This window comes from Haematobia irritans, chromosome 1 (genome assembly GCF_050003625.1).
Source record: "Haematobia irritans isolate KBUSLIRL chromosome 1, ASM5000362v1, whole genome shotgun sequence".
Taxonomy (NCBI): domain Eukaryota; kingdom Metazoa; phylum Arthropoda; class Insecta; order Diptera; family Muscidae; genus Haematobia; species Haematobia irritans.
In genome coordinates, this window is record NC_134397.1 from 123,570,508 (window position 1) to 123,696,588 (window position 126,081).

At 32.8% G+C, this 126,081-nt stretch overlaps 3 protein-coding genes across 4 annotated transcripts in view; all 3 read right to left on the bottom strand.

Moving 5' to 3' along the window:
* Nucleotides 1–5,179, bottom strand: part of LOC142241797 (serine/threonine-protein kinase 32A) — a 227,198-nt gene extending 222,019 nt beyond the window's left edge. Inside the window, exon 1 of the mRNA XM_075313626.1 lies at nucleotides 3,991–5,179. The gene's annotated coding sequence lies outside the window, so the exon portion shown is untranslated. The remainder of the gene's footprint in view (nucleotides 1–3,990) is intronic.
* The window catches only part of LOC142231422 (uncharacterized), a 32,785-nt gene extending 14,871 nt beyond the window's left edge, over nucleotides 1–17,914 (bottom strand). The window contains exons 1-2 of the mRNA XM_075302032.1: nucleotides 17,814–17,914; nucleotides 16,838–17,710 (exon numbers count right to left, since the gene is read on the bottom strand). Coding sequence (XP_075158147.1) covers nucleotides 16,838–17,710; nucleotides 17,814–17,914 — 974 coding nt within the window. The remainder of the gene's footprint in view (nucleotides 1–16,837; nucleotides 17,711–17,813) is intronic.
* A 27,034-nt stretch (nucleotides 17,915–44,948) lies between these two features.
* On the bottom strand, nucleotides 44,949–120,467 carry LOC142221781 (progestin and adipoQ receptor family member 3). 2 transcript variants are annotated; one of them, XM_075291589.1, is made up of 7 exons: nucleotides 120,086–120,467; nucleotides 108,036–108,191; nucleotides 64,076–64,297; nucleotides 53,386–53,490; nucleotides 49,248–49,532; nucleotides 48,997–49,185; nucleotides 44,949–46,088 (listed from the first exon to the last, which is right to left on the bottom strand). In XM_075291589.1, exons 2-7 carry the CDS (start codon nucleotides 108,126–108,128, stop codon nucleotides 45,858–45,860), a joined length of 1,125 nt encoding a protein of 374 aa, XP_075147704.1. In that variant the 5' UTR covers nucleotides 108,129–108,191; nucleotides 120,086–120,467; the 3' UTR covers nucleotides 44,949–45,857. The 2 variants fall into 2 exon arrangements, with proteins under 2 accessions (XP_075147704.1, XP_075147705.1); XM_075291590.1 differs by lacking the exons at nucleotides 108,036–108,191; nucleotides 120,086–120,467 and adding an exon at nucleotides 77,226–77,737.
* Nucleotides 120,468–126,081: the final 5,614 nt, after the last annotated feature.

Sequence of the window (126,081 nt, forward strand, 5' to 3'; positions counted from 1 at the left end):
GTGGAGCAAAATTTCTACGACTCCGACTCCAGCAAAATCTTCAGACTCCGACTCCAAGACTCCGACTCCACAACCCTGCTACCGTCAAATTCGAGTCGATTGGACTAAACTTGCGACCAAGACTTTGATCACAAAAATGTGTTCACAGACAGACGGACGGATGGACAGACGGACATTTGCTAGACCGACTAAGTGCCGGCCCTGAGCAATATAGCCAAAGACACCATATGTCTATCTCGTCTCCTTCTGGGTGTTGCAAAAATATGCACTAATTTATAATACCATGTTCCACAGTGTGGGGCAGGGTATAATAAGCCTGCATCCAGTTTTGCACTTTATCCATAATACATTTAAAAGAAATGTTTTAGTATTTAGCCCACTGTCTTTTGTTTCTAATTACAGTTTAAATCGTCTTAACATAATTTCACAAAGTTTTCTATTTTTTTTTTTTTTGAACATCCGATTAATTATGCTGAACTTGGCTCTAGATCTCATCGCTATTTTTTGTGCTCTTTGGTGTAATCTCAAGCGCCTTTTATCCATAGACCATACATTTTCAATATGATTGAGATCGTGGCTTTGCTCCGAAAACTATTTCTTTACTATCTTGTAAATATGCTTGGGGTTTCCGTCTTGTTGAAAAACAACTTTCTCAAGGAAGGCGCAAACCTCCACAAAGGTAGAAAATTTTGATTGCATAATGGCGAGGTACTCCCCTTTTTGGATGATTCCATATTATTAACCAGCGGCCAAGTGTGTCACCATCCCCATACCGCGAGTCTTCACACTCCATGTTTAACGGTTTGCTTAACGTGTTATTTTTGGAGACTTTCTCGTTACCAGGTCATTACCAGTAATATACTGAGGTCGTTACCAGTAACGTTTTTTTGCATAGGACGGAAAACGGTTTATTTTCGTTGCACGTAACTTATTTCCAGTCATCAACGGTCCTAAGCCAAATTTGGAGATCGGTTTATGGACCGATATGGACCAATTTTTGCATGGTTATTAGTGGCCATATACTTACACTACATACCAAATTTCAACCGGATCGGATGAAATTTGCTCATCCAAATGGGAGTCATATTTAAACATCACGTAGCAAATTTCAACCGAATCGGATTCAATATGCTTCTCTAAGAGGCCAGCAAGCCAAATAAGGGGGTCGGTTTATATGGGGTCAATACGTAAAAGTGGTCCGATATAGCCCATTTGCACTTATGCCAAATTTCAAGTCGCTAGCTTGTTTCGTTCGGAAGTTAGCTTGATGTCAACAGACGGACGGACATGAGTAGGTCGACTCAGAATTTCACCACGACCCAGAATATATATACTTTATAGGGTCTTAGACCAATATTTCGATGTGTTACATCCCGTTTGTATTGACAGAATTAATATACCCCCATCCTATGGTGGAGGATATAAAAAACGTGCACAAATTAGGAGATTTACTTCAATACTTTATTTTAAAGATGTTTTTTACATGAAACATAGAATAAGTTTTACTTGTAGTCGAGTCTGAATTTGGATATCTAAGTTGTCGTTAAAACGTTTTTAACTTTGAGAGCTCATGAAGAAAAAAGTGATAAAACGATTTGATTAAATTTTGTTTCCTAGAATCAAGTACCAAATTAACAAGAAAATATATCCTTACTTCAATTCTCTGGCTCGGAATCAACACCAAAATCGTTAGTGTAAAGACAAAATCTTTGGAATCGGACATGGTTTTTTTAGTGTAGACATTTACTTTAGATAAACTAATAACATAGACATCACATTGACTTACAATTTATAAGACAATGCTAAGTAGTTTTAAGATACCCCGCCATCGGTTACTGTTCCCACAACCAGTATTGCTATTGCGCGACTTTAGTGACACATTTGCCACTTTTTCACTACTTTTGTTCCACCTTTTTTTAAGTACCACTAAATGGTATACTTTTTAAATTTTTGTGCTACCTTTTTTAAAGTTGTGCCATTTTTTAAATTAATAATTAATTAATGGTGTTTTCGTAAACATGCGCACTTTTTTGCAAAAAAGGCAGCAATTGAAAATGTTTCGAATTCTGTTGTGAAAATTATGCGACGTATAGTGGCATATTAGAGGCATTTTCAGCACTGCCTACACAGAAAAATTTCACGAAATTTTTTCCAATTAAAATCTTAATTAAGTTTTAAAAATTATTCAATTAAAAATTTTATTATACAATTTTTTAATTGAAACAAAATTTAATCATAACAATTAATAGTATCAATTAATTTTTTAATTGGACCAATTATTTTTTTAATTGACATTCCATTTATTTTTTAATTGATAATATAATTTCTGTGTTTGAAGACATGTCAATTAAAAATTAATTGGATCAATTAAATTCGTGATTGAAGACAAAAACTAAATTTTATTGCGTGTACCAACGAGAGTGCCGCGATTGCCCTTAGTTGCATATGCTGTTGATGGTGACTTGAATAAATGAATAATGTTGGCTTGAATTAATAAAATTTTAAAAATTTCAGTTTTTTATCCCAATTTATTCCATTGAAGTAAATTGCATAGGAATAAGGAACACACGGAAATGTTGTTCATATTTTATTATATTTTTTGTGTGTTAATTTACGTTCACCCTGTTTGATCCTTTGAATTCTTTTCAGCTCATGATGACATTTTTTAGGTTACTGGCGGCATTTTAAAAATGTATACTCTGTAAAGACAAAATGAAGGCATATCAATTTTTCCATGAACTCTTAGAAATGAACCTGAAGCTGGGTGCCACACATATCAGCCACACTGCTAACCCAAAAATGTTCATTACGATAACAACACGCTGTGGTATCGACCACTGATATAAAACATTACTCCAATAATATCCCTTCAGTTCGTAGGACTGGTCCCAAACCGGTCGTTTCACTTGTCCTTTATATCCGGTACAGGTTCTTTAATCGGTTAGGTGACCGGTGAAATTAACATAGAGTTGTCATAGGAACACATCGATACCTACAAACCAATCCAATAACCGGTTGCTTTCAACTCATCAATTAACCAGTTCAGATCTGCTATAGAGACAGTTTTACCCATCTAGCCAATAGTCTAGTTGCATTGCTTTTGATTTTTTGCCTTGGGACTTTGAACCAAGAAATAAAAAAAAACTATTATTTTTTTTACTTTTATTACTATCCAATTTTTACAATTTGAAAAACTTTTTCGCTCCGACCAGGGATTGAAATTGGATTTGAACTCTTTAGCACACTCAGGCACAAACGCCATTGAATATGTAGAGTCGAAACTTCAATTCAAATGTTTATGATATTGTTACAAAATGAACAATATAATATGAACTGTCCCTGTTACAGATGCCTAAAGACCAGAAAAGTGTAATTTAGTCCTATGATAGAGACAATTAAAGTTAGAGGATATGTTCATTGTGTTTTGAAGACAAATGCATGAAGTGGCTACCAACCGGCTAAATACAACTAATCGCTTACCAGTGTAAAATTCCAACTGGCAATTGACATCCAAAAAACTTAAGTGTTCTCTTTAAATGACACGATCACTCTAAATCATCACGCAGAAAAGAAATATAATCACCTTAAGCAGATTTCACGAGAAAAAATTAATTTTTGGATGGTGAACATGGCACACTTTTGCCGCAAAAATGTTGTTTTCTCGCCAAATATAAAATGTTCCCCATACAAAAATAATATTTTACTCTTGAAGTGATCGTATTCTTTCTCTGGGTAATTAAATGATTTTGCAAATCTTCTGGCACCTAAATACGTTCAAATAAATAAAACAAAGGCAAGTTCATATAAAGTAAACTCACTCGTAAAATGTCATGCATTCAATTTTATTATTATTTAAGTTCATTCCATTATTCAAATATGATACCATGATGGCAAGTGTTATTTTAATATAAATTATTTTGGTATATGTATGGTATTAAAGTTTTATTGATATTCTTATTCTCTTTTTTTGTTAGACCAGCAACTACTAACCTTTATTGTAATCCAATAATGAATATCTTTATGGATTGATATTACAATGATGATGCACAAAGCTCGTTAAATGCTTAAGGGATTCCTTTGGTCCTTTGTTATGACCCACTTGTCTTTTTGATTGATTCTTAAGCAATACTCCTTGGGCGGTTTTTTCGTATTCAATCATACACACATATATGCAAATCGTACCAGATACTCATATCATGGAAATTGTTTGAAACATGTCGATTCGTATGAGCCAATACAAACGAAGATGATGGTAATCACGTTATGAGAGCATCTAAACCAAACCAAAGGTATGTGTGTGGACAAACGTTTGTACTACGTACGTTTCAATGGCAAACTCAAACACTCACACCAGCATTCATTTGCAATTTCTCAATTCACAATAGAAGAGAATTCCCTCTCACTCACAATATGTGTGTACGAAGGGGGAGCAACACTCACTCACTAGCAGACACACAATTCGCGTATCCGGACTTAGACAGGAAATGAAATTTTCTCTCATTTTCTCACTTTGTTGGGGCTTCACTGCGTATTCATTGTTCTAACGACGACGATGATAACAAACAATAATAACAGCAACAGCAAATACTTGGAAATTATCGGCACGATATGACGAATGTAGGGAACATAGGAGAAATACAAACAAAAATATTTGGCGTCATATATCCTGCGACCTGTCGGTTTATTTGTCGGGCACGTTATTAACCGGCGTCAGATGATAATGATGATGATAACGATGATATATACAGACAGAGGTCTATCACACTAATACATAGAGGTAAACAAAGCTTTATATTTGTGTATATATTTGAATGTTTATATATTTATTTATTTTTCGATGCCGTCGGATGATGTTTACTCAAAGTGTCGAGTGTCATAGTACACAACAACTCACTCAATACATAACAAAACGTATGAATTGCCTTTGTTAGCTTATGTTACAATTAAATTTTCTTAAATTTCTTTTAATGCTATAGGATAAGATTGCAAAACAAACACTTCTTTTATGGGGCCGAGACTTGAATGACTCTTACACACACATATAGCTATAGCCAGTTATACACACACCCACACACATACACATTCACTACAATGACTAGTGATCTAAACTAAATTTAGCGCCACTTATATATATACCGCGGGTTTTTTTATTCAATGGAAGCGCACAAAATAAATTCGAACGTTTTGAATCTAACGACAGCTACCCGATAACTAACCGGCACTAGGATATTGATGCTTTGAGGAAAAATTAAATTCCATCCACTGAAATTGTGGATTTCATTAGGTTAGGCGCAGGTCCATTACTATCTGCCGCTTGTTGTCATAAATTAAAATCATCTAAAACGATGTCAACAAGTTGCTCCTTTGTTTAAAAAAGCCCCAAAACATATTTGATAATAATGGGTCTTTTTTGTGCAGGAGCGCATGTCCAAAGAATGATTTCAGATTCTCTTGGAATCCACACACGCAGAGACGGGATATAGAATTGACAAAGTACACCAAAAACAAAAAAGGAAAGTCTAAAGTCGGGCGAGTCCGACTATATTATACCCTGCACCACTTTGTAGATCTAAATTTTCGATACCATCTCAAATCTTTCATATAAAAAGGGTTATGTTTTAATATACTATATGTATTTAAATTTGAAAAAATATTGTCGTGAGGCCAAAGATTTTATGTCCTTAAAATACGAATGCGAATTTTGCTTAGCATAGAAAACGCATTTTTCTAATATAAAGTTATTTTTCCTTATATAAAAGTCAATAAACTTTTCATTGTCGTTTGTCATTCGATTTGAAAATGGATATCTTAACATAAAAGAAAATTCCGTTTGACAAAGGTCAACTTGACTTTAATAACCCAGCAACAAAATTTGGAAGTTGTTCCAAAGGCACAATTTTAAAAACACTTCCACAAATGTCCTCCCAAAAATGTTTTTCATAACTTTTTTTTTTATATTTTAACGGGTAATTGTAATAACATAATAAAAAAGTTTTATTTCAAATAGGTTAAAAACAGAGTAAGAAATAATAAAATGGAACAAATTATTTAAATTTTGTTAAAAAAATGCTAAATCCATTCCAGAAGAATAGCAAATTTCTGTGGTCAAATGTTTCAGATAAGCGTTAGAATGTATAAAAAATCATACAAAATTATAAAAATTATTTATTTGGCAAAATATCACAAAATTTTTTAATTCACATCCAAAACACAGAATTTGGATTACACCTTAAGGAGTGACGCAAATTCAGTGCAACGGCTGTTGAAATGGTGGACATCCATCCTATGATAAGCGCATGTTAAATTCAACTTTACACAACTTCATTTTTGTAAAAACATAATCTTTGGAACCGGACATGCCGTTTTTCTAGTGAATTACTTCATGCTTTTGTTTTGTCGCGACCAAACAATTACTCTGTTAAGTAACCCATATTTCTTCCCTGAATACGTCTTTCTTTTAATTTATATCTGACTATATTTTTAGAATATGTTATATTTTGAGAATAGAAAATGCAACATCTGCATATGTTTTGTCGCACTTTGTTGACTTTGTCTAAATCTGAGCCTATTTTGTGCAATTTTGGTACAAAATGGACACACATTGCTAAAATGTACTCTCTGTGCAAAATTTCAAATTAATCGGAATTAAATGCTGACCTACGGAGGTCATAAAGGGTGATACGGTCAAAATTTGGTCAATATAAACTTGACGTATTTCTTTCAATTTTGCATTTAAAAAACCTGAACACCCATTATTTTGAAGGTGTGTGTGTGTAGAATGTTGCTCCTATTTTGATTTTGGAATTCACTCTTCAGTTGTCAAAATGCTGTCCAAGCAAGAAGAGCAGTGTATCAAAATTTTGCTCGCGCATCGCGAAAATCCGAGCTACTCTCACGCAAAGCTGGCTAAAAGTTGCCAAATCAACCGTTACAAATGTAATTAAAGTGTTTGGGGAACGTTTGTCGACAGCCAGGAAGTCTGGATCGGGGGAAATCGAAAACCGGAAGCCGCTGAGACGACAAAGAGAGTTGCCGGTAGTTTCAAGCGAAACCCTAACCTCTCTCTCCGAGATGCCGCAAATAAGCTGGATGTATCGTCTACAACCGTGCATCGAGCCAAAAAACGAGCCGGACTATCGACTTACAAGAACGTAGTGACTCCAAATCGCGATGATAAACAAAATACGACGGCCAAAGCGCGATCCCAGAGGCTGTACACGACGATGCTGACGAAGTTTGACTGCGTGGTAATGGACGACGAAACCTACGTCAAAGCCGACTACAAGCAGCTTCCGGGACATGAGTTTTATACGGCAAAAGGAAGGGGAAAGGTAGCAGATATTTTCAAGCACATAAAACTGTCAAAGTTCGCAAAGAAATATCTGGTTTGGCAAGCCATCTGTACCTGTGGCTTGAAAAGCAGCATTTTCATAGCTTCCGGGACTGTCAACCAAGAAATTTACGTGAAACAGTGTTTGAATAAACGTCTGCTGCCTTTCCTAAAGAAACACGGTTATTCCGTACTGTTTTGGACGGATTTGGCATATTGCCATTACGGTAAAAAGGCCATGGAGTGGTTCGCCGCCAACAACGTGCAGGTGGTTCCCAAGGACAAGAACCCTCCCAACACGTCAGAGCTCCGCCCAATTGAGAAATACTGGGCTATTGTCAAGCGGAACCTAAAGAAGACCAAAAAACTGCTAAGGACGAGCCCTTGACCAAAATTTTGACCGTATCACCCTTTATGAGTCTAAATCGGGATACATATGGGAGTTATACCTAAATCTGAACCGATTGGCATGCATAGTAAGAATGTTAATTCCCCTGTACAAAATATTACCTAAATCATTTCGTCCAATAAAATGGAATTAAATCGTGAACATTTTCTTGCGATTATTTTTTACGACGTTCGACGTGGATTAACACACAACCATTTGTTTGCCAGTTGTCTTCCAAGAAATCAGAAAGCCGCCGAAGACATATCACTATTCCCCACGATAATACGAGCTCTCACACATCAAATAACTGCCTTTTTGGAGCACTGGAAACATCAATTTGATGGGTTATATAGCCGTGTAGTCCTCTGCACCGATTTCCCGTACGTCGCAATTAAAATGAGAGGTCAACGTTTTTCGATACCTGAGGAACAGGTTGATGCGTTCAGTATGCATATTTTGGAGATATCTCAATCAGAGTGGCAAAAGTGATTCGACATTTGATTCAAACACATGCAAATGTGCATAGATCTTAACTAGGAATATTTTGAAAAGCAATATTTAAAGCGATATTTCGACAATTAATATTTGTTTTTCTTCCCTAATCCCAAAATATAAAAGGCAACCCTCGTAAGTTGTAGCATAGCTCTTTACAAGTCTATAATTGATTAAGATTGAAATCGAGATGATTACAATCTTAAGAAAAATCTGATCAACTTTACGGCTTCTATGCCCAAAAGAAGTCAAATCGGGAGTTTGGTTATTTGGGGGCTATATCACAGTAAGGATATGCCGATACAAATAAGTCCAGCCTGCAAAGGACATTTGTTCATGGATAATCTAATGTAAATCTATTTTGAGGACAAATTGTACAATTAATAGTATAATCCGATTTGTTCTGTTCCCCTTAATATAAGGGTGGATTAGGTTATTGGTGGAACCTCTAGGAGATTAATGGCACAATCAACTTGACAAGCAAATTTTAATTTTATTTATCTCTGCAGTGCATAATATTTGTTAAACTGGTTTAGATAGGTTTTAATATTGATTAAATAGAGTTTTGTGACAGAAAATATAATAAATTAGAGAAAAATGTCCTATTTTAATAACCACTTTTCATTATTTCGCGGCTATATTGCAATCGATATGAGCCGACTTAATCAGTGGCGGCGTAGACAGCAGAGAATGAAGCCGACCCTTTTTAGTCGGCCGCGACTAACGCGACTTAGTCGGCCAATTATCCATTATAAAATCAATTTTAAGTTATTTGAACTAGCGTAACCTGGCCCGCTTCGCTGCGCCTTCCGAAGCATATTTGGAGGAATATTTTGCGTTAACTTAGTGAACTATATCCTTCGTGCTGAAAACAAATTCGAAAAGATTTGAATTCTTTTAAACAAATCGGACTACTTGATTTTTCGTTTATAGGTACAAATACGGCGGGAGAGGGTGTAACTTCTTCTATATTTCTTGTGAATTTTAAGTGTGGTTTGTCAAGGAAAGGTATCCTTCTCCTTAACATATCTGAAAATTAAGCACTATATTATAATAACATACAAAGAATTACTGTTTCCCATCCAATCAATCGGAAAAAGCAAAAATAGTAAAAAATTTTACCACATTAACATTTGCTAAAATGTTGGAAAATGATGCACCCTCTACGTTGGCTGCCAATTTCATGTAAATTTAAGTTCTTTACTAAAAAGAAGTCTGGCAGAAGCCTATGCAAAAATCATAAAATTATGTACCGAGTTCCCATTTACGGACAACCCTCTACTTTCAATTTAAGAAAAAAAAACGGACAAAAGGGAACCCTCCCCGCACCTTCGCTCCACTCCGACCTGATATCGGACTATCACGTACCCTATATTAATTTCGCAACTACTCAATGGTCCCTATAAATTCTATCGAAGTAAATCGAAAAAGTTTATTTCAATTTTCCCCTTCCCCAACCAGATATCGAAAAATCATATACTAATTTAAAAATCATGTATAAATCACCTCCTCCCACGTTCCCTGCAAATTTCAAGTAGATCGGCGATGTTTAAATTTTGCTCAATTGTTTTAAAGGGACGTCACTTTCCCCGATACAATATCGACAAACACCTTAGTGAATAGCACCCCTAAATATCGAAGTGAATAGCACCCCTAAATATCGAAAAGTGATGTAGCGTATTTTTTGTAAACGTCCCAGAAAATGTCAAGCAAATTATAAGCCTAAAAGGGCGGCCTCTCTTCCGTCCAAATATCACAAAATCAGGTATCAACTATTAATATCGTAACCTCTCCCCAGTCCTCTGTAAATTTCAAGTAACTCGGTAAAAGTTTAATTGTTTCTCTGTATGTACTTGAGAGAAGCGGATGCCCTTTTATTTTTATTAAAAAATCAAGAACCTGATATAAATTTCATAACCCATTTTTTCCGTAAAATTTCAGTCGGGGGAGTTTAGTTTTGTTTGCACTTTCAAACAAAAAAATTCGGGCAAAGGGGTGGTTCCCCTTCCCGACCAAATATCGAAAAATAATGTAGCGGATGTTTGTCTAGATGCCAACCCCAACATTCAATGAAAATTTCAAGCAAATCGCAAAATTTTGTTCCAAGTTTCAAAAAGTAGGGCAAGGGGGAGGTCCCCCTCCCCATCCACATATGAAATCATCGGGTACCCCATATTAATTCCATAACCTCACCACATGTTCTCTGTAAATCTCAGATAATTTAGAGAATTTTAGTGTTTTCACTGTACTTAAAAAAAGTCGAACAAAGGGGAGGCCCCCCTCCGCCACCAAATATCGAAATAAAAAGTAGCGGATCTTTGTCTAGATGCCAACCCCAATCTTCAATGAAAATTTCAAGCAAATCGGTCAACTTTGGTCCAATTCTCAAAAAGTCCGACGAAGGGGAGGTCCCCCTCCGCGACCAGGTGTCAAAAAATGAGGTACCCTATTTTCACCACATGAACGCCCCCCTACGATCTCTGAAAGTTTCAAGTAAATCGGTTCAGCCGTTTCGGAGCCAACTCGGAACATACAAACAAACAAATAAACAAACATAGATTGAATTTTATATATATAGATGGTAATTAGATTAGTTGTACAACCAATCGTAAAATCAACCAAATTTTCTGAGCTAATTTTGTGCACAATTATTAAAGCAACTTGATACTGATTGAGTGTGGGTGGAAGGTTCAAGGTTTTTGCAAAAATACAGCAATTATTTATACATTTTTCTGATATAAAGCAATATTTTGGCGGCTAAATTTGAGTCGAGATGAGTCGATATATTCAGCGGCGGCGTCGACTGGCAAAATATGGTCTGCGGCGGCTAAAATCAATGGCGTCGTTCTCTGGTCGACAGTCGAAAGGTAATCTGTGGCAGCTAAAATCTAGGCAGCTACATTCTCTGATTACTTGTTAACCTCTATGACAAGGACGTCCTTTTTGTAGCCGAGTCCACATTACATGTGAACCCCCCTAGAGAAACTTTGAAAAACCTAAAAAATTGTTTTGTTTTCTTTTTGTAAAAAATCGCTTGCATTTTTAAATTTTTATTAACATAATATAATTCATTAAATAAATAGAAAACATCTTTTTTATTGAATTTGCAATTCATACATCGACGAAGACCTCCACCATAGGATAAATGAAGTGAATCTAAAATTGATTAAATTAAATTGGTTACTATCTACTTATTTTACCAAGGAACTTGGAAGACATGCATATTTAATTGAATTCCGAACACTTCAAAGGAGCGTTTACCTATAATTAAATTGTTAAAAATAGATTTCTCCAAGTAAATTAGTGAAGACGCTTTTACTTTGGTATGTGGGTGCTCCAACAAAACGATATTCAAATTTCTAACGAGGAGGAAAACTGTTACGAATATTAATAGACTCTATCATCTCTCCATTAAATTAATGACAATTAAGTATCACACCATAGTTGAATCATTGCCCCATTTGGATAGCAAACCAATAAGGTTACGTAATGAGGAGTAGAGGATGACTTTGCCCTATATTTTATGAATTGTTGAAAATTTTTATGACGAGGCTAGTTTAAACGATATAATTTCAACCACCGACATTCATGCTACTTTTAAAAAATTCACTACTCAGAAAATAGAACAACACTGAAAGAAGAGTTTTTTTTTTTGAGGAACGAAAGTTTAGACAAGAAATTTTTGTTTTGACTCTATGTTAAAACAATAAAAAGAGGAAAGACATTGTGACAACGATAAAATAACACCAATAACCGGTCATAATCTGAAAACGAATTTACAATCAGGTCTGTATTATTTAACTATGCATTCGAGCGAAAAAATGTTAGGACTCAGGTTCGACTACTGCCTCGTAAACCTATTTTATTATTATTATTATACCCTAAACCACATAGTGGTCGGCCAAAAATTGTGCCTACCAGAAATATTCATTTTAGACCCCATAAAACATATACCGATCGACTCAGAATCACCTCCTGAGTCGATCTAGCGCTTGGTGTCCGTCCTTCCGTCCATGTATTTGTTATTCGCAGGATTCCGGTTGCAATTATTAACCGATTTTGATGAAATTTGGTATATGGCATTTTTTGGCACAGGGACGAACGCTATTGAATTTGGAAAAAATCGGATTAAATTTAGAAAAAGCTCCCATATATATGTATCGCCCGATTTCGACAAATGGCTTGCGTTGCGCTTTATTACTCACCGATCGTCTGGCACAAAGTAATATTTTCATCACTCTTCAAGTCTGCAAAATTTCATCGAAATCGGTTCAGATTTAGATATAGCTCTCATATATATGTATCGCCCGATTTTGCCAAATTTGGCCAAAAAAACACTTATTTATCAACCGATCTTCTTCTGTGGTATCATCCAAACCGGCAAAATATCATCGAAATCGGTTCAGATTTAGATATAGCTCCCATGTATATGTAGCGCCCGATTTTCAAAAATGTATCCCTAATAACCTTATTTTTTACCATAGTGGCCTCATCCATTAACCGACTTACTCCAATTGAACAAATGATATTCTATTGCAATATTAGCCAAACATGCAAAATATCATCCAAATCGCTTCAGATTTAGATATAGCTCCCATATATATGTATCGCCCGTTTTTCAAAAATTTACCCTTTATAACTTTATTTCTGACCATAATAGCCTTATTTTTGGACAGATTTTACTCAAATTTAACACAAGGTAACCTTCAGTGATATCAACTAAACCTGCAAAATATCATCGAAATCGGTTAAGTTTTAGATACAGCTCCCATATATATGTATCGCCAAAATTTCAAAAATTTTCCCCTAATAACCTTAGTTTTGACCATAGTGGCCTTATTTATCAATCGATCTTACTCAAACTTACCACAAGGTAACCTTCTCTGGTATCAATCAAACCTGCAAAATATAATTCAAATCGATCCACATTTAGATATAGCTCCTATAAATATGCACAGCTCGATTTCCCAAATTTGTCCATAATTCTCTTATTTATTGACAAATGTTATTCAAATGTCAAATTTAGATGTATTAGCCGATCGAACTTAGACTTACATATAGCTCTTACATAAATATATTGCCAAATTTTCACAAATTTGGCTACATTATCCACACTAATTGAGCGATTTCCTATTTTTTAATAATGAACTCAATATTAGTGTTCAGATTGTGATAAAATTGCAATAAACATGTGCTCCTTAATTTTCATAAATAAGGAAATGGGGTTCATCTCCCAAACCTATACCAATGATACCCCCAAATGCTTATGAGGGGTGGGGGGGTATGGTTTAGGTTATGATAATCGGCCCGCCCGTCTTTCTACTTTACTCACTTGTTTTTTTTTTATTTAATACCAAATTTAAAAAATCCCAAATAAAAATCCCCCAAATTGGTTAAGCTACTCTTGTCGTTTAGTCAATGCATGGTTTTAAGGTTAAATCAAAACAACAATAAACATTTTATTTCTATAGAAAATTTTGTCAAAATTGTATTTCTAGGAAATTTTGTCAAAATTTTTTTCTACGGAAAATTTGTTCAAATCTTTATTTCTAAAGAAAAATTTCAAAACTTTATTTCTATGGAAAACTTTGTCAAAATATTATTTCTGTAGAAATTTTGTCAAAATTTTATTGATTGTTATTTATTGATTTTAGCTTAAAACCATGCATTGACTAAACCACAAGTGTAGCTCAACCAACAGAGGAAAAGAATGTTTGTCAAATTTATTTGGGTAAAGTCCTATAGACTGCAAGATGGTTGGATGGACGCACGTTTCGGGATTACCACATTCCTCATCAGCATCCTCTACTTGCAGCAAACCTATCAACCAATTATATTAACACCACGTACCAAATTTCTTCCAAGTGGCTCCGGAGGTCAAATCTGGTGATCGGTTTATATGGGGGCTATATATAATTATGGACCGATGTGGACGATGTGGACAATGGTCATTAGAGACCATATATTAACACCATATACCAAATTGCAGCCGGATCGGATGAAATTTGCTTCTCTTAGAGGCTCCGCAAGCCAAACCGGGGGATCGGTTTATATGGGGGCTATATATAATTATGGACCGATATGGACCATTTTTTGCATGGTTGTTAGAGATCACCATATACCAAATTTCAGCTGGATCGGATGAAATTTGCTTCTCTTAGAGGATTCGCAAGCAAAATTTGAGGGTCCGTTTATATGGGGGCTATACGTAAAAGTGGACCGATGTGGGCCAATTTTTGCATGGTTGTTAGAGACCATATACTAACACCATGTACCAAATTTCAGCCGGATCGGATGAAATTGGCTTCTCTTAGAGGATTCGCAAGCCAAATTTGGGGGGTCCGTTTATATGGGGGCTATACGTAAAAGTGGACCGATATGGCCCATTTGCAATACCATCCGACCTACGTCAATAACAACTACTTGTGCAAAGTTTCAAGTCGATAGCTTGTTTCGTTCGGAAGTTAGCGTGATTTCAACAGACGGACGGACATGCTCAGATCGACTCAGAATTTCACCACGAACCAGAATATATATACTTTATGGGGTCTAGAGCAATATTTCGATGTGTTCCAAACGGAATGACAAAGTTAATATACCCCCATCCTATGGTGGAGGGTATAATAACAACAATGCTTAAAGAACAAAACCAACAATAACAAAACAAAACGAATGAAAAAAAGAGGAAGCACGCTCAAAATAAACCCAGCCAACTGCACTCAAATCGATGATTTGACAGTGGCATAGGAAAAGAGATATGTTTGTACGAATTTATTTCGGCATAAGCCGGCTGTCATGCAGAACATTTTTTCGGAAGGTTCATGTGTGGTTCATTGTTGGGATTGATGAACTGTCTGAATTTATTCTGATAATTGGTTGATAGTTTTGCTGCAAGTAGAGGATGCTGATGATGAATGTGGTAATTCCGAAACGTGCGTCCATCCAACCATCTTGCAGTCTATAGAGCTTTGCCCAAATAAATTTGACAAACATTCTTTCCTCTGTTGGTTAAGCTACACTTGTGGTTTAGTCAATGCATGGTTTTAAGCTGAAATCAAAAAATAACAACAATGCTTAATGCTTAGAACAAAACCAACAATAACAAAACAAAACGAACATTTTATTCCTATAGAAAATTTTGTCAAAATTTTATTCCTATAGAAAATGTTGTCAAAATTTTTTTTCTACAGAAAATTTTTTCAAAACTTTATTTCTAAATAAAATTTTCAAAATGTTATTCCTATAGAAAATTTTATCAAAATTTTATTTCTATAGAAAATCTTCAAAATTTGATTCCTATAGAAAATTTTGTCAAAACTTTATTTCTATAGAAAATTGTGTCAAAACTTTATTTCTATGGAAAACTTTGTCAAAATTTTATTCCTAGAGAAAATTTTATGTCTGTAGAACATTTTGTCAACATTTAATCCCTAGACAAAATTTTAATTCTATAGAAATTTCTTTACAAACTGCATTTCTATAGGAAATGTTTTAAAAAAAAAAAATTTAATGAGCATTTTTTAAAAAATTTTTTTCTATGGAAAAATTTGTCAAAATTTAATTTCTATATCAAATTTTTTCAAATTTTTATTTCGATAGAAAAGTATGTCAAAATTTTATTTATATAGAATATTATATCAACATTTTATTTCTATAGATAATTTTGTCGTACACACCTCTAATTGATATAATAATTTTTATATCCTGCGCCACGCTTTGTAACAGGGTATTATAAGTTACTGGATATGTTTGCAACACGCAGAAGGAGACGATTAGACACATGGTGTGTTTGCCAATAATACTCAGGGCCGGCCCCTGAGTCGATCTAGCCATGTCCGTCCGTAAGTCTGTCTGCACACACATTTTTGTGATCAAAGCCTAGGTCGCAGTTTTATCAAAATCGACTTAAAAATTTGGTACAAGTACCAATTTTGGTCAGAATAGAATCCTTTTTTGAAAGAAATTGGTTCAGATTTAACTACAACTCCCATATCTATTGCGCAAGGAGTGCAATTGATAGTGTTGTAAAATGTACCAAATCTGGTTGAAATCGATTCAGATTTAAATATAGCTCCCATATATATCGTTCACCCGATTTACACTCATATGACTACAGAGAGAAAAGATTTATTCCGATTTACGTGAAAGTTTGCTCAGGGAGATCTACAAAGTGTTGCCGAGTATAATATAGTCGGACCCCCAGACTTTAAACTTTCCTTACTTATTTTATTTGATGAAGTTTTCAATTCCAATCAACTTTTTAATTGGGAATATTTTAATTATAGTATTTTTCTATAAACTATTACCTCGAAATTTGTTACAGACGAAGGATGTTAAGTTTTCAAGGGTGAGCACTCTTGGAAACTTGGATCCTCCTTTTAACAATAATGTATTCACTTCTTTTAGAGTTCTACTGGAAAGTACATTTCAAAAATAATTGGTTAAAAATAATACAATTTATTTAAAAAAGAAGTAACGCTTTCATTAGAAAACAATTACATAAAATAATGTATAATAGTATAAAAAATTTCACTAATTTCTTAAAATTAAAATAACGGAAAAACAATAACAATTGATCGAATTGAACTACACCACAATAGAATGCATGATCTGCAAATCAAACTCACTTTCTTCTCTTAATGAAAAAACGGCTGGGTGGACCATAAGAAGCAGCTGGAGCACGAGGTTGTTCTTCGGATACTACAATGGGTGTGGCTTGACTTTCAGGAGTCAAATATTGGTTTTCGGGTACAGCAACGTTTGACTGACCTTCATCTCCACTGAAAGCACTCATTGTAGGTGTAGCATAGGTTTCTGGAGCCATGGGAATTTGATATTGAGATTGATTGTCGGCAGGAGCTCCTTCCATATTGGGAGCATTATATTCCTCCGAAGGTTCTGATGATTGACGTGGTTCTCCATTATAAGTACCAGGTGGTGGACCATAGACGGGAGCTTCATCTTTCTTGGTCTTATATTTGATGAAGAAAACTTCAGGTTTCGATGGTTTGGTTGGTGCCGGGGTGGGTATGACAATATCAGCTTGAGCTTCAGGTTTCTTGTGCAACACGTAGATGAGGGTCTTCTCTTCATTTTGTGGAGCCGGTGGAACAATTGGAGCACGCATGGCAGGAGCTGATGGAGCTTTTATGAATACGATTTTATAGTGCTTTTGTTTTGGACCCATTTGATGTGTGACACGGGGTTGAACGGCATCTTCTTCTTCGAAATCTTTGGGAGGAACATGAACATAGACATGTTTATGGACATGGGTTTCATCGGCTCTATTTGGATAACCAGTTTGATGTTGAGCAGAATTCGAGTGACGATATGCAGCATTATATGAATCTTCTGGAACCATCATTGAAGGGGCATTGTTTTGCACTACTTCTTGGACTACTGTGGTCATGGGACTGGTAGATGAAGCTGGTGTACCATAGGTAGGTGCAGGAGCACCAAAACTTGTATATGTCATATCCGTGGGTAATTGTTGATAGACATGAGGCATAGCCGGGTGACCTAAATAGAAGAATAAGGAATTATTTTTAGCTTTGCAAAAATTTTGGATAATTTTTTTAAGACATACTATTAGGAGGCAAAGCTCTTTGCATTTGTGGCTGCATAACCATATATGGAACTGGTGGCTCGGGACGAGCTTTTACTCCAATCACCAACAGACAAGATAGTAAAATAAATGCCCGCATTATTTAAAATTATATCCGTTATTGTTTTTGAAGCGTAATTCAATTCAATTCAATTCAATTGCAATTGTAGTAAACCAAGGAAAGTCAATTTCAATACTGATATCATTCAAAACTACGCTCAACAAATTTATACAAAACAATTTTGAAACATTTTTACCATTGAGACTCTTTGAACCGGAATTCCCACTAAAATCTCTTTTAACTTAAACAACAAAAAACAAAATTATTTAATTAAAGTCTAATATAACCAATAGCCATCACTGAAGAGGAGCAGTGACAGTGTTTAGTAAAAAACAATTATCGGCGGCCACGAATTTTTGTATTTGGCCTATTTTAATATAGACCATCTTGAGAGACAATAACAACTGCATCGATAGCGCTCCAAAAAAAACACTTGACGGGCAATTTGTAAAACATTTTAAGCTATGAAGTGATTTGACATAAAAGCAACAATTTCAGAGCATTAATGATGGGTTAGGAGCACAGTGGGTAAACTTTTTTGAGATGCTGGGTTTAAATCATACAACAAAGAATTAGGAACCGTTGCAACGAAGATCAACAGGTATAGCCTTTGAGTCCAAGTAAAAGTTTATTTGAAATTTGAAGACAATAGAATTTAAATTGCGAGCTAAATATACTTTGAACACAAAAATACATGGGCAGATGGGCGTAGCTAAATCAAAATTTAGTTCTGGAACTTTTGATATACTATACCATGGGTCTCAGAAGTGTCCTTTTGGGTGTTACAAACAAATGCAAAGTTTTCACATAAAAAAAATTCGTTTTTACAAAAAATTGGTAAAAAAGAAGTAAGGAAAGTATAAAGACAGGCTGGGCCATCTCAACCCTTCAAATTTGTTGAGAGCTATATAAAGGTTTATATTCCCATATACGTATATTTCAACTGATTCGATTTGGACAACATTTATTACACTTCTACAAAATTTCGAGACTAAAGTTTAAATCGGCTAACGCCCTGGGACGAAACAAAATGTTCGTGAAAAAATATTTGAAATATTTAAAGCTAAAACCATTTTTATGTAATTTCGCAAATGTACATTTATGATTCATTGGGTGATTAGAGGTATATGTATATTTGTGGCAATAGTTGTGGGTTTTAAGATAATATATGGCCAAATCGGTTGACAATTACACAAGTGGGAGATTTATCTAAATCGTCACCGATTCTGTGGAAATAAAATACAATATGGGGAAATAACCTTGACATTTTGTATAAAATGTGGGTATTCTGAAAGTATCCACTCTAAAATAAAATCGCTTCTTTAATATATACTCCCAAACACATTCTGCTTCAAGCATATATATTTTCAGAATATTGTTTGTATTGCTCAAGCATATTTCGCCTTAGGCATACACTATTAGAAAAAACTTTCAATGAAATTTTCTTTGTGTTTATATATTATTAAGGCGCCAATTGGTTACTTCCATTTTTGTACTTGCAACATACTCTCTTGGTCTATCTTTCTAAACACATATATGTTTATAGGCAATTTCTAAATTAATATATGTTTGCATCCATGTAACCAAATGTTATGTCCCAAACATAATATGTTCCAACATATTAACATGTATGCCGCAAACATATTGTGCTAGTTTATGAATATTATACGCTTGCACTTAATGTAATGTGCTAAAAATTTGAGTTCCAAACATATAATTTTTACACCCAAACATATGAAAAACGTCTGTGTAAAAGGTATATCTACACTGAAAGAACAGTTTTCTTTTCTGAGGAACGAAATTTTAGACAAGCAAAGTTTTCTTTTGACGCTAAAAAAAATTTCTTTGACAGTAAACAAAAAAGATTAAAGGAAATCGTTAAATCGCTTATTATAAATTCGGTTTTATTTGCTCTTAAAGAAAATCCTTTATAAGAAAGGAGAATTTCCTTTGACTAAAATTTCGTTCGGGAAGAAAGTATTTTTTCTTTGGGTGTAACATTGCACACAAAAAATACACCGTACAAAACTAACATTTTGGGGTGATCATATTCCTTCTCTGCGTGTTCCATGAAAAACTTTTTCGTCCACTGTGTGCCACATCGTAGAATGTATAGCGGCTGCATATCAAGTGATCATGATTTTTACTTGGACGGTGATGGTGTTGATGGTAATGATAGTGATCATGATCATGATGTTGTTTAGTTATAGCCCAGAAAAGAAATATTTGGAGGTGGTGGCCACTGATGGGTAAATATACCTCAAGTACTATGATCATCCATGTATTTATTGTTCGCATTGTGTTCACATGCTAAACAGACAGATACAATACCTTGAGAAGACTTACTTAAACAAATACTTTGAAAACATTTTTTTGCATTACACGAAGACATTGAATTTGCTTCTGATGCCATTATACATTTTGAGCATATGTATATGGATAGATCGACACTGGTGGCGATTCTGAGTGAATCGGTTTCTACAGAATATTTTCGGTTAGTATTCAGGATTTTTCCCAAAATTTCTATAATGGGATGGGGACGCAATTTTAGAGTTGGGGTCTTGGGAATTTCGTGGGAAATTTCAATAAATTTGAGGATATTTTCGGTTCATTATCATAAATCTTTTTACTTCTTTATTCTTTTATTTTCCTACATTAATAAAATCGAATAGTCAAAATTAAAAAAAGAAAAAGTTCTACCTCTTTTTATTAAGGCATAAAATAGGTTTAAATGGAGCATTTCGAATGGAAACAGACACAAGATTTAATTTTGGAGCCCAAACTCCAATTTATAATTTTACTCAGCTTTGGCATTTTTCTACAATTGTGAAATTATTTCGCGACGTCTCGCATCTAAATCACATAAATATTGAAACGGTAGTTCATCTTCATATTGATCGATCAACTAATTTTATTACTTGAATATTTAGAAGTAGGTTTTCGATCATAAATATCAGATGACCGAACTCCCATTTCCATTTCTCGAGCATTTGGAAAACGATTACCGATCACCTAGTTTTGGGTTTCAAAATCTTGATGTTATTGCAGCTTGCAGTATTATTATAATGTTATATTCTCTTCAATTTTTAAATTCTTGCTGATTTTTTTACAGAAGAAATTGTTTCTTAATTTGGTTTTCATAAAATCTGTTTATTATTAAATACATTTTATGAATTTTTGTGTGAAAAAAATATAACGCTAATTTAAAACTTATTTTCATTGCACAAACATTATTTGTTTGTAGTTAAATTTTATTATTTTTTTCGAAATTTTCAACAGCCCAATGCCATTTTCCTATTGCTAAGTATGTCTCAAACATTTTATCAACTAAACGTGAGTATAAAGTTCAATGGCCGTACACATAAGTTCAATATGAACTAAAGCAAAAGAAGATTTTCGTAAAAAGTACAACTGGGCATTAAGTTCAATATGAACTAAAGCTTAAAAAAGATTTGATATGATTTTCAAAAATAGTAAGAATGAACTACTGTTTGGTTAAAATGATCATGATTTGGCACCAATGATTTTGTTCTTTAGTTAATTTGTTCTTCTGAGAGAGGGTGTAATTTCGTGAATTGCATTTAAAAAGTATACCAGAACATTAAATTTTCCTGGTTTTAACAACGCTTTGTGGAAATCTCAAATTGTGGTACAATTTAGTTCATTTTTTGCACGAGATAGTTCATTCTTCCTATAAAACAATTTCCTTTATTTTCTGTGGAGTAAACTAAATTTCAATTCACTTTTGTTCGAAGTACACGCAAAGAAAAAACGTTTGGAAAACGTGTACCGAAAACGTTTTTCTTTTGTTAGAGTTTTTTGTATTTCTTAAAAAAATTTAAACTTTTATCACAAAAAACAAATACAAAATTTTTATTTTTGCAGTATTGGAAAAAATTTTGCTATGAAAGTTTCATAGTAAAAATAATATAGCAGTATGTAATGTCGAACATCTGTTCGGAATCTTCCGAGCATTTTTGGAATATATGTAAAAAATGGTGTTCGGATGGTTTGTATGCAAAGTGATCCACGGTGGCCAACTAAATGAATGTTTCTGTCAAATAAAGTTTTTATACTTCGGCTCGTGGGCGCTGAAAACTATGCTTTATAAATATAACTGCTTGACTGTTTGTGTTGCTTGTGCGTTGATGGCTATAATGATAATTGTTTGCTGATGACAATAACAGCTACATGGCCCAGTGGTTAGTGTGTTAGCTTACAACCTGTATCGTCCGCGGTTCGATCCTCCGTCCAGTCGAAATGTAAAATTTAAAAAATTATAATATTTAATAAGAATTAAAAAAACTCGTTGAAGTGAGAAAGATGTGAAGGAAGATGCAATTATCCAGAAAACGATTTTTTTGAGTTAGTCTTTATGATACTGTTTTTATATCCTTAAAAGAATCAACGGTTATCACCAAAAGTATACACTTTTCTCCCAAAAAACTTCCTTATAGCGAAAAGCAAATGGAAGCGATATTTGTTTATCTAAAATTTCGTTTGGGAGGAAAGAATTATTTCTTGGCGTGTAAACAGAATTATTTTAGGAGCTTACTTTGAGATGTTTGTGCTCACAAACAATAGTTGGGTGACTAACACATATGGGAACACTGAAAACACAGTGAACCCACCAGGAAGAAATGTTTTGGTTAATATTAGAAAAATTAGATTATTTTTAGAAAATTTTATCTACACAATATTACAAACGCCGACGTCACGCTGCTATCACAAAAATAAGTAAATATTTTTCGACAAATTCAAGAAAAGAAAATTTTATAGTTTGAAGGAAACAATTGGACTTCAAAATTACAAGAATGTCTTTAGTGCCATACGAAGTTCAAGATGGGCGCTTTATTGGTAAAATTTACAAATTTTAAGAAATTCTGAACTATTTTGTTGGAGACACGAATTTACTTACTCTTTATGCTTCATTTGTGTATAAAAAAAATATAGTCATGGAAACTTTCTTAAAACGTAATAATTCCATGAACTAAAAGAGAAATAAAATGGCTTTAGTGAAATATACACGCAGAGAAGAAACATGATTGTCACAATCATATTCGAAGAGCAAAATAATATGATAGGAACAACTTTTACGGCGACCATTTAACATTTTCAACTGCAACCATGTTGGCTCAGTGAACATGGTTCTAAGAAAAATAAAATTGCCCTCATCTGAAATGTTATTATATTGATAAAAAGAATTTTGTTTGAATCAAAATACAATGCTCACGATCTAAAATGTTATGGTATTCGTCAAAAATGTTTTTCTTCCAATTAAAAGAACATGGTCACAACCTAAAATGTTTTGATCTTTATGAAAAAACTTTTTTAGTCGTCGAAAAAAGGACGCCACTTGAAAAAAGAAAACACAATTTTACAATTTTACTTTATTTATTTGTTTTTATTTATTTATAAACTAATTCATTGTTTATTGGTATTTATAATGTCGTACAAGCAAACATCACATATTTTTAAACACTCTGTTTTGGTTCAATTTCAACAATAAGTAATCATTCCATATTTACTTCGTGGCCATCAAATGTACCAACGCAGACATCATGTAACAGCAAATAAAAATAAATTATACCGTATATCAAAATGCAGAACAAAAAACAGGTAATTTTTTTCAATTACACTTCCCTTTTTTGTGTTCACATAAAACCAAGTGCCACTTCTGAATAAATAAATTAACACAAAACACAGTAATTCTGTACACGCAAAAAAATAATTCTTTCCTCCCAAACGAAATTTTAGACAAACCAATTTCGTTTCTCATTTGCTTTTCGCTGTAAGGAAGTATATTTGGAAGAAAAGTATATACTTTTTGTGATAAACGTTTATTCTTTTCCAGGATGTAAAAACAATTTCATAAAGACTAACTCAAAAAAAAAAACACATTGTTGATTGCATTTTCCCTCACATCTTTCTCTCATCCACGAGGTTTTTTGGTTCATAACACCTTTTCCTGTAATACCAACAATGTAGAAGAAATTATACGATTTTATAAATTTTTAAAATTTTTTTTTACCTTTCGCCTGGACGGAGAATCGAACCGCGGACCATACACTTTGTAAGCCAACACACTAACCACTGAGCTATGTACATGTTATGGTCATCAATAGATAATTACCCTACGGGAAATGGATCAACCACAGGACCGGTACAGGACTAGTCCCTGGTGTGCATGGACCAGTCCTACTTCTGGTCAAGACGTATGGAAGGGACCGGTCACTTTAACATGGGTTTGTCATTGACGGGGTAAATTTACACTTTAGGACATGCCTTGGACTCGTTCCTAAGGACACGTCCTGGGGCATTTTAGTAGTAGCACTCCATAGGCAGTTCCTCATAAACCAATCTCGGACAAACTCTTAGAAATCTGTTTCAGTTCGGTTATCCGAATCGCGCCAAAAAATGTTGAATAGATTATTCCGGTAATTCTTCTTCAATAAATGTGTAGATCCAATAAGATTTTTATATCAAGCGAGTATGGAAATCATTAAATTATCACTATTTAAAAACTGCGACAAACTGGATCGTCGGTACCAGACCTGTGATAGATCCGTCAGTGGCAATTTGCACCAATTTCCCGTAGGGTATCCATATAAGTTATATTTATATAGCATAGCTTGCGGCGCCCACGAACCGAATAAACAAAGTTTATTTAACAGAAACAAACATTTTGTTTGGCACCGTGGAGCAGTGGTTGCTACGTCCGACTTGCATGCCAAGGGTCGTGGGTTCGATCCCTGCTTCGACCAAAGTTTTTTTTTGTTTTTTTTTTTTTTACATATATTCCAGATATGTTCGGAAGATTCCGAAAAACTGTTCAACATTACATTGTACTACATTAAATTTTGAACTGTAAAATGTGTCTTATTAAAGACCTAAAGTCAGAAAAGAACAGTGTTTGATATAAACGAAATGGACTGTGTTGTTGTTTCAAAAATAACCTTTTTTATTGAAAAAAATAAAAATTTTGTAACAAACGATTTTTTTGGCGGTAAAAGTTTAAAATTTTCGAAGCAATTCAAAAAACTATAACAAAAGAAAAACGTTTTCGGTACACGTTTTCCAAACGTTTTGTTTTCTTTGCGTGTATTCTCCGTCCATTCCAAGAAACAATTAACACACGACTGACGCGCAAAATGAAAATCGTGTGGACCTGCTCAATGTTTTTACAAAATTCTTTTCGCTGCAAAAAAAATTAAAAAAAAAAACAATGTACGTAGGTTAGGTTAGGACATGTCTATATGTAACCTATAAAAATACTTTTTTCCCTGCAAAAAAAGTTAAAAAATTGAATGGTAAGTTACAAGATTTTCCCGACCATGTATTGGTCTCAAATTCTATCAATTAAATAATATAACATGTTTGCGGCATTTGGGAACCATTTTCGCGACAATTACATACTCCAGATAAGCATTAAATGGATGCGGCAACCATGTCCAAACACGTTTTTTCTGTGCGTGTAGGGTTCACTTTTGTTTTTGAGTGAACTAAGTATACATTTGATCCGATTCTTTTCTTATTGGATTTTCTCATAGGGACAAAAAATTAACCTGTTTCAAATTTTATAAATACCCGACCAAGATTTAAAGACGCATTAGGTGAACAAAAAATGAATGGACAGACGAATCGAGGAGCAACACGAGCTAGATTGGCTGCTGATTTAAAATCAATAGGTATATAACACAGCCCTTCAAAACAAATTAACCATTTTTTTGCGTGTAATACTTCAGTACACCTACTTCAGTATACCAATATAACTTAATTACCAGCGACAAAAAGATTAATGAATTATACCGACTGCAGCAAAGGCTAAACTAAAATGAAAATTTACACATCCACATTATTCTCACTACACTGAAGAATACTTTTATGTTTTTAAAATATTACAAATATTGTTGGACAAATTTTACCTTCACCCAATAATAATGAACAAATAAATATGTACTTGTTACACCTCGCAATACTCGTAATGTGAATCACTCCCCATTCACTTGAAATATTAAAGCCAGTACTAGAACCGTCATACATATGACAACCAACATCTTCATTTTTATGGATTTTAACCTTCATTCCAAGTGCTTGATGTGAACCAAACTAGATCAAGCAGAAAACTTAAAAAACATTAATAAATTATTCAGTCATCACTGAACACTTGTTCCTTACATTCAATGTGGAAAAAACGAACACTTGTTTTGGTGGTTATTTGAGAAGTAGACTTAGTTAAAATTAAGTTGGAGATCTTTGAATATTACATTCGGCATTTTTCGCATGTGGATTAATTTTGTAACACAAACAATTCAAGAATCAATCAAAGGGAGATCTTGTTCTTTGCTGCTTTAATCCTCCATTGTAGGGATCTAACAGGTTGGCTGATAAGTCCCCGGTCTAACAAAGAAAAACACATTTTTTTGTCAAAATTGGTTTTTATTATTCAACATAGTTCCCTTCAAGAGCGATACAACGATTATAACGACCTTCCAATTTTTTTGGTACCATTTTGGTAATACCCCTTCGGTTTTGCCTCAAAATAGGCCTCAGTTTCGGCGATCACCTCTTCATTGCGGCCAAATTTTTTCCCTGCGAGCATCCTTTTGAGGTCTGAGAACAAGAAAAAGTCGCTGGGGGCCAGATCTGGAGAATACGGTGGGTGGGGAAGCAATTCGAAGCCCAATTCATGAATTTTTGCCATCGTTCTCAATGACTTGTGGCACGGTGCGTTGTCTTGGTGGAACAACACTTTTTTCTTCTTCATATGGGGCCGTTTTACCGCGATTTCGACCTTCAAACGCTCCAATAACGCCATATAATAGTCACTGTTGATGGTCTATTCCTTCTCAAGATAATCGATATAAATTATTCCATGCGCATCCCAAAAAACAGAGGCCATTACTTTGCCAGCGGACTTTTGAGTCTTCCACGCTTCGGAGACGGTTCACCGGTCGCTGTCCACTCAGCCGACTGTCGATTGGACTCAGGAGTGTAGTGATGTAGCCATGTTTCATTGTCACATATCGACGGAAAACCTCGTGTGTATTACGAGTTAACAGCTACAAACACCGCTCAGAATCATCAACACGTTGTTGTTTTTGGTCAAATGTGAGCTCGCGCGGCACCCATTTTGGACAGGGCTTCCGCATATCCAAATATTGATGAATGATATGACCAACACATTTCTTTGATATCATTAAGGCCTCTGCTATCTCGATCAACTTCATTTTACTGTCATTCAAAATCATTTTGTGGATTTTTTTGATGTTTTCGTCGGTAACCACCACTTTCGGGCGTCCACTGCGTTCACTGTCCTCCGTGCTCATTTCACCACGCTTGAATTTTGCATACCAATCAATTATTGTTGATTTCCCTGGGGCAGATTCCGGAAACTCATTATCAAGCCAAGATTTTGATAAAATACAGAAAACAGTATTTTATCAAAACCCGAAATTCCTTTTTTCCATTTTTTTCACAATAACAAAAGTTGTTTCACAAAAGACGCTCTATCTCACAAACTAATTGACTTACAGACGTCAAATTTTGACACGAATCATTTGAAGGTTGGTACTATATAAAAATAATATGCATTTAATACTAGCGACGCCATATATGTGTCAGACTGGGGACTCATCAGCCAACCTGTTATATGGCAAACCAACAATCGATTTTTTGTCTTTTTGATTATTGACTTTTAATCAAAAATCGATTTTCGGCTATTTTTATACCCTGCGCCACATTGTGGAACACCCAGAAGGAGACGAGATAGACACATGGTGTCTTTGGAAAAAATGCTCAGGGTGGGCTCCTGAGTCGATGTAGCCATGTCCGTCTGTCCGTCAACACATTTTTGTAATCAAAGTCTAGGCCGCAGTTTTAGTCCAATCGACTTCAAATTTGGCAAAAGTATGTGTTTTCGCTAAGAATAGAACCCTATTGATTTTGGAAGAAAACGGTTCAGATTTAGATATAGCTCCCATATCCGATATGGACTTATATGGCCCCAGAAGCCAGAGTTTTACCCTAATTTGCTTAAAATTTTGCACAAGAAGAACAATTAGTACTATAGTCAAGTGTGTCAAATTTTATTGAAATCGGTTCAGATTTAGATATAGATCCCATATATATCTTTCGCCCGATATGGACTAATACGGTTCCAGAAGCCAGAGTATTACCCCAATTTGGTTGAACTTTTGCACTAGGAGTACAATTAATAGTGTAGTCAAGTGTGGCAAATTTTATTGAAATCGGTTTATATTTAGATAAAGCTCCCATATATATAGTTCGACCGATTTACACTCATATGACCACAGTGGTCAATCTTTTACTCCGATTTAATTGAAATTTTGCACAGGGAGTAGAATTAGCATTGTAGCTATTCGTGACAAATTTGATTGAAATCGGTTCAGATTTAGATATAGCTCCCATATATATGTTTTTCTGATTGCGACAAAAATGGTCAAAATACCAACATTTTCCTTGTTAAATCGTCACTGCTTAGTCGAAAAGTAGTAAAAATGACTCTAATATCCCTTAACTTCTAATACATATATACATCGAGCGATAAATCATAAATAAACTTTTGCGAAGTTTCCTTAAAATTGCTTCAGATTTAAATGTTTCCCATATTTTATTTACTAACATTGTGTTCCACCCTAGTGCATTAGCCGACTTAAATTTTGAATCTATAGATTTTGTAGAAGTCTATCAAATTCTGTCCAGATCGAGTGATATTTATATGTATGTATTTGGGACAAACCTTTATATATAGCCCCAAACACATTTGACAGATGTGATATGGTATCGAAAATTTAAATCTACAAAGTGGTGCAGGGTATAATATAGTCGGCCCCGCCCGATTTTAGACTTTCCTTACTTGTTATACCATGCGCCACACTGAGGAATAGGGTATTATATGTTAGTGCATATGTTTGCAACACCCGGAAGGAGACGAGATAGACACATGATGTCTTTGGCAAAAATGCTCAGGGTGGGCTCCTGAGTCGATATAGCCATGTCCGTCTGTCAGTGAACACATTTTTGTAATCAAAGTCTAGGTCGCAGTTTTAGTCCAATTGACTTCAAATTTGGCACAAGTATGTGTTTTGGCTCAGAATAGAACCCTATTGATTTTGGAAGAAATCGGTTCAGATTTAGGTATAGCTCACATATATATCTTTCGCCCGATATGGACTAATACGGTCCCAGAAACCAGAGTTTTACCCCAATTTGGTTGAAATTTTGCGCTAGGAGTACAATTAGTGTCAAATTTTATTGAAATCGGCTCAGATTTAGATATAGCTCCCATATATATCGTTCGCCCGATTTACACTCATATGACCACAGTGGCCAATCTTTTACTCCGATTTAATTGAAATTTTGCACAGAGAATAGAATTAGCATTGTCACTATACGTGCCAAATTTGTTTGAAATCGGTTCAGATTTAGATATAGCTCCCATATATAGCTTTCGCCCGATTTACACTCATATGACCACAGAGGCCAATTTTTTGTTCCGATTTAGTTGAAATTTTGCACAGGGAGTAGAATTAGCATTGTAGCTATGCGTGCCAAATTTGGTTGAAATCGGTTCAGATTTAGATATAGCTCCCATATATATGTTTTTCTGATTTCGACAAAAATGGTCAGAATACCATTTTCCTTGTTAAATCGCCACTGCTTAGTCGAAAAGTTGTAAAAATGACTAATTTTCCTAAACTTCTAATACATATATATCGAGCGATAAATCATAAATAAACTTTTGCGAAGTTTCCTTAAAATTGCTTCAGATTTAAATGTTTCCCATATTTTTTTACTAACATTGTGTTCCACCCTAGTGCATTAGCCGACTTAAATTTTGAGTCTATAGATTTTGTAGAAGTCTATCAAATTCTGTCCAGATCGGGTGATATTTAAATGTATGTATTTGGGACAAGCCTTTATTATACCCTCCACCATAGGATGGGGGTATATTAACTTTGTCATTCCGTTTGTAACACATCGAAATATTGCTCTAAGACCCCATAATGTATATATATTCTGGGTCGTGGTGAAATTCTGAGTCGATCTAAGCATGTCCGTCCGTCCGTCCGTCTGTCCGTCTGTCCGTCCGTCCGTCTGTCCGTCTGTCCGTCTGTCCGGCTGTCCGTCCGTCTGTGGAAATCACGCTAACTTCCGAACGAAACAAGCTATCGACTTGAAACTTGGCACAAGTAGTTGTTATTGATGTAGGTCGGATGGTATTGAAAATGGGCCATATCGGACCACGTTTACGTATAGCCCCCATATAAACCGATCCCCAAATTTGGCTTGGGGAGCCTCCCGGAGCAGCAAAATTCATCCGATCCGGTTGAAATTTGGTACGTGGTCTTAGTATACGGTCTCTAACAACCATGCAAAAATTGGTCCATATCGGTCCATAATTATATATAGCCCCCATATAAACCGATCCCCAGATTTGACCTCCGGAGCCTCTGGGAGGGGCAAAATTCATCTGATCCGATTGAAATTTGGTACCTGATGTTAGTATATGGTCTCTAACAACCATGCAAAAATTGGTCCATATCGGTCCATAATTATATATAGCCCCCATATAAACCGATCCCCAGATTTGACCTCCGGAGACTTTTGGAGGGGCAAAATTCATCCGATCCGGTTGAAATTTGGTACCTGATGTTAGTATACGGCCTCTAACAACCATGCAAAAATTGGTCCATATCGGTCCATAATTATATAAACCGATCCCCAGATTTGACCACCGGAGCCTCTTGGAGGAGCAAAATTCATCCGATCCGGTTGAAATTTAGTACGTGGTCTTAGTATACGGTTTTTAACAACCTTGCAAAAATTGGTCCATATCGGTCCATAATTATATATAGCCCCCATATAAACCGATCCCCAGATTTTAACTCCGGAGCCTCTTGGAGGGGCAAAATTCATCCGATCCGGTTGAAATTTGGTACCTGATGTTAGGTTACGGCCTCTAATAACCATGCAAAAATTGGTCGATATCGGTCCATAATTATATATAGCCCCCATATAAACCGATCCCCAGATTTGACCTCCGGAGCCTCTTGGAAGAGCAAAATTCATCCGATCCAGTTGAAATTTGGTACATGGTGTTAGTATACAACCATGCAAAAATTGGTCCATATCGGTCCATAATTATATATAGTTCCCATATAAACCGTCCCCAGATTTGACGTCCGGAACCTCTTGGAGGAGCAAAAGTCATCCGATACCGTTGAAATTTGGTACATTTTGTCAATATATGGCCTCTAACAGCCATGTAAAAATTGGTCCATATCGGTCTTTAGTTATATATAGCCGATGACTTATTACACAAAAATTGGTCCATATCGCCAAAAATAATCTACCAAAACTTTACTTCCATAGAAAATTTTGTCAAATTTTATTACTATAGAAAGTTTTGTCAAAATTTCATTTCTATAGAAAGTTTTGTCAAAAGTTTATTTCTATACAAATGTTTGTCAAAATTTTATTTCCATAGAAAATTTTGTCAAAATTTTATTTCTATAGAAAATTTTGTAATCTACCAAAACTTTATTTCCATAGAAAATTTTGTCAAATTTTATTACTATAGAAAGTTTTGTTAAAATTTCATTTCTATAGAAAGTTTTGTCAAAAGTTTATTTCTATAAAAATGTTTGTCAAAATTTTATTTCTATAGAAAATTTTGTCAACATTTTATTTCTATACAAAATTTTGTCAAAATTTTATTTCTATACAAAATTTTGTCAACATTTTATTTCTATAGAAATTTTTGTCAAAATTGTATTGCTATAGAAAATTTTGTCAACATTTTACTTCCATAGAAAATTTTGTCAACATTTTATTTCTATAGAAAATTTTGTCAAGTTTTTATTTCTATAGAAAATTTTGTCAAATTTTTATTTCTATAGAAAATTTTGTCAAAATTTTAATTCTATAGAAAATTTTGTCAAGGTTTCATTTCTATAGAAAATTTTGTCAAAATTTTATTTCTATAGAAAATTTTGTCAAAATTTTATTTCTATAGAAAATTTTGTCAAACTAGATTATATACGTATTTAATCGGCCTTTTTTTGTTTAATATATACCCCGTATGGGCTAACTTACAATTTAGAAGACAGTGTTAAAAAGTTTTACGATACCTTGCCATCGGCAAGTGTTATCGCAACCCAAGTAATTCGATTGTTGATGACAGCCTTTAGTAGAAGTTCCTACGCAATCCATGGTGGAGGGTATATAAGATTCGGCCTGGCCGAACTTACGGCCGTATATACTTGTAACTAAAACTAAATATTAAATTTTTAACATGTACGGAGATTTAATCATTCTTTATTTAGCATTTTCCCAAATAATGAAAGACCAGTATAAATTCGAGAATATTGCAAACATTTGGTTTATTTCGGTAGTGAACGGTTTAATCAACTAAGAACTTTTATTGTTATTAGTGTTGGAATTTTATTAATACAAATTTAGGAAATGTGTGCGCATTTCCCCAGATATAGATATTTTTCAATTCAATTGAAAGCAATGAATATGAAAACAGAAAACAATTAAATCGATTTTTGATAGTCAAAATTAAGAAATAGTTGAAAATCTAAAATCGACTTTGCGACTATTTTTAAGCTAATAATCGATTTCGATTTTTCCAAATTTTTAGGCCAAAATTCGAATAATCGATTATTCGATTTTCAATTTATAGATCCCTACTCCATTGCACAATGGTTCCAAACCGTTTTTTGTAAATAATTGTGAAACTTTTGAACGTATAATGATATCGACATAATTTGCATTCCCTACAAAATTCCACGCATTAGAATTGGAATTTCAAAAAATACAGAATTTTTAATAATTTTTTTGGAAGAGGCACCCAAATGTTTTCGGTCATAATTTTTTTTACACTTCTTCCAATTTTTTGCTTGTTTCTTATAGAACACTAATAAGGATACGTTCTAAGTATTTATCGGTCATTTTGGCCAAGTAGTATTTGAGATCTTGTCATCGGTAAATCGGCAATTTTTAAAAAAGCAACAAATTGTTTTAAAAAATTCTCATTTGGCAAAACAAAGATTTCTAAGCCAATCTCTGGCAAAACCACTTTTCGACAAAAAGTTTGAAACTCTTATTCCCAACAGTGAGGCGTGGTGTACACAGACCCCGGGGAATAAAAGATATATAGATTTCTATACTGATGGCTCCAAATTGAATGGACAAGTGGGTTTCGGAGTATATTCTAATGATCTGGAACTTCAAATAGCGAAAAGATTACCTAATCACTGTAGTGTTTTTCAGGCTGAAATATTAGCAATAAGAGAGGTGGCGAATTGGCTGAGAAGTAATGTTCCAAAAAATGTGGGCATTAATATATACTCAGACAGTCAACCTGCAATAAAATCCTTGGACTCTGTGTTCCTTAACTCAAAAACGGCCATAGACTGCCGCAAATCTCTCAACGAGATGGCTGAGCAGTATAATATTCACCTAATATGGGTGCCTGGTCATAGGAACATACCGGGGAACTGTGAAGCAGATGTGTTAGCAAGGCTAGGAACTACCTTACATATTCCAGGGGAACTAGAATCTGTTGGTATGCCTCTGGCCACCTGCAAGCTCTTACTGCGTGAGAAGGCTGTTATGATGGCCAATATTCGATGGGAAAATTGCAAGGGTTGTAACGACACCAAGCAAATATGGCCCCATTTATACTTAAATTAACCAAATTTGGCACACTTGACGATACTATCAAACTTCTTGTGAAGCAAATCAGAGTAAAATCTTGGTTTCTGGGGCATATCGGGCGTAAGATATATATGGGAGCTATATTTATATCTGAACCGGAGTGAAAATTTGGTATCCGGGTGTCATATGAGTCTAACTAGGGCGGAAGATTTGTATGGGAGCTATATCTAACTCTGAACCGATTTTCACCAAATTTAGGACAATTTACAATATTACTAATTGTACTCCTTGTGCAAAATTTGAAGTAAAACTGTGGCTCCTGGGGCCATACAAGAAAGTAACACCGATAAGAATAACCGTCGAACGGAACGGACGTGTTTTTTTAATAGCGGATAAACTCATCGTAATAGGTACCTACTAAGAATTTCAAGTGTGGTGGGATATTAAGCCACCATGCAGCGAAATTCAAAGTCATCCACTGGGTTGCTATCTTCAGGGCCCAGTGGACGGGTATCGACTGGAGTTATAAATTTGGGCAATGATAGGGTTTCCATATGGATAATTTTCAAAAGAGAACTTTCGCTTTATAAAAAGAGAACATTTTAGCTAAAAAAGAGTTTGCAATAAAAAAATTCTTTATTAAATAATTAATAATTTTATTGATGTTAAAATTAAAATAATAATAGTTCCTAAAAATAAACAAAACAAATTGACGATGACAACGTATTGGCGTATTTACGTCGTACGTTCAATTACATCTATTTCTAATTTTTACGCCCTACGTCGAAACGTCGCAATTGTGTTCCGGCCTTTAATTTGTCAACAGATTTAACCCAGTAAACAATTAGTGGCGAATTCCTACTAAATAAAAAAAATTCCATCAATCTAGGATTTTTTTTGAAATAGAGTACATAAAGAGCACTGTTGGACATAAAAATACGGCACCAAAAAAAGAGAGTGAACAAAAAGGTACGAACACAAAAAGAGAACATGTTCTCTTTAAAAGAGATGTAATGGACAGCCTAGGCAATGACCAAGAGTTAGGCCCAATTAGTCGACCTGTAGACGGGTCGACAGGTGGATGAAGTGGCAGTAAGGCTGCATGTGCTGCCTTAAAAGTTCTCCTGATGAATGGGAACATAGATATAAAGGGTGATTCTTTTGAGGTTAGGATTTTCATGCATTAGTATTTGACAGATCACGTGGGATTTCAGACATGGTGTCAAAGAGAAAGATGCTCAGTATGCTTTGACATTTCATCATGAATAGACTTACTAACGAGCCACAACGTCGAATTTTCAGTGAATGGGCCCTAGAAAAGTTGGCAGAAAATCCGCTTTTTTATCGACAAATTTTGTTCAGCGATGAGGCTCATTTCTGGTTGAATGGCTACGTAAATAAGCAAAATTGCCGCATTTGGAGTGAAGAGCAACCAGAAGCCGTTCAAGAACTGCCCATGCATCCCGAAAAATGCACTGTTTGGTGTGGTTTGTACGCTGGTGGAATCATTGGACCGTATTTTTTCAAAGATGCTGTTGGACGCAACGTTACGGTGAATGGCGATCGCTATCGTTCGATGCTAACAAACTTTTTGTTGCCAAAAATGGAAGAACTGAACTTGGTTGACATGTGGTTTCAACAAGATGGCGCTACATGCCACACAGCTCGCGATTCTATGGCCATTTTGAGGGAAATCTTCGGAGAACAATTCATCTCAAGAAATGGACCGGTAAGTTGGCCACCAAGATCATGCGATTTGACGCCTTTAGACTATTTTTTGTGGGGCTACGTCAAGTCTAAAGTCTACAGAAATAAGCCAGCAACTATTCCAGCTTTGGAAGACAACATTTCCGAAGAAATTCGGGCTATTCCGGCCGAAATGCTCGAAAAAGTTGCCCAAAATTGGACTTTCCGAATGGACCACCTAAGACGCAGCCGCGGTCAACATTTAAATGAAATTATCTTCAAAAAGTAAATGTCATGGACCAATCTAACGTTTCAAATAAAGAACCGATGAGATTTTGCAAATTTTATGCGTTTTTTTTTTTTTTAAAGTTATCAAGCTCTTAACAAATCACCCTTTAGTTCTTATTCAAGAACCATATGTTTATAGAAACAAAATATGTGAATTAAGTACTCCGGGGTTCAAACTATTGCAGTATACTGGTAATGATGTGAATCAAGCCTGTATAATTGCTAAAAACGAGCTCAACTTGTTTCTGCTTCCTTCAATGTGCAATACAGACACTATCGTAGCCAGTTTAGAAATAGCCAAATGCAAATATTGGGTATCTTCGGTCTACATGGGACATGACAGGGAGATGCCTCCATGTGCCGTTAAGACCTTAGTGGAGGAGTCACTGAAAACAAAGACGAAACTCATTATGGGATGCGATGCGAATGCACATCATAGTATATGGGGAAGTAGTGATACTAATGCAAGGGGAGAGTCGCTAATAGAGTTTATTTTGCGTACTAATCTGGTAGTTTGCAACAAGGGAGATGTCCCAACCTTTGTCACTAAAAACAGGCAAGAGGTTTTGGACATCACCTTGGCCTCGCAAGAACTGAATGAAATGATATCTGATTGGCAGGTTTTAAGTGAACATAGCTTCTCAGATCATCGATACATCAGTTTCAAATTTGATGTTCATATCACCAAGACCATATTTCCGCCAAATGTTAGGAAAGCTGACTGGAATAAGTATAGGGAGTCGGTCAATATGATGATACCGGAAATAACAGAGACAAATATGAGAAATGTGCAAGATATCGAACACGCAGTGGAGCGGATTACTAAGGCCTTCAACATCTCACTGAAAGCTGCATGCTCTAGAGGGAAGCCAAGGGGGAAAAATCGACCACCATGGTGGTCTGCGGAATTAACTAATATGTGGAAATCCTGCAGGAAGCTCTTTAACAAGGCAAAGTCCACCAGAGCCCCTGAGGACTGGGACGCTTACAAGAAGAATCTGAGAGGATACAAGCGAGAACTGAGAAAGGCTCAACATAACTTTTGGAATGATTACTGCAGCAGTATTGAGAATACGTCCGAGGCTTCCAGACTACGGAAGGTTCTAGCATCCACCAACTCCGCTCCAGGTTTCATTAAAACATCGGAGGGCAATTGGACAACGTCCAGTGAGGAGACGCTGGAGGTACTATTGGACACACATTTTCCTGGAAATCGGACGGTTGAACCATATACTGGCGGTGCCACAGTTGCTCAGCGGTCGTTTCCTGTCGAGGAAATTGTATCGGAAACTAGAATAAGATGGGCACTAAATAGCTTTGGACCATTCAAATCCCCCGGACCTGATGGAATTACTCCGGCGGAGTTACAAGCAAAATTATCCCCTAGTTGTCGGCGATATATAAGGGATGTACCAACTTATCATATATCCCATGAAAGTGGAGGGAAACAAAAGTCGTTTTCATACCTAAAGCGGGAAAAGCCTCTCACTCGAGGGCGAAGGATTCCGACCAATCAGCTTATCCTCATTCCTACTTAAGACTCTGGAGAGGATGATAGATATTTATCTTAGAACTAGCATCGATTCAAGTTTGTTCTCGAAACGACAGCATGCATACTCGAAGGGCAGGTCTACTGAGACCGCATTACATGAACTAGTCAGCTTTATTGAAAGCTCACTATCTGTCAAAGAATACACAATCGTGGCGTTTCTAGACATCGAAGGGGCGTTCAATAATGTCCATCCGAGCTCGATATTAAATGGACTGACAACTCTGAATGTTGATCCATGTATACTCAGGCTGTTAGACGAACTGCTAATGAAGAGACGTATTTCAGCCACACTAGGACAAGCAAACATACAAAGGTATGTGAACAGAGGCACTCCCCAAGGAGGAGTTCTATCACCTCTTCTTTGGAATGTTGCTATAAATAACCTTCTGGTTACCCTAGAAAAAGAAAGGATAAAAGTGGTGGCACACGCAGATGATGTGGCTCTGGCAGTTAGTGGAAAATTCCCATCCACAATCAGAGATATTATTCAGAGGGCCCTCCGGATGACTGAGAAATGGGCGAAAGACAATGGCCTTGGGGTAAATCCTGCAAAGACAGAATTAGTCATGTACTGCAAAGATCGCAAAACTCCCACAGTTAGGCCCATTTCCTTAGGGGGTATTGAAATTCCCTTGGTGAGTGTGCAAAATACCTTGGCGTTATTTTGGACAGGAAGCTGAACTTTAAGCTTAATATTGAAGAAAGAGCGAGAAAAGCAACGGTAGCTATGTACTCGTGCAAGAAGGCAATAGGAAAAAAGTGGGGACTAAAACCAAAAATTGTGCATTGGCTATGCACGGCAGTGGTTAGACCTATAATGCTATATGGTGTTGTAGTCTGGTGGCCGGCACTTCAGAAACCGACTTGTTTAGATAAAGTTCAGCGTATGGCGTGTTTGTGTATTTCAGGCGCATTCAGTCATGCTGCATCTATTGCCATTAGACATTTTGGCCAAACAGTCAGCTGCAACAACGGCTGTGCGGTTGCGCGAGCTATCGCTGTGGTCGGAAAAAAGTTACGGTCACAGTTCGGTCCTCAAAATAATGCCAGATGTGCCTAAAGTACTGGATTACACTTTGGCGAGTCCACTTTTCGACAAAAAGTTTGAGACTCTAATCCCCAACAGTGAGGTGTGGTGCACACAGATCCCGGGGAATAAAGAATATATAGATTTCTACACTGATGGCTCCAAATTGGATGGACAAGTGGGGTTCGAAGTATATTCTAATGATCTGGAACTTCGAATAGCGAAAAGATTACCTAATCAGGCTGAAATATTAGCAATAAGAGAGGTGGCGAATTGGCTGAGAAGTAATGTTCCAAAAAATGCGGGCATCTATATATACTCAGACAGTCAACCTGCAATAAAATCCTTGGACTCTGTGTTCCTCAATATTCACCTAATATGGGTGCCTGGCCATAGGAACATACCGGGGAACTGCGAAGCGAATGAGTTGGAAAGGCTAGGGACTACCTTACATATTCCAGGGGAACTAGAATTTGTTGGTATGCCCCTAGCTACCTGCACGCTCATACTGCGTGCGAAGGCTGTTATGATGGTAAATGTTCGATGGGAGAATTACAAGGTTTGTAACGACACCAAGCGCGAAGTATAATGACTATTGTATGAGCTGTCATATGATGCGGAGGAAAAAAAAATCAATTAAACACCTCTTGTGTGAGTGTCCTGCATTTTGTGTAAAGCGCAAGCAACTTTTAGGAGCATATAGCTTCAGATTACTGGCGGATCTGGAAAACGTTAACTTAAGCAGTCTGCTAATGTTTTTGGAACAATCTGGCTGGAAGAAAAATAATCGAGAAGGTTCAGCGGTTAAAACTAGAAGTGCCCATATGTAATTGGTACTTTTAGTTAATATGGTATCACAATGGACTGAATAGTCTAAGTGAGCCTGAATCTTAATCGGGCTGCCACTTTAACCTAACCTAACACCGAACACTGAAAAAACAGTGAACCCACCAGGAAAGAAAAATTTAATTAATTTTAGAAAAATTTGATCAATTTAATAATTTTCGACAAATTCAAGAAATGTTATTAGATTGTGTTTTGCGAATTGCCCCTCGTCGTAGCCGGTTGCTCGGGGCATAGCACAATGTTAGGAAACATATGGAAATATTTCAAACTAAAGCTATTGTAATACAATTTCGCAAAAGCGCATATAAAATTTGTCTGTCGATATATGGAAGCTATACCCATATCCTGCGAAAGTGGAAGCTATATCCATATCGTGCTAAATCTGAAGCGATTTTTACCAAACTTGACATGCATACACCCAGAGAAGGAATATGATCACCTCAAACATGTTTTTAGAGCAAAATGTTATTTTTGGGTGGTGACCATGTAACATGGTTTTCGCATCCATGTTTTTTTCTCGGAAATCATGTATCTGATTTCGTCAAGCAGGTTATATTTGACGGGAAAATAATATTTTAGTGACAAACATGTTACATGGTCACCATACAAAAATAACATTTTGCTCTTGAAACATGTTTGAGGTGATCATATTCCTTCTCTGCGTGTAGTAAGAATGTTAGTTGTACTCCCTGTGCAAAATTTAAAGCCAATCAGTGTAAACCTCTGGCTTTTGCAATTTAACATTATTTAAGTTCATGGAATTATTATGTTTGGAGAAAGTTTCTTTCACTCTATTAATTTTTTGCGTACTTTGGTTAAATGAACTAAATAAGGGAAAATTATACACAAATGAAGCATAAAGATTTACTAAATTCGTATTTTACACACAATAGTTCAATATTTTTTAAATGTGTAAATTTTACTACAAATGCGCCCATCTTGAACTTCGAACTAAAGACATTCTTTTTTCCTTCAAACTACAAAAGTTTCTTTAACAAGTGAAAAATATAAATATGTCTAATAAATTTTCTTAAATTTGTCGAAAAATATTTACTTATTTTTGTGATATTGGCGTGAGGTCAGCGTTTGTCATACTGTTTAGTTAAAATTTTCTAAATTTTCTAAAATTAACCAAAATTATCATTGCTGCTGTGTTCACTGCTTTTTTCAGCGTGTGTAGTTAAAATAAGGAAAATCTTTGGGAGGACATTTTTGGAAGTGCTTTTAAATTTGTGCACTCAAAAAAAAAATAAGATTACTTGGATCCAAAGATTTTGACTATCCCTTAAGTAATTTGGTATTGATTCCTCGCCAAAGATGCGGCTTCTTTAAAATAAAGAAATTTTTTAGCGGCCTATCTGGTTTTAAATCTAGGACCAATAAAATTAGAATTAGGATACAGATCTCATTTATCAACTTATCATTATCTTTTCGCGGATTATTAATAAAGGTACTCACGTACAAACAAATGCCAGTTTAAAAGTCCAAGTTATAACTGATACTTCAAAATAAAAAATATATTCTTAATTCCAAAAAAGTTTAAACCAAAAACGCTAAATCCTCAAAATAAGTCCTGGCCTATATTTGAAGCGTTTTTATCTTAAATCTAAAGTTTCAATATTTCAGTTAATTTAAGGAAAATTTCTTTAAATCAAAAATGTGTTTCTTTATTTTAAGGAAAATTAGCCTTAGTTCAAAGACATGAGACTTTAACGGAGTGACGCAAATTTGCAAAATTTGTGTCCTAAGTTTAATGAACAGCTTTTAAAGATTTATTTTTGATTTTAGTGAATAAACTCGAAATTAGTACCCACCTATATTTTGAAATAAACTGATGACGCTTTATAAAACTTGCGGAAAAGATCTTCTACAGTCGTATTGTATACTAGACACTTGGCAAATTACGTATGCTTTTCTAGTATATTTTTTTGACAATTTTTTACGCATCAATTGAGTAAAATTAGATGCGTTAAAATTAATTATTTTAATAAAGTAACCGCGAAAATTCTTACACCCAGAAAAAAGTGCCTTCGAAACTAAAGGAAAAAATTTTCATCAATATAGTTTATCCATTTTATTTCCATTAAGGTAAATTTTTGTGAAAAATAATAAAATTTACTCGTTTCAGTAAAAAAATCCTAAACTGTAAGCAGTTAGGAATAGTTCATTAACTAGAATAAGGCATGGAATTTTACTCATACTATTTTCTTCGCTGGGTGTAAGAATTTACTACTGAAAAAGAACATTTTATTCACCGATAACAAAGCATTCGTAAAAATAAACAAAAACCGAACTAAAACCAAGTTTCCTCAAAATTAGAAAAATTTTTTATAAAATGATAATTGCGACTTCCTTTATAATAGAAAGTTTTTCATACATACGAACAACACTTGGCATAGAAAAATATTTTAGTTCATTCGTACTAAGAAGTATGCAATCCTTTCAAAACTTAAGGAAACACACTTGTTAGAATATAGGAAATTTTCCTAAATTTCTATTGTCTACCTGTAATCGATACCTGTCATCGTAATCGATGTGTTTGCGCGTGGGTGTAATCGATATATTTGCGCGTCGGTTGTTTTTTTAGTTGGAATCGCGTTGTTTCGGAGAGATTGTTAAAAAATAATATGGTAACATAATATAATAAATAACAAATAAAATATATAAAATATTTGTTATTTTAAATTAGTGAGAAAAATTTTCGTTTTTTAAATAAATCTATCAATGTTCGTGATAGTGTATAAATAAAGAAAACACCAGCAGAATAACAACCCTTTCATTTGTCTTCATTTTGGAATCTTCAATTATCAGGTAATATTCAGTGACGCTAACCTTTTGCAACAAAAATGTTTTATGATTTTTTATATTTGTAGGTATTGAAATTGTAAAAGGAGGACAAAATCGTTAGGCAGCAACTTATTAAAAGTGAAAAGTACAAGAAGAAGAAAAAGTGCGTTTTACAGTTGATAATATCACACGGAAATTGGAAATAGTGGAATAATAAACTAATATTTCAAAGAGATTCGATGCTGTTGATTCTTAATAAATATATTCAATATATTAATAAAACATGTCTTTTATTGAAGATAAAATTGCTTATAGAAATAAATAAAATTGTATTTAAAAACGAAGGTAAGCAGTTCTAATTATGAAGTAAAAGTTTTACCACAAATGTGTAAGATTTGTCGAAATGAATGAAAAAATTTCAATAAAATCATTCCATATATGAATTCAAATTAGTTAAAATTTTTCATTCTGTAGTATAGTGGTATATAAATATAGGAAAATGTTAACTAATATATGGAATGCATTATTCCTAATTTCTACGAAAATCACATCGTTCAAACAAATAAAAAAGGCCTTGGGCGCTATACGAAGTTCAACTTTCTTCACAATGAGTTCATTTTAACTTAAAGAAGGGGTCACTTTTTTCTGGGTGTATGTGAATCTTAACTAAATTTGTATGCACAGACTTTTAAGTCTCACTTAAATAATGAGTTTTTAGAGCAGAACTCTTCAAACTGTAATAAGCATGATATTACCAATGCCATTTATGGTACGCCTGGAGTTATACACTGAATTTGAACTAATTTGGTTTAAGTATGCTAAGAACGAGATCAAACCTCTTCAAACTGTAAGAATAACGCCTTTACCGATCAACATTATTTGAGTCGCCTAGAACTATGCAATATAAATATAATGCAAATGTTCCTGTATATCGTACGAAAATCCATTCGAAAGAAAAAAGGAGCTTATTTGGCCTTTTTATTTTTGAGAGTTCGTTTCGTTTGTAGGAGTATACATTGATTTTCAAAAATTAATATCTTTAAATTTTTGTCCTGAGAATTCATTCATATTTTAACGGTCATCTGCGTTAGGCTTTAACTGCCAGTTAACAGAAAGTAAATTTCAAATATCAGAAGTTAAATTCTTAACGGGCAATGCCCGTCGGGCATATGGCAGATATGTCCAAAGTATGGTTTAAAAGTTCGTTACACTTAAAAAAATGTGGACTTCCTATATCAATTTAACTTTAGATAAATGAACTAACTTACTTCTCACAAAATAGTTTATTATTTCTTTAACTTTGTAAATTTTACTACAATTGTGCCCATCTTGAACTTCGTGTGGCAATAAAGACATTCTTGCAATTTTGAACTCCACTTTTTTCCTTCAACAACAAAATTTTCTTTAACAAGTGAAACAATTAATAATGACTACTAAATTTTCTTGAATTTTTCGAAAAATTTTAACTTATTCTTGTGATATCGGTGATGTCAGCGTTTGTAATACTGTTTAGTTAAACATTTCTACAAATAATCAAAATTTTCTAAAATTACCCAAAAATTTTCTTCCTGGTGGTTTCACTGTTTTTTCAGGGTAGTTAACAAAGTACTAACGGAGCTTCACGAAAATGTGGGCAAATTTTATAACTTTTTTCTTGACACATATTGTATATGATTAACTCCTACTTGAAAGCAAAACATGAATTGTCTTGCCTTTCGAAAAAGAAGAACCTAAATCAATTTTCTTTCATTTGCCATATAAATGAAATATTTCGTATGAGATACGGAAAAAGGGCATACATTTTTAAACTTTTGAAGAGTTCGACTTGATTGAAGCTCTTAGCTTATCCCGACTTTACACCGTATTTTACTAACTCAGGCACTTCGTCCTCCCAACGTATTCAAATCTTTGTTACCAAGAATTTTCACCCAATTATTCTACCAAACGGAGCTTCCATTCATGTTCTTGCTGCCCACACGACCGTTTCAATGATATGAGCGTTTATTGAACTACCGTAGACCGCCTGGGAACATTTTCGGTTTACCCTACAAGTACAAAAAAAGTTTCCTATTTTCCCCTACAATCCCAAAAAAAAAATCCCTATAATTTCCCCTATAATAGCTTTTGTTAAATTTAAACAAAATTTCCAAACAAAAATGATTCTATGTGCTTTATTATCTTAAAACATATGAAAATGCAACGCATATTACGTAAAAATAAATTTGTATTACGGTTACCACAGTTGGTAGAATTCTACCAAAAATAGTGGATTTTTTTCTGTTTGGTAGAATTCTTGATGTTTTGGTAGATCAAATCTCTTTAGAAATAAAATTTTGAGAAAATTTTCTATAGAAATAAGATTTTGAAAAAAAAAATTCTATAGAAATAAAATTTTTACAAAATTTTCTATAGAAATAAAATTTCGAGAAAATTTTCTATAGAAATAAAACTTTGACAAAATTTTCTATAGAAATAAAATTTTCACGAAAATTTTCTATAGAAATAAGATTTTGAAAAAAAATTCTATAGAAATAAAATTTTTACAAAATTTTCTATAGAAATAAAATTTTTACAAAATTTTCTATAGAAATAAAATTTTTACAAAATTTTCTATAGAAATAAAATTTCGAGAAAATTTTCTATAGAAATAAAGCTTTGAAAAAATTCCTGTAAAAATTTCTTTAGAAATAAAATATTGAGAAAAATTTCTATAGAAATAAAATTTTGACGAAAGTTTTCTATAGAAATAAATTTTTGAAAAAATTTCCTATAGAAATAAAATTTTGAGAAAATGAAATTTTGAGAAAGCTTTCTATAGAAATAAAATTTTGGCAAAATTTTTTATAGAAATATAACTTTGAAAAAATTTTCTATAGAAATGATTAAAAATTGTGTTGAGTGAAAACGTCCCTACATTATGCCCCTACGTCCATACACAACGCTAAATATTAGAAAAAACCTACATGTAGGGAATTTCCTCTACTTCTGGAAACACTGCCTGGACTTTACTGAATTTTGAGTTTTCAGTTCTTGATTCTGATTAGAGATGCTCGAACTTCTGCCTGCAGTACCGTACTATGACCGACAAACTGGATATCGGTGGCTAAATTCATGACTTATATTCTCCAATTAATTTCCCTTGATACCATTTAGTATATGTCTCCATTATAACCATTCTGAGTAAAAATTACGCACAATTGTTTTTTTTTTTATTTGTAGATTTTATTCGTATATCCAATGAAATATGTTTATTTACTATTAACTATACAATTATTTTCAAATGTACAACACTTAATCTTAGATTAAATTAATATAAACCGGCCAATTCCTTGAATTGTTTCATTGCTTTTATTATTTTTTTGCTTTCCAAACAAAACGGAATTCTATTCCGTGTTCAATTTCAAGCTGGCGGAAATCACACTCTATTATTGGCTACTCCAACACAGGCTGTGTAGGCTGGGTGCGGGAAACTCCCATTGGAACTTATGTATGTATGGTATACGTGGTGGATATGGTAATTTTTAATAACCCTGATATTGGCACATTACATTAACAACATCTAGATAATGAGAACGGAGCTCTAATCTTTCATGGATAACCACCAATCAATATAATTCAAATATTTAAGATATACAGCATATACTTTATAGCAATAACAACAATAATATTATTATTAATAATCGTAATTATAAACCAAAAACTAAATTAAATGTAGTTGACTTAATGCTCACTTTGATGGTTGTTGACTTGGATGCTTACGTGTATGAAATGTGTATAGTTTGAATCACATCACCCCTGAATAATGCCTTTAAATAAATATGGTATTTGAACTGTTATGAGTGCATTTCAAACTGTAAACACAACTCACACCTCACACTCACAATAACTCAATCGCAATCACAATAACACCATAGTTTTACTAACAAACTGTTATTGCGATTGTTCCGTTATTTTTGAATGAGGTTACGGGTTTTCCTTCTCTTTTTGGTATAATTAATGTCTCGATTGATACGAGTCAACGATATAAATGGGATGTGATGAAAATGATAGTGTGTTATTCATATTTCGATGCTATAATGGTTTATGGTTTATATGTCATAGAGTTTTCACGTCAGTATGGGTCCATTGCAGCTATTGTTTAGACGAAATTCTGCATAAACCAAACCGGTGTTGTGCCAATGGTAAAAGGCAGCCAAAATGAATAGATGCCACCAATTGTGCGAATGGCCAAAGTAATCCACTTTTCCTGTCAACCAGCGCTCCGGTATCTTTGCGGCATATATCACAAAAGCAATGGCACAAAGGCTATACATGATGACAACACGGGGTACCATCAACTGGAAATATAAATGAGTTTTTAAGCATTATATTAATTTATTTCTTAATTTAGTTAAAGGTTTTCTGTGGGCCCAACACAGTTTTTTTGTTTATATACAGGGTGGCTGATATGTAATGCAACAAAGTGAAGCGTTTTATTTTTTTATTGTTTTTTTATGTAACAAATTTTAGATTTAGTTTGGATTTATTCGAATTGGTTTATTTTGGTTCGTATTATGGCCTTCAAACGTCCCGGCAAAGTGCCGTCTTGAGTTGATCGACACTTTGGTACTTTTTAGTGCCAAAGTAAAAAAAAGTAACTACGAAATGCCCCAGGGATAAAAGTCCAACGGATTGAAATCCGGATACTTTGGTGATTAAAGCGCACACTGAAAAAATATTGTCTTGAGGTCGAAGATTTCGTTTCCTTAAATGCTAATTTTGCTTAGCATAGAAGACGAATTTCTCTGATATAAAGTTTTTTTTCTTGTCCAAAGTCAATGAACTTTTCAGTGAAGTCGTTTTGTCCTTATAATTAAGTGATTCGACTTGAAATTAGACTTCCCAACATAAAAAAGTTCGTTTTACTAAATACTTCTGGAAAAAAATTTCAAAATTAATAAAATCGTCTTCAAATTGTAATTAGTGTAAAGAAAAAATCCGGGCATGTTTGTTTTTAGTGCAGTAGCAATGAAGCGACGAACCTCTTTCTAAGCCATTCTTGGTTGCGTTGGGGCGTTGTTATTGTTGTGGTCCCTTGGAGTTGTTTGTATTTTCTCGAAGTGAGGAAATAAAACAAACTCCAAATGGGGGTTTGCAGTCCTTGGACAGTGTTGAAAACCCTGTGTCCGCCCTAGACCTTAGACCCGACTGCAATGTGCGCGGGCGTTGAGTGCGACGATATTGATTCCTGTTGGAATGCCGAGTTTGTCTGCCCAGGGCTTCATTACTGTCTTTAGGACATTTTCTCAATAATATTGGCCACAGTGGTGCAATGGTTAGAATGCCCGCCTTACATACTCAAGGCCACCTCAGTAATGCTGGTGACATTTCTGAGGGTTTCACTGCAATGTGGAACGCCGTTCGAACTCGGCTCTAAGGTCGTGGGTTCGATTCCTGCTTCGACCGAACACCAAAAAGTAATGCTGGTGACATTTCTGAAGGTTTCAAAGCTTCTCTAAGTGGTTTCACTACAATGTGGAACGCCGTTCTCGGCTCTAAAAAGGAGGTCCCTTGTCATTGAGCTTAACATGGAATCGGGCAGCACTCAGTAATAAGAGAGAACTTTACCAAAGTGGTATCACAATGGACTGAATAGTCTAAGTGAGCCTGATACATCGGGCTGCCACGTAACCTAACCTTGGGCATTTATTTTAACACGATGGTCGATGAATACAAGCGGGTAGCGACCATTGGCTACACCATTACAATCGACGGTCCTTGAGTTCTGGAGATCAGAGAAATTTTTCTATTGAAATAAAATTTTAACAAAATTTTCTATAGAAGTAAATATTTTGACAAAAATTTCTATAGAAGTTAAATTTTGATAAAATTTTATATAGAAATAAAATATTATCAACATTTTCTATAAATTTAATATCTTTAAAAATGTTTCTTTTTGTGTCAACATCAAAATCCATTGGGAGTAAAAATTTCTATAGAAGTTAAATTTTGATAAAATTTTATATAGAAATAAAATATTATCAACATTTTCTATAAATTTAATATCTTTAAAAAATTTTACTTTTTGCGTCAACATTAAAATCCATTGGGAGTAAAAATTTCTATAGAAGTTAAATTTTGATAAAATTTTATATAGAAATAAAATATTATCAAAATTTTCTATAAATTTAATATCTTTAAAAATGTTTCTTTTTGTGTCAACATAAAAATCCATTGGGAGTAAAAATTTCTATAGAAGTTAAATTTTGATAAAATTTTATATAGAAATAAAATATTATCAACATTTTCTATAAATTTAATATCTTTAAAAAATTTTACTTTTTGCGTCAACATTAAAATCCATTGGGAGTAAGTTCACCCTTTTTGTAGAAGTAGTAACATTCCCTTGTTGGTGCCAGCTAAACTCGTAATAATATTAAAAACTCCGATATTTATATACGCAAAAAAAATTGTCGCTAATAGGAGAGATCGAAACATATACAAGTAGTATTGAAAATACTGAAATAAACTTTTTCTTAGGAGTTGAAAGCTTTTCTAAGTGGTTTCATCCATATTTCGACACTATGTTTGGACTCAGCTATATAATGGAGGTCTCTTATCATTGAGTTAACAGAAGGTTAGGCTAGGTTAGGTTAGGTGGCAGCCCGATGTATCAGGCCCACTTAGACTATTCAGTCCATTGTGATACCACATTGGTGGACTTCTCTCTTAACAGAATATGGCAGCACTCATTGAAATGAGAGAGGTTCACCATCTGTGGTATCACATAAAGGAACAAATGCAGTGCACCTGACGAAAGTGCTCTGACCTCTCTTAACATAATAGGGCAGCACTCATTGAAATGAGAGAAGTTCACCATCTGTGGTATCACATAAAGGAACAAATGCAGTGCACCTGACAAAAGTGCTTTGAAGGAGGCCAAGAACGTCCCTTCGGCCGGAGAGGTGAAGGATAGCATATTCTGGAATTCTCATGGTCCAAATCGACTACCGGAGAAAAATGTAGTAAGTGTACAAAGTTTATTAAAAATTTTTTTAAATTTATTCATATTAAAAACTTGTACTTTTTATAGACCCAAAAATCAATAGTTAATTGGATTGTAGAATTCGACACTGAATCCTTATGTCTCCATAATTATAAAGGACATTTTAAAAGTACTTAAATTTCTAATTCGTGGGTACCATATATCAATAAAACTTACATTTTGATAAAAAAAATTGGCATATCTTCAATGTAGAAACTTACCCTGACCAACTCATTTTCCAAACCACCCATGGCAACTGTCCAATGACCCAAAGGTATGACACCATATGCAGCCCATGCCAATAACACAGCTATTTTTGCATTCAAGGAAACGTTGAGTTTTGGAATTTGTACAACAATGGCTAAGCCAAACATGCTTAAAGCAATCACAGAGTAAATTATCCTAAGAGTCTGAAAAAAATCGAAAAATATTGAAAATTCAAATAAATTTTAAAATCTTGTTTGGGGCTTACCTTAAAACACCAAAAAGCATAATACATGCTACTAATGTATATGGCCACCAGTGACAATGATATGCCCAAGTAGTCCACCGACAAAAATAGTTCATAATGTTCTTCAGATTTGCAGGAGAAAATATGATAGACCGAAGACAACAGCATACACAGGCAAAAGCATATCAAGAGGCAAACTACTAAAATCTGGTCCTCGATTTCGGCATGGATTTTCAAGAATTGAAAGTCAAATATAGTCAAACCAATAAATAAAATACAGCCGCATAAATGGCTCCATATATTAATCTGAAAAAAAAAACGATAAACGTAGAGATTTAAGAATACAGTATAGCAAGTTCAAGCAGGGCTGTGGAGTCGGAGCCGGAGTCTGAAGATTTTGCTGGAGTCGGAGCCGGAGTCGTATAAATTTTACTCGACTCCGCCGTAACAAAATTTGAAAAAATTGAAAAACGCCACGGTGCCCAACTAAATGTATGTTTCCGTTAAATAAAGTTCGTTTAATCGGCACGTGGGCGCCGCAAGCTATGCTATATAAATATAACTTATATGGATAATTGTCTACTGATGACAATAACAGATACATAGTTCAGCGGATAGTGTGTTGGCTTACAAATTGCATGGTCCGCGGTTCGATTCTCTGTCCAGGAGAAAGGTAAAATTTAAAAAAAAAATATAAAATCGAATAATTACTTCTACATTGTTTATATTACAGGAAAAGGTGCTAAGAAATAAAAAAATCCTCGTGGAAGTGAGAAGATGTGAGGAACAATGCAATTAGCCAGAAAAGATTGTTTTTTGAGTTAGTCTTTATGAAATTGTTTTTACATCCTGGAAAAGAATAAACGTTTATCACAGAAAGTATATACTTTTCTTCCAAATAAACTTCCTTACATCCTTCCTTCCTTACGAACATTGTTTGTCTAAAATTTCGTTTGGGAGGACAGAATTATTTTTTTGCGTTTAGCGGAAAAGGTGCTAAGAACTAAAAAAAATCTTGGTGGAAGTGAGAAGTGGGAAACAATGCAATTATCCAGAAAAGATTGTTTTTTTTGAGTTAGTCTTTATGAAATAGTTTTTACCAGAGCTGTGGAGTCGAGCCAATTGTGCTCGACTCCGACTCCAGCATTTTTCATCAGCTCGACTCCAACTCCGACTCCGGAGTCGACTCCGGGTAATATAACTAAATCTCATTTTAATACCACTAATTTGTAGTTCTATGTGGGGGTACCGTAAGTGGATCGATATAAAATATCGTATTTATTTATGTGTGCAAAAAAGGTCTTAATTTCATATTAGATGCCAATTAAACTCTATATTTCAAATTTAGGGCAATGTTTAATAAATAAAATAATGCTATAAATACCCATCATAATATGAGAAGATACCAACAGTATATGTATTTGTGGACCAAAATTATTGACACTATCTCAAATCTTTTAAATTTGTTGCGAGCTATATAAAGGTTTATATTCCCATATGCATGAATTTGAATCTGAATCGATTTAGACAAAATTGTATAAACTTCTACAAAAATCTATGTACTTAAAATTTAAATCAAACGTTACGGGACGTAACACAATTTTAACAAAAAATAAAAATGCAAGGAAAGTCTAAAGTCGGGCGGGCCGATTATAATATACTCTGCACAACTTTGTATTTAGATCTACATTTTGATAAAATCTCAAATCAGACTTCTACAAAATCTCGGGCAATATTTGGGAAATATTTATAATTGTTTACACAATTTCGCAAAAATGCATTTATGATTCATTCATTGAAAAATTTGAAAATTTGAGTCATTTCTACAAGTTTTCGACTTAGCAGTGAGCATACAATTTTGGAAAAGTTTTTGTCTAGTAAATAAAATTTTGCAAAATTTTCTATAGAAATAAAATTTTGCAAAATAGCATATTCTATAGAAACAAAATTTTGACTAAATTTTATATAGAAAAAAATATTTCTATAGTAATAAAATTTCGAATACATTTCGAATAAGTGAGCATCAGTAAGAAAAAAAATTTTGGGAAAATTTGCTATAGAAATAAAATTTGACATTTTTTTTTTATAGAAATAAAATTTTGAAAAAATTATCAATAAAAATACAATTTTAGAAAAATTTTTATGTAGTACATAAAATTCTGCAAAATATTCTACAAAAAAAAACAAAATTTTGACTAAATTTTCTATAGAAATTAAATTTTGACAAAATTTTCTAATAAAAAAATTTATTACTATAAAATTTTGGCAAAATTTTCTATAGAAATAAAATTTTGACTTAAATTTTTATAGAAATAAAATATCAATAGAAATAAAATTTGTATAACAAACAAACTTTTGCAAAATTTTCTATAGAAATAAAATTTTGCAAAATATTCTATAGAAATAAAATTTTGACTAAATTTTCTTTAGCAAAAAAATATTTCTATACACGCAAAGAAATAATTCTTTCCTCCCAAACGAAATTTTAGACAAACAAAGTTCGTTTCTTATTTGCTTTTCGTTGAAAGGAGTGCATTTGGAAGAAAAGTATATACTTTTTGTGATAAACGTTTATTCTTTTCCAGGATGTAAAAACAATTTCATAAAGACTAACACAAAAAAAAAAATTTTTCTGGCTAATTGCATTTTCCCTCACATCTTTCTCACTTCCACGAAGTTTTTTAGTTCTTAGTACCTTTTTCTGTAATACCCACAATGTAGAAGAAATTATACGATTTTATAAATTTTTAAAATTTTTTTACCTTTCGCCTGGACGGAGAATCGAACCGCGGACCATGCACTTTGTAAGCCAACACACTAACCACTGAGCTATGTACCTGTTATGGTCATCAATAGATAAATATCCATATAAGTTATATTTATATAGCATAGCTTGCGGCGCCCACGAACCGAATAAACAAAGTTTATTTAAGAGAAACAAACATTTAGTTTGGCACCGTGGAGCAGTGGTTGCTACGTCCGACTTGCATGCCAAGGGTCGTGGGTTCGATCCCTGCTTCGACCAAAGTTTTTTTTGTTTTTGTTTTTTTTTTTACATATATTCCAGATATGGTCGGAAGATTCCGAAAAAATGTTCAACATTACATTGTAGTATATTAAATTTTGAACTGTAAACTGTGTCTTATTAAAGACCTAAAGTCGGAAAAGAACAGTGTTTGATATAAACGAAATGGACTGTGTTGTTGTTTCAGAAATAACTTTTTTTATTGAAAAAATAAAAATTTTGTAACAAACGAATTGTTTTGGTGATAAAAGTTTAAAATTTTCGAAGCAATTCAAAAAACTCTAACAAAAGAAAAACGTTTTCGGTACACGTTTTCCAAACGTTTTTTTTTCTTTGCGTGTAGTAATAAAATTTTGAATAAACTTTTTATAGAAATAAAATTTGACAATATTTGCTATGGAAATAAAATTTTGACAAATCTTTTTATAGAAATAACATTTTGACAAAATTTTCTATAAAAAACAACTTTGAAAACATTTTCTGTCAATATTCCACATATGTATATGGCCTTAAAAAAATTAAAAAAAAAATAATTTCGGGTATTAAAATGGATCGATCCAGCCCATCTGCTAGTCTAACATTCTAGGAAACATCGAAAGATAGCCGTAATTGGAAGTTGATTTTCATTTACAATCATGCTGTACATTGATCGAATGAATAACGCAATGGAAACTAATTTGCGTAAAAACTTAGTTACAAAAATGTGAAGTGTTTTAAAAAAATTGGTTTAGCCGGAGTCGGAGTCGAGCAAAATTTTTACGACTCCGACTCCGACTCCAGCAAAATCTTCAGACTCCGACTCCAAGACTCCGACTCCGGCTCCACAGCCCTGGTTTTTACATCCTGGAAAAGAATAAACGTTTAAAACAAAAAGTATATACTTTTCTTCCAAATAAACTTCCTTACAGCGAAAAGCAAATGAGAAACGAACTTTGTTTGTCTTAAAGTTCGTTTGTTTGCGTTTAGCGGACTGGACTTACACAACGCACCATTTATTAGAAAAATAATTATGTTCGTTTTACTACATTTTATATTGTTATAACGTAGTTCCAATTGTTGCCAACTATTAAAAACGTCCTCCCATTCGAAATGAATGTGGGATTTGAGGAGATTACATTAAATACCATAACTTACCGTTTCATTTGTCCACCAAAACATGCTCTGCAGACATAGCTTTGTAGAGAGGAATGTGCGGTAACCATGTCTGATATAAGGATTGAATTTTAGGTGATCGGGAGCCTTAAAATATAATAAAATTAAAATTCATTATAATTTAAATTTAATCATATAAAATTAATGTTATTATATTTTACGTTTACTAATAGTTCAAAACTTAAAAACTTGATTATTAAAAAATCATAAAAATAAAACTAATATTAAATGATTCAAAAAATATAAATTAAAAAAAACGCTAGGCGACCTGAGAAGCCACTCGTTATATGTGTCTCCATTTTCGGTATACAGAGCTGATATGGTGTATAGCCTGAAAAAAATAGTGGTCTAATATTAAAGACTATGCAACCTAAATTTTAGGACACGCAATATTAGGGACAATTTGTATTAGGTCACTCAAAATAAGTGAACTCTCTATTTCACTAAAGCCAATTTAACTTTATTTTAGTTCATGGAATTATTATGTTTGGAGGAAGTTTCCTTTACTCTAATAGTTTTTTGTGTACGTTAGTTAAATTAACTAATACCGAGGAAAAAATATACTCAAATGAAACATAAAGATTAACTAAATTCGTGTCTTCTACAAAATAGTTCAGAATTTCTTTAAATTTGTAAATTTTACCAAAAATGCGTCCATCATGAACTTCGTATGCCACTAAAGACATTCTTGCAATTTTGAACTCCAAGTTTTTCCTTCAAATTATAAAATTTTCTTTAACAAGTGAAAAAAATTAGTTATGTTTAATAAATTTTCTTGAATTTGTCGAAAAATATTTACTTATTTTTATGACATCGGCGTGATGCCAACGTTTGTAATACTGTTTAGTTAAAATTTTCTACAAATATTCAAAATTTTCTGAAATTAACAGAAAGTTTTCTTCCTGGTGGGTTCACTGTTTTTTCAGTGTAATGAAATTTTAATTTAAAGGAAGGTTCTAATCTTTGCTTCAACATTTTTTCATTAAATTTAGGACACGAATCTTGTAAATTGTTGTTTCTTCCTTAAGGTCATATGTCTTTCAACTAAGGAAAATCTCCCTTAAAATAAAGAAAAAGATTTTTGATCTTTAAATTTACTGATCGGGAGCCTTAATATAGAATAAAATTAAAAATCATTATAATTTAAATTTAATTATATAAAATTAATATTACTATATTTTACATCTAATACTTGCTCAAAACTTAAAAAGTTGATTATTAAAAAAATCATACAAATAAAACTAATATTAAATTTAGTCTATAAAAAAATAAATGGAAAGAATAGTTGCTTCAAAAGTTTTTTCATTAAATTTAGAACACGAATATTGTAAATTGTTATTAATCCATTAAAGTCGTATGTCTTTCAACAAAGGAACATAATCCTTAAAGAAAAAAAAAATATTTTTGATTTAACGAATATTTGAAATATTTGGTTTAGTTTTTTTTTTTTAATTGAGAAAATATTTTCTACTTTGAAGCATCTGTTGTAATTTGGATTTTTAAACCGGCATTTGGTTTTACGTGAATACACTGAAAAAAATATTGACCTAATAAGAAACAGTATGTAACCTAAATTTTAGGATAAGCAATTTACAAACTATTAAGGACAAACTTGTTTAAAGCAAAGAAATTTTAATTAAAAGAAAAATCATAATATTTCCATTAGGAATTGTTTTCTTTAAATTTAGGATGCGAATATTTGAAATTTTCGTCTCTCCCTTAAAGTCGTATGTCTTTTTAGGGCCCCAAATTGTTAATTCCAGTTTCTAAACATTTGCAAAATAATGGACAAGTAGTTAATTGGACTTTGAAGCAAACTTCATTTAATGTGATGCTTTGCATAAATGCCCCAGTGATATATTTCAAAAATATTATGTGCATTGATAATTTGATAATTATTTCAAACACGACATTTTGTTTTTTTTCGGATGAATATTAAAATAAACTTCCCTGTTTTCGACAACAAACCAGGAATTTATGTATATTTTAAACTGATATATTGTCAAAACGTCTCGTTTTTGAAATTCAAATATGTTTTAAAATATTCAATCGTTTATATGATAATATCGATTGTCCGGAATTTGAAATGTAGTGCATTATGTTTGGATGCAATTAGTTAATTCAGTACCAGAACCGGTCAGTTAATTCAGTATTAAGACGAAAAGTCGTCAAACATGTAGTTTAAAATATTTTCATATACAAAAAAGATATTGGGAAAGGTCTAAGAAGAAACAAGGAAATTTTATTATCAAATTGCGTGCTCTGTTAAGAAAGTTCATGGCACGCTTCTTATCGAAAAATTGTGTTCAGCGACAAAGCTCATTTATGGCTCAGTGTGTTTATAACACATCGAAATAATGGTTTCAGATCCCATAAAGTATGTATGTATATTCTGGATCGTGGTGAAATTTTGTATAAGTAGTTGTTTCTAGTGTACGTAGGATGTTCTTGCAAATAGGTCTTATCGGACTAGTTTTAGGCATAACTCTCCATTAATAGCCACCGTGGTGCAATGGTTAGCATGCCCGCCTTGCATACACAAGGTCGTGGGTTCGATTCCTGCTTCGACCGAACACCAAAAAGTTTTTCAGCGGTGGATTATCCCACCTCAGTAATGCTGGTAACGCCTTGCATACACAAGGTCGTGGGTTCGATTCCTGCTTCGACCGAACACCAAAAAGTTTTTCAGCGGTGGATTATCCCACCTCAGTAATGCTGGTAACATTTCTGAGGGTTTCAAAGCTTCTCTAAGTGGTTTCACTACAATGTGGAACGCCGTTCGGACTCGGCTATAAAAAGGAGGTCCCTTGTCATTGAGCTTAATATGGAATCGGGCAGCACTCAGTGATAAGAGAGAAGTTCACCAAGGTGGTATCACAATGGACTGAATAGTCTAAGTGAGCCCGATACATCGGGCTTCCACCTAACCTAGGCATAACTCTCACACAAACCGACCCCCATATTTGACACAAACCGACCCCCATATTTGACTTCCGGAGCATCTTAGAATAGCAAATTTTATCCGATCCGGTTGAAGTTTTGTGCGCCTTTCGTATATGCCTCTAACAACCCTGCAAAAATTGATCACGATATGTCCATAATTCTATTTATAACCCCCATATAAACTGATGTCTATATTTGACATCCCTATCTTCTTGGAAGAGCAAATTTCATCCGATATGGTTGAAATTTTCTACGTTATGTTAGTCTATGGCCTCTTGCAAAACTTGTCCATATCATATATATAGCATCCATATGAACAGATTCCCAGATATCATTTCCGGAGCTTCCTGGTTGAAATTATGTACGAATTTGATACGCACTAGTCGTGCAAAAATTGGTCCATATCGGTCCATTATTGAAAGAACAGTGAACCCACCAGTAAGAAAAATTTTGGTTAATTTTAGAAAATTTTGATTGTTTTTAGAAATGTTTAACTAAAAAGTATTGCAAACGCGACATCACGACAATATTACAAAAGAGTACATATTTTTCAACAAATTCACTTGTTAAAGAAAATTTTGTAGTATAAAGGAAAAAAATTGCAAGAATGTCTTTAGTGCCATACGAAGTTCATGATGGTCGGATTTGTAATAAAATTTACAAATTTCAAGAATTAATGAACTATTTTGTAAGTACGATTTTAGTAAATCTTTATGTTTCATTTGTATAGAATTTTTCCCCGTTTTTTAGTTTATTTAACTAACATACCCAAACAATTTTTGCAGTAAAGGAAACTTACTCCAAACATAATAATTTCATGAACTACAATAAAGATAAATTGGTTGAAGTGAAATAGAGGGTTTAATTTTTTGAGTGTATAGCCCCCATATACATCGACCCAAAAATTTGACTTCTGGAGCCTCATGCAGGAACTAATTTCATCCTATCCAGTTGAAATTTGGTTCTCTAATTTACTTAATTACTATTCATAATTATTTATACACTCCTCTATATAAGATGATCTACACCGAAAGAAAGTAAACTGTTTTACAGGAAGAATAAACTAACTCGTACGAAAAAGAACTAAATTTTACTCCACACTTTGAGATTTCCACAAAGCGTTGTCAAAACCAGGAAAATTTAATGCCATGTGTAGAACTGAATTGGCTTATATATGAATGCACCCTAGTAATTTTATAGTGGATGACAGTCCCATAGAAAAAATCATGAGCGGCGTGTGCGATTCAAAACGATTCGTTCATGAAAGTGAATTAACACACATGCGGTGTCAAACGGAGAACAGGCGTTTTAATTTGACAACGATAAAATGACACCATGCGTTCTCCAAACAACACCCAGCGTTCATGATCTGAAGACGTAATGGATTTATAAAAACAAAATCCGCTACCGTTACTCGAACTTGGATTGTCTGCTCCATACGGGTTAACATTCGTCTTAGCACACTACATCACCGAAGGATTTGCCACAAGAACGTCTAACGAATATTATGAAATGAAATATCATGAAATCGTGAACGCCCGTGGACGAAACCGTGAACATTCCGATTTGTTTTTTGTGAACGTTTCCATTTCCGTTTGTTACGTAATATTTTCTATTAGTGTAATAGAACTTTCTACACAATCCATGGTGGAGGGTATATAAGATTCAGCCTAGCCGAACTTACGGCGGTATTTTGAACAAATATTGGCCTAATATGAAAGACTATGAAACCTAAATTTATAGACACGCAATTTACACAATATTAAGGACAAAGTTCTTAACAATAAGGAGTTTGTTTCTTTATCTTTAGGACACGAATCTTTGAAATTTGCATCCCTCTGTTAAAATCGTATGTCCTTTAAGTAAGACAATTTTACTTACAGTAAAGAAAAATAGTCTTGATTTAAATAAATAACCTTTAAATTAACTGAAATTCAATATCTCTTTTAAAAAAATGAGATCCGCCCTAATTCTGATTTTAAATTTACAGAGCCTAGATTTAAAGCTAGATAGCTCCCTAAAAATGTCTTTATTTTAAGAAAGCAACATAAGAATCAATACAAAAATCCTTAAGGGGAGTCCAAAATCTTTGAATTCAAGTAATCTTTTTTTGTTTTTATTATGACCCTTCGTTTAGACCCGCCCGTTCGTCTGTCTGTCTGACTCTCAAAGAATTTATTCTAACCAAACTTAGATCCAATTTAAAGATGCAGCATATCAACCATAATCCATGCTCATCCAAAACTGACATGCGCTCGCATTGATTCTACTCCAGCCAATTTTTGACACTTCTCAAAATATCCTAACGCTCTTTTATTAAAAATACGAAAAGACTTTTTCGATAACACAATAAATTATCAGAACATAGATGACCCTGCTACCGTGTCACATTAGCATTTCAATTTTAAGGTAAATCAAGCATACATATTTGGCAAATGACACCAGCCCATCGCCTCCACCACCTACATAACTGACCAAATGCCAACATTTATTTTAATCGATTCTCCCAAAAAGCAAAAACCAAATCAATACAATGCTGCTGCTTTTACAAAAGTGTCGACGATCTTCACCCAAATCCATTGGAGAAGACCTTAGACGTGAATATGAATGAAGTCTGCTCAATGAGTAAATAAGTTCAGGTGTACGGGAGGCGCGCCCCTACCCATCCACGCATATGCACGTCCAATTCCCATTAGACAAGTTCAAGCTAAGACAATGTCTCTATTTTTAGTTTTGAGTAGTTTGGCTAGTTAGTCAGTCCATCGCATGGAAGACAAAAATCAAAACATTTGGGATATGTCTTTGTCATTTGTTGGTATATTCATTTACACCATTTATGTTAAATTATTAACACGAATAGATAACAAAAATTATACAAAGAGCCATGTGATATGGCTTAGGGGCTATATGGGTTGGATAGTCATTACAGGCCTGCTAAACTAATGCTTTTCTTAAAGAGACAGTCCCATGGGCATCCGAGTGTCATGCATGAATGTGCTGCCTTTGTCAACAGTTAAGGCTGCGACAACAACGATTAATTGGACAGACAGAATGACAATTCGCAAAACTAAATCAAGGTTAGTATTATTAACAAAGCTGCGTTTTTTTTACTTTTGACTTTGATTTTCGGTTTATTTTTGGTTGGCATCCAAATATAAATAAAACTTTTGTGAATAAAATTAGATTCACCTTTAAAACAGAGAAAATAGTTTTAAACACAACGATCTATTAATGGATGCATTTTTTATAAGTAAGAAGACACAGAGAAATATGAATGAATATATTCATATATAATATCCCAGCAAAAAAACAAAAACAAACTAAATAATCGATATTAAAAAAAACAATGTAAAATTTATTTTCGGATCCATAGCTTTTTTGGGTATCCTCTTTTTGCTAACGTAAGCTAACCTAACCTAGACTATTCAGTCCATTGTGATGCCACACTGAAAAAAAATATTGTTGTGAGGCCAAAGATTTCATGTCTTTAAAATACGAATGCAAATTTTGCTTAGCATTGAAGACGTATTTCTCTAATAAAAAGTTTTATTCCTTGTCCAAACGTCGATATTGTCCTTATAATTAAGTAATTTTAATTAACATGAAAGAAAAATTTTTTTGGGTAAGGTCAACTTGACTTCAATAATTCAGAAAAATTCTTTAAAATTGATGAAATTGTCTTTAAATTAGTTATCTTTTTGCATCTTGACAAAGCAGAAAATCGACATGTTTTTCAACACTTTATTTTAAAGACGTTTTTTACTTGAAACATAGCATAATTTCTACTGGAAGTCGAGTCTGAATTTGGAAAATAAAGTTGTCGTTATCTCGTTTTTAAAGAACTTTGAAAGCATATTAAAACAAAAAGCTGAAAAAAAAAACAAAAAATTAAAATTTGCTTCCTAGAAGCAAGTACACAAAACCCAAATTTAAAAGAGAAAGTGTCCTAAAAGTATCCTTACTTATATTCTCCGCTTCTTTGGCACGGAATCAATACCAAAATGGTTAAAGTAAAGACAAAATCTTTGGAACCGGGCATGTTTTTTTTTTTTCAGTGCACTCCCTCATCACTGAGTCCTGCCCGATTCCATGTCGTCCGAACTGTGAAACCATTTACTGTGAAACCATTTACAGAAGTTTTGAAACTCTTAAAACCACCTCTGTTCGTTCGAAACTGGGATTGAACCCTGGCTCTACTTATCTTTAAAATACATAAAACAAATTTTCTTTGAACTTAGAATTAGTTATTTAGCTGAAACAATTTAATTCTTGAAAGCGTGGGGTATAATAATTTTCATAAAGGGTGTTTACATTTTACTAAAGGGTGATACGGTCAAAATTTGGTCAATATAAACTTGACGTATTTCTTTCAATTTTGCATTTAAAAAACCTGAACACCCCTCATTTTGAAGGTGTGTGTGTGTGTAGAATGTTGCTTCTACTTTGATTTTGGAATTCACTCTTCAGTTGTCAAAATGCCATCCAAGCAAGAAGTGCAGCGTATCAAAATTTTGCTCGCGCATCGCGAAAATCCGAGCTACTCGCTCGCAAAGCTGGCAAAATCGTTAAAGTTGCCAAATCAACCGTTACAAATGTAATTAAAGTGTTTGGGGAACGTGTGTCGACAGCCAGGAAGTCTGGATCGGGGGGAAATCGAAAACCGGAAGCCGCTGAGACGACAAAGAGAGTTGCCGGTAGTTTCAAACGAAACCCTAACCTCTCTCTCCGAGATGCCGCAAATAAGCTGGGTGTATCGTCTACAACCGTGCATCGAGCCAAAAAACGAGCCGGACTAACGACTTACAAGAAGGTAGTGACTCCAAATCGCGATGATAAAAAAAATACGACGGCCAAAGCGCGATCCCGGAGGCTGTACACGACGATGCTGACGAAGTTTGACTGCGTGGTAATGGACGACGAAACCTACGTCAAAGCCGACTACAAGCAGCTTCAGGGACAGGAGTTTTATACGGCAAAAGGAAGGAGAAAGATAGCAAATATTTTCAAGCACATAAAACTGTCAAAGTTCGCAAAGAAATATATGGTTTGGAAAGCCAACTGTACCTGTGGCTTGAAAAGCAGCATTTTCATAGCTTCCGGGACTGTCAACCAAGAAATTTACGTGAAAGAGTGTTTGAATGCTGCCTTTCCTGAAGAAACACGGTTGTTCCGTACTGTTTTGGCCGGATTTGGCATCTTGCCATTACGGTAAAAAGCCCATGGAGTGGTACGCCGCCAACAACGTGCTGGTGGTTCCCAAGGACAAGAACCCTCCCAACACGCCAGAGCTCCGCCCAATTGAGAAATACTGGGCTATTGTCAAGCGGAACCTAAAGAATACCAAAGAAACTGCTAAGGACGAGCAGCAGTTCAAGGCAAACTGGCTTTCTGCGGCGAAGAAGGTGGACAAGGTGGCTGTACAAAATCTGATGGCAGGTGTCAAGCGTGAGGCCCGGCAATTCGGATTTGGAAAAGCGAAAGCCTAACTGAATATTTTTCCTGAATTTTATACTAATTGAACTTGAAAAAAAAATTTAATTTGATTTTTTAAATAAACGATTTCACCGATTTACACGCGTTTTCCCTTGACCAAATTTTGACCGTATCACCCTTTAATATAACCTACCCCACATCCTCTGTAAATTGGAAAAGTTTAATTGTTTCACGTGTACTTGAAGAGAAATGGTGTCACTCTGTGCCCTTTTATTTTTCCCCGACCAAAAATTAAAAAAGCATATACCTCATAACTTCCCCAAATTATACGCACAATTTCATTAAGTCGCCTAATTTTAGTTTTTTCACTGTACTTTAAAAAAGTCGGACAAAAGGAGGTCACCCTCCTCGACCAAATATCAAAAAATAAAGTAGCTGTTCTCTGCATAGACGCCCCCTTCAACCTTCTCTGAAAAAATTGGATAATTTTGTTCCCATTTTCAAAAAGTCGATCAAGGAATAGGTCCCCTCCCCGTCCAAATATTAAAAAATCAGGTACCCCATAATAAATTCATAACATCACGGCGTGTTCTCTGTAAATCTCAAATAAATGAGAGAATTTTTGTTTTTTACTGCACTGAAAAAAATATTGACCTAATATGGAAGATTATGCAACTTAAATTTTAGGACTCGAAATTTACGCAATGCTAAGGACAAAATTCTTTAAAATAATGACATTTTAATTAAAAGAAAGTTTATAATCCTTGTTTCAAATTTTTTTTTTCATTAAATTTAGGACACAAATCTTGCGTCCCTCTGTTGATGTTGTAGATCTTTGAAGGCAAATGTTCCTTAAAATAAAGAAAAACATTTTTAATTTAAAGAAATCGTCTTTAACTCAACTGACATAGTGAGTTTTTAAATTTAAGATAAAACTGCTTCAAATATAGGCTAAGACTTATTTTAAGGATTTGCATGTTTGGTTTAAAGTTTTTTTTAGCATTAAAAAACAGTTTTTACTTTGAAGTAATTTGGATTTTGAAACTGGAATTTGTTTGTACATTTATTAATATACCGCAAACAGAGAATAAAAATTCGATGAATGAGATCTGTATCCAATTTTAATTTTATCGATCCTAGATTTAAAGCCAGGGAGGTCCCTAAAAAATGTCTTTATTTTAAAGAAACCGCATCTTTGGCTCGGAATCAATACCAAAATCCTTAAAGGAAGGTCAAAATCTTTGGATTCAAGTAAAAGTTTTTTTGAGTGTGTACTTTAAACATAAATCGTATAAAGGGGTGGTCCACCTCCGCGACCAAATATCGAAAAGTATGTAGCGGGTCTTAGTCTAGGCATCACCCCTAACCTTCCTTGGAAATTTCACCCAAATCGGAGAATTTTGGCCCAGTTTTGAAAATGTCGGGCAATGTCGGGCAATTTTATAACAAAAGCAACAGCGATGAGTTCAAAATAAATTTTTGTAATGTGCGCTGTATGTAAAATAAGATTTTTCCGTTTTTCCATTGAAACTTTTCTTTGCTATAAACCTCACAGCGCGAGACCTTTCCAACGAATGAAAAACCGTGGAAATCGGTTCGTGCGTTCTGGAGTTGCGTCAGAGATGTCGCTGTATATAAAAAATGATTTTCCCGCTTTTCAGCTGAAATTTATCTTGAATTTGTTTGCTATAAACCTTACTGAGCTCGAGAACTTTCCAACGAATGCAAAACCGTGGAAATCGGAATTTTGCGTTCTGGAGTTAAAGCGTCAGGAAGGAAACCCCGACTTATTTTTATATATTAGATAACTTTTTCTTGTATAAAATCTAACATAGGCCCCAAATTTTCTAATCTATTGTACAAAACAATCTAGAGAAGTTTAAAAGTACATTTTCATCTGTGAAAGTACATTTTCACTAAAAAAAATGGGAATAAAATTTTTCCAGATGTTGTAAAGTTACATTTTATCTTTAATGAAAATATTCACATAATGAATGTTATTTCATTAAATGGTGATTACATTTTAAACTGATTTGAATTTGTTTGTTTGATTCAAAAAACATTTAACTTTAACGAAAGAATGCAAATTAAACATATCACTTAATAAAAGCATTTTTATCGAAAAAAAAAGATCTGTTCCCAAATATGCCTTGCCTAATCTTTCTTATAAGGTGGATATAAATCCTCTTCATTTCTATTACAGGCGTAGAAAATTCAAGCCCCTTTCTTATAACTTTAATGTACCTTAAAACATTATTTTACCTCTATGCAGGAATTATGCATGATTTGTACTTACCTCTTCGAAATTCAATAAAAATTTATTTTTATTGTACTTATTGTCATCGTTAGCTTGACCTGAGGAGGATTTTAGCAGGGAACAACATTTGTTTTGTTTCGATGTGGTAGACGATGACATTTGCATTTCTGCAACAGGTGAACCATGTCCCAGCACATTTGGTTCTTCATTTTCCGGAAATTGATGAGAATCTATTGAACAAATCTGCTTAGGGCCTTCATTCTAAAACAAAATAAAAAGAAATATAGAGAAATACATTAAAAAAAGCCAATCGAAATAAAATAGAATCAACAATAATTTATTTCAAACAAAAGTACCCCATAGATACCTATGAAAAGTACAAATTGCCAGATGAGAAACCTGCTGCTGCTGCTTGTTCTGCAGCTGATGTATAATTAAATATTAAAAGCGGAAGAATTTAACGAAATGCATATCGTGTTTCCGCATACTTGCATATTTTTTTATTTTGAAAATCTTAAGATAGGTTTGAATTAAATTTTCTAAAGAATCTGCAAATTGGAAAATCATGGGACCAGCACTTGCTGTTCAAGTCTTAGGTCAATATCGGGAAGTAAGTAGTTGAATAGTGCGAATTTTGGATATCAGTTAGTATTAATAATACTAACTTGGCATAATTTCAAACATAAAGTAAAACCACTAATTCATTCCAAACTACCAGTTTATAGACAATTAATCAAGTTTTTGGTGGGAAGTAAGTATTTGACCTATATTGCCAAAATACTTCCGAAATGTGCATACAGGGTGTTTGATATGAAAAGTAACAAAGTAATGCGCTATATTTTGATACTGTCCACCATAGGATGGGGGTATACTAATTCTGTTTGTAACATATAACATATAAATTCTTGTCTGAGACCCCATAGGCGCTATGAATATGGACCCCATGAATAATAGCCCCAAGTCCTAACTGATGTTTGCATTATAAAAATAAATCCCAGTATTTCAAATGAAAATAAATCCCAATTTCCTTCTTGGCATTGTATTTCGTGTAAAATTTGGTTTATATCGCTTCAAAATTATTTATAGATTCCTCTATATAAACTGATCAAGACCTAAAGTGGTTTACGTAGGTATTTAATATTTAAGACTTAGAAGACAATATGTGTGAGTGCGATGGAGTCGAGCCCTGTTAGAAAGTCCATGGTCTGCGGCCCAAATTTTTGTTTGCTCAGAGCCTCAATACTGTTTAGAACATTTTCCAGATAATATTCGACATTTACTTTGACGATGAATACGACTCAATTTAGAATGGATCCACATAGGAAAAAACCAAATTTGGTAAGCTCACCATCAAGCTTTGTACCACTGCGCCGAGGTTTTCGATCACATCTAGCCTTAATTTTTCGCATAATTTTTGGAGAGCTCGAACTATAGCAATCACGCTTGAATTCCATGACGAATAACTTTATTACTGAATCCAATAGATCAAAATGATTTTGTAACTTGCAAACAATTAAACTAGCAGTTTAGAAATAATAGCAACCTGAAATTGGTTGCAATACATATCAGCCAACCTGTAGAAGCAGCAATTTTTTCATCCAATTCGCCTAAAATTTTAAACGCAGTACTGTAAATGTGCCTAATATTGAGAGTATACGTCTATGTTATATAAAGGGCAAACTTAGTAAAAAATAACTGATTATTTTTTCAGATATGTGTCTGTTTTCATATGTGTAATAGAAAAGTGAAACGTCTTCCACGGAAAATTCATCATGAAAAGAATGAGAAAACAAGGAAACAACGTTTTTCCTTGAGTAAAGTAAAAGTGCAGAATAGAAATTTTACATGTGAAATGCAGAAGAGTTCCTAATATATTTTAGCAATAGTTTCACTTACTGCGACTATTGCTTCATTCTATTAAATCGATTCAATTAGATCTAGCTTGCAAGTAACAGACACATACTAATTTGCTTGCTTTTCATCTGCTCTATATTGGTTTTGTAAATGGACGTTTTCCTATTGCTAACCGCAATGATGTTAGCGTAAACAGTCCATTCAATTCTATCTATCAAATGTCTCACAGAAGTTGGCATGTATTCAAGCGAATATGAGTTTTTCTAGGTATATGATAATTGATTCACATTTCTCTATTGTTGCTTTTTTTCTACTTGAACATGGTGCTTTCTAATCAATTTAAAAATTTCAATATAAAGAAAAAATAAAATAATAAAAGGAAAATGTAAACAGCGTGCTTTTCGAGAAATCTCATTTCATACGTTTATTTAAATACGCTTTGGATTTGGATAAAGTACAGGGTAGCTGACACGAAATTCGTTAAAAACAAGTAAAATTGTTGCTTGCTTGAGTGCAAGCGTTATAATATGGATAAAAAATCATTTCCCGCCAGATGCCAACCCGATGGACTTTTTTATTTGAGAATTTTTAGAGCGCAAGGTTTGGACTAAATTTATCTAATAAGAACGGAAATTCTTATATCCGACGTCTCGGCAACGGTACAAAATGTCTTCATTTACAAAATTTTTGGGGATTTTATATAAAACAATGGCAACTCCTATTTATCTGCTATTGAAATCATTAGAAGTCATATCATATCAAAAAATTACCTACAATTTTCCAATCTTAATGGACCAGAGAGAATAAAAACACAAGAGAACGAAAAGCGCTCTTCTACAAAAACAACAAATGTCAACCGTATAGATGTCGCACAATGCCTGCAGCTTTGGTATTACCGCATTGCGATCGAAGCGCTGTTTTGATAAATTCTTTATAATGTCGTCGGTAGTTATAATCAAAGATTATAAATTGTAGAAAGATAGGAAATTAGCTACTGAGGAGATCGAACCATTTACCGTGTTAGTTTCATACTCGAACCAAACGCGAATACAACAAGTATTGGCATAGCATTAAAATGCAAATAAAAAGAAATTAAGTGCACAAAATAAATTTCCATAAAGGGAAAAATGTAATTTTTTTGTTGTTGCCTAAAATTTAACATTGTTTCATTAAGAAAATTAAATTTTTCATTTAAAAAATAAAAACGAAAAACAACTAAAAAATTACAAACATGTATTGAACTAACGTGGTAAATGCAACATTTGGCATGACGCAAGCCAATTTCCAATCTTCCTCAAGTTTATTGTCTTTGGTTATAATTTCCAATTGTCGGCCAAAAAATTTAATGGAATGAAAACATTTGTATAAAAGAACATTTGTTATTACAAAGTAGGTTCTAAATCCTATTTTCCTTACGTTTCGTAAAGCCGGCAGAGAACTGAACTGGGTGACGCCGACGCAAACTGTATGATATTTGAGAGAAGCGCCGATAAAACTTGCATGATATTAGAGAAATTTTTCCTCTGCTGCCACCTATTGACGCAATTTCGCTTCACAGTTTCGTCCTCTTCTCTTTTAATTCTCTCTGAATGGACTATTACCACGGTTGCCACAGTTGGTAGATTTGCTTCTGCTTGGTAGAATTCTTGATGTTGTGGTAGATTTTTCTATAGAATTAAATTTCTATAGAATTACAATTTTGACAAAATCTTCTATACAAATAAAATTTTGACAAAAATGTTCTATACAAATAAAATTTTGACAAAATTTTCTATAGAAATAAAATTTTGACAAAAATTTTCTATAGAAATAAAATTTTGACAAAATTTTCTATAAAAATAAAATTTTGACAAAATTTTCTATAGAAATACAATTTTGACACAATTCTCTATAGAAATAAAATGTTGACAAAAATTTTCTATAGAAATAAAACTTTCCATTATTTTTGTTTTGTTATTGTTGGTTTTGTTCTTTAAGCATTGTTGTTGTTTTTTATTGCAGCTTAAAACCATACATTGGCTAAACTACAAGTGTAGCTTAACCAACAGAGGAAAAGAATGTTTGTCAAATTTATTTGCGCAAAGCTCTATAGACTGCAAGATGGTTGGATGGACGCACGTTTCGGAATTACCACATTCCTCATCAGCATCCTCTACTTGCAGCAAAACTATCAACCAATTATCAGAATAAATTCAGGCAGTTCATTAAACCCAATAATAAACCACACTTGAACCCTCCGAAAAAAGGCTTTACATTGATAGCCGGCTTATGCCGAAATAAATTCAACCCAAATAAATAAAACATTCTTTTCCTCTGTTTGTTAAGCTACACTTGTAGTTTAGTCAATGTATGGTTTTAAGCTGCAATAAAAAACAACAACAACAAATAAAATTTTGACCAAATTTTTTAGAAAAAAAATTTTTGACAAAATTTTCTATAGAAATAAAATTTTGACACAATTCTCTATAGAAATAAAATTTTGACAAAGTGGCTCGCTTGACAAAGGCTCGAGTGGCAACCGTGACTATTACACATTTTCCCCTCATTTATCGGTTAATAAAGTCGTTAGGAATCATACCAGGGTTGCCACGTGTTTTATATACATTAAAAACACGACACATTAATAAATTACGGTCTGAAAAAAAAACGTGTTGTTTTAGAGAATTTATTGTAGAAATAATTTTGACATATTAACATTCCATAAAAAATGATGAATTAACCTTCAAAATTCATAAAAACAAACTTTTTCTGCGTTATCATTACTTCTACAATTATGACGCCAAAAACGAAACACACCCACTTTTTGATGACGTTGCAATTTGTCTTGGTTTGAGCGTTGTAAACAACTGTGCAACGGTAAACAATTGACAGATATGCCTGCACTCAACGTCATTTCATGCAATTGGATTTTGCAACACGTTGTTCCGTTCACGCGTGAGTATGGCGTCCCAAGTGGTAATACTAGTTTTGTATAGAATTGAAATTCATTTCTATAGCTTATAGGAATTTATTTTTATACTTTTATATGAAGCCCAAAAATACTACGTAAATAAATGGCCACTAGAATAAACAACAAGTACAAAAACAAAATATTGTAAATAAATACAGAGATAATAATGTTGATTTCGTTCGGTTTGATTTCTTTGTTGAAATAAATTAATTTAAAAATAAAAACAACGAAATGTAAAGAGTAATTTTATTATAAATTTACGAATGATTGATTTTGCACAAGTATATTTTAGTCGTTTCTCTTATGATTTCTTTCAAACATATGTTTTGAAATTATTTACAATTTCTCATATGTTTATTCACAATAAAAATTATTCTGTCTAAAAACGAAAATGTAAATAACAATTCTACTGTAAATTTACAAATGATTGATTTTGCACATATATGTATATCTTAGTTGTTTCCCTTAAGATTTCTTTTATCTTTCATTCTTCCCTTACTTATTTAAAATCATATGTTTATTACAATAAAAAAAATATTGTGAATTATTACCAAAATTAATTAGAAAAGTTCAATTAAACTTTAAATCTACTTTTACCATACAAATTCCTTTGATAAACTCTCAATAAATTATTTTGAATATGGGTGGCTGATATGTATCACAACATTTCATTTCCTTTTTGTTGTTTAAAAGCAAAAAATAAATGAAATAACACCGAAAAAAGTAAACTGTTTTATAGGAAGAATGAAGAAGAAGAATTCACGAAATTACACCCTCAATAGAAGAAAAATTAACTAAAAGTAAAGAACGAAATCATTGGGGCCATATCATCACCATTTCAACCATACTGTCGTTCAATCTTACAATTTTTATGATTCTTTATTGACGCGTGCTTAAACCCAAAATTTAAATTTTTTACTGTTTGTTAGATTGGTAGAATTCTTCATGTTTTGGTAGATTCCTTTCCAACTAAGAGGTACTTCAATTCTCTATAAAAATAAAATTTTGACAAAATTTTCTATAGAAATAAAATTTTGACAAAATTTTCTATAGAAATAAAATTTTGACAAAAGTTTCTATAGAAATAAAATTTTATTTTATTTTAGATTGGTAGAATTCTTCATGTTTTGGTAGATTCCTTTCCAACTAAGAGGTACTTCAATCCTCTATAAAAATAAAATTTTGACAAAATTTTCTATAGAAATAAAATTTTGATAAAATTTTCTATAGAAATAAAATTTTGACAAAAGTTTCTATAGAAATAAAATTTTATTGTTGTTTTTGATTTCAGCTTAAAACCATGCATTGACTAACCTACAAGTGTAGCTTAACCAAAGGAGGAAAAGTATGCTTGTCAAATTTATTTGGGCAAAGTCCTATAGACTACAGCTGTTTCGGAATGTGGTAATTCCTGTATGTAGTAAAATAAAAATTATTTCATTCTAAATCTGGGAAAAACATAAAACCATTTAAATTTTTATTCGAATTTTTTATTTATTTTCATTCATTGAAGATGTTAGATAAAATTACTTTCTACAAAATTAAATTACGTTCCATATTGTAATGGCAAGTGCGTCTTATGATAGCACTATGCATAAGATAAACGAAATAAATCTCTAAATTATTATTCATCATGACATAATATGAGTTTAAGCATTATTTCATTTTTATGAAAATATACAATGGAAATTTCATCGCAGTTGACAAAAACCACATGACAATGTAACGTAAGTAGAGAGTAAACAAAAGTATTGAAAAACGACACTGTTAAATCACATCAATGCGAATAGTGTCAATTGTAGTTTTATTTAACTAAAACTTTTCTATTAAATATTTACATAGTTAAAATTTTAATATGCGGACCAATATGACATTGAGAAAAAAATTTGTATTCATCAACAGGTAGTGAATATTACATAAATCCGATTAGTTCATGCAATGCAGTCTCATAGACCAGCAAGTTGTCGTTCTGAGATCAACTGTGACACAATACTTATTCTAAGATATATATCTGTCGGCTGCTCCAAAGATCTAAGAAAGAATAAGGATAATTCTATTAGGCAGATGTGTTTTCAAACAAAATTAGAAGATTGTCACGAATTTTCAATTTTTTATGTCGACATTTTCTTTTTCGCCTTTCCCTTTATATTCCATGAAAATTGTAAATAAAGTTTTAACTACAATAAAGATAACTGATGAGAAAATTAGAAACAGCTGCCTTCTTTACAGTTTGAATATTTTTTGGACGTTTTGGTAGAAATAAAATTTTGACATAATTTCCTATAGAAATAAAATTTTGAATTATTTTTCTATAGAAATAAAATTTTAACAAAATTTTCTAGAGAAATAAAATTTAAAAAAAAATCTATAGAAATAAAACTTTTTCTATAGAAATAAATTTTTGACAATTTTTTTTTTCTATAGACATAAAATTTTGACAAAATTTTCTATAGACATAAAATATTAACAAAATTTTCTATACAGATAAAATGTTGAAAAAATTTTCTATACACATACAATTTTGACAAAATTTTCTATAGAAATAAAATTTTGACAAAATTTTCTATAGCGATAAAAATTTGCCAAAATTTTCTTCAGAAATAAAATTTTGATAAAATAGAAATAAAATTTTGAAAACTTTTCTTTTTTGTTTGATAAGATTTTTGGCTCGAGTGGCAACCGTGATGGGGGTACCACGGTACCTAAAAAAATTGTAACGAAATATCAAATTAATATTTCAATTTTATGTATTAAAATAAAATCCATGCTCGTATCTTGTGCTCATACTCCCAACAGCAAATATTAAACAACACAACCTTAAACTAGCCAAGTTGATAATTGTAAAAATTAATTTCAATAATTAAATCTAAAACAAGTTATAAGTGGACCCTATTAAAACTAATGCACCAAGGGGTCAAAGAATGGTTTTGATTTTGTTTTTCAACTGAATCACGTGAAGGTGGAAATTTTATTACACAATAATGGGAAGTTGTGAAAATAAAACACCAAAATTTACTAATCAAATTTATGTAGAGACGAGAAATTTCATTAAACTAGGGCTAATAGCAAAATTTCTATAAATAGTTTTCAAAACATTTCTCTTCTTCGGTTCAACTTTAAGGTGGTGTGCAATGTACCATCAGCCCTGAAAATAGACAAGTAGTGTATTTAATAGGCCTTGAATTAATAGCAGGCCTTCGACTTCCTCAAAGGTTTGTACCAAGGGGAAACTTGTAAGTAAACTGTACGAAGAGTAGCATAATCTAACAATTACGCAAATTCATACTATGGCTATAATTGTTCTGTTTGCCACGTGCCTTATGTGAATTTTCACACTCTTATGAAAATCGGAATTTTACACAATTAAAATACTTTTTCCATTGTCCTTTATCTATTTGCTTTCATTCTTTAAACATTATTACTTTATACAACAGAAACGTGTGTGGCATAGTAACTAACACATTATTAATTTATACAATGAACACTTAGCAAAACAAGAAATAGAATAGTAAAAAAGTTAGTTATAATTGTCTAACACACAATGAAGTCCATGCTTGCGGTTATATTATATTCAAATAATAACCGAATGAGATGAAATCGGATGCTGACAGAACTGAAAATGTTATAACAAATATGTTGTGTACTAAATATATGGAAGCGACTTTGTTAATATACGAAATAAAATTTTCTGATATGTTTACAATCAAAAAATACTCTCCTTCACTGTGAAAAAGTTTGTTTGGAAGAATAAAGGGTGATACGGTCAAAATATGGTCAAGGGAAAACGCGTGTAAATCGGTGAAATCGTTTATTTAAAAAACCAAATTAAATTTCTTTTTCAAGTTCAATTAGTATAAAATTCAGGAAAAATATTCAGTTAGGCTTTCGCTTTTCCAAATCCGAATTGCCGGGCCTCACGCTTGACACCTGCCATCAGATTTTGTACAGCCACCTTGTCCACCTTCTTCGCCGCAGAAAGCCAGTTTGCCTTGAACTGCTGCTCGTCCTTAGCAGTTTTTTGGTCTTCTTTAGGTTCCGTTTGACAATAGCCCAGTATTTCTCAATTGGGCGGAGCTCTGGCGTGTTGGGAGGGTTCTTGTCCTTGGGAACCACCTGCACGTTGTTGGCGGCGTACCACTCCATGGCCTTTTTACCGTAATGGCAAGATGCCAAATCCGGCCAAAACAGTACGGAACAACCGTGTTTCTTCAGGAAAGGCAGCATTCAAACACTCTTTCACGTAAATTTCTTGGTTGACAGTCCCGGAAGCTATGAAAATGCTGCTTTTCAATCACAGGTACAGATGGCTTGCCAAACCAGATATTTCTTTGCGAACTTTGACAGTTTTATGTGCTTGAAAATATCTGCTACCTTTCCCCTTCCTTTTGCCGTATAAAACTCCTGTCCCGGAAGCTGCTTGTAGTCGGCTTTGACGTAGGTTTCGTCATCCATTACCACGCAGTCAAACTTCGTCAGCATCGTCGTGTACAGCCTCCGGGATCGCGCTTTGACCGTCGTATTTTGTTTATCATCGCGATTTGGAGTCACTACCTTCTTGTAAGTCGATAGTCCGGCTCGTTTTTTGGCTCGATGCACGGTTGTAGACGATACACCCAGCTTATTTGCGGCATCTCGGAGAGAGAGGTTAGGGTTTCGCTTGAAACTACCGACAACTCTCTTTGTCGTCTCAGCGGCTTCCGGTTTTCGATTTCCCACCGATCCAGACTTCCTGGCTGTCGACAAACGTTCCCCAAATACTTTAATTACATTTGTAACGGTTGATTTGGCAACTTTTAGCGATTTTGCCAGCTGTGCGTGCGAGTAGCTCGGATTTTCGCGATGCGCGAGCAAAATTTTGATACGCTGCTCTTCTTGCTTGGACGGCATTTTGACAACTGAAGAGTGAATTCCAAAATCAAAATAGGAGCAACATTCTACACACACACACCTTCAAAATGAGGGGTGTTCAGGTTTTTTAAATGCAAAATTGAAAGAAATACGTCAAGTTTATATTGACCACATTTTGACCGTATCACCCTTTAGTAAAATGTAAAAACAATTATAACTAATTAAAAAAAAATGAAATTTCCGGGATAATTTGAGTTTCTTTTTCTGTAAGGAATGATGAAGCAAATATCAAGTTTCATAAATAATTTTTATACCCTCCACCATAGGATGGGGGGTATATTCATTTTGTCATTCCGTTTGTAACACATCGAAATATTGCTCTAAGACCCCATAAAGTATATATATTGTGGGTCGTGGTGAAATTTTGAGACGATCTAAGCATGTCCGTCCGTCCGTCTGTTGAAATCATGCTAACTTCCGAACGAAACAAGCTATCGACTTGAAACCTGGCACAAGTAGTTGTTATTGATGTAGGTCGGATGGTATTGCAAATGGGCCATATCAGTCCACATTTACGTATAGCCCCCCACCAATGTGGTATCACAATTGACTGAATAGTCTAAGTGAGCCTGATACATCGGGCTGCCACCTAACCTAACGGACCCCCAGATTTGGCTTGCGGAGCGTCTAAGAGAAGCACATTTCATCCGATTTAGCTGAAATTCGGTACGTGGTGTTAGTATATGGTTTCTAACAATCATGCAAAAATTGGTCCATATCGGCCTATAATTATATATAGCCTCTAGATTTCGCTTGCGGATCCTCTTGGAGGAGCAAACTTCATCCGATCCGGTTGAAATTTGGTACGTGACGTTAGTATAAGGTCTCTAACAACCATGCAGGAATTGGTCCATATCGGTCCATAATTATATATAGCCGCCATATAAATCGATCCTCACATTTGACCTCCGGAGACTCTTGGAAGAGCAAAATTCATCCGATCCGGTTAAAATTTGGTACGTGACGTTTGTATATGGTATCTAACAACCATGCAGGAATTGGTCCATATCGGTCCATAATTATATATAGCCGCCATATAAATCGATCCTCACATTTGACATCCGGAGCCTCTTGGAGGAGCAAATTTCATCCGATCCGGTTGAAATTTGGTACATGGTGTTAGTATATGGTATCAAACATCCATGCAGGAATTGGTCCATATCGGTCCATAATTATATATAGCCGCCATATAAGTCGATCCTCACATTTGACCTCCTGAGCCTCTTGGAAGAGCAAAATTCATCCGATCCGGTTGAAATTTGGTACGTGACGTTAGTATATGGTCTCTAACAACCATGCAGGAATTGGTCCATATCGGTCCATAATCATATATAGCCGCCATATAAATCGATCCTCACATTTAACCTCCGGAGCCTATTGGAAGAGCAAAATTCATCCGATTCGGTTGAAATTTGGTACGTGGTGTTAGTATATGGTCTCTAACAACCATGCAGGAATTGTTCCATATCGGTCCATAATTATATAGCCCCCATATAAACCGATCACCAAATTAGACCACCGGTGCCTTTTGGAGAAGCAAAATTCATCCGATCTGGTTAAAATTTGGTACGTGTTAGTATATGGTATATAACAACCATGCCATAATTGGGCCATAGCGGTCCATAATCATATAAAGTCCCCATATAAACCGATCCCCAGATTTGGTTTTGGAGTTTCTTGGAGGAGCAAATTTCCATATTTCAATTCTGGCTCTCTAAGTACCGCGCAAAAGTCCATATCGGTTCTTAATTATTTGCCCGATGTATCATCAGGCTCACTTACACTATTCAGTCCATTGTGATACCACATTGGTGAACTTCTCTCTTATCAATGAGTGCAGCCCGATTCTACACAGAAAAAAATATCACCAAAGTATTTCCAATTAAAAAGTTAATTGAAGTTGAATGTTTTTTCAATTAATAAATTAATTGACACAATTAACTTTTTAATCAAGATAGAACATAAAGTTAATTAAGTCAACGATTGAAAATTTTAAAATTTTTAATTAAAAAATTAATTGATACAATTAACTTTTTAATCAAATTCGGAAGACTAAGTCAGTTAAAAAAAGTGATGAACATTTCTTAATCCAAATAAAAACTCTAAGCCAATTCAGAAAGTAATTGAAAATAGTTACCTTTTTAAATAAAAAATTAATTGGGGTTTGCATTCAAAATCAATTAAATTTTTAATTGAAAATTGCTAATGACATCAATTAATATTTTAATCAAGATTTTTTTCTATGCCCAATTAAAACTGTGATTGATACTATCATTTTCGTGATTGAAGACATTTCAATTAAAAAATTAATTGGATCAATTAATTTCGTGATTGAATCAGAAAAAAAATTTTTTGTGTGTATTTTTAGCTCAATGATCTACTTAATATAGCTGAGTCCGAACGGCGTTTCACATTACGGTGAAAACACTTACGACGAGAACACTCAGAAATGTTAACAGCATTACTGAGAGGCGATAATCTCCCGCTGAAAAACTTTTTGGTGCTTGGCCGAAACTAACATTCCACCAAGGTGGCTCACTACAATGTAAGTTTTCTGCGAAACATTAATGTGTCTCAAATACGATACATTATTTGAGGAATAAAATCAAAAAAGAACAGTGAACGAAATGGATTGCGATTTTGGAATAAAAAGTATTTTTTTTATTGCAAAAATAAACATTTTTCGGAGAATAACTGTAAAAAAAATAACGTTTGCGTACCCGTTTTTCGAATGTTTTGCATTTCCTTCCATAAATTAGTGGACCATTTCGTCATCTGGTATTTTTGCGAAGAAAATTTTGGAAGTTCTTCCTAAGTCATTACTTTTAATGTACACTTCCAAAATGCTTCCACATTAAAATGTGAATTGTGCATTTGATTCTAGCATACAAATTTTAATGTATTCGTTTTTTTCAGCTTTTTTCTTCATGTGCATCCATGTGTGTAAATATTATGCTATTTATTTGAATGAAATATATTATGCCATATTTCTTTCAAATAGAGTGCTAAAAACGTCTCTTATTTTTAAATTAAACACTTTTTAGCACAACAAAGACGATTTCATTAATTTTGAAGATTGTTTCAGAAGTATTAAAGACAAGTTGACCTTAGAAAAACGAATTTTTTTTCTTGTTAAGATTCCCAATTTTAAATCGAATCACAATGGACTGAATAGTCTAAGTGAGCCTGAAACTTAATCCGGCTGCCACTTTAACTATATGGACAAAACGATTTCATTAAAAGTTTATCAACTTTTGGACAAGGAAAATAACTATATTTCAGAGAAATGCGTCTTGTATGCTAAGTACGTATTTTTCGTAGTTTAAGGAAATTAAATCTTTGGCTTCACGACAATATTTTTCCGGTGTAGGTAGCAATACATTCTCCAATCCTGTATATAAATGTATTTTATGAGCTAAATTATTTAAATAAAAATATTCACACAGCTGATAAAAATTTTCAAGAAATGATATTTACCGTTTTCTTTTTCAATTTTTTCAATTTGTCTAGTTTTTTATTTAATTCCAGACTATGTTGTGTTGTAATTGTTGTTGTTTCCATTTTATTAAGAAAATATTATTTCATTAAAAAAACAGTTGAACTCGAAATTTTTGTTTTATTCACAATTTCTCCGAAATTTGGTTTAAACTTTGCAAAAAAACGTTCAATAGTCAGTTTTATTTCAAAGTCACGCTATACAATTTTGTATTTTTCAATTATAAGATGTGTGTTTTTTTCTCAATGAGGCAGTTACGCGAAAACTAAATCGACTGTCGTTAGGCTCTGTTCACATGCATGCATCCATTGATGATGACTTGTGAAAATTTTCAATTAAAGTTCTAATATTTATTAAACGGTGATCAAATGGTACAAAGAAGAAATTATCGGGGTTGTAGTAGTTACGCGTATGCCGCCGTTTACTCGACTTCTCAAGCCAAGTTCGAATTATTTCCGCGAATTTGACCGAAGGCTTGCAAAACTAAACTAAAACTGAACCCAATTGAATCGAGCATCGAAATATTCAATGGTGGATAAAAGGCAAAGTAAAAAAGTTCAAACGCGATATGGCTAAACAGTCGGGCGGTCTTGTACACACATGCATGCATTCTTCATTCGTTCCTACGTATGCGTATGTCGAATATGCTGGTTGGCTGGCATTGGTCGGTATATCTGACGATTAGTCGAACAAATCGATTTGTCGGTCGGTCGGTAGGTCGATTTGACCATTCCAAATAGATTTTTAAGTTTACGCTCGAAACGTAAACAAAACACCTTAGTAACGAGAATGAGAAGCGTGAGTATAACCGGTAATTCAGGTGCTTGTGAATAAAAGCATGGCGTGTGCTTCCAGCACAAATACTCGCGCATGCGCTCATTTATTAGTTTTGCAAATCAGGTGTTTTTGTTTAAACGGATTTTCAAATATCCAAACTGACAAACGACTTCGAAACGTCATCGATTTTATACGTATTCATACGAGTTGATGTTTTAAGAATACGGTGTCATAAATTGCGACATCTAATTTCCAGGTCTGTACAATATTTGGCCCACCACATATTTGGTGGTGATGAAATTAAAAAATACTAGCAGCACGTAGAGAAAGAATATGATCACCCAAACTTGTTTCAAGAGCAAAATGTTATTTTTTGACGGTGAATATGGAACATGTTTGTCACAAAAATCTTCTTTTCTCTGCAAACATATACATGGTTACCGAAATTACAGTTATCATCATAGTGAAATCCCAGAAAAAAAACAAAAATAAAAAAAAATTGAACCCTCTATTTCACTAAAGCGAATTTAACTTTATTATTAGTTCATGGAATTATTATGTTTGGAGAAAACTTCTTGTACTCGAATAATTTGTGCGTACGTTAGTTAAATGAACTAAAAATGGGGAAAAAAGTATACATACATGAAGAATAAAGATTTACTAAATTCGTACTTCTGACAAAATTGTTATTTATTTGTTAATTTTACTACAAATGCGCCCATCTTGAACTTCGTATGCCACTAAAGACATTCTTGCAATTTTGAATTCCAATTTTTCCTTCAAACTAATAAAAACTAATTATGTCTAATAATTTTTCTTGAATTTGTTGAAAAATATTTACTTATTTTTGTCATATGGGCGTGATGTCAGTGTTTGCCATACTGTTTTGTTTAAATTTTACAAAAATTAACTAAAATTTTCTAAAATTAAGCAGAGTTTTTCTTGCTGGTGGGCTTACTGTTTTTTCATTGCAACCCCAAACAGGAAGTTGGGGTTTATATTCATTTGAAATTTTGATTTATTCTCATACCGCAAACGGGTCCCAAAAAAAAATTAAGTTATACCCCAAAAAACATACAAATTTGGAGTTGTTGTTTTCCATTAGGTGTACTATCGCTTGTCATAAATTTGAGGTTATTTTCTCTTAAAACAAAAAATCTTTATAACAGAGAACAGAGGGTCTAAAATTTCGTTTTGCAAGAGAGTATTTTCTCATTGTGAGTACTTTGTTCGTTATTATTTAGCCAATGTACAAATTTATTAAAACAACGATTGGTTTCGTTGCATTAACATAAATGATCGTTGAATTAACGAATATTAGTCAACGAAAAAAATGATATGATAAATTATATATGAAGAGATAAAGATTCGATTTTCTAGGGGATTTTTTCTTATGTTTTCTCCATTAGAAGATAGCGCATAGGGCACAAATTGATGAGGAAAAAATTATTAGAACGGACACAAACTTATATTATCATGTGTGAATACACAGAAAAAAAGTAAACTGTGTTATATAAAGAATGAACTACATCGTGCGAAAATTGAAATAAATTATACACAACATTTTGAGATTTTCACAAAGCGTTGTTAAAACCAGGAAAATTTAATGCCCTGGTGTAGTTTTTAATTACAGCTCACGAAACTACACCCTCCCATAGAAGAAAAAATTAACTAAAAGTAAAGACAAAATCATAGCAATTTTTTTTTTGCTTTAAGTTCACATTGAACATATGTGTATGGCCCACGTTTAGTTCATAAAATGTTTGAGATGTACTTAAAAAAGGAAAATTTCATTGGGCTGTGGAAAATTTCGAAAAAGTCATGGAATTAAACTACTAACTAATAATTTTTTGCAGTAAAACTAAGTTATTTTGTATCTGGCGTTTTCTTTTCAATGACTCAATTCATAATGTCCCTTCATCTTCTTTGTTCATAAAGCTCGAATAATAATTAAATATAAATTTAACAAGTGAGTAAAGTAAAAAGTCGGGCGAAGACGACTATATACCTGGACCATTCCTACTGGACACAAATATATCAGGCGATACATATATATGGGAGCTTTATCTAAATCTAACCTATATCTAAATCTTAATCGATTTGCATATTTGGAGAGTCCTGAATAATATTGCTTCATGACAAATTTGATATCGACCGGTTTGTAAAGAAGCGCAATATTACACTATTATCGAAATTGGGCGATATATATGTCAAAAAACTTCATGCTCCATGTTCCGATATTCGGAATCGCAAAAATTTCATTTAGCGAAATGGAATTTTAATTAAGAAAAAGTTTATAATCTTTGCTTCATATTTTTTTTGTTAAATTTAGGACACAAATTTTCGAAATTTGCGTCCCTCGGTTGAAGTAAAGAAACGCTTTTTTTTATTTAAAGAAATCGTCCTTAAATTAACTGAAATATTGAATCTTTAAATTTAAGATAAAAGCGCTTCAAATATAGACTAGGACTTATTTTGAGGATTTAGCATTTTTGGTTTAAAATTATTTTGGAATTAAGAAAACATTTTGTTGTATCCGTTTTAATTTGGATTTTTAAAGTGTTATTTGTTTGTACGTGAATAGCTTTATGAAATACCGCGAAAAGAAAACGAAAATAAATGAGATCTAAATCCTAATTTTAATTTTATTGATCCTAGATTTATAGCAACGTAGTTCGCTAAAAAATGTCTTTATATTAAAGAAGCCGCATCTTTAGCTCGGAATCAATACAAAAATCCTTAAGGGAGGGTTAAAATCTCCATTCTTTGAGTGTAATAAGAAGTTCAAATTAATATTGGTGTTTTATCTCAATTTTTTATAATAAGAAAAATAAACTCTTGCCAAACACATGGGGCCATGTACCAATTTTCATTAGAATCGATTAACAACAATTTTTTTATTTATTATTCATTATTAAGTTACAATGAAAATTGGTAACTTAAAAAAGTTTAATAGTTATGACAACAAAGGTCTTAAGCTCTCAAGGTGTATTTATTACATTAATTCTTTGTATCGATTAACAACAAATCCATGGACAGACGGACACCAAGGGCTACATCGACTCAGAAGGCGATTCCGAGGAAGTGATATACTCGTATACATTTTGTTGGGTCTAACATAAAACCAACATTTCACTTAGTGTATCACAAAAAAAAATTCCAGGAAATTTTTTCAATTAAAGTCTTAATTGAGTTTTAAAAAATATTAAATTAGAAATTTAATTGATTAAACAAATTTTTTAATTGAAACAAACATCAATCACAAAAGTTAATAGTATCAATTAATTTTTTAATTGGATCAATTAATTTTTTAATTGACTTTCAATACATTTTTTAATTCATACTATCATTTTTGTGATTGAAGACATTTCAATTAAAAAATTAATTGGATCAATTAATTTCGTGATTGAATCAGAAATATTCTTTTTTTGTGTGTAGGCAAATTTTTTTGTAGATCAAACAGCTATGTTATTTAGAATTACGGTTGACTTATTATATTCAAAATCAATTTAAATTGAATTGAATTTCATTGAATCAGTTAATTTTTATTTAGTTTAAATTAATTTCATTTATTTATATTTATTTATTTAGCTACCGCATTAATACCCAGCAAAAAAAGTAGTGAAAATGTGCTTTTTGGATCCGGAAGTGGTGCAAAATTGACGCAGAAGCGTCGATATAACATGGGCTTGTTATAGGACGGATGTACACAATTTTTTGCTGGGTAATTAATTCAACATTTATGTGGGACCCGTTATGATTATTGGATTATGAATTCTGTAGATAGCTATTGCGTTTTTATTACAAACATTTCCTACCGCCATTAACTTCACACCCTATAATTTTCCTTATTGCAATATCATCTAATATTAAAATACAAATAAAAGCATTTTTATACCCTCCACCATAGGATGGGGGTTATATTAACTTTGTCATTCCGTTTGTAACACATCGAAATATTGCTCTAAGACCCCATAAAGTATATATATTCTGGGTCGTGGTGAAATTCTGAGTCGATCTAAGCATGTCCGTCCGTCTGTTGAAATCACGCTAACTTCCGAACGAAACAAGCTATCGACTTGAAACTTGGCACAAGTAGTTGTTATTGATGTAGGTCGGATGGTATTGCAAATGGGCCATATCGGTCCACTTTTACGTATAGCCCCCATATAAAGGCACCCTCAGATTTGGCTTGTGGAGCCTCTAACAGCCGATCCGGCTGAAATTTGGTACATGGTGTTCGTATATGGTCTCTAACAACCATGCAAAAATTGGCCCACATCGGTCCATAATTATATATAGCCCCCATATAAACCGATCCCCAGATTTGGCTTGCGAAGCCTAAAAGAGAAGTAAATTTCATCCGATCCGGCTGAAATTTGGTACATGGTATTGGTATATGGTCCTTAATGACCATTCAAAAATTGGTCCACATCGGTCCATAATTATATATAGCCCCCATACAAACCGATCCCCAGATTTGGCTTTCGGAGCCTCAAAAAGAAGCAAATTTCATCCGATCCTGCTGAAATTTGGTACATGATGTTGGCATATGGTCTCTAATAACCATCCAAAAATTGGTCTACATCGGTCCATAATTATATATAGCCCCCATATAAACCGTTCTCCAGATTTGACCTCCGGAGCCTCTTGGAGGAGCAAAATTCATCCGATCCGGTTCAAATTTGGAACACGGTGTTAATATATGGCCGCTAACAACCATACCAAAATTGGTCCATATCGGTCTATAGTTATATATAGCCGATCTCCAATAACACAAAAAGTGGTCCATATCGGTTCATAATCATGGTTGCCACTCGAGCCATAAATAATCTACCAAAATTTTATTTCTATAGAAAATTTTTTCAAAATTTTATTTGTATAGAAAATTTTGTTAAAATTTTATTTCTATAGAAAAATTTGTTAAAATTTTATTCGGTTCATAATCATGGTTGCCACTCGAGCCAAAAATAATCTACCAAAAATCTACCATTTGTAGAGAAAATTTTGCCAAAATTTTATTTCCAAAAAAATTTTTTTCAAAATTTTATTTATATAGAAAATTTTTTTAAAATTTTATTTCTATAGAGAATTTTGTCAAAATTTTATTTCTGTAGAAAATTTTGTCAAATTTTTATTTCTAAAGAAAATTTTGTCAAAATTTTATTTCTATAAAATTTTTTTTTTTTGAAAATTTTATTTCTATAGAAAATTTTATTAAAATTTTATTTCTATAGAAAATTTTGTCAAAATTTTATGTCTATTGAAAATTTTGTCAAACTGAATTATATACGTATTTGATCGATCTTTTTTGATTTAATATATACCACGTATGGACTTACATACAATTTAGAAGACGGTGTTAGTAGGTTTTAAGATACCTTGCCATCGGCAAGCGTTACCGCAACTTAAGTAATTCGATTGTGGATGGCAGTGTTTCTACGCAATCCATGGTGGAGGGTACATAAGCTTCGGCCTGGCCGAACTTACGGCCGTATATACTCGTTTTATTATTGATTGATTACCATACCAATAATTAAAACAATTATTTCAATGGATTTTATAAGAAGGTCAAGTTATATCTTAATCAGAGAAGGAAGTCACCGATTTGAGCTGCCAATTTTAGGCGCTGCCAACAATTATTGGTCAGACGATGTCACCGCCAATTAAGTTGGTTCATCTCGATAGAAATGTAACCGCCAAACAATCAATATAGATTCGTTAAAATCTAAAAAAACTTCACAATTTTCCCATTTCTTACCCAAAAATGTAATGCTTCACTCAAACAATTCAAGATTACAATTTTACACACAAAGAAAAAATACTTTCTTCCGAAACGAAATTTTAGACAACGGATATTATCTTTTCTAATTTCAGGACTTTTTTGGCAAGTGATTTAACGATAGTATCTAATAGATTTTATTTGTCTGAAAGGATTTGCGGACAAAAGAACAACTTTTTATGAATCTACAGTCGATTGTGTAAAACTTTTTCGAAACTATTTCTGAATTACAGACACCTCGATGACTCTTGTAACATTTTTAACTCAAGTAATCGATTTCGTAATTTTGTAAAAAACTTATCTCTGAACTTAATATTTCTCAAATATTTCCAAATTTGGAATTTAGTTATTTCGATTTAAATTCTTTGACTCTAAAACTATTTCTGAATTATCTTTGTGTAAAATTTCCTGACAAAAGAAATTTCTTCTCTCAGTGTATGATATGAATAAAATGTAAATTTGATTTCAAGGTTGGTCGTATGATTTATCTCACAGTTACTCGAATACCTTTAATGGAGATTTGACCGACCGCGATTAGATATATTTGCGTCTACTGATTCGATTCAGCTACACTGAAAAAAATGAACTGTTTTATAGGAAGAATAAACTAACTCGTGCAAAAATTTAACTAAATTATACACCATGTTTTGCGATTTCCACAAAGCGTCGTTAAAACAATGAAAATTTAATGCCCTGTTGTATTTTTTAACAGTAATTCACGGAACAACACAGACGGAAACATGAACTAAAAGTAAAGAAGAAAATCATTGGCGCCAAATAATGACCATTTTAACCATACAATAGTTCATTTTTACTATTTTTGGAAATCGTACGAAAAGTTTCTTCTGTCTTATTTCACATTGAACGTATGTGTACGGTTATTGAACTATATACCCACGTTGAGTTCATAAAATATTTGAGACTTACTTAAAACAAGTAAAATTTCATTACTTTTGGAAATTTCAAATATTTTTATTTTTTGCAATAAAAAAGTTAAATTTAGGGTTAGTTTATAGCAACAAAAATGGGCCGGCTTCATTCTCTAATCTGAATATGCCAATTTTGATTTAAATCGGATAATAAATGAGAAAAATATGACCACATGTCTCATATTTTTTATAAGCGGATATCACACAAAATTAATGTGGTGAAAATTTGAATGTGATATGCCCATATTTCGAGCTTTATGCACAGACAAAAAAACATAAAATGATTTACGGGAAAAATGAACTACCTTATGCGAAAACTGAACTAAATTGTACTCCACTTTTTTAGATTTTCACAAGGGCCTGGTATACTTTTCAATTACAATGTACGAAATTACACCCTCTATAGACATAAAAAACAGGAAACTGTTTAATCGCAAGAATGAACTACGTCATGCGAAAATTGAACTAAATTGTACTCCACATTTTGAGATTTCCCACAAAGTGTTTTTAAATTTAATGCTCTGTTGTACTTTTTAACTGCAGTTCACCACGGTGGTGCAATGGTTAGCATGCCCGCCTTGCATACACAAAGTCGTGGGTTCGATTCCTGCTTCGACCGAACACCAAAAAAGTTTTTCAGCGGTGGATTATCCCACCTCAATAATGCTGGTGACATTTCTGAGGGTTTCAAAGCTTCTCTAAGTGGTTTCACTGCAATGTGGAATGCCTTTCGGACTCGGCTATTAAAAGGAGGTCCCTTGTCATTGAGCTTAACATGGAATCGGGCAGCACTCAGTGATAAGAGAGAAGTTCACCAATGTGGTATGACAATGGACTGAATAGTCTAACTGAGCCTGATACATCGGGCTGCCACCTAACCTAACCTACACTCAAAAAAAAATGAACTCTCTATTTCACTAAAGCCAATTTAACTTTATTTTAGTTCTTGGAATTATTATGTTTGGAGAAAGTTTCCTTTACTCTAATAATTTTTTGTGGACGTTAGTTAAATTAACTAAAACCGAGGACAAAAATATACTCAAATGAAGCATAAAGATTAACTAAATTCGTGTCTTCCACAAAATAGTTCAGAATTTCTTTAAATTGGTAAATTTTACTAAAAATGCGTCCATCATGAACTTCGTATGTCACTAAAGACATTCTTGCAATTTTGAACTCCAAGTTTTTCCTTGAAACTACAAAATTTTCTTTAACAAGTGAAAAAACTTAGTTATGTCTAAAAAATTTTCTTGAATTTGTCGAAAAATATTTACTTATTTTTATGATACTACTGTTTAATAAAATTTAATATTGTTTAGTTAATACTGTTTAGTTAAAATTTTCTATAAATATTCAAAATTTTCTAAAATTAACCGAAAGTTTTCTCCCTGGTGGGTTCACTGTTTTTTCAGTGTAACTGCAGTTCACGAAATTGCACCCTCTCACAGAAGAAAAAATTATCTAAAAGTAAAGGAGAAAATCATGACGATTTTAACCATACAGTAGTTCTACTATTCTACTACTCTATTCCTACTATTTTTGGGAATCGTACAAAAATTTTATTCTGCTTTAGTTCATATTGAACTTATGTGTACGACCATGTTTAGTTCACAAAATGCTTGAGACATACTCAAAAAATAAAGGAAAATTTCCTTGGGCTATAGAGAATTTCGCAAAAAAATAATAAAATTTAACTACAAGCAAATAATTTTTTTGCTATAAAAATAAGTGAAATTTAGGGTTAGTTTTTTTGTGTATTTTAACCAAGCTATAGGTCATTTTTACTATTTTTGGAAATCGTAGCAAAATTTTCTCCTGCCTTAGTTCACATTGAACGGTCAATGAGCTTTATACCCATGTTTACTTCATAAAATTCTTTTAGGCATATTTGGGGTAAGAAAAATTGCGTTTGGCTTTGGAAACTTTCGAAGAAAATAATAAAATTTTACTCCAAATAAGTAATTTTATTGCAATAAAAATAAATTAAATTTACCATTAGTTTAACTATGGACTTTTTTGTGGCTTTTTGTTCAATGTGGCATAAATTGTAAACACTATTAAAAAATATAGACAGAAAAAATATAACAGGTCAAAAACCTTTATTGTTAGAACCTTTCCCATTAACTATCATAATTTTGTATAGTTTAAAATTTTAAATAAATAAAAAATATAAACAGATTTATTTAACCTTCGGTTTTCCAGCAGGAATGCTACATTCCTAGATCTGATTAAACTCTCAAATATTGATCTTTTCAATTTGCAATATTTAATACCATTTCCAATTTTGATTTCAGACGAAAGAGCAGAAGTTATGATGAAATTAACTTAAAACCCATGTATGTGCCCATGAACATAATTTGCAAAGTTTCCCATATTATACCACCAAAACACACCTATGGAAAAAAGTGACCAGCAGTAACTAACAACACAGTCAAATTTGTATGTAGATAAACATAAGAAAAAATCATACCATAGTGGATTCAAGGTCGTGTAAGCGTAATCAAAGCAGCCAAGAGGTTTGTTCCCAAACCTAAGGGTTAACAATTTTTGGATACAATTCATTGTAAAAAACCTCCCAAATAAACCCAAGTCATTCATACCCACCTGCAGAGAAACCACGACACAAATGCGCCGGCGTACATTTAGGTACACCTAGACCTCGTAGTTCCGTCACTGCTGAATTAGTTCTAGTTGTCACTTTGCGTCGTTAGATTTTCGAAGTTGCGTTGTTATCGTTGTTATCTATCTGCAATCTTTGCATGGTTTGCCATAGAAACTCATAATTCACTTTGCGTCGTGTTTTTTTGGAACGTATCTGCGACGCATAGCGAGGTCTAGGTGTATTTCTCTTTATTATGGGTAATCAAGTACATGGTTGTTTTTTTTTATCAATGACCAATGATTTTGTGTTTAATATAAAACGTAAACAAACCATGGTTTCTACTAACTTAAGGTACAGTAGCCTTTTTATGCGAACAGCATCCAATATAGCGTTTCCATAAAAAACAACTTGGCATTTATGATATTATATTTCTCTCGACCTGAAAGAATATCGTGAGTACCCCAGAAAAAAATATAACCAACAAGGCAGTGCACAGAAAAAAATAAACTGTTTTATAGCAAGAATGAACTACATCGTGCGAAAATTGAACTAAATTATACTCCACATGTTGACATTTTCACAAAGCATTATTAAAACCAAGAAAATTTAATGCGCTCGTGTACTTTTTAACTACAACTCACGTAGAAGAAAAATGAACTAAAAGTATAGAAGTAAATCATTGGCGCCAAAATATGACCATTTATTTAGTTTTTGGGAATCGTACGAAATTTTTCTTTTGAACTAATGTGTACGGTTATTTATACCCATGTTTAGTTCATAAAATGTATCAGACGTACTAAAAAAAGGAAACTTTCATTGGGATGTGGAAAATTTCAAAAAAAAAATATATAAAATTTATCTACAAACAAATATTTTTGTTTTCAATAAAAATAAGTTAAATTTAGCATTAGTTTTTTGTTTTGTGTAGTTCGTTTTTGGGAATCGTACGAAAATTTTCTTCTGATTTAGTTTACTTATGTGTACGGTCATTGAACATACGAGTATAGCTACACGGGAAAAACAAAATTTTCTTTCATGTAAAGATACCCATTTTTAAATCAACCACTTAACTATAAGTAATAACTTCTGGACAAGGACAAACATATTATATCAGAGTAATGCATTTTCATTCATGTAAAAATTATTTTTTTTTTTATTTTGAGTTCATAAAAATAATTAAAATCAATAATACATTGGAGAGTATTTAACAACTACTAACTAATTCTCATGAAATTGACTTTAAAATTTCCAGTTACTGTTGTTTTGATAAAGCAGAAGAAGAATTATAACTATTTGTTATTATTTGAACAAATTATCCACTAAGAAGTATGATTGTATGTACTTGCTTTCCGTGCTTATGTTCGACAAGTGTTGTACATTTTTGTATATTTTTTCTGTGGATAAACAAGAACAAGTTTGTTTTTTGCGATGGAAACAGTGTTTGTACACTCTACAATGTATTCCAATGTATACGTCACAACAATTGCGCCCAAAGTTGATAATGAAAAATTCCAAAAACCTCCAAGACAATCAAATAACCGCTATAAATGTGAATTCCATACGATTCAATGATAATTACCAATTGGGACAGGGCAAAGAGAAGGCAGGTCTCTCTAGACTGGTTTCGGCAAACCATCAACAACAAATTGACATCATGTAATGTTTATCGATCATCATATACATGTATGTGATATCGAATTCGTTAATAAAATCATAATTACAGATGAATGTATATATAAAACAAAATCAATAACTAAAATTTACATTCTGAAAATTCACAAAATTCACAGAGCGTTTATATTATATTTAAACAAGTATATACGGCCAAAGGTCCGGCCAAGTCGAATCTTATATAGCCTTCACCATGAACTAAAAAAATATATTAAAGATTACGCAACCTAAATATTAGTATGCGAAATTTACAAAATATTAAGGACAAATTTCATTAAAATAATGAAATTTTAATTAAAATAAAGTTTATAATATTTGCTTTACATTTTTTCATTAAATTTAGGACACAAATTTTGTACATTTGCGCCCCTCCATTAATGTCGCATGTCTTTGAACTAAAGCTAATTTTCCGTAAAGTAAATAAACACATTTTTCATTTAAAGAAATTGTCATTCAATTAACTGAAATATTAAAAGTTTAATAGAAAATAATAATTAAATAAAGTTTAGATTTAAGATAAAAACGCTTCAAATATAGGATATGGCTTATTTTGAGTTTTTAGGGTCTTTGGTTTAAATTGTTTTGTTTGGAATTAAGAAAACATTTTTTACTTGCATTTGTTTGTACGTGAATACCTTTATTAATAAACCGCGAAAAGAAGAAATTTGATAAATGAGATCTGTATCCTAATTTTAATTTTATTGGTCTTAGATTTAAAGCCAGATAGGTTGCTAAAAAAATTCTTTATTTTAAAGAAGCCGCATCTTTGGCTCGGATTCAATACCAAAATCCTTAAGGGAAAGTCAAAATCTTTGGATGCGAGTAAACTTTTTTTGAGTATGGATAGAGTACAAAGTTTTACAAAAAAAACTGGCATCCACAATCGAATTATTTGGGTTATGACAACTTTGTTGTATACTTTAAAATTAAATTGCAAGTTAGTCCAAATCGAGTCAATGTTAGATAAAACAAGTAAGTAAAGTCTAAAGTCGGACGGGGCCGACTATATTATACCCTTCACCACTATGTTGACCAAAATTTGTGTTAACATCTCAACTCCTTCCAATTTGTTGGGAGTTATTATGAATGTTTATATTCCCGTGTAAAAATTGAGAGATCTAATCATGTCTAATAATATCAAAGTATATATAATTATATCTGCTCAGATATGGTTGTAGATATAAATAGATCTACGGAGATATGTTATGTATAGTGTTATAAATGATTAGATCCGATTCAAGATCTCATTATATATGTTGTTATATCTATTTATATCAGTCATATCTGGTAAGATCTAATTGTATATCTTCATGTATGACAGCATATCTAATTATCATATCATATATATACTATATATAGCTCCATATCTACCAGTTCTGTAACACGGATAAAAAAAATATTTGTATATGTTTGTGTTTAAAAATAATGTGTTTGTTACGAGAATATTAACGTGATATACTTGGTTACAAGCACGTATGTTTGGTCGTACATCAAAACAAGTGGTGAACATAACCAAACAATCTTTATATGTTGTGACAGTTTCAAGAAACCCTTTTAAATATCATGTTGAAGTGTCTTCATAAAATGCTTAACTTTCAGACACAACTGTCTTTTTGTTTTCAATTCGAGCGGCCAAATGAAGGAATTGCGAGACTCATTTAAAGAACTGTTTGCAGAGAGCAATTGCATTGGAAAATTTAAATGCCAGAGCCCTTGGTGGCTATGTATATATATTCTGTTTTTGTTGTTGTTGTTTTTTTTAATTCTTATACTTTTATACCTAGACATATATAATGTACACATGTTTGATCCAACTTATAATATTAAATACTCTTTTCATTATAAAACCATAAAATAATTCTTTTTTTATTAATTACTGTAATTTCACTAATTTTGGAAATTTGTAGATAAAATTATGTATAATTAGATGTATTAACATCTAATTATATCAAATTAGATATAGTTAGATGTGGGCCAAATTTGAGATCTGGTCAGATCTAATTCCTTTAGAATTAGATCTGATCAGATATTACCATTTTTCGGATCTGTCCAGATCCGCCTACATATACTACCATATCTAATCAGATATGGCAGGAGATCTAATAATATCTGGCTAGATCCACCAATTTTTACACGGGTTCCCATATACAAATATTTATATCTTAACCGATTTGGAGACAATTTTTTATACTTTTACAAAATCACTAGAATTAAAATTTAAAACGGTTAACGTCCTGGGATGAAACACAATGTTAGTAAAAAAAATATGGGAAATATAAAGCTAGAGCAATTTAGTGAAATTGTACAAAATATCATTTATGATTTATCAGACGATACATATGTATTCGAGATATAGGAGACTTTCAGTAATTTTTTAAATTTTTGCTACTTAGCAGTGGCCATTTTACAAGGAGATTGGTTAGTAGATCTCACCAAGATATGGGGTCAATTGTGGGTTGTGATATATTATTTGGCCAAGTCGGTCGATATTTCCACAAGTCGGAGCCTTATTTAAAACTCAACCGTTCTTTGGAAAGTCTGGCATTACAGTGCGTAGGATATGACAAAGATATGGGGAAATCATCACAGAATTTTGTGTAAAATGTGGGTACATTGGCCATATTTGCATAAACCGAAAGAATAAATATATGGAGGCTTTATGTAAATCTGAACCAAATTAAATTTTATATTAAATACGTTCTCTGTGGAAAATACCGAGTCAATTTTGACTAAATTTGACATGCATAGTTAGAATAATAATTCTGCAATCTCTGCAAAATTTCACGTAAATGGGAGTATAACTTTGGCCCCCGTGGTCATATGAGTGTAAATCGGGCAAAAGATATATATGGGAGCTATATCTAAATCTGAACCGATTTCAACCAAATTTGGCACACTTACCGATACTAATAACGTACTCCTTTTGCAAAATTTGAAGCAATTCAGGGCAAACTCTGGCTTTAGAGGCCATATAAGTACAAATCGGATGAAGGTATATATGTTATATGGGAGCTATATCTAAATCTGAATCGATTTCAATTAAATTTACCAAGGATTGGTAGAATGTCAATTCTACTCTCTGTGCAAAATTTCACGAAAATCGGTAGGAAACTTTGGCCTCTGTTGCCATATGAATCTAAATCGGACGAAAGATATATATGGGAGCTATATCTAAATCTGAACCGATTTGGCTGATATTTTGCAAGTTTTTCGCGACTCATAAAATATTCGGATATACGGAATCTAAAGAACATCGGTTGATAAACACGCCAATTATAACCAGATCGGGGATAAATATATATGACAGCTATATCTAAATCTGAACCGATTCAATAGCGATTGTCTTTGTTCTAAGAAACAACCCTATGCCAAATTTGAGGGCGATCGGACTTAAACTGCGACCTGTACTTTGCGCACTAAATCGACTCAAAATTTAATTCTAAGACGATCGGTTACTATACGATGGGTCTCAGACTTTTCCTTCTTGGCGTTACATACAAATGCAAAAACTTATTATACCCTGTACCACAGTAGTGGTGAAGGGTATAACAATTACGGAAAGACTAAAGTATATATTATACCTTGCACCACTTTATAGATCAAATTTGGCATATATAAGTAAAATGTTGATTCTACTCTTCTACCTTTGAAAAATTTTATGTACATCGATTTTCACCACGACCAAGAATTTATATATTTTATGGGATGTGAGATCAATATTTCAATGTGTTACAAACAGAATGAAAAATTTTATACCCCCGTCATAATATCTATATCATTGGGAATCCCCGCCATTTTTGCTAAATGACTCATTCCCAAAACCTAAATAAAATTTAAAATTTTTCCTATAGAGAACAGGTTATTTTTTGTTGCCAAAATACCAATGAGAAAACGATCATAGTGCAATCATTGAATCTGCTTTAAATTTTTCCACAAACAAGCCCATATATAAGTAGAGTGATGGCAGATCCTATTTCATAGCACAAAGGTACAAAGTCTTTTGTAATCTTGTAAGAGAACTAAATAAAGATTTATTTAGATTGTTCGATTTATAGAAAAAAATAACAGTACGTAGAACTACGTAACGTAATGAACAATCCATAAAATATAACTGATAAATTATTTCCAACAAGTTATTTCGTTGCCTATTTAAAAATTAATATCACCAATCTGTCAAACATTATTTAAATTTTAACAATACAGTATAGAGTACTTTTTTGCGAAACTGACGTTTCATATTCACATCACGTTAATAACACATTTGTTTTATAGACCGTTTTACTCCAAATGGAAATATTTCAATTCAAAGGAAGAGGAATATTTTGAATAGGACATCAAATAGAATGAATACTGAGCAGGTCGAACATCCCATGCGAAACACGCTTTGGCTGTATATGCTTCTAAGGCAACCAGATTGGACGAAATATAGGGATTCGTAAAAGTCTCAATTTGAATAGGGATTGTAATGAGAATCGAATAATCAACGTTTCGACTGTTTCAACAAGGGAAGATCTGATTTTCGACTTTTAAAATTTTGCCATCACTCTTCCATGATAAATTTAGTGAATCTAAAATAAATGAAGAAATCTCTGCAAGATTAATTTTTGTAATATAAATAGAAATGATGGAGAATAATGATATGTAATCCCATTCGTGCATGGCCTCAAATTTTTATACGAAATTGTTTATATTTTTGATTGTTATAAATTTTATTTTATTTTTATTTTCCAAACAATTATAGCCACAACTGTGACATCGTTGGAAATGCACATTCATTCACTAATGTGAATGACTGCTTACAGATTTAAAAAATTATGTTATAAAAAAAGCGTGCAATTCATACAAAAATCTAATTGACAATAAAAACATTTATCAGACCAATAAAAGCGTAGCTATAAATAAATCAGAGTATACAGTGGAACCAATTAAATATAAAAACACCGCAATTCAAATCGAAAAACGTCAACATTTACAAAATTGGAAAACTATTAATTCGCTTTCAATGCAACAGTCCTCAATTTAATCGAAAACGCTTGTAAAGCCAAGTTTATAAACTTTATTTTTATTAAAGTTACTTTATTTTAAAGTAGCATGCAAATTGTGTGTCCTAAAATTTAGGTCAATATTTTTTTTTTTCAAAGCAGAATGACAATTAAAAATTTCTTCAATAAATACCCAGTAAAAATTTGTATTATAACATAAAAATTTCCTTTTCCCTGCAAACTATTAAAATGTTGTCTAATACAAAAACGTATTCAACTAACATTAAATTTGTTACATTGTAAAAATGTCTTTTCCCATGTAAATTACGATTTATTTGGATTACATATAACCTCGAAAGACCGCTTTAGCAAAAACAAAAGATTCTGTTTGTCAGGCTCATTGCCATTTCCGGGACTTTCATGTGATTACCGCCATATTATTCTTTTACAACCTTATAGAGGTAATTAAATATGCATTTAATTTTAAATAGTCTAATAGTTGTACAATTGAATTGAAAAAAACACCAATTATCGTCCGGACAACGTGCACTGACACGTTTCCTTTTTTCGTTTTGCAGAAACTGATAAGACCAATTTGTTTTCTAGTACGTAACACATATTTAATCTAAGACTAACTACTTTCATACGGACGCTACGGAAGTTTATTAGGGTGATTTAATAAAATAGTATGGTCGATTTTAACTACTTTCGGAGATAGTTCATTCTTTTTATAATTTAAATGGTATTTATGACCAGATAAGTAGCATTTTGGGAATTTACAATACTCTCCAACTACCCATTTATGTGATTAATTGAAAAGACCTTGGTTTGTATGTACAAATACAAATATTGTCTTGAGGCCAAATATTTCATCTTCTTCAAATACGAATCCGATTTTTGCTTAGCATAGAAATCAAAAAATCATTTATAAATAGGAGAAGTTTTTTTTTAATTTTGGTCGTTAACATGACTTTAAGGGACTCTAATAGCACACAAAGAAAACAGCTGAAAAATCGAAAGAATTAAACTTTGTTTTCTAGAATCAAGTATGTAAACTTAAATTTAAAAGAGAATTTTACCTTAAAATTATCCTTACTTCAATTCTTCGCTTCTTTGGCTAGGAATTAATACCAAAATCATTAGTATAAAGACAAATTTTTTGGAACCGGACATGCTTTTTTCAGTGTAAATATCACTACTATGTGCTGAGCACAATAAAGTTACACTCAAAAGAGTTGCTTCATTAAGAATTACAATCAGAATCACGAAATTCGACCTACCGACTTTTTCAAAATCTAGAAAAATCAATTTTTTGCCGGTTACTATGTGCTGAGCACAATAAAGTTACACTCAAAAGAGCAAAAGAGTTGCTTCATTAGGAATTACAATCAGAATCACGAAATTCGACCTACCGACTTTTTCACAATCTAGAAAAATCAATTTTTGCCGGTTTCAAAATTGGGAAAAGTTGATTTTTGAATTTCTTCAAAATTTAAAAACATCATTTGGACTTTTTAAAATGTTGAAGTTGCAAACGAAATTTTATATCTACAAGAGTAAACAAATATTGGCGTATCGCAATAGGGTTGTCTCTAACGAGATTAATTTGCCTTTCAGAAAGAACTGTGTGTTACCTCTCTTGTTTGAAAATCCTTTTTCTTTAAGGTCATCAAATTATCCTTGAGATCGTATATATGATAAAGTAAGATAGTTACGTCAAAAATATCATCATTAAAAATACCAACATCGCAAGCGAATTTCGTTTGGCTAAAATTTTTTCGGGATAATGTCAAATTTATATGACGTTTATAACTCTAATATCAAACACGGTATGTTAACAGTCCATAATCACCCACTTACTGCAAAATTAACCTCCTCTTAAGCTATATGAAGAGGAAATAAATTCAATTTTATAAACCATTTTACAGGAGTATTCAACCTAGACGCATATAAAACAAAATTATACTGGCAGATTATTTGGCGACCATATCAAAATATCAATTGATTTTGATAAAGTCCAACTCACAACAGGTCAATGACAGAGGCATTATACTTTGTGGAATAAAATAGCTCATAGGTCTTACAAGGAAGAGTTTTTTCCTAATTTGGGGAATTATTTATATGTTTTTCAAAATACATTAGACTGGTTCCACATATCTGTGGAATTATGAATAAAATATAACATTTGCTTTATTTTCAATAATTTTAAGAGAAGAGAAATTATTGTTTATGCATTTACATAATAGGCTAGATTTTATTTCATTTAAGAAAAGATTAAATTTATACCTTTTAATGCTCTATCTGCGGATATTCCGAAAAAAATACTCGTAACTTTGATATTTACGGGAATCTTGTAGAAAATATGAAATAAAGAATTCGAAACACATATAAAAAGAATAAAACCTATCGTTAACATTTTGATCCATTTTTTTTAAATATATGTGGTATATGTTGTTTTGTCAAATGCAAAAAAATTCTATTTATAGACAGGATCGAAGAAATTCTATTTATGGATTAAATTGTAGGGCACACACAAGCATATGCAAAGAAACTTCATGTATAGAGAACAAACCTCTCTGGCTGCAAACGTAAAAGCTTTCTTTTTACAAACGATGTACCAAGTTCAACGTTAAGTCTGTACACACAAAAAAATAAAATATGAATTTGTACATAAATTTGTACATTTTTATTAATTTATGGACTTTTTCATATAAAAAGTGTACACTTACATAATATATTGGTTTCATAAATACTTGTTATGAAATTATGGATCTTTTAATAATATATAGAGACGGTTTCATAAAATTAATGAAATTTTACTTAATACATCAAAAAAATACTGGTTTTCTCTTAGCGTGAGAGAGCCACAACTTAGAGTTACTCTCATATGTATACAATACAAGCATATAATACGAGACAAAAAAAAACGAAACATAACATTTTGAAGGCAACACGTGAGTTTGATTTGTTTGAGTTTTTCAGTACAGTTTGAGTTGCTGTCGCGATTTGAAGATTTTTTATTGTTGTAAAAAACATTTACGAAACAACATTACTAACTGGAAGCGTTGGTGCTAATGTTTATCAGTAATATAAAATATTATAAAATTATGTTATTTGCTGGCTGGACTCTTATGCGGGTTTTAATAAACGGGTTCATATCTTTTGACCAATTATGCGGGCATTAAGAATCAGGGGAAAAATTTAAAACAAAAGTTACATATAATGCATGGCGTTTTTTGTATATATTATGTAAAGGTACATATTTTTCAATGACAAAAATATGTATACTTCATTTGTAATATTAAAAATTCCATTCATATTATGTACACATTCATAGTCAATGAAAACCTGTATTTTTGATTTTATGAATTGTTTTCATATAATTTTTGAATCTCGTGTTTGGAAAATTTTTGTGAACACTATTCATAAAATAAATGTATTATTTTTTTGTGTATACAAAAAACGGTCATAATGTAATTTTACATATATGTTATTCAAAAAAATTGGTAATGTTGTGCGGCATTGTATAGTATTATAAGCTAAGATGTTTTACCAGGAAACTTCATAATGTGTCATGTTTGCGGAATAAACCAATCCCATTTTTTCCAAAAAAATAAAATCAACTGTGATTTTAGAATAAAAAGTTTTGTATTTACGCCAAAAATTATAATTTCGTAACAAAAAAAGATTGCATTTTAAATTTGAACTTTTCAAAGAAACTTTTTTCTCATTTTTTCTTTCTCTTATAAACACACGCAGAGAAGGAATATGATCACCTCAAACATGTTTCAAGAGCAAAAAGTGTATTTTTGTATGGCGACCATGTAACATGTTTCTCACTAAAATGTTATTTTCTCGTCAAATATAACCTGCTTGCCGAAATCAGATACATGATTTCCCAGAAAATAACATGGTTGCGAAAACCATGTTACATGGTCACCACCCAAAAATAACATTTTGCTCTTAAAACATGTTTGAGGTGATCATATTCCTTCTCTGGGTGCAGGACTGTATCAACAAATAACCTCATAATGTCCGTCTTGCAATGTTGCTATAGATATCTAGGTGCCAGGGAAGGATATGATCACCTCACAACTGTTTCAAGAGCAAAATGTTATTTTTGGACGATGAACATGGAACCTACTATAGTCCCACCTTTACCAAATTATCCCATAAATGCAGGCCGGATCTTATTAAAATTTCACACTCCTATAGGAGTATACGTTACCTACAGATAGATATAAAAACCATATAAAATTTGATTAGAACCACCCTAATGTACGTCGTTAATGCTATTCATGCGTAGTAAACAAATTTTGCATTGCTTAAGTAAATAAAATAAAACGTCTAATATAATAATTCCGATTAGTAGATTAAACGACTTTACGCGTTTACGTTATCAGAGGTGTATGACTTTTATAATTTCTTAACAAAATTTAGATTGATTTGTAATTAATGAATATGCAAACTAATGGTTTTTCAGCAACGTGAAAGCACCATGAATATGCTTAATCTTTTGAGTATACAATTTTGTTTTTTTTTTTTTTTTAGGTAAATAAATATTTCATTGAATTGAAATATTTATTTACATAACAGAACAAACAAGTTATAGGAAGAATTTCTGAATGAAAAGATTTTGCTGATGTAGCATCGATGGAGTATTGCAAAATATTCAAAATAGAAAAAACGTAAATTGATCATAAAATTAGAATAAATTAACATTATATTAATTTTTTTTCGAAATTCATTTCTCCATAGTTTATATAACTCCCAACAATGACCAAATTTTCTTCACTTTTATATCTTCCATCATAGGATAGGGGTTTTGTAACGCATCGAAATATTGGCGTCCGACTCCATATATACTTTATATTCTCAGTCAAGGAGTAATTTAGAGTCGATGTAGCGATGTCCGTCAGTCTATTAGGTTAGGTGCCAGCCCCATGTATCAGTCTCACTTAGAATATTCAGTCCATTGTGATACCACAGTGGTGAACTTCTCTCTTATCACTGAGTGCTGCCCGATTCCATGTTAAGCTCAATGACAAGGGACCTCCTTTTTATAGCCGAGTCCGAACGGCGTTCCACATTGCAGTGAAACCACTTAGAGAAGCTTTGAAACACTCAGAAATATCACCAGCATTACTGAGATAGGATAATCCACCGCTGAAAAACTTTTTGATGTTCGGTCGAAGCAGGAATCGAACCCACAACCTTGTGTATGCAAGGCGGGCATGCTAACCATTGTACCACGGTGGCTCCCGTCAGTCTATTGAAATCATGCTAAATTTCGTACAAAACGAGCTATCTGGTTTAAACTTGTTACAAGTACACGGACGCCGAAACATATGTTCCGGTGTAAAAATTATGTTTGGAACTCATACTTTAGCACCTTATTTTAGGGTACAAGCATATTATGTTCATAAACTAGCACAACATGTTTGCGACATATATGTTAATATATTAGAATATATTATGATTGGGACATAACATTTTTTAAATAGAATATGCAAGCATATATTAATTTAGAAACTGTCTATAACATATATGTGTTTAAATTTCATTAAAATGTCATTAAAAGTTTTTTCTACCATTGTATGCCTCAGGTAAAACATGTTTGAACAATACAAACAATACTTTGGATCAATCCTGAAAATATACATGCTTGAAGCGGAATGTGTTTGGGAGTATATGCTACAGTAGCGATTTTTTTTTGAAGGTGTAGTTACTATTGATGTAGATAGTGTATCAGGCCTTTTTAAGTATAGCTCCCATATAAATTGATCCCCATATTTGACATTTTAAGGCTCCTGGAGGAGTAAAATTCATCAGATCCGGTGGAATTTGGTGTATGATTTCAGCCCCCTAAACAAATCGCCTCTGTAACATATATATTGTGCTTAAAGCATATATACTTTCAGAATTTGTTCAAACTCTGTTCTTTTCTCTGAATACACAATTAAATGTGTAAATTCAATAACGTAACAAAATATGCTCTCATTTGATTCTCCCACTGCGTTATGTGGATGTCATTCGTTAAATAAAATTCTCCGAGATTTATTGGATGTTAGTGGACCACAGAATATCTATCCAAAATAAAATGTTAATATACAATCAGATAATTAAACCAATATGCACCTACGGAATTCAGCTCTGGAGCTGTCCTGCTAGAGAAGACTTGAAAAAGATTCAGAAAACCCAAAATCAAATACTTCGTACCATTACTCACGGACCATGGTACATACGCAACCAGGACCTCCACCGTGACCTGGGGATCAGAACCAAAAGAAGAAATAATCCACAACGCGCTGAAATATGTAGAAAAATTGTTCTTGCATGACAAATTGGACTTAAATAACATAGTCCGAAATTATCAAACAAACAGAAGACTGCAAAGAACTGTTCCCATGGATTTAGTTCTTGCAAACATATCATAAAACCCTAAATTTGAGCATAGTAATTGTAGTGTACTCTGCAAATATATCTACTAGGTTAAAATTTCTTGTATAAGATTATTACGTTATGCTAACAAAAAATTACTAGATGATTAAGACTCAGTTGTAATAAATTGTGAATAACAAAAAAATTGTTATCTATCTCCGTAAAAATAAAATGTTATCCAAATTTTCTATAGAAATAATATTTTGTCTAAATTTTCTATAAAAATAAAAGTTTGTTCAAAATTTCTATAGAAATAAAATTTTGATAAAATTGTCAATAGAAATAAAATGTTGATAAAATTTTCAATAGAAAAAAAATGTTGACAAAATTTTTTTAGAACTAAACAATTTCTTTCTATAGAAATACAATTTCGACAAAAATTTCTATAGATATAAAATTTTGACCCAATTTTCTATAGAAATAAAATTTCGAAAAAAAATTCTACAGATATAAAATTTTGACAAAATTTTCTATAGAAATAAAATTTTGACAAAATTTTCTATAGAAATAAAATTTAAGAAAATTTTCTATAGAAATAAAAGTTTGTCCAAAATTTTCAATAGAAATAAAATATTGACAAAATTTTCTATAGAAATAAAATTCTTTCCGAATTTTCTACAGAAATACAATTTTGATAACTTTGCAATAGAAATAAAATTATTACAAAATTTTCTATAGAAATAACTATAAAATAATTTTTGAAAAAATTTTCTATAGAAACAAAAAATTTTCTAAGAAATACATTTTTGACAAAATTTTCTATTAATATAAATTTTTGCAAAATAAGATTGATTTGCTTGGTAGTTTTTGGTAAAATTTTCTCCGAATTTTGGTAGATTATTTTTGGCTCGAGTGGCAACCGTGGTCGGTATACACTCTTAAGAAACCAAACAAATATTGGTCTATATCGATCTATATTTAGATATAGACCTCATGCAGACCGATCCTCACATATGATTACTGAGCTTCCTGAAGGTTCATTTTTAACCTGATTCTGCCGAAATTCGTACCGTTCACGCCCATGGCTTCCACTGGGGGATGCTCTAAGGGTGCAGCTACCTACACCCTCAAAAAAATCGCTTCTCTAAACATATGTTCCAAACCTATTTTGCAGGATGCACATATATTATTGGATACTGCCGAAACATTAATATGTTTGTTTTATGTGAGCATATTATATGTTTTGAATTTTTGAGTTCTTCGCATCTTTTTCTGTAATACAAATATGCTGTTTTTCAAATGTATATTCTCTTGGTTCCGAATGTCTTTTCTCTTTATTCCGAATACTCATTCTAATATTCAAATTAAATAATATTTAGACTTAAGCATATTACATTTTTGGCCTCATCATGAAACAGTTTTCCGAAACTACATACAAGCGGTTTCACACAAATTTCTCTCATTTCATTCTCACTGTGTTATGTTGATATCTTTTTATTCAACCCTCCCGGTTTCCATCTCTATTTCTTTCTCTATACTAACTCTCTCTCTCTATCGCTCTCTGAATAAAGTATCACAACACATATATGTTTACTCGAAATTTGTAAATTTATATATGTATACATTCACACATATTATTTTTATGAAACATTCATGCCCCAAGCATAATATATTCTAACATATTTACATATGTGTCCCAAACATTTTGTGTTGGTTTAGGAACATTACATGTTTGCACTTAAATATATTGTGTTTAAAAATTGTGCCCGAAACACATTTTGTTTATATCGGAACATATGAAAAACATATTTTTCTAACAGTGTACGTATACCCTCTTTAGTTCGTTGTCGTGGGGTTTAAATAGGCGAAAATCAGTGTTGAAAATAGTTGATATTCTAACAAATGGTACTTTTACCCCCATTGAGTTTTCTCTTCTCACGGATGAGCTACGCCCATGGGGCTTTCACTGGGAGATGCTCCAAGGGTGTAGCTACCTACGTATACCCACTTTAGTTCGTTGTCGTGGGTTGTAACATAAATAGGTGAAAATCCATATCGAAATTTTTGATAAAATTACTTAGCCCCCCTTTTAAAATTTTAATAAGCTACGTTTATAGAAATAGAACGGTAGCTTTCTTCTCAATCTGGGCTTCCTACTTATTTCAAAATTTAATAGAAATTGTATCCATAATGCGTTCAAAAACGGACATAAAAGTTGATTTCAACCCCCTTGATTTCTTCTCTCACAGATGACCTACGCCCATGGGCTTTTCACTGGGGTATGCTCCACAGTCGGGGTTACCAACGTGTACCCCAATTGGTTCGTTATCGTATATCAGAAATAACCAAAAAGAGGCTTGAACAGTTTAGGCATATAATTGGGTTTTAACTCCCTCTATTTTAGAGGCCTAAATATAAAATAATTAACAAAATTTTTTCATATTTGATTGCATTTAGTCAATCAGCAACAAATCAAGACGAAATTTTGTTTGATTTTTTTGCGAATTTTCGTTGAAAAGAAAAAAGTTAAAATTTTTCTGGTGGTTTGTGTTTTGGATAAAACAACTTTAACTTCACACCCTTAAATGTGGAGTACAATTTAGTTAATTTTTCGAATGTCGTAGTTCATTCCTCCTATAAAACAGTTTACTTTTTTTTCTGTGTATGTATTAATATCGGACTTTAACTATATGTAGTAATGTAAGGGTAAACGACCGTAGGTAGTAGAATTTTCTATGGAATCCATGGTGGCTATAATACTTATTTTGATTTCAGTTAGTGATTGTAAATTTTGTATTTCGGTTTTTCTACCAAGTATCTCTTTTTATTCAATTTCAATATTTGCTTGTATATATCCGTCTACAAAATAATGCATGAAATTAGCAATTTAAAGATTAAAATAAAATTTCAAACAACAACGTTGGGTGCCTTTAGAAGAAAAACAAATAAATAAACAAATTAGCTAAATAAATTCATGAAAAGAAATTAAAATGTTTAGTCATTGCAAAATAAAAAAAGAACTTTATAGATAGGAAATCTAAGCGCTAGACATAGGAGATGCCTACATTACAAAAACGACAAAAACTCAATTGACATTTAAATGGGGGATGATTAAAATGTCTGGATAATCACAAAAAAGTGAAAGATGGGGAAGACGTCAGACAAATTATCAACATCAATTTTTAACATAAATTTACGTTAGACTGGTCTAAATATGCGTCTACTAATGATAACATTATTTTTTTCGTTGACATTTTATTAGTTTATGTTAATAATCATTTTCTGTTTCTTATTAAACACGTGCTAATCAATTTGAACGATTTTTATTTATAATAACGTATTCGGTAGTTGAAAATCGATTTGAGATTTATTTATTTTCAAATCCTCAAGATGCAACGACATCAGAATAAAACACGTGCAAATATGTGCTTTGTAAGTTATTTTGGAAGATTAGGTAATGCCTTTTTCAACTTAATTTTAATTCAAATCATAATAAAAATGAATAACATTCCGCAATTTTTCCGCAATATTCAATATACATAATTTTTCTTAATTTAAATTATTTGATATCCAAATTAGGATAATTAATTATACAATATTAAGAGATACTTGACACAATTCCTGTAACAGCTGAAAACGAAGCGAAAAAATAATATTGAAAAATTATGGTGATTTATCGCTGTGCTAATTCAAAACTTAAAAAAAAATTCACCCGCTGAGTGCAAATATAAGTCAAATGAGGACACCAATGCACGGTTGCCACAGTTAGTAGAATTCTATTAAAAATTGTAGATTTTTTACTGTGTTGTAGATGGGTAGAATTCTTGATGGTTTAGTACATTTTCAAAATATTCCTCCCCAACCAAGAGGTACTTCACAAACATTCTATAGAAATAACATTTTTACACAATTTTCTATACTCTGGGTGTATAGGAATATGATCATCTCAAAAATGTTTTAAGAACAAATTGTAACATGTAACATTTTTATCGCAAACATGTTACATTCTCGGAAATTATGTATATGTTTTCGGAAAGCATTTTAAGTTTGGCGAGAAAACAATATTTTTGCGATAAACATGTTACGTGGTCACCACCCAAAAATAACAGTTTGCTCTTGAAACATGGGTGAGGTGATCATATAAGGTAGAAATAGAATTTTAACAACATTTGCTATAGAAATAAAATTTTGACAAAAATGTTTATAGAAATACAATTTTGACAAGAATTTTCTACAGAAATAAATGTAAACAAAATTTTCTATAGAAATAAAGTTTTGACAAAATACTTTTTTTTGTTTGGTACTTTTTTGGTAAGATTTTCTCCAAATTTTAGTAGATTATTTTTGACTCGAGTGGCAACCGTGCACCAATGCCACCACGAACCCCTATTCGGTAAGCTTTGATATACTTATGTCTCAGATGGATTCGATGTGTTAAAGCATTCCTGGGCCAAATGTATCGTTCCAAAATCGGGAACGGACGGTAACAAACTGAAACGGAAACGTTTACGAAAAGTTCACGGTTTCGTTCACGGGCGTTCACGATATGAACGGCACGATTTCGTTAGACATTCTAATGACAACTCCGTCGGTAGTGCTATGTGCTAAGGGCACTGTTTACTTGTATGGAGTAGACAATCCAGGTTCGAGTCACGTAGCGTTTTATTTTTATTTTTTTGGATAAATTCGTAACCATTACGTTTTCAAATCATGAACGCTGGTTGCTGTTTTGACAACGCATGGTGTCATTTTATCGTTGTCAGATTGACACGGTCTATTCTCCGTTTGACACCACATGTGTGTTTATTCACTTTCATGAATAGATCGTTTGGAAACGTGCACGCCGTCCACGATTTTTTCTGTGGGTGTAGATTCAAATATTTTTACTACCATTGTACTCCGCCCCTGGGTACTAAAATTTCAAGTCTAGAGATTTTGTAGAAGTTAGAGCTCGACCGAAGCGGTTTTTTTGCCGAAGCCGATGTTCGGCAAAAGAAACAACAATAATCGGCCGAAGCTAACAATTTTTTTCCTGAAATTTTTAACTAAAGACTTTTTAGTACTCAAAATTCAGTAGTTTGATATTATAATGACAAACAATGATTTTTTATACATTTTGTACGTTTTAATTGTACAGGGTGTTTTGACTGAGACAAATTCAACACTAGAAATATTTCTTAGCTATTATCTATTTGGCTAACGCACGTTTCGTGTTTGGTTTCAATTTAAAATTTAACCCTCCAGGGAAGTACAGCCAATTTAACTCTATTTTAGTTCATGAAAATTATTCTGTTTTAGTAAAAAGTATTCCAATATGAGACATTTTTCTTGACTTTCATAATTTTTATGTACAAATTATACACAAGTGAAGTATAAAGTTGGGAAACACGAATTTTCCCATAAATTGGTTCAGAATTTTTTAAAATTTTTGAATTTTTGAATTTTGAAATTTTCTTTCACAATTGCTGAATTTAAAAAAAAAAAATTCTTATTTTTATGATATCGGCGTTTTGATACAGTGGTGTAATATTGACCTAATATGAAAGACTATGGCAACCTAAATATTTTGCATAGTTTTACATAATATTAAGGACAAATTTCTTCGAAATGAAGATATTAAAATTAAAGGAAAGTCTATAATCTTTGCTTTAAGAATTGTTTTCTTCAATTTTAGGACACGAATCTATGAAATCTACATCACTGCATTAAAGTCGTATATCTTTGAAGTAAGGAAAATTTCCCTTAAAGTAAAGGAAAACATTTTTGATTTAAGGAAATCGTCTTTAAATTAACTGAGATATTGAATCTCTGGATTAAAAATAAAAAAGCTTCAAAACAGGCTAATACTTTTTTTCAGATTTTGCATCTTTGGTCTGAGTTTTTTAAAATTAAGAAAATATGTCTGGCTTTGAAATATCTCCTATAATTTGGATTTTTAAACTAACATTTATTTGTACATGAATACATTTCTTGATATATCGCAAACAGCGACCGAAAATACAATAAATGGGACCTGTATCCAAATTTCAAAATTTTGCTCGGAATCAATACATAAAATCTTAAGCGAAAATAAAAATCTTTGAATTCAAGTTAAGGTTTTGTTTAGTGTGAGTTCATTGTTTTTTTTTTTTAGTGCGATGTTCACGCAAAGAAAATTGTGAGCAGACACAGTAGAAAATTTACCTTATACATCAAACAAAAATGAAAAGCAAACGCTGTTTGCTGAAGAAGCATATATTGTCTGTCATTTTTTATTACCGATTACACCAAAAACAGGGTTTAGTTTGGCAGAAAACTAATATAAGAAGTAATCTAGAGCAAAGACAATAAACTCTAGGAAGATAGGAAATTGGCTACTGAGGAGATCAAACCATTTAGTTTCGTACTCGAACCAAACGCGTATATGACAAGTATGTTATTGGCATAGCATTAAAATGCAAATAAAAATAAATTAAGTGCACGAAATAAATTTCCTTAAACAGGAAAATGTAATTTTTTTGTTGTTGCCTAAAATTTAACATTGTTTCATTAAGAAAATTAAGTTTTTCATTTAAATAATAAAAACGAAAAACAAATAAAAAAATTGCAAACATGTATGGAACTAACAACGGCTGTGCGGTTGCGCGAGCTATCGCTGTGGTCGAAAAAAAGTTACGGTCACAGTTCGGTCCTCAAAATAATGCCAGATGTGCCTAACGTAGTGGATTACTCTTTGGCGAGTCCACTTTTCGACAAAAAGTTTGAGACTCTAATCCCCAACAGTGAGGCGTTGTGCACACAGACCCCGGGGAATAAAGAATATATAGATTTCTACACTGATGGATCCAAATTGGATGGACTATTGGGTTTCCGAGTATATTCTAATCACGGAGTATATTCTAATCACTCAGATATCACTCCTGATATCTGCTATAACGGGTCGGTTTTGCAAAAACTATAGGCGCGAAGTATAATGACTATTGTATGAGCTGTCATGATGCAGAGGAAAAGGAATCAATTAAACACCTCTTGTGTGAGTGTCCTGCATTTTGTGTAAGGCGTAAGTAAATTTTAGAGGCATATAGCGTTAGATTACTGGCGGACCTGGAAAACGTTAACTTAAGCAGTCTGCTAATGTTTTTGGAACAATCTGGTTGGTTCAACAGAAGAAAATAATCGAGAAGGTTCAGCGGTTAAAACTAGAAGTGCCCATATGTAAAAGGTACTTTTAGTTAATGTGGTATCACAATGGACTCAATAGTCTAAGTGAGCCTGAATCTTAATCGGGCTGCATCTTTAACCTAACCTAACCTAACATGGTAAATGCAACATTTTGTACGACGCAAGCCAATTTCCTATCTTCCTCAAGTTTATTGTCTATTATCTAGAGGCCATCGTAACACATAAAAACCAAACATTAAGAATGTGATTTGTTTTTTCAAATTAAGGCATAAGAGAAAATAAAACTGCTTGTTTTTGGAAATTATTGAGAATATTAGAGGTCTGCAAAATTGTTTACGGATTTTTTTATATACCAAAAATTATAAAAATATAACAGCAGACAATGACTTCTGTTATTAGCAGATTTTTTTTCTTTGAGTGTACTAAAATTAAAATTGTCCTTTTTTCAAAACTTTACTAATATTTTTCTCTCATAAAATGCAATTGCATAACAAATATGGTCTTACCTTCTGATCTTCATCAGATTTATTTCGTTTAAAGCATGTCGTCGTTGTTGTTGTTGTCTGACCACAATCAGTCATGTTATCATATTGATTCATTTTCAAATAACACAAGCACCACCCTCGAGCAAATATTAAATTATTTTGAGATATTGATCAACACTGTAAAGAAAACAAGAAAGAAAAGATTACAATCAAGAAAAAACAATTTTCACATGATGTCATTGTGAGTAAATTGGAAGTTGGTTATGAAATCAATGAGCAGAGGATATAGGAACCTTGGCTGAAATGGAAATTACCATGTAAAGTTAGGTATTAAGTTCGAGTTTTGCCGCTAACATCAAAAATAAATCAGTAAAAAAAGTATAAAATTATACCTCTTTGATGAAAATGTTATTACACCTTGATGGGGAATATTACAAAACAAAGAGCTATTTTCTTTTCATCTTATTGTTAAAAAGCAAAAAATGTCAGAAATAACATAAAATTTTAGAATAAATTTACATTTGTTCGGCTTGGCTACCTTGGGCACTAATTATGGCCTTCAAACAGCCGTCAAAGCCATCACACGCTGAACAGTGGTTCCAAATCGCGTTTTTGGAAATAATTCTGCAAAGCACACTTGACTGTACTACTAACTAGACTCCTCGTGCAAAATTTCGAATTTCTAGGCAAAACTCTGGCTACTGTTCAGATTTAGATGGCACAGTTTTATTCCGATTTATTTGAAATTTAGTTAGTGGACACATAAGGCTTTTTGAAAAAGAGATCGGCTTTGCAATCGGTGCTATGCCAAATGAGAATTTTTGAAAACAAATTTTTTCTTTTTTAAATTGTTGAGTTTGGGAGAAGAGCTCATATTCTACTTGACCAAAATGGCAGATAACAGTTTAAAACGGTTCATTGTATGGTGTTCTATAAGAAACAAGTAAAAAAGATTGGGAGAAATACATAAGAAACACTTTACGATAGAAATAATGTATGTGCCTTTTCAAAAAATGGTCAAAATTCGATATTTTTTGAAACTCTAATTTGTGGACTTTACAACCTTAATCTAAAGCGCCTTGCATACATAATTAAAAATTAAAAAAAATAAATTGTGGGGCCCATATCTTGCGAACAGTAAAAGATAATCGCACACGCACTTGTTTGTAGAGCTTTACAAGTTCTATACAGCAAAGAAAAAATCATCGAAATCGGTTCAAAATTGCGGAGTTGACAGCTAAAACGCCTACAGGTCTACAGGTGGAATATGTAAGGTAGTTCGTAGCCTTGCTAACTCATCTGCTTCGCAGTTCCCCTGTATGTTCCTATGGCCAGGCACCCATATTAAGTGAATATTGAGATGACTGAGCAGTACAATATTCACCTAATATGGGTGCCTGGCCATAGGAACATACCGGGGAACTGCGAAGCAGATGAGTTAGCAAGGCTAGGAACTACCTTACATATTCCAGGGGAACTAGAATCTGTTGGTATGTCTTTGGCTCTTACTGCTCTTACTGCGTGAGAAGGCTGTCATGATGGCAAATGTTCGATAGGAGAATTGCAAAGGTTGCAACTTAAACCGCACACTAGATATGCTAGTGTTCTCAAGGCGTCAGATAGCACTCCTGATATCTGCTATAACGGGTCGCTGCCTGATAGGCAAAATTGCAAAAACTATTGGTTCGAAGTATAATGACTACTGTATTAGCTGTCATGATGCGGAGGAAAAGGAATCAATTAAACACCTCTTGTGTGAGTGTCCTGCATTTTGTATAAGGCGTAAGCGAATTTTAGGGGCATATAGCTTTAGATTACTGGCGGACCTGGAAAACGTTAACTTAAGCAGTCTGTTAATGTTTTTGGAACATTCTGGTTGGTTCCACAAAAGAAAAGGTTCAGTGGTTAAAACTAGAAGTGCCCATATGAATAGGTACTTTTAGTTAAATGTGGCATCACAATGGACTGAATGGTCTAAGTGAGCCTGAAACTTAATCGGGCTGCCACCCACCTAACCTAACGGCTACAGGTCAGCACGTGGAAACACAAATTTGCAAACTTAGAGGAAAACACCCCAGCTTTCATGCAAAGAAAAAATTATGTTGATATCTTTAAGGTTGAATTACACACCATGCGTCAATCCGTGCGTTAATGGAAGGGTTGTTTTTTTCTGTTGGCGGCAGACTATTCGAGCTTTTGATTTCATAGAGAAATTTCAACTCTTCAATCATCGGACGCATTGAACGCATGGTATGTAATTCTACCTTTATTCGTTCAAAAGTTGCACAATTATTTAAAACACGATTTGGAACCACTGTGCGCTGTACGAAAGTTTCTCTGCGGTATTTTCGTACATTCCAGGCGAAGAGCAAATATCCAACGGATTAAGATCCTTAGATGTTGGTGACCATTGTGCGGTGGAAATAAAGTGGAAATGCTCCTTTTTAAGCTTCAGAAAATATTCCATTTTGTCTGAATAATCAAAAGGTATCGATGTCATATATTTTAATGTCTATTATATGTCAAATATTCTATTGCAAACGAGTCCAAACTATCTTTCTCTTTTATCTAACACTTCCATGGCGTAAAAACTACCCGCAAAGGGTTAAGCTGATAATTAAATACAGACTCAAATGAATTAACATCAATGGTCTAAATTGATTCCAATTCAATTTATGCAAATAAAATGATAAAAAAAAACACACACACAAAATTAAATTTTGCAAATCACAGGAGAACATCCAAATGTGAGAGAACAAAAAGGCATAGCTGAATTTAAATGCTGAAAACAAAATAAACTCAAAATCGAAAACATAAAAGTACACAAACATCACACAAAAAATTTGAATAAAAGCCAAATTTTTTGAAAATGAAAGGGGACAAGTTCATCGGTAATGTTGACGTCGACACAATCAAATTAAAGAAAATATACTGACAAGAAACATAAAGTGGAAATCGATACCAACGAGCGCAATAACCCATTTATTTTATTAACCCACTAAGGCAGAGAGAAAATGGTCAATATGAATAATGTTAAGACGTATGTTTCAATTATTTGGTGCAACTCTAATTTAAATACATTTAAATATTTGTTTGTTAGACACAAGTATATTTAAAGCATATAATCCTATAAACATCTTACTACCCAAATTCTACCTGTTCTCACCCTGTAAAAAAAGCTTCCAAAAAAGTAGTTTGGATCCATAACTTTTGTGTAGTACAAATGTTTATAAAATCCTATGAATTTTACATCCTATGGTGGAGGGTATAAAAATTAACTGAGACATTTTAGAAAACGAAACAATTTTAATTAATACGTTAATTATCCCAACTAAAGTTTAAAAGTCTTCAAAGTTCTTGTCTATCACTCGAAATCAATGTCAATCAAATTGTTAAAGACAAAATGTTGAAGTTTCTTATAAAAATTATTCAATGGTTGCTAATGTAATTTTCAATGCCTTAGACAAGCATGCATTCCATACTTAATTATATGCATTACAAAGCTACTATGTTGTACTATTTGATTTATTTTCATATTAATGTTGGTTCAATTAGGTAAAACAAAATACTAATTAAAATTCTCGTCTTAGGTGTATATTAATATTTAATGAAGCCACTTGTTGACGACAAACAAACTTACAGTAGCCCTAAATTATACATGTATATATTTTCCCAGTTTTATGTGTCCTTAAAAAACGAGTATCTACGAGGTTGGCCAATAAGAATTTAGCTTACAAACTTTAGCTTATAAGTTATAGACGAACGGGGTCAAATCAGTAGAATACAGTGGATGGGGCAGCAGATCTATGCGCCAACCAGGCTCAACCTGCCCAGCAAAAAATGGAGCACTATTTCAGCAGGATTGTAAGGGAGAGAGGCAGTACCGACTGCTTACAAAACAACCGAATCAGCGCTGATTTTTGTGGGCGATGTCCCGATTTATAGCAGCTTCAACATAGCGCTGATATAATTGCTCATTTCTATAAGAATATTGCTCAGAAGAGAGTGATATTGTTATTGGTATGAAGGAAAACAGCACTACCTTTCGCGCATTTATACCGCATGAATTGGTTGCAATAACGTAAACGAATGTTCATAAACTAGTTTGATTACTCGTTTACGTTATTGCCACCAATTCATGCAGTATGGATGCACTAAAGTATTATTGTCTACCAAAAAGCGCAACTAAATTTTACTGCTGAAATATTTTTTGCTGGGTGCCTACCTATCCTGTGATGGTTCATACCGCCTCAGATAGTCGATCAAACTTTTTGTGAACATTAGAGCTCGACCGAAGAATCGGCATTCGGCCAAAAATCGATAATCGGCCACGAATCGACCTTCGGCGTCAAAGGGTCGAGTAATCGAAGTAGAAGCTTTTTGAATATATTTGTGTTTTTTTTTCATATTGAACTTTCCCTGTGTTGAATTTGTCTCAGTCAAACCACCCAGTACAAATAAAACATAAAAGAATCAAACTGAATTTTGAATACTAAAAAGTCTATTATGTCTAGTTGTTGTTTTTATGACTTCAATGAATAAAAATTTCACGAAAATAAACGGCCTCGGCTTCGGTCGAATATAGCTTTTTTGCCGAACATCGGCTTCGGCCAAAAAAACCCGCTTCAGTCGAGCTCTAGTGGACACCTTTTCGCACGGACGAAAAAAACTGTTTTTCTTATGTTTGGATGTAAAATGTATATGTTTGGAACTCAAATTTTTTAACACATAATTTTTAAGTCCAAGCATATAATGTTCATAAACTAGCATAACATGTTTGGGACATATATGTTAATATGTTACAACATATTATGTTTAGGACATAAAGTGCTTGTAAATATAATATGTTTGGATGCAAACATATGTTACTTTAGAAATATCCTGTAAACATATATGTGCTTAAAAAGAGAGACCTAGAGAGTATGCTGCAAGTAAAAGAATGGAAGTAATCAATTGGCGCCTTCAAAATATACACCCTCACAAAAAATCGCTTCTGTAACATATACTCCCAAACATATTTTGCTTCAAGCATATACATTTTTATGTTTGATCTCTACCAATATATAATATGTTTGAAAGCATATTGGTCTAAACAATATATGTTTGGGTAGTCTAAGTTCCAAACATTTTGTATTTTTGCATCCAAATTCAATAATGTTGTCTTCCAAAAAACAATATGTTATTATGTGACCATATAATATGTTTGGAAGCATTTTGCACCCAAAAATATTATATGCTTAAAAAAATTCTCCCAAACAATATTGTGCTCAAAATTTTATTTATTTATTTATATATTTACAATCATAATGAATTATGAATATAAACAGGTAATATAGGTGCTAACAACATAGGTTTTCGACATGAATGCTCAAAATTTTGTTTCTGCCTAATTGTATATTCCTCCACATCTTTCTCACTTCCACGAGATTTTTTAGTTCTTAGCACCTTTTTCTGTAATACAAACATTGTAGAAGAAATTATTCAATTTTATGATTTTTTTATTTTAAATTTACCTTTTGCCGGACGGGGATTCGAACAGCGGACCACACAGTTTGTAAGGATCAAAGAAGTAGCTGATCAATTGCCCAAGGAAAAATAAAATGTTAATTTTATAATAACAAGCAACAACCACCAACTTTATTCAATATCGCTCCCTGTTAAATAGCGCTCCAAGCTCCTAAACACATATATGTTTATAGGCTATTTCTAAATTAATATATGTTTGCATTCAAGCATATTATATTTACAAACATTTTATGTCCCAAACATAACATGTTCTAACATATTAACATATATGTCCCAAACATGTTATGCTAGTTTATGAACATTATATGCTTGCACTCAAAAATATTGTGTTTAAAAATTTGTGTTCCAAACATATAATGTTTATAGCCAAACATATGAAAAACAGTCTTTTTCAACCGTGTATATGCACAAAGAAAATATCATTAAATTTTTTCTGCCAGTGTATGCCTAAGTTGAAACATAATATGTTTGAGCAATACAAACAATATTTTGTTTGGACCAATCCTGAAAATATATATGCTTGAAGCAAAATGTGTTTGGGGTATATGTTAGAGAAGCAATTTTTTTTTGAGGGTGCGGCGTCGGTCTTCAAAAATACAAACAATCAGTCGCTTCCATACTTTATTTCATCCTTCCTCTGAGATAAAATTTTTAATTTAAAATACATATTTAGCACATTTTAGTCAATTGACACGCAATGTTTAATTTATTGCAATTAAAAGCAATTTATGAGTAAAACCACAAAATATATTGTTTATACAAAACAACGGACAAATAATAATCGATATAAATTAAATTTCAAATAACAACAAATTTGCGTGTAATATGAATATTCAACGCAAAAACATACTCCGGTTTCAAATGTACATCACCATTTATCAAAGACATAACCTAGGGGGGATACACGAAAAGAAAAATAATGTCGTTTGGAAAATTTCTATGGAAATTTCAAACTTTTATCACCAAAAAAAATGTTTGTTATTTTTATTTTTGCATTACAAAATATTATTTTTGATTCAAAAACACAGTCCATTTTATTTATATCAAGCGCTGTTCTTTTCGGTCTTTAAGTCTTTAATAAGACACATTTTGAGGTTTCATAGCAAAAATTTAATATAGTAGTATGTAATGTCGAACCCACGATCCTTGGTATGCAAGCCGGGCATGGTAATAACGGTGACCAAATAAATGTATGTTTCTGTTAAATAAATTTTCTTTAATAGTCTCGTGGGCGCCGAAAATTATGCTATATAAATATAATAACAGCTAAGAGGGCAGTTCGGAAACTTCTTAGCCTAGCACAAAAAGCGCGGTATAAACAGAAAAAAGTTAAGTGTTTTGGAAACTTCCATCTCTGTTATGAACACATGTTAAATTTTGTTTCGATCTGGCAACTACTTCATATAGAAACAGGTGTTCAAAAAAGACGCCTTCGCAATTTTTTTTACAATGGAAAAATTAGAAATGCGTGCTGTCATTAAATATTTACATAAAAAGGGTTTATCGGGACAAGAAATTCATAATGATATGGTGAATGTGTTAGGTGAAAGTGCTCCTTCATATGCAACAGTAAAAAATTGGGTTGCTGAATTTAAACGTGGTCGTACAAGAATTGAAGATGAACCACGTAGTGGATGTCCAAAAACAGCAACAACAATAGAAGTTGTAGCCAAAGTGCATGAATGGTATTAAATGATCGACGAATAAAAGTGCGTGAAATTGCTAATATCATGGGCATCTCAAATGATCGAGCCCATTTAATTTTGCATGAAGAACTACAGATGAAAAAGTTTTATGCAAGATGGGTTACGCATTTGTTAACAGTCGATCAAAAAGCATAAGAATGAACATTTCTCAAGCTTGTTTGGATCGTTTTAAGCGAAATAAAATGGATTTTAAGCGTCGTTTCATAACTGTTGATGAGACATGGATTCACCACTATACTCCAGAGACAAAAAGAACAATCCAAACAATGGACTGAAGCTGGAGGAAGTGCCCCAAAGAAGGCAAAAACAATTCAATCGGCTGGTAGGGTTATGACAACGGTTTTTTGGGTCTTCAAAGGTATTTTATTGATTGACTATCTGCAAAAGGGTAAAACAATAAATGCATAGTACTATTGCAACCTTTTGGATCAACGAAATGTACAAATTCGAGAAAAACGTCCTGGCTTACAATACAAAAAACTAATTTTTCATCAAGACGACGCACCAGCGCACAAGAATGTTTTAACAATGGCTAAAATCAACGAATTAAAGTACGAGTTGCTTGACCACCCACCTTATTCTCCTGATATAGTTCCCAGTGACTTTTACTTGTTCCCAAATCTAAAAAAATCCTTGCTGACAAGCATTTTACCTCAAATGAAGATGCAATTACAGTTGTAAACCAGAAGACCTTGAGGAAAACTATTTTAATCAAGGGATAGAATTGCTAGAAAAGTGTTGGACTAAGTGTATATAAGTTTCAGGAGATTTCATTGATAGGCTAAGAAGTTTCCGAACCGCCCTCGTACGTAGCCGAGTGGATAGTGTATTGGCTTACAAACTTTATGGTCCGCTGTTCCATTCTCCGTCCAGGTGGAAAGTAAAATGTAAAAAAAAAATTATAAAATCGAATAATTTCTTCTACATTGTTTGTATTACAGAAAAAAGGTTCTAAGAACTAAAAAAGTGAAGAAAGTGGAAGTGTGAAGGGTGTGACGGAAGATGCAATTCGCCAGAAAACAATTTTTGTTTTTGAATTAGTCTCTATGAAATTGTTTTTATATCCTGTAAAAGAATAAACGTTTATCACAAAAAGTATATAATTTTCTTCCACATAAACTTCCTTTCAGCAAAAAGCAAATGGGAAACGATATTATTTTCGTTTGGGAGGAATACCATACCATTAGGTATCTGGTTTATGAATTCGCAAAACGCAAAATTTTCATATGTTCATATAATTCGTACTACAAATAGATATCCAGCAAATCTTGGAGCTAACATAATTCAAAATGGCTAGTAGTTGCTAAACATGAACTTAGAGAGAAGTACTGTGCCTCAGTCGCGTGTTCAACTTCCAAAAAGGATCTTGCTTTTGCTCATCTAAGTACAATTTTTGGATAGTTTCTCTTCAAATTATTCACATATTATGCCCAAAAATTAAGTACGTATAATTTTATTAATCACATCAATTTTTTTTTTTCATTTAAAAATTTTCATTTGAAAATTTAAACTTCATTTATTATTTCATCTAAAGAAGATACAATTTTATTCCCGTTTTCCAGTTTTAGTTTCAAATTTCGTAGTCAACTTTATAAAGTAACGTTAATTTTGCTTTAAAGCATTTGTTTTTCAGTGCATGCTTGCGTTTTTTTTTCGAAAAGACAATAATTAATGTGCATAACTTTTTCTCTTGTCATCTCTTTCTAAACGTAAAATGCCCACTGTATGCATGGTGATTTTCGCGATGATCTGATAAATGTTTGTCTAAAATATGAAAAAGTGGGAAGTATGTTTTGTTTTGTAGAGGAAGAGGTAAAGAATAGATACAATTAAATTATTGTTTGTCACGAGCATATAAAACCACAAAGAAAATTAATAATTATAATTAAAACATCCCAGCATTGCCAGCCCTATTTATCTCACATCCCCTATTGAGATGATGTGATGATAGTGATCATTACCGACGAACATGGTTGCCAGATAAGTGTATTATCATCCAATATTAAGGATTGATTGTCTGAAATTTGTAGTTGAAATAATGTTTATATAATTCTCATTTAATTTTTCCACTGCACAGAAAAAACTATCTCCAACATATTTTCAATTAAATAGTTGATTGAAATTGAAAATTAAAATTCAAAGATTATTGAAATCAAAAACCACAAAATGATTGAAGAATAAACCAACAATAACAAAACAAAACGAAAAAATTACAAAATGATAAAACTATTAATTAATTAAAAAATTTTTAATCAAATTAAAACACCAGTCACCTGTGACCTTCTTCGTAAACAGACGTACAATTGGACAAAAAATTAATTAATTATTCCAATTAACATTTTAATTAAATAAGAAATATTTGCAATTAAAAATATAATTGAAAAATTTGTTTAGAAATAATTTGTTTTTAACCAGAAAAAAATTACCAAAATATTTTCAATTAAAAAGTTGATTGAAGTTGAAAACGTAATCAATTAAAAAATATCTCACATAGATTTATTGTCTTATATCGCTTTAACGAGGAATCATTCCTGACAGTCCTGCAAGAGTTATCCCCGCGCATGAGATATATGGCCACCGGATCGTAATTGCCAATTGTAACCGGAGTAATTGCCTATGACCTCAATTTAAGCTTTGGACGTATAACCTTCTGTAAACTTTTGTGGCTTGCAATAAATTTGTTAGAAGACAAGACATACTTCTTGCAAATGTCTTTTCCCGGCATTTAGAGAAAATCAAACTCACAAGAAAAAGAGAGCTATTTCTAATTGAAATTTTCTTATTTGTAATTATATTTGGCAACATATTTAATGTAAACAAGTAAGGAAAGTCGAAAGTCGACCGATACCATCTTAAATACATTTTCGATACCGTCTTATTGGGTGCTTTATATAAAGGATTATATTTCCATATACATATATTAAATGCTGACCCGATCTGGGCAAAATTTGTTATATTAAAATTTAAGTCGGCTAATGTCCTTGGGTGGAACACTATGTTAGCAAAAAACTATGGGATTTAAATCTAAAACAATTTTTAGGCAACTTCCCAAAAGTGCATTTATGATCTATAGGTCGATAAATATGTATCAGAGGTATAGGAAAATTTGTATTAAATGTATAGGCAATTTTCTTACAAGTATTCGACTTAGTAATGGCGATTTTAAAAGGAAAATGTGGATATTTTGGCCATTTTTGCCCAATTCGGAAAAAATATATATGGGAGCTATATGTAAAACTGAACCGATTTTAATTAATTTGGCATGCAAGGTAATGAGAGAATGTTAAATATATTCCCTGCTTAATGTTGCTCGTAAATCGGGTAAAATGTTGACCTCTGTGATCATAAGTGCGGAAGTCGGGCGAAAGATATATATCTAAATCTGAACCGATTTTAACCAAATTTGTCATGCGCAGTTACAATGTTAATTCAAATCCCTGAATCAATAGGGCCAAAATAGATACTAATGCCAAATTTGAAGTTGAGTGGACTGCGAGGTAGATTTTGATTACAAAAATGTGTTCAAAAACAGACGGAGATAGCTAGATCGACACAGGAGCCGACCCTTAGCAATATTGCATAAGACGCCATATGTCTATATCGTCTCCTTCTGGGTGTTGCAAACATATGCACTAACTTATAATTCCCTGTTCCATAGTGTGGCGAAGGGTATAAAAATAGCAAAGAAAACATATTCTCTTTTATACACACAACGAAAATTTCATTAAAATTGAGGCAACGAAAATTTTTCATTGATATAACGAAACCATAATAATACGTAGTGAAATAAAAACCAAAAGTTTCGTTATATGAACGAATTTATTTCATTGGCTCAATTTTAATGACACATTTCGTTACCAGTGTACACGCCTTTTAATGCAATTTTGGATGAGTATTTTATAATACATTCTAATTGGTTTAGATTAGAATGTATTTACTCGAAAATATTTAGAGATTATTTTCTCTAATTCTGATTAAAGAACACCTCCGCAAACGGAATCTTGTCTAAAAGTACTAAATCGAACTGAAGAACATGGACGGAACACTGAAAAAAAAACATACCCGGTTTCAAAGATTTTGTCTTTACATTAATAATTCCAATATTAATTCCGAGAATTGAAGTAAGGATGTTTTTAAGTTCTATGTTAAGAAACAAATTTTAATTTATTAGTTTTTTAAATTTTTTTCTTCATGTTCTATTAAAGTCATTTCAAAAACTTGACCTTAGTCAATTTTGTTTTATCTTAAGATACCCACTTTTAAGTTGAATCACTTAAATATAAGGACAAAATGACTTCCATAAACAGTTTATCGACGTAATATTAGTAAAAATAGTTTATCGACTTTATATTTCATTTCTAAGGACATGAACTCTTTGGCCTCACGACAAAATTTTTTCAATATACGAAAATATATTGAACGGTGTTAAAAGAATTCTTTTCAATAAAAATCTAATTTTCAAATAATATGGCAATAGCGAAAGGGGATGCTGGCGAATTGTTGATGTTCCACAATGATCAAATGACCGAAGAACCCCCCAAAAAAAGAGGAAAACGGGGTGGCATCAAACCGATGATGGCACAATACACGTGAGAGAGATTGAAAACCAAAAACAAAATACGCCGAATGTGCAAAACAAAATAACGAAAATAAAATCTAATTGTTTGCATAATAAATTAATGATAATGGTTGCAATAGAACACATATATGTACATATGGTACCAGTAAATATGTACAAGAAATTCGTTGGATATTGTATTGCTGCTTTATTCTAAAGAAATTAATTAAGGATTGCACAACTACTTAAATATTATTCCTATGATTTTATACGAAACTTACATATGTATGTATTTCGAAATTGAAAATTTTCTATAATTCTAAAGTTATTTTACACTTCAAAGGCTTGCCAGGATTGCAATAGAAGTTATCACAAAAACTATTCCAGTGCTGTTTTCGAGTTGTACTATATTTTTCTTTCTCAAATTTTTAGTTATCGTAACCTCGCTTTCTTTTATTCTCTCGGTTTTTGCTTAATTTTCGGCACTATTTACAATTTCACGTATTTTTGCATATTGTGGTTTAGTTATTAAAAAAAAAATAAATTAGCAAAGCAAATTAGAAAATTTATTTTATTATTGAATTGAATTTCACTTTGAATCGCGATCGACCACGACGTTCTTTGCCACTGAACCGTTGAAGCGATCATAACCGACTAAACTCTTTGACAATAGGGATTCCATATGGATACTCTTGCTCTCCTTTTTCTTTCTCTCTCACATTATCATAGGCTCACTCATGATTTTCATTCTACCGCTACTGTTCTCAATTGATTTGTATGCGAATTACCCCACTAGTATGGTGGGACACTTCACATGCGAGCGCCAATTAAAAGAAACTATTGACTATTGCTGCAACCGATGATGAGGCGGAGGAGAAGGTTACTGTCGGCTTTCGCCCCCTCCCAATTGAATGTGTTCATGATTCGAGAGTAAAGAAAGCTGCCAAAACAGAATTTTTGCGAGAGCAAAAAATCAAAATATTTTATTAATAACAAAAGAAACGTGTACATACAACAAGAAATAAGAAGAAGAAGAAGACAACAATTATAATATGAAATTGTATTATTGTTGTTGTTATTGTTAATCTATGTCGTTGATATAGTTTTTATTGCTGTTGCTGTTTTGGTTAAAAAACGTGTCAACATACATATCTACCAACACATGTACTATATGGGCTATTCCATAAATAACAACACTCAAAATAAAGTGACCCCTTCTTTAAGTTACAATTAACTGATTTTGAGAAAAATGAACTTCGATTTTGATGAAAAATTTACTTCGCCAAAGAGATTTTGATTTGTTTGAATGATGTGTTTTTTCATACATGTGGACAAATCTTACGCATATTTGGTAAACCTTTTACTTCAAAATTAGAACTGCGTACTTGTATTAAAAAACAGTTTTATTTATTTATAAGATATGTTTTTTAATATATTAGTTGTATTTATTATATTATAAAATATAATAAATTAAATAAATTTCCATGGAATATTTTATGGCTTTTCTCAATTTTTGGAAACATCTACCTTCCAGTTTTAATAAGATGCTGCCTTAAAGATGTTGTCATAAAAATTTTTCCACAAAAAGTTAACGTCACTAAATGTTATCTGTTAATAAAAGATTCCGACATGAAGACAAGTGCATAGGGTTGTTATTCTGCTGGTGTTTTGTTCATTTACCACCACGCATATTGATAGACTCATCGTGTTTTTTTTACTGGTTTTCCATAATTTGCAAATAAGAACTGAGAAATTTACTCACTTACCAATGCTGAAGCATCTGCGAACACTGGGAATTGAGTATTTGACCAGACTTCCCAATTTGTTCTTGGAATCACTCATTATACCCGATGTCTGGAAAATGAGTGATTCCACTACTGAAGCCAGGCAAAGACTCGAGTAAAGGTGAATCGTACAGACCGATATCCCTTTTCTCGCCTGTAGCCAAGACACTTGAGGCACTACTCCCCCCAGCCTTGTGGAGAATTTTCCAGCTGATATTCATCAACATGGATTCCGCAAAGTACACATTCGATACGGTCAATCATGCCAGACTCTTCGAGAACATCGAGAATACGTCCCTACCGGCAGAAACCAAACGTTGGGTTCTAAATTAACTGTGCAAGCGCCAGTCGAATGTGGAATTTAAAGACAAGAAGTCAAGAACCCGTAGAGTGAAACAGCGAGTTCCCCAAGGTGGGGTGATATCTCCGACACTTTTTAATATGCAGACGATTGTACAATCATGGCATCCGGGCCCATTGTTGATGACATATGCCATAAATTGAACGTCTACCTCGCTGATCTTACCAGTTATTTCACTGCTAGAAATTTGACGATATCTCCCACTAAATCCTCAGCCACGCTATTCACTACATGGGCGACGGAAGTACGCAGGCAGTTGAATGTCAGAGTCGACGGCGAAATAGGTCCGACCACAAATCACCCCAAGGTTCTCGGGGTCACATTCGACAGCCTTCTTAGGTCGTCAGCCCATGCCATTGCAATTTGTGACAAGCTCCGCGGTAGAAAAAAGGTCCTCAACCTTGTTGACTACATATAAGGCAATTGGCCTATCAGTGGTAATCTATGTAACGCCAGTGTGGACACCTCAAACGAACGACACGCAGTGAAATAACATACAGGCCTGTCAGAACTCTGCCCTTAGAAGTGCGACAGGATGTCTCCGCAATACATCCCTGGATCACCTTTATGCAGAGACCAAGGTCATCCCAGTACGTCGACACAACTACTGGGATGACCTGTCTGGTATGCTACTTCTAGATCAGGTAGCATACCAGACAGGTCTGAACAGGATTCATGAGGATACTGAAGCTGAAGCGGTGAGAAGCTACAAGGTTAATCCTGTTCTCGGAGCTCGACCACCGTCCGTAGCACCGGAGGAGAGCGACCTCCCATGGCAGACGAAGGTAGTTTTAGCCCAATTAAGATCAGGCAAATGCAGCCACCTCAATTCCTATCTGTCAGTGATTGATAGTAGCATAGCTGACGTGTGTCCCATCTGTAATCAAGGGCCACATGACACTCGTCACCTTTTCGCTTGTCCAGCTAAACCTACCCTCCCCACCACCAGATCACTCTGAACACATCCCATCCTTGTCGCAAAGTTCCTTGATCTGGATACTAACTGAAATACCAAAGTATGGAACAAAATTGACGAAACCACATTAAAAACTGTTACAACAACAACTAGACCTCAGTTTGCGTCGTTTCAGTTTGCGTCGTGTTTTTTGGAACGTATCTGCGACTCAAAACGAGGTCTAGGCGTAATTTAAAATAAAAAATATTTTAGACTGTATTTTTCGAAGTGATACCGACACAAAATAATTTTTGCTCAATTGATGGATTTTTTGTGATGCTCCGTATACTATGCGATTCCAACTGAATCGAGTGAACTAGTATATTTTTCTATGCCAAGTCTTATTCATATTTGTATATGGTAAGCTTTCTATAATAAAGATTTATCATTTTATAAGAAATTTTACTAAATTTTAGGAGAACTGGTTTTAGTTAAGTTTTTGCTTATTTTTATGAATATTTTATTTTCTGTGAATAACAATTTCTTTATTAGTTGCAAACTCTTACTCCCCAAGAAGAAATCAGTGTTAATAAAATCCCATACCTTATTCTAGTAAATGGACTATTTCCAACTGCTTTCAGTTTAGGAAATTTGTACAGAATTAAGTAAATAATAATTATATTAAATAAAAATATAACTTAATGGAAACCAAACTCAGTTGATGATATTTTTTGCTTCCGAAGGCCCATTTTACTCGGTGAACAAGCAAATAGATCCGAAATTGTGACAAGGGTTGTGTTAAAAGCAATAAATGGAAATGCAACTTCAAATTGTTCAGAATTATTTTCTAGAATGGATGTTGCTTTTTATGGGATTTTTATCAGATTTTGAATCTACTTAATATATTTTAAATTTTGCACAAGGAGTACAATTGATAGTATCATAATTTGGTTGAAATCGGTTCAGATTTAGATATAACTTCCATATATATCATTTGCCCGATTAAGACACAGATGCCAAAGATTTACTCCGACTTAAAAGACATTTTGCACAGGGAGTAGAATTAACGTTGTAGCCATGCATGTCAAATTTCGTTGATATCGATTCAGATTTAGATATAGCTCCCATATATATCTTTGACACGATTTAGACTCACAAGGCCACCGTACAGAGACCACAGGGAGTGGAATTAACATTTTACCAATGTGTGTCAAATCTAGTCAAAATCGTTTCAGATTTAGATATGCATATATAACTTTCACCCGATTTTGAGTTGTACGACCAGGATTTAGACAAAGCCATATATTTTTTCCGATTAGGGAAAAAATAGCCAAAATACCCACATTTTCATTGTAAAATCGCCGATTTTCCAATTAGGGAAAAAATGGCCAAAATACCCACGTTTTCCTTTCTAAAGGCGCCACTACTTAGTCAAAAAATTTAAAAAATTACTCAAATTCTAAGTTGGCTAAACATGACTTCACATTTGAATACTTTCCATATTTATTTACTAACACTGTGATCAGTGTTAAAAATTTTCGTAATATGTATGAAAATGTTTCTTATGTATGTTTCCTTTATTTATAAAAATATAGTATACAAAAACATATTTAGCTGTAGCTATGTTCATCCGTCGGTCTGTTGAAATCACGTACACCTACGAACGAAATAAAGTATCCATATCGGATATTTTAGGTTCAGTACCCATATAAATCCATCCCAAGATTAGGCTATTGGAGCCTTCTTGAAGGGCAAATTTCATCCGATTCGGCTTAAAATGTCTACGTGATATTAGTAGACGCCTTTTAATAACCTTACCAAAAATGGTACATACACCCAGAAAAATTGTCTTCGAAACTAAAGGAAAAAATCTTCATCAGTTTAGTTTAGCCATTTTATTTCCATTAAGTTACATTTTTGTGTGAAATAATAAAAATTTACTTGTTTCAGTAAAAAAACCTAAAGTGAAAGCAGTTAGGAATAGTTCATTAACTAGAATAAGGCATGGAATTTTACTAATATTGTTTTCTTCGCTGGGTATAAGAATTTACTACTGAACAAGAAAATTGTATCCACTGATAAAAATAAACAAAAACCGAACTAAAATCTAGTTTCCTCAAATTTAGTAAAATTTCTTATAAAATGATAATACCTTTATTATAGAAAGCTTATCATACATACGAATAACACTTGGCATAGAAAAATATTTTAGTTCATTCGTACTAACACGTATTCAATCCTTTCAAAACTTAAGGAAACACACTTGTTAGAATATAGAAAAATTTCCTACATTTCTTTTATCTACCTGTAATCGATACCTGTCATCGATGTAATCGATATGCTTGCGCATGGGTTGTTCTTTTAGTTGGAATCGCGTTGTTATGGTATACGGAGAGATTGTTAAAAAATAATATAGGAAATAATATAATAAATAACAAATAAAATATATAAAATATTTGTTATTTTAAATTAGTGAGAAAAATATTCATTTTTGAAAAATATTAAACATAAATAACAATCAATAAGTCTATCAATGTTCGTGATGGTGTACAAAGAAAGAAAACACCAACAGAATAACAACCCCTTCATTCATCAGTTAACATTCAGGACGCTAACCTTTTGTGAAAAAATTGGTTTATGATTTTTTTTATTTGTAGGTATTGAAATTGTAAAAGGAGGACAAAATCGTTACACCCAGAAAAAAGTGACCCCTTCTTTAAGTTAAAATGAACTCATTGTGAAGAAAGTTGAACTTCGTATAGCGCCAAAGACATTTTTATTTGTTTGAACGATGTGATTTTCGTAGAAATTAGGTATAATGCATTCCATATATTAGTTAACATTTTCCTATATTTATGTACCACTATACTACAGAATGAAAAAATTTAACTGATTTGAATTCATATATGGAATGGTTTTATTGAAATTTTTTCATTCACATGGACAAATCTTACACATTTGTGGTAAAACTTTTACTTCATAATTAGAACTGCTTACCTTCGTTTTTAAATACAATTTTATTTATTTATATAAGCAATTTTATATTCAATAAAAGGCATGTTTTATTAATATATTGAATATATTTATTAAGAATCAACAGGATCGAATCTCCTTGAAATATTAGTTTATTATTCCGCTGTTTCCAATTTCCATGTGATATTATCAACTGTAAAACGCACTTTTTCTTCTTCTTGTACTTTTCACTTTTAATAAGTTGCTGCCTAACGATTTTGTCCT

Excerpts from the sequence above, each read along its gene's own strand:
- LOC142221781 (XM_075291589.1), bottom strand. The coding sequence starts at position 108,128 with ATGAATCAATATGATAACATGACTGATTGTGGTCAGACAACAACAACA. Across the intron at positions 64,298-108,035 it reads AATCTGATGAAGATCAGAAG|AATGAAGGCCCTAAGCAGAT; the intron begins GTAAGACCATAT and ends ATTTTGTTTTAG. Across the intron at positions 49,533-53,385 it reads TTTGGTGGACAAATGAAACG|ATTAATATATGGAGCCATTT; the intron begins GTAAGTTATGGT and ends TTTTTTTTTCAG.